This window comes from Copadichromis virginalis, linkage group LG17, assembly GCF_057382275.1.
Source record: "Copadichromis virginalis isolate Kocher_CV1m ecotype Utaka linkage group LG17, C_Virginalis_male_GT1.1, whole genome shotgun sequence".
Classification (NCBI taxonomy): domain Eukaryota; kingdom Metazoa; phylum Chordata; class Actinopteri; order Cichliformes; family Cichlidae; genus Copadichromis; species Copadichromis virginalis.
The window spans coordinates 13383451-13527629 of NC_140634.1; the positions used below are offsets into that span (position 1 = coordinate 13383451).

Sequence of the window (144179 nt, forward strand, 5' to 3'; positions counted from 1 at the left end):
GTTTGAATACATGTGTTCTTGGCAGTTTCTTCAGTAATAAAGCTATTGTTAAATTCAGTCCAGCCTGAGTCCTTCATTTGGGCCCAGTCTGCCTGCTCCACACAGCATCATATCATGACAGAAGATTGTGACGTCGTGAAAGGAAAGAGGAAAAAAACCCCTCTAGATCCAGACATGTCAACAAAGGTGAAGTGTCTGAAGATACTGATGCACAGGACATGTGAGACCTCACTCTGCTTCAGTCCTTCGCCCTGTTCATTGGGTTTCCATGTACAGTTACACAAGCTCTGTGGTGAGTAATCCCGTAACTTTTCCTAGACTCTTCCCTCCATCTGAACAATTTGAGATCAAGCCTGAGTGCTCCGTTTCCAAAGACATTATTTCTAGTGACTCTTCTGTTATAGTGTCTGCCAGTGTTTATGGAAGGTGTTTAACGACCCATCGTCATTCCAAATCAATCTTTAGTTTCAATGTTAGTAAATCTTTTGTTTCTGAGCTGTTTGATTAATGATCTTCAATTTCTGTTCCTGAAATATGCAATATTGCTGAACTAATAATGCAAGTAAACATATTCTTGAATTAGCTAATATGAAGGAGATGTTTAGTGTTTCGGTGCCGACTTGTTCTAAAACCATAACCTACTCTCAGGTGGCCTCTTTAAAGACTCCACTCACAAGTCTGCTTGTTTCTGAAATCTGTAAATCTGCAAATTCTGGTAATGATTTGGACATTTCTGTTCCCTAGAGGAGGGGTCCAAGTTTTCTATTCTGCTGTCAAGTTAACTAGCAACGAGTCCTCTGTTTCCAAACATGATTATTGTAAGCCTGTCCATTTTTCTCCAAGAGAGTAAGTGCTGTGATTTGTTTCTGAGACAGACAGTTTTAAGTGTATGTTTACTTTTGATCAACCGCATCAAGCAATTTAAATAAAAAAAAATAGTAAGTAATAGTAAGTTTATTTATATAGCACATTTCACAGATAAAAATCACAAAGTGCTTTACAGTAAGATCAGACATACAAGTTAAAATTAATTAAATTAGTTAAAAGCCCGTTTGTATAAAAATGTCTTCAGCTGCTTTTTAAAGGAGTCAGTAGAGTCTAGACAGCGTAAAGACAACGGCAGAGAGTTCCACAGCCTAGGTGCCAGTGCCTGAAAAGCCCGATCCCCACGTGTTTTAAATCTAGTACGTGGGACCACCAGTAGCCTCTGACCTGAAGACCTAAGTGCTCGGGATTAAGCATGAGGTTTCAGCAGGTCAGAGATATACTGGGGAGCTTCACCATGCAGAGCTCTAAAAGTTACAACTAAAATTTTAAAATGAACCCTAAAATTTACAGGCAACCAATGAAGAGAAGCCAAAACTGGAGTAATGTGTGACCTCTTGTTTGTACCAGTTAAAAGTCTTGCCGCTGCATTCTGTACAGACTGAAGGCGATCCAGAGCTGATTTGTTAAGGGAATTTAGGGAATTTCAACCAGGTAACACTGAGACTGCTTATCACAAACCTCATTCTGATTGTGTTTTTCAGTCAGCTCGGTCAGTTTCAAACAATAAACTAGCCCCCTCGGAGATTGTTTATTGTACTGCTGTGAAAGTCTTTCCAAAGACACCTTACTTTGCACTGCCTTCACCCACTGGAACTGTTTTTAGTACTTCTAAGCAAAGACTTCCGAAACTGTGTTTGCACCACATTCTGTCCTCTCCAAGACTGTCCACTTATCACAACCTGCTCCACTTAAGTTCATTCTCAAGTTACCCCTGAGCCTTCTCCTATGCCTGTTCCTGCTTCCAGGGTGGCTAGGGGTCAGCCCATCCCTGTCCCTGTTGCCAGGGCAGCTAAAGCTCCGTTGGTTCCTGCACACGTACCTGTTCCGACCGTGACCCAGCCAACTTCTGCACCTGTACCTATTCCTCGGGTAGGAGTGACTGGTACCCGGTCTGCTCCAGTACCCATTCCAGTTCCCAGGGTGAGGCCAGCGAAGACACAGTCAACCGCCGCACTTGTACCAGTTCCTTGGGTGAGGTCTCCGTGCCTTAAACAACAAAACAAAACAAAAAACCCCAAAACACTTGTAGGGTGTTGTTTATTGACCAAGTCTCAGAACATGGTTGTGGTCTGACCTGATGATATTTGAAAAGATCCACAGTCAGATGTCAGAGGCCAGACTCAATAAATCAGACTATCACATAAATGAAGTAAATACCACAGGTAGTCAGGAATTTTAACATAGAGTAAGTTTACAAATGTCGGAACTATTTTCTTCTTCTCTAATTTTTATCTCCCAAAATGCTGTTTTCGAGTGTTCTTTTGCAGAAATTCGACTCTTGGTATACTAAAGACCCTAATTTCTCTCGAGTGCATTTGGTGTACTGTATAACATTTAAAACTTTACAAACATTTCAGGCATCTTTTGAAATACACTGCTCTCCAAGCATGTCAGCGGTTGATTACAGGGTCGGGTGCTGAGTAATCTTCTCTCACTGTACTGGTTGAACCTTTTCTGCTTTTTACATATAATATATACATTGTCCTTTTTAAAAACAAAAAACAAAACAACACTCCCTTTCTTTGCTGTTTTGCTACAGTGTGCGTATTCGTATTTACAATATGTCTTCATGAATGCATTTGCGTACAAACATAGATAGATCTATGTTTCTATCTGTGTTCGGTAGGGTTTAACTGAATTAAGATGACTGAGGCTGGTGCTCTTCCCAATCGCCCCAGATTGGGCTTTCGGAGTCAAAATCCTCCAGGGAAGCACTAATCCCTGACTGTCGGGAGCAATTTTTATTCCGTAAGCAAAGCTTTCTCGCTCTATCTCACTCTTGCTTGCTCTCTCTCTTGCTTCATTGCTCTATTTATAGCCCTCCTAAGCTGCTCTGTGTTGTACTGTTTACATTTAGAGCCCCGACTCTTTAGATTTAGAGCACCCCCGCCTCCTTTTGCTTGCGGTCTTCCCTTGGTTCTTCAGCTGAAGAAATAAAAGCAAGAAAATCTCTACTGACTAGCATTCTCCCAAAAAAGTAGGGGATGAGATGGACAGAGAGATTATGAGAAAGCGTGCTAGACAGATAGAAGTTGAGAGAGGAGAAGGAAAGACAAAGACGAGGAAGATGTGAAGTGACAAGCAGATCTGAATGTGTATTCAAGGCGGTTAGGCAAGCTGTCTGTGTTTGAGTAGACGGATTGTTATAGAAAGGAGGAAGAGGCTATGTTTTGAAGGAGAAGGGAGGCAGAGATTGTTTATGTGTTTATGGAGCGACAGGATATATAAAAAAAACGACGACAAGTGATTGCATCTTTTATGTTTTCCAGCAATTGGAGAGTTTTATAGGAATAGTTTCAACAATTTTTAAAATTCTCATTTGCTTTTGGACTAACAAAGATTGATACCAAACACTGATTACATTTGCAGGATCTGTCATGGAGTACATTAATATAGCTATCCTGTTTTTGTTCAGAGGTAACAAATATCCCATTCCCTTTGGTCTTCTAACTACCAGTGTCCAGGAACTCCCCGAAAAAATAAGGGTTCCTCCAGGTCTTTGCGGGAATCCATGTTCCTATCAAAGATACAGTCATGGTCAGAGGTTTACATAGAGCGGGACTCGAGTAGAGCCACTACTCCTCCACATTGAAAGGAGGTGGTTAGGGTGTTTCAGGCATCTGACAAGAATGTCTCTTGGGCAGCATCTCGGTAAGGTGTTCTAGGCATACCCTACCAGGATAAGGACTTGGGAAAGATCTAGAACACACTGGAGAAATTAGCTTTCTCAGCTGACTTGGAAACACCTTGGTGTCTCCCCAGAGGAGCTGGAGGACATGGCTGAGAGAGGGAGGCCTTGGTTTTTGTGCTCTGGGTGTTGATGGATGCACGGATGGATAGAATTATTGTAAACATGCATCTTTTGTTATTTTAAAAAACAAGATTAGGCAAACCTGTTTGAATTTAGGGTGTGGTGATTAGCACTGTTGCTCACAGCACAGAGGTCCTGACCTCGATTTCACCACCTGGCCGGGCCTTTCTGTGTGGGGTTTGTATGTTCTCCCCGTGTTTGGATGGGTTCTCTCCAGTTAATCTCTCTTCCTCCCACAGTCTAAAGACATGCAATTAATGGGGTTAGGTTAATTGGCAATTCTAAATAACCCATATGTGTGAGTGGCCCATGGTTGTCTGTCTATATGTGTCCAGGGTGTACCCTACCTCTTGCCCCATGGTAGTTGGGATAGGCTCCAGGCCCCCTGCGACCCTGACAAGGATAAGTGGAAGAGAATGGATGTTTGAATTTTTATTTAGATTTTTCTCTAATACACACGGGATCAAAAGCATATATACAGGAGCATGCTGATGGCTACTGAAAGTGTCTGGCTGAGGTGCAACTTCATAATGATATGAATGATGATTAGACATGTGATGTTTAAATCGGACTTAGCACTACTCCTGCACAAGATAATGTCCACACAGTAATACCAAAAGATACATGTGATGGAAACAAGGAAATCAATGACGTTGATGATGATGTAGTATAAATAAAATTGAATTGACCTGAATTGAAATTAACTGAATTAAATGTCTGTTCCTGATATTTGCCTGTTCACAGATGCTGAACAAAGAATGAACTTTAATGGTCCATCTATCATAGGATTTTTTTTTTCTGTTAAACAAATATCTGTACTTTTTAATCTTACATTTTCAAAACAGGCTTGTTACTTTTGGTTCAAGGCATTTAATGGGAACCATTATGTCACGTCACTGTGGGCCTTCAAACATCAAGCCGTTTTGAGCCCAAAGAGTAACACATTAAAGACCGTCCTGTTTGAATATTAATCATCAGCAGATGTCGCATAAATAGAGTGTCGAAGTCAGGGGTTGCAGATGTGATACTTTAGCATCTAGCTAGCCCTACAGAAGATGAACAGGCATAGATGGAGTAATAATTTTTAAGTTGCTGGTAATTTTCAATGCAGTGTATCTATCAGCTCAACAAACATCAGAAAACACACGAACTGTTTATGTGGAGTTTGTCTCACAGTGTATTGCTAACAAAAGGCCCAGCTGCTGTATTTCACAGGGAGAGAAGTGAAAGAGAGCTAACTTCACTCAGAGATGGAGAAAGATAAGAAAGAAAGACAGGAAGAAGAGAGGTGATATTTAAATGTTCAGTTGTATTTGATACACTGGGTCTGCACATGTGACATGTGATATGTTTTTTTTTTATATTGTGAAACCTGCTGCAAAAGAAACTGAGGCAGACTAACGGTGTTATTTAAAGGTTGCATGAAAATACTGCAGGATAAACAAACAAACAAAAAAAACAGTGTGTGACTGGTACACAGTGGCTGTGGTGCTCATGGTTTGGTTCAGAGTTGGGTTACATCAAGTTGTCAAAGGAGCTTGCAAAGAAAAGCGTCTGGACTTCTTTAAGTTGCTTGAAGACGTTTCACCTCTCATCCGAGAAGCTTCTTCGGTTCTAAGGTCAAATGGTGGAGAGTCCCAGATATAAACCTAGTGGGAGTTTCCCCCCACAGAGGGACAAAGGACCCCCTGATGATCCTCTAATCGCCTGAGCCAAGGTGTGAAACTGGGTGTGGGTCCCAATCAGCCAGAGTTTCGGGTGTGTTCATTGTGAAACCTGGCCCCACCTTATCATGTGAATTCCTGAGGTCAGATGGCCCAGGATGTGAGTGGGCGTTAAGGCGTCTGGGAAGGGATCTCAAAACTGGATTATAGATGGCAGAGAGTTGGTGTCGTAAACCCCCGCCTCTGTTCAAAGATGGTCGCTCACAGTGGACATAGATGGCTTCTTTCACTCCTCTTTCAAACCATCTGTCCTCTCTGTCCAAAATGTGAACATTGGCATCCTCGAAGGAGTGTCCTTTATCCTTAAGATGCAGATGGACTGCTGAGTCTTGTCCTGTGGAGGTGGCTCTTCTGTGTTGTGCCATGCGCTTGTGAAGTGGCTGTTTGGTCTCGCCAATGTAGAGGTCTGAGCATTCCTCGCTGCACTGTACAGCATACACCACATTGTTAAGTCTGTGTTTTGGCGTTTTGTCTTTCGGGTGAACCAGTTTCTGTCTGAGCGTGTTGCTGGGTCTGAAATGCACCGGGATGTCGTGCTTGGAGAAAACTCTCCTGAGTTTTTCTGATACACCGGCTACACAGGGGATGACAATGTTGTTGCGTCTGTCCTTCTTATCCTCCCTCGCTGGTGGCTGATCTTCTTTTCTGTGCCTCTTTGCTGACTTTAAGAACGCCCATTTAGGATAGCCGCACGTTTTGAGTGCTTCCTTTACATGTGTGTGTTCCTTCTTTTTTCCTTCAGGCTTAGAGGGAACATGTTCTGCCCGATGGTGTAGGGTCCTAATTACTCCAAGTTTGTGTTCCAAAGGGTGATGGGAGTCAAAGAGGAGGTACTGGTCCGTGTGTGTGGGCTTCCGGTAAACTTCGATGTTGAGTTTGCCATTCTCTTCAATGTGCACAGCGCAGTCCAGGAAAGGCAAACAGTTGTCCTTTGTGTCTTCCCTGGTGAACCTGATGTTTTTATCCACAGCGTTAATGTGCGCAGTGAAGGATTCCACTTCTTGTGTCTTGATTTTGACCCAGGGTTTGAGATCCCTTCCCAGACGCCTTAACGCCCACTCACATCCTGGGCCATCTGATCTCAGGAATTCGCATGATAAGGTGGGGCCAGGTTTCACAATGAGCTCACCCGAAACTCTGGCTGATTGGGACCCACACCCAGTTTCACACCTTGGCTCAGGCGATTAGAGGATCATCAGGGGGTCCTTTTGTCCCTCTGTGGGGGGTCACTCCCACTAGGTTTATATCTGGGACTCTCCACCATTTGACCTTAGAACTGAAGAAGCTTCTCGGATGAGAGGTGAAACGTCTTCAAGTAACTTAAAGAAGTCCAGACGCTTTTCTTTGCAAGCTCCTTTGACTACGATGACCTGGATGACTGAGAACCTTCACAGACACGTTACATCAAGTTACATTCACTGAATTCCACCTTCTTACCAGCTGTATACTGTCTAGTATGAAGACACCATAAACAGTGTACTGCCAATGTAAAGGATGGAAATCAGCCAGGAAAACTCATGAAACATCTGCTGACATCTGGTTGAATTCAGTTGTGTACATCCACAGAGAGCAGCAGGTCAGCTGATCACACCATGTGTGAAAATCTACTGAGCTCTCAATAGAAAATATTCCCACACTGAACCATTACATGTGATTTAAGTGTCCCCCACCTGCTGAATCCGACTTTAACCTCTTCCCTACTCATTTTCCTGTTTAGAGGCAATGTCACCCTCTACAATGTAGGCAACAGAAAATAGAGCTATCTATAAAAATGTCCTTCTTTTTCTGACCACCTGTTTGAGCACTAAGGGTTTAGTCAGTGGCCTTTAAACCTCACCCACACACCAGTTAGCGACTGGTTGACAAAACCTCCCTCAAAACAATAGGTTCACCTACTGGTCTTTTAAGGACTTTCAAGCACATTGAATGATAATTCTGAAGATTAACTCTAGATATATCAATTTGAGTTAATCTCAAATGTTTGATAATTCTTGTCATTGGAAGCCTTCAAATAATACTTTTCCCCCGTTCTAGCAATTTTACTGTTACCTTGTGAAAAAATATGTGCATTAAAAAAACAAATATAAAATTATGACATATATTTGACATATGTTTAGTCTAGGTAGGAATTTAACCACCAGACATTTTACATAAAACTTATATACATTTCTCATTGAAATTTGGGTTATTCTAAAAAAAGACCCTAAACATGTATTTTGCACTGTTGCACAAGAAACACTTCCTTTATCGGTTGTGATCTACTGGATGAGAGTGGCTATGTTCAATATTTTTTGTTGTTGTGGTCAACAAACCCCACAAAAACACCAAAATGACAAATGTGTACACTGACCTCCCAAATCTGTCTATATGGCTCTGAGCTGATAGCTTTAGTTCTTTATAAAGCTCTACTCAGACAGTCAAACACCAATTTGTGGAATATGAGCAGAGTAATCAACATTCATACTCTATTAAAGTATCTGGGGCAGCAAGATTGTACATGTGAGACTAACTTAAATACGCTTCAGTGTGTGGTCACTGAAATAAAGGGAACCAGTGCAATAAGTAGCGCTTCAATGTATTTTTTATATTCCCCTGTGACACAAAGCACTGAGATCATCAGGCTTTAGTTGTTGTTAGAATTTCTTTGATGCTCTTGGTCTCTCCCTGAAATTTGCTAACAATAAAATAAACATAGTATATATTTAGATACATTACTGCCAAAAAATACTTCCCTAAGGACATCCAGATTGAATGCAAAGGCTTCTGGAGCCTTTGCATTCAATCTTGTGGAGGTCAGCTTGCCCCCCACAGCTAAGAAGTAGCAGTTTAAGGCAGCAGCTAACATTTAGCTCATTATGTAAATGCTAATCATCAGTTGTAGCACCGACCCCAGGGCTTTAGAGATGCTCAGACACAAATAAGGCTGGCAAACAACACGCTGCATTAACAATTCTCGTGCACAAACAAACTGATTTATGGATTGCAAGGATTCGCTGTGCTAATCTGTCAGTTTTGTTCCCCACACACAGAAAAGCAGCGGTGATGTAAACCAGTTATGTCATTTAATATGATGGAGCAGCCTCGTCCTCTGTGCATTTTACACTCAGCTGAGGCACGCTTCCACTTGTGTTTCTTGCCCAGTGTCAATAACGTAATCAGATGTGGTGCTCGCAGCTGCTCTACCTGTGAGGTTGTAAGTGTGTGTGTGTCTGTTCAGAGAACAGGCAAAAGGACATGATGCAGTATTTGGGCATGGAAATGGCTCTGTTAGGTCCAGTGCGATAGACTTGAGTGAAGCTGCTTTTCTGTGAAGACGTTGTGCTCACATTAGCTAAACTGTTTGAGAACTGCAGAGGTGAGGATATAATTTTGTCTTTGCAAGAGGTTTTAAATTAAATATTTTTATGTAGCGTTTTGTAAAACAGAGCGAGAAAACATAAATACAGCCAGCATGAAAAGCTAAAATAGATCTGCAGTTCCTTTAGTAGCCACTTTAGTCGACACCGGCTGCCAAAGTGAGTGAGTCCTTGCAGACTCACATATTAAAATGAAGTGGAAAGTCGTTTCAGTTACACGTGAAAATTTGTTTGTTGCTTGACCTAAACTGGTTCTCATGAGCATGTTTGTTTTGTTGGAAAGTTTTTAATGTGATTGTCTGAAGAACAATATCAGAATAAGAATCATCTTTATTTGGCCAAGTTTCTGTAAACAAACAAGGAATTTCACCTTGTGCATGCAAAAAAAAACCAATCCAAAAAAAAAAAAGAAAATAAATAAAAGTAAGAAAAAATAAGTTACAGAAAGTCTTAAGATACTATTCAAACTTTAAGTGCAAAACTGAGTAGTCAATGTACATATGGGCATTTGACCTGAATGATAACAGTGGGTTGTTTTCATTTTGGTAGATGTGTGTGTCTGTGTGTTGCACCATTATCAACAAGCTTGCTAGTCTTAGCTGGTGTCCCCACATTCTTGTCCATATATGGTCACGTCTGACTCTAAAAACCAACACAGCGCCAACCAAAATGCAAACATTAAGGCTCAAAATTGAGTTCCAGAAGCAGTGCATGACATCATGAGGTCCATGTCCATCTTTTAAATACAGTCTTTGTAGAAAAACAGATTTTAAATAAGTCATGGACTGGCTGACTTCTAAGCTAACTCTTGTGGTCTGATGACCACAAATGTACTAATACATTGTACATAAATTAAATCTGGTGGTTGCAAGCCTAAAATGTGTCAGCACAGGTTAAATGTATTAAAGGTTAAATGTCTCAGCACCTCTTTACAGCAGCAGTGTATCCGAGGCTCCACAGTTCTACTCAGCTGCCTGTGTAGCACGCACTCATTAGTTCCTCCTCTGCCAGCTGAGAGCTCTGATCTGCAATCATTGATTGGAATCAATAATTCACACCGCCGCTTTAATATTTGATGTATGGAGCTATAATCTGCTGGGGATAAGTGTCAGCGTTAAGTGTGAAACACATAGCTCCTGGTGATAATGAGTATTTGTGATTATGTCCCTCGCTCTCTCTCCTCCAGTGCGAGTGGTTTCAGAGTGGCACCGAGGCACTGCTGAATATTTGATGTGTCAGGCTGATTGTGAAGTTGACCCCAGATCACGGTCAACGCGAGTTTCTCCAGCTCCTGCATTGATCCGACTGTCCACCCGCCACTCCCTCAACCAAAAAGACAATTAAACTGTTGAACTGCACTCTCTGAACAGTAACAGCAAAAAATACTTTCAACTCATGTAAAGATCAGGACTGTAAAATTTGAACTACTATTGCAGTCATTACAGCTTTATTAATTCTGAGCAGTTTTGGGGGAGAACTTTTCCACGTGCACCTCTGGATGTCAGGGTTCCTGGGTCGTTGACCCAGTGTTTTCAGTTTTGTCATGTTCGGTTTATTTCCCACATTCATGTTTTTCACTTCTTGTTTTCTGTGCGAGCCTATCGTCTGTGTATTGTGTTCCAGTTATTTCCATGTATCATTAGTCAGACTAAGTTCAGCTGTGTACTCACCGGTTTCTAATCACTCATCATCCAGTGTGTATTTAAGTCCTCAGTTTCCATCAGTTCATTGTCGTGTCATTGATGTTGATGTTGTCTTTTTCGCATGTGTGTTCAGTCATCCAGTCAGTCGTTTCAGTTCATGTTCAGTTCATCCAGCCTACAGTAAAACACCATTATCCTGCACCGTGAGTCCAGCGTTTGGGTCATCTCTTCCTCGCCCGCACACAACAGCCTGACACTGGACAGCTTCCAGAACTTGTGGAAGATCAGTTTAGACCACCACTGGACTTCACCCTGGATATCGAACTTTTTCTGGGAGAAAACATCAACTTTGATGCAAACTGACCACAGCTTCATGTTGGACATCTTCACTGCTGATGAGAGCTGGGTTTGAACATAACACATAACAGTTTGGGTCATTTAGGAAATAACCTCAACTGAGATGTGTGATGTTGTACACTAAAAGTACGCTGAAAATATGTTTTGTTTTGTTTCGTTTTGTGGTTTGTAGTTATAGAAATAAATAGAATATTTGCTTTAGCTCTGTGTGACTTTGTGTTCTTCTCTAAAATTTAATTCAAATCAAATTTCATAGGGTGGCCCTGAGGTCCCCTTCAAGACCTTCAAGGTCATGACATGGTAAATGGACTGGTTCTTATATACTGTAGCACTTTTCTACTCGAGCACTTTATACAACATGCCTTATACTCACCCAAGCACTTCTTTCTCTAAATGTTTTCTATCTAACATTCACATTCCAATGAATTCATTTTGAGCAACTTGGGGTTCAGCATTTGCCAAAGTTACTTTGACAGCTGGGGATCAAACCACCAACCTTGTTCTTAGTAGATGACCTGCTCTACCTGAGCCAAAGACACTGCATCTTGCCTTTTATTCCTTTTTAAGTATTAAAACCCCCCCAGCTGACTAAAAGATTGGACATAAGGACATAATATTTTCTGTTATTTCTACATGTTAAGATTTCCCCAAATTAATTTTAAAACCAGAGGCGACCACACTTTTGAGCTCCTAAATGTTGGAACAGCCTTCCACAGCTAGTCAGGCTGACTGAGCTTGTGATTTATTTTGAACGACTGCTGAAAAAACGTTTCTATTGGAGGTTGGCTTTTCTATAATATTTCTTGCATAGTTTTTGTCTGCATGCTAGAACATGTATACTTACCTTCAGTGTGTAGTTTTTATTCAAACTGTGAAGCACTTTGTAACTGTGTATTGTAAGTGGTACTATACAAATAAAGCATTAGTTTAGTTTATATTAACATCCTTCAAGTTCTCCTTACACTGCAACAAAAGTAGTTGCTTAGGTTTCTGTTGTAAATCTGCAAATATTAAGTCATTAAGAGCCACTGGGACAAAGAGGATAATAATCTGAACGGCTGAAATCAGATTCCAGAAACATACTTCACCTTCCTCCGAGCGGTCTCTGTTTGTTGTTCTGTCTGTATACAGGAGATTCTGACCCATACAGCTCCTATAGTCCACAGAAAATGACAATTAACTTGTCTAATGTCTTACTGATACCACCATGGGTAAATTTGTGTCAGTTTGCCTCTTCGCATAGATTTTGCAATAATGCTGCATGAAAACTTTGCTTTGTATTTGGTGCGAAAACACTGTACAGTAATACAGCATGATTTATTAATCTGCTTCTTCTTTATGCTTCTGTTTTTGTTTGTATTAGGAGGAAGAAATCATTACTTGGTAACAGGTTAAACACTCAACGAGTCAACGTGTTTGAAAGGAGAGAACCTACAGCGAGCTCTTGGTGACATGCCTGCTTCAACTGTTGTTTCTGTTCGTATTTTCCCATGTCTCCTCTCTGGGATTCATCCTAAGCATTCAGCTCTGATACAGTGGGCTTCTGCATTAACAAACAGCAGAAAATGCCCTCATACATGGCGAGTATTGGGGATTTTATGCAGATTTTGGAATGCAGATACTGTGTTACAAGTCTGGATAGTCAAATAGAACAGGATGTCTTTCCTGCTAAGGGAGAGGGGGAGCCACATAAAGTGAGTATGCATCCTGCTGTGCTCTGTGTGATTGAGACAATTGTGCTGTTTCACAAGCTTCACTGAAAATAGGAGTGTGAGCAAAATCCATTTACCTTCTACTTGAGAGAAATCCTGCAGCGTATTCCACCAGGATGACCTTAATCCTACTTTGGAGTCCGCTGCGGTTTCACATGCACCTAAAAGCAATAGCATGGTAGAAAGTCATTAGGCCGCTGACGGCTACTCCACAGGGAATTATTATTGCCATCATCTGCCATATGGTGAAGCATTATTTAGTCACCGGGCCTCGGAGGTGTCAGGACAACTGAAAACCTTACTTGTCTTTCTAAACAGCAGTTGTTGATTTCTTTTTATGGGTGGCGAGGAACAGTTAGTCTGTTTAATCTTTTAACACCTTCAGTATCAGATTGAAGTGGGTTTGTGTGTGTGTGTGTGTGTGTGTGTGTGTGTGTGTGTGTGTGTGTGTGTGTAGCTTGACAGGGAGATTTTAGCATTCACTTGGATTCACGAGGAGATGTATCCATCCGGGATCACATTCATGTTTTAATCTTGTTCATGTAAAAATTCCCTCACAAGCACTTGGAGGGGAAATTCAGAAAAAACCCCACTGACACTCTGGCAGGCTTTTTTTAAACTTTCAAAAACGCAACTGGTGCCATATGAAAGACTTCTGAAACTGTATGTGTTTGCACTAGTGTGTGTGTGTGTGTGTGTGCGTGCGTGTGCAGGAGTGTGTGTATTTAAATGATAGTTGCATTGGAAATGTTTTTCTGCTTCCCTCCGACGTCTCTTGCTGAGGGAGATGAGAGGAGCTGACACACAGAATTAAAAATATCTCTCAATAACACTCCCACACACACACTGTAGCCCAAGAGACCACACACGCACACACACACACACTTTTACAATCGTACACACACACATACACTCTCTAACACACAGCCTACTGCTGAAGACTCTTTTTTGTGTCTCTCTCATCTATTTCATTTCCTCTCTTGTGCATATGGATGCATACGTACAATCTGCTGGCTTGAAAAAGACATTAAAGCAACAAAATTGAAGTGTCAATGAGATCTTTAGATGCTTTTTTATTACAATTTAAGTAGGTTCCTATTATGTAAAGATGGAAGAATAAAATCACTTAGGATTGCAGGGAGATTATGCGGATGATGGTGCTCACAAGGTCCTTCATTGGTTGTATAAATGCCAGCATTTATGTATGAGAGCAGGCTTCTGTGTTCGTCTATTTCTGTCTAGCACATGAGAAGCACGGAGTTAATTGTATTTGTATGAATGGCAGCTAGCAGGTTTTTATTCATGAATGCAAACAATGCTGAAGCAGCAGCAGCACCCACCTCAGCCCTGGTGAAGAGCTCCTATTCATGAATTTACTTAAGAGACGCTTTATCTGTCCCTGTGTCTCCCTGCCAACTGGCTCCAATCGCACACACACAGACAGACATCGGGGCCCCACGACCAGGAAGTCACCTGGCTGTGATTACCAGAGCAGCAGGCAGCAATCTCTGCCTCACCTGGTTTGAGGCGACGCTGGGTTTGCTCTGACATTTTCAAAGTTAATATCAAATTTATGGATTTACCTTTAGAAGCATAGCTTCCCCTGCATGCCTACATCTTCCAACACCACCTGTGTGCTTTTGTGTTTCCTTTTTCTTTTTTTTTGCGGCGGTCAGCCTCAAGTTTTGAGTAGTTCGGTCACTACCGAAGCTTCCTTCTCACCGCACGTACTTCATGTCACATCCTCAATTTCGAGAAATGTCAACAAGCACAATGAGCCAGCAGGGCAGGGCACTGTGGCACCCCTGTGCAGATGGATACGGACACAAACACATCGGCTGCACTCATCAGCTCAAACTGCCTGAAAGAACATCAGACAGGAAAAGGGGAGGGGGGGGGGGGGGGGGGGGGGGGGGAGACAGCAACACACGGGAGGCAAAAGAATTGGGAGAGGGAGCCAGGGTGTCAGATTGGGAAACACCTCAGCAGCATATCAGTCACAACTGCTAGCCTCACTGCCTCTGTTGCCATGACAACAGAGGACTGTCAGGCATCCTGGAGGGAGGGATGGTCCAAAAAATCTGCAGCTGTCACTTACTTCAGGAGAGAGGAGAAATGGAGCCAGTGTATGTGCTGCCTGACTGCGGTATCACTTCATTTCAACGGAGGAGATGCTAAACAGGAAAGATGAGACACTTTCAATGAGCCAGTTGAGATGTGACGATAGAAAATAATTCTGCATTTTCTGCTCCAAAACAACTTAAAACAGATCCAAAGCTTGGACTGGTTAAATAATATAACACAACATAGAAAGGGGGTGTATCTCAGAGTGTTTTATTGCAGAGTAGGCTACATAAAGAATGAATGTGGCCACAGTGACATCACTTATTGCTTTTAGGGTCTGTCTTTAGAAGCGTTGGCTTTAGCATTGTAGTCGCTGCTATGTTGATTTCTTGGAGACAGAAGTCACCATAATGGCAGATGGTGGAGTGCTAAGCTAACAGCTAATGCTACCAAGCTTGGTTAGCTAGCTACAACCACAGGATGTACCAGCTAAGGGGGGGGGGGGGGGGGGGGACAAAATCACTTTTTGCACTTATCTGGAGTCATGTTGAACATTTTAACATGAGCTTCTATAGGGACTGACTTGCTTTTTGTTCTACTTCTGATTCTGTTCTGCATAGGCCTGAACCCCCTCAGCCAGACCATTAACAACACTGTCTATGATAACCAACTACAGAATGTAGCAAACATCAGAACTAAGGGGACTGCACTACAACAAGGTTGCAGACATTAAGGATCCCTACAAGTAACCTGGAATCCCACAGGCAAATGGAAACATGAAGAGGCTGGTAGGAGAGCCGCAACCACCAAATAGCTGCAGAGTGACAGGAATGTCCTGAGGAGTCAGCAGAACAAGATCCGGGCACGGCAGGGTCATCAGATACCCTGCTGGGATAATCAGTTGTCCAAAGGAGGAGACAGAAGCCACTGACATCAAGACAAGAGAAACAGGAAAGCTCCCGATAAACGGTTTCACCTCAAGTCCAAAACCCTGAGAACAGAAGGAAGGACGCAAAAGAGTAGAGGACTATGGCCATCGGGACTATGGCAGAGCCATTGCAGGGGGGGCGCGGTATGAAAAGAAAAAAAAAAGAATGCTTGGACACTGATAGCATAGTGGACAAGTTTTTGACGGGGCTCCCAGCAAAGCAGGAGATGAAGCATCGCCAAATATGTTTCCAAACCAACTTCCTTCCAAGCCAAAGACTAGAAAATTTGGTGACGCATATCTTCCCTTTGGCTTCACCTGCACAAATGCCAAGGTAGGTCTCCCCTGCAGAATTGGTTTTCCCTGCGTCGGGAGTATGTGCTGGGCTCTCCAAATCACAGGGAACATTTTTCTTGTAAAACAAAGAGGGGCCTAGCAAAAAAAAAGTTTGTGAACCACTGGTATACAGGAACATCTTTGCCGAGTATGGAAGCCCTGAGATCAAAATAGGATATGCCCCACGGGGTGGTTAAGAATGAACAAGATAAAGACTGCCAGCAGGACACGTTGGGAATTCTATTTCATGCAATGATGGCATAGGGAGGACAACATTGTTTTTATCAATAACTGGGAACTGTTTGCCCACCCCCAGTAATTTTCCCTTAGTTTTTATGATCAGGAATTCTGACTCTTACTGTCAATCACTTTGTGAATAAATAAACATGAATAAACAAACAAACAATACACTCAATAGAAAAGAATAAAGTGGGTTTCAGACACTTGAGCTGTGAGTAAAATAGCTTCGCTATCTGTAGGTTATCTGCAATATTTAGTGTCCCTGGTCAAGATTCACCTTTATACTGTTTTTCTAAAAGCACCTGTCATGACTGATTTCCCATATGTTGCAACTCATTCCCTCATCTTGAGGTTGTTGAGAGCAAAAAAGGACGTCAGCTATATTGCATCCTAGCAGGGACTGAAGAATCAAGAGCAGTGTGTTTTCACTCTGTTGGCTGGCCCACTAGACATAATCTTCCTATTCTCGCCTTAGAATACAGTCAGATTGTCACTATTGATCTCAACACCGCAGTCTATTGATTACAGGCATGCTGGACGATAGTGGATATTGACCATGTAGTAATTGACTGTGTGCATGTAGAGACTTTTTGTTAAGGGAGCCCAAAGTGCTTCACATTGACTTCTTCATTGATGAGCCAGTTGGCTGACTTCTCCAGAGATCTTAGCAATCTAAAGCACACGTTCAACAGCAAACAAGGTCATCAGTGAGGGCACCAAAACACCTGCATTTGTCCTCCGAAGATATGTATGTGCACTCAACAGCAGCTTTTTTTAGATTTTAAAAGCTTGTTATTTTTGGCTTTGTCTGATCTCACAGTTGCTGAGAAGATGCTTCACACTGCTGAGGAGGTTTATGTATTATTCCAGGGCAGCCACATACAGAGTTATGTTTCTTTTGCTTAGGCTATTTCTGAAGGACGAATGTAACCCTGATATGATATAGCCTCTAGCCCAGCTTTTACCAGTGTTTCATTTGGAAATGTATGCACATAAGATTAGTTAGAAGATTGTATGATAACAGCCTCAAGGCCTGATTCACTACTATACTAAAAGGAAGGTGCGAACCGAGAAAAAATTACATGTGAGAATTGAAACTGTATATATATATATATAATTTTATTTTTTTTAATTATTTTTTGGGGGTTTTTATATATTTTGGGGTTTTTTGGGGTTGTTTTTTTTTATTCTTGCATGTGGTAAACCCCCATCTTTACTCACAACCGTAACATTAAAAGAAGGAATGGCGTGGAATGACATCACTGGTGCTGTCTTGTGGTGTCTGGCACTGGAACTTTGGTGGTGGATCATTTAGATCCTGTGGATTGTCAGGTGGAACCTTTATTGATCAAGCTTGTTCTGGCACATACATGAATGCTCAGTGGGAACGTGCTCCAAAAGGAATCAATAACTTTAACATTCTTCTGAAGATCAGGTCAGTGACTCAAATTAGTGGATGTGCAGCCTAGCAGAAGACTACAAGCCACATGTCAGTCAACAAGGTCATGAACCTATTCCGTCTTAACAGGATCCAGATGGCTCACCTGTTGTTTTAAAGTAAAAAATGTTTATGAGGGTCACTGCTCTTTCCAGACTTTCACATTGTCTCTGTTGTGCATGTGTATTAACGTGACACATATAATATACACATCACCAACACGCGCGCACATGTTTATGTTTCATAGCAAACCTTCGCCAAAGACTCCTGCTGAGCCATCTGCATATTTCACACCAAATTCAAATATTTCTCCCCTTTGATATGTAATTTCCAGCCCCTGCATGGCTTCATTTTTCCTGCTGTTAATCTTTGAGTTTTATATATTTACATATTCTTTTTTTAGCTGTATTACTTTCACTAATTCAGGCCATTATTTTTTTCAAAATGGATCTGTCAGCATGGAAACTAACAACAAGAACAGCTCAAAGCATATAAAATCTTTATATTTGATCTCTGTTTGGATATATGGACATTTTTAGGTGTCATAGAGATCTGGGTTCTTATATTTTTATACATTTACATGTATTTTTTATATTTTTAAGCAAAATATGTCCTGTCAGAGTGTTTCCGATTCAGCAGATGCTGCCACTTTTCAGGCCTTTTAGCCTTTTACTCCATTTTATCATAAATTAATACACAGTTATTCCACAGTAAATGGCGTTTTACTTCAGAGCTGTGCCTTCTGACTTGGAGGGAAAGCCCCCTTACAAGCTGTCCTGTCTGTACAAGTCTTGAAAAAACATTTACTTAAGCACTAATTGCACATTCCACCCCATTACAACTTGGCAGGATACTTTATGACATAGTCCACCGCCTATTAGTGTGTAATGACAACGTAAGAGGTAGCGATTTTGATACTCTATAATACAGCCCACATTCTTATTAGTAATGTACAATTATATTGTCAGAAGAAGAGGTCAGGGAACTTTAAGAATACTGCGTAATTACATAGTAATTATACACGAAAGCCATCATTGCTTAACAAAATACTTACACTATGGCCTGTGTTTCTTTTCTTTTCAAATCCACGCTACTTCTTACTTCAAACAAACAAACAAACAAACAAACAAACAAACAAACAAACAAACAAACAAACAAACAAACAAACAAACAAAACAAACATAAAATACAGACGTTAGAATTTGTTTTTCCTTTCCTTTAAAACTGCCCATTACTCTCCTAGTTCTACTTTAACTTCATTCTAAGCATTAACATGAACCAGAAAGGTACATTTAGAATAATTCCGCGTTAAATGTTGGCGAGCTGTACAATAACTGTATTGAGTGATGAGTGTTATGAAGCGCTACCTGTTGTTTTTGCATTGTGTTTGTTTAGCGATAATGATACGCTTGTTGTACCACGATCCCACCTATTATTGTGGACAAGAGCTTCGAAACTTGAAGTGCAAACTCAGACTCAAATTAAATTACCTACAGCGCAATGCACTAAGATGCGAATAAATATTTACGTTTCTGCAAAAATGCGCCACATTTAGATTTTAATTCGGGCTATTATCACTCTGCGGAATTACCACCTTGTCTGCCTAAGCATCATTTTCTGTTAATTATCTGTGTAAAACTGGCGCTTGACTGCAATAAAACACACGAGGTGTGGAGCTGCGGGAAAGACCAAATTGTTGCTATATTGGAACATCCACGGGTGCAGCTGATCTATTTATAGCTGGGAACTACATCAGCTATGACTGCAGACACTGCGAGGGGAAATCACCAGCGCTGTTTCTGCCGCTGTCTTCTCACTCAGCCGCTGACATTTCACCGAAGTGAATGAAAAGCAGGAGAAGATCGCGGTGCAGAATGTAATGTTTACTCCGTGTCTCACATGGGGAAAGTGCACGCGGGGGAAAAGGATGATTAAATTGTTTTGTTTTGTTTTGTGCGTGTGTGCGTGCGTGCGTGTGTGTGTATTGAATGATGCCCACTGAACCTCGTGGTAATGTGTTTTGATTATCACCACGAGCGTGACCCAACCGCTGAGCCCCGCTGAAGCGCAGGATTGCTGGTTACCCTGTGTGAAACGAGGCAGGTGGTCTGAGAGAGAGAGAGCGCGACAGAGTGAGAGAGAGAGAGAGAGAGAGAGAGAGGGGGGCGTGCGGCACACACTAGTCGGGCTACTCGGCAGATCAACAATCGTCAACCTGTGGATAGAGCGCACTGCGCCCTGCTGTATCCTCCACTGCCACCCTCTTCCTTGTGGCGCCGACCCCGAACCTCGGACATCCGGGACGCATGAACCGGGAGATGGTGCCGGTTCGATTCCCTAAAAGTTGAGCGGCTCGTGCGCCATCCCCGCTTCATGAATGGCCGGAACATGGAGGATATGCCATTCGAAAGAGTCAAGACGCGGCGGAGGAAGGGTCACTGTCCGGCCGGTGCACCCTTGGGTGCCATCGCCTGCGAGGACGAGTTCAACAGCCAGGAGCTGGAGGCTCTCTTCCAGAACTACAACCTGAAACTGGAGCAGACCGCCACCCTCAAAGCGCTGGCTGTGCTCATCGTGGCCGCGTCGTCGCTGTCCCTCGTAGAGCTGCTGTCCAGCCCGCGTCTCACCTTGTCCAAGGGCTCCAGCCCGGTGCACTGCGTGGTGTTCCTGTCGCTGTTCATCGTCACCAATGTCAAGTACCTGCAGGTGACGCAGCTGCAGCAGATAGCGAAGCTGGCCCTGCTGTTCAGCTTCACCTTCGCGCTGCTCTGTTGCCCGTTCCCGCTGGCTTTGGGCACGTCGGAGCTGGTGAATGCCGCTGCCCCTGAGCAAGGCGTGTGGCAGCTCATGCTAGTCACTCTCGTGGCTTACGTGCTGCTGCCGGTGCGGACCCTGCTGGCCGTGCTGTTCGGGGTGATGCTGGCGGCATCCCACTTCATCGTCATTGCCACGTCGGTGACGGGGAGGAAGCAGAGGCTATGGAGACCAGTAAGTGCTGCATCCGCACCCCGATCAGTCACCCATCCAAGTCGGTTGCTTAACAGTGTCTTCACTTAAGCAATGGCCGTATGCAGGTGGCGAGTTTGAGTTCCAACAACTTCTGTCCAAGTGTGCTTAAGCAGCTCGCTCCTGTGCTGCGTGGGAAGCTCCTAGTTGGACTGCGAAGTAACCGCATGAATGTAGACTGGTGCCGGGAGGCGGCATGCTTACTCAACATTCCCAGGAGGAGAAAAGGTTAAAAACATTGTCAGTGATCGATTTTAGCTGCGAGGCACTGTAGTTGTAAAGCTGGAAACGAGCACTTTCACTTTTGCGCACCAGCAGTAATGAAGTAGAGGGGGAGCTGTTCAACCGCCAATGCTGAAACACTGATCCTACAGGGTCCAACATACAGCTCAGCACTAGGACAAGGAATTAGATTGTAGATAAAAGTAAGAACAAACAAACAAACAAACAAACAAACAAACAAACAAACAAACAAACAAACAAACAAACAAACAAACAAACAAACCAAAAACACATCCTTAAGCCTTAAATATATATAAGGGTATTTATTAATATGGTTCCATGAAAAATTATCTTTTGTGAAGCTGTGTTTGCTGTTTGTCCAGTTCACAGCACAACAACACTGCTAAATCTTTGTGTGGAGGACGCAGTGTTCACCAAACAATAAGCGTGGAGTAGAACAAAGGTCCTGACCTATCAGAAGTAACACACTCAGGAAAAGAATGTTACTGCACCTTTAGATGTATAAACAGCTCATCACTGAGGAGGTACCCACTAAGATGACATACTTGTAGTCTTTGCGGGGTATTCTTGTGGTTTATACCACACCGGACACCGGGGACCAGTCTCTAACCACAACTTTTGAGTACTTTTCCCTGTATATTAATGCATCAGCATAACAACGAGATGAAGGTGCAGAATAAGTACAGGATTCCCCTTTATTTAAATAGGAAACCTGTTTGGAAAAATACATTTACCTTTATAGAAGTTTTTCCTAACCTTTCCAGCTCATGGCCTTTGCAATGTCTAATGAACTTGTTCATGACTTGTTCAACCAAAGAGCAATCTTTTTTTTTCTGTTTTCATATTAGAGATCCGAGGGTGTAAAATCACCCGCTAATCTGGGAAAATTGAATTTCCTGTTAATCATTCCTCACACATCAAATTTATCTTCTGTCTCAACCCCTTAATTGGAAGCCATCGTGCTAAAGCTGTTTGGTTATAACCGGACTAAAGCAGTTTTTGTTTAAGAGGTTGTAATTTGCTGGTCACAGAACAGAGAATGTATCACTCGTGCAGCTGTGCTGGGTTACACATGTCTGAGCTTTCACCTCTGACCCTATCGAGAATCAAAGACATGGACTGACTACAGGGTTCAATCTCCAAATTAGGTGTCGGATGGGATCGATAACCTCTATCAATAATGCACTTTGTCTGCCAGCCATTCCTCTGTAGAGCTTTTGATGCTTACCTGACATTAATTTTTTAATCCTGTGTTGACCTTCATGTCTGCCATTGAATCTGTCCCATGATCTAATCTAGCAGTATGCACAGCAGACACACACGTCGTCTTCAAAACAGCATCTGGATGCTGCCAGCTTTGTTTGGCATGTCTGTTCTTGTCTGTGCAGCTGGTGGCCAACGCCGTGCTCTTTACCAGTGTCAACTTGTCAGGGGTGTTTGTGAGGATTTTCACTGAACGCACCCAGAGGAAAGTTTTCCTGCAGGCCCGCGACTGCATCGAGGAGCGACTGAGGCTGGAGGATGAAAACGAGAAGCAGGTGAGGCGGCACACACGGACGCACCGGTGTTCAGAAAACAGCGGCCACACGTTTTAGCTCATCTTGCAGCGCGTATGTTCATAAAAACCTTTGCAGTCTTTGAAGAGTTTTTTGTTGTTGTTTTTTTTCCTTTCTTTTTTTTCATGAAGGTTTCAGGTGCCAATGTATTCTCACAGCCTGCCCACGGGCACGCAGTAACTATGACAGCAGCTATTTAAGGAAAGAACAATTACTGTGGCACATGCACCAGCGCCACCATCCACCCCCTCTGCATACACCTACATGGATTTAACTGTGGAACCATCAGGCAACTTTAACACACCAGAAACACTCTCTTTTGCACAGCACCCTCCCCACCCACCATGGGCACGAAACCCACTGATTTATAGAGTATTGATTGTCTCGTGTACAGTACAAAATATGCCCGAATATGAATCTCACCTTTGCTATAGCAAACATTTGCAAGTGCACGTGCACACTTAGCACCTGTGCTTTGTAGATTAGATGATGATATGCTGTGTTTTCCTCAGCAGTAACAGCCTCCCTTCTGACAGGTAATTACACAAGCAGATTGCTTTCATGGCCTTCCTACTCCAATAAAGGTCACATTTTATCTGACTGAGAGAAAGATGTGCAGAACCCTGATTTGGATCTATCAACAGACAGCAACCAGGCTTCTGCTGATGTGCTCATGAGCAAAACATCTCAGGCTTGAATATCTCCCATCACGTGGGTCAAATGAGCGTTTGCTTTCAGGTGGTTCTACGAGTTGCACTGACTCTTGAACATGTGTGGACTACACACTGCACTTCTTGTGCGGTGAATTGATTTCCCCGTTCAATAGTGAAGCTTCCTCTTCCTTCCCACAAGCCGGGAGAGGCAGAATATTTAATTTGCCAGTGACTGCAACAAAGCAGTCCTGACACAAGGTCCACTCGTGAGAATTGTCTGAAGCTTTCTGCTCTATCCCGCAGCCTTCATCAATCTTCATGAGTGGGCTCAGTTGTCAAGGAGATGGATCTGTTGTAGGAACCCAATATCTGTTATGGCTTCATCCATTGAGCACTGAAAAGCATTGGAGTTCATTTTTGACTTTGGAAATTGTCAGGTAATGACAGATTAGACCATCATCATTATTATTATATTTACTGTACACTCCATGATATCAGTGAAAGTGTGAGACATTGATGGGCCATGAAAAAACAAAACAAAAACAAAACAAGCAAACAAAAAAAAAAAGTAATTTGAGTTGGGATGAGCACCAACCTCGAGTGTGAGAAAGTGAGAAACTGCAGTTCCTGGCATGACCACTTGGGGCTGATTCTAAAAGGAGGTCAATCACAATAGATTCCCATTTTAAAACTGCTGGAAACTACAGAATTTAAAAGCATTCATAATAACTGTACAGAGGCTTTCTTTGTCCATCCGGATTCTGGTAAGAATTATTGGTGTGGCTGCTTTAATTGACAGGTAAACTGCAAACCATAGCTGTCTGTTAGGCTTCATCACTGCTAATCCACTCCGTGAAGTGGACCTCTGTGCTGTGTTTGTGATGCTCCTGCTTTTAGGAGCATTTTAAATCGAAGTGTCTGATAAATAATATTGACTTTCATGTCATACAGAAAATAGAAAAAGTGTTTGCTTCAGTTTTGAATGACATTTAAGGATTTTATGTTATTTAGCACTAATTAAAAGATATAGAATGTGTGTCTGAGCATTGCACGTCTACAGTCTATGAATGCAGCTTTCTAACAAGGCTTGCTAGCATGAGCTGATGGCTTACTGTAGCAAGTCATGTCAACATCAAGTCTTGAAACTGCAGAGTGACGAATGCCTATTAATGAACACCATCCCAATAGCTTTTTCTAATCTGAAGACTTTGAAATATTTGGTTCAGTGTTTTTGGTGTCAAAAATATTTTGTTTTTTTAAACCCAGAAGTGATCCTAATACACAAGTGTCGAACTTCAGGCCTCGAGGGCCGGTGTCCTGCAGGATTTAGATGTGTCCTTGATCCAAAACAGCTGATTTAAATGGCTAAATTACCTCCTCAACATGTCTTGCAGTTCAACAGAGGCCTGGTAATGAACTAATCATTTGATTCAGGTGTGTTGACCCAGGGTGATATCAAAAACCTGCAGGACACCGGCCCTCGAGGCCCGGAGTTCGACACCCCTGTCCTAATGTGATGATAAGGTAGATTTCTTGAATTATCAGGTAATGCTGAAAAAACTTGGTTAGATAGGTGGTGACATACTACACCTGTTAATTATTGTTAAGAAACACAAAAATATCACACTGTAAATTCACTCAAAACACAGCAAGCAGACCTTGATGTAGCTGAGATGGCACCCTGGCAGTCAGCAGCCAGCTTTCGATCAAAGCCATCGCACAACAAACAATATGAGGTTTTTAGCCTTAATTGAACTTGAATGGTTTTTAAAAATGTTTTAAAAAAGGAAAAAAGAAAACGCACAGTTGTCATGAAAGTAAAAATCAGATACAGACTACAAAAGTTTCTTGTACATTCTTTATTGATATTTCCACTTTCACCTTTTCTTTTTAAAGCTCTGGAAGTTTATGCATGCTAGATTCTGGTTTGAGAAAAAAAAGCCCAGAAAAGTTAACTTTGTTTTTGAGCAATGTAAAAGTAAAATTTGCATTGAAATATTTCTAATAAGCCAATAACAGTTGTACTTCTTTCTGGCATTTCAAGAGTCAACTCCATCATTGCATCCACTTTGGAATCTAACAGGTGTCTTCCAGATAAGTGGAAGACATTAATAAATTATTATTTATTTAATCAATCAAATCAATTATTGTCTTACACATAAGTCAAATACATTAACAAAGCACGGAACAAAAAACGATTCAGACTGTTGTCATCATGATTTGCGCACCTTGCACACATGTAGAACAGGAAAGATGCGTGCACACACAAACACAGTGACAGACTCACACTCAGACTCCATAATGGAGAATGATGGCTGTTTTAAAAGCTGCTCTCCAGTATCTCTTTGTGTTATTCTCAGGTGAGGAGCAGTGATGTGAATGGAAGTATTATGTGAAAAAGAGTTGGAGGGAGACACGGGAGAGCCCTGGCTGCTTTTATAACCCTGCCACTCAACAGCTATTCACCATAGCTGCCTGATGATTCATTGTGCATTTACAACCGCTTGACATCCTGCTAGAGTTTCAAGCATACTTCATGCCGCTGCAACTGAGACTATTCACACAAACAAAAACAAATCTGCTTCTAGGTGTAAATGCCACTTTATGCCTGTGCTGAAAGGATGTTGTTGATGAAGTCATTAAATTAGCTTTCAAATGTTCTCTGGGCTGCATTCTAGACATACATGGGCATGCATATCTAGAAAGTATTGTACAATGGGAGAATTAGACAGAGAATTGGATGAAACTACCATACCATACTCAGATCTTTTTCAACCATGAATGAATTCATAGAAGAATGCTGGAAAAATAGTCATCCATAATAACCAAAAAATATTTCATTTGTGAAAGTCAGAAAATGAAACACGTAATAAGCAATGTTTGGGATTCTAACGGTATTGCAGCAAGCGCTGTTGCAAAGACACTACTTCACCAAACCAGGAAGGAAGGTTTTGTTACTTCCTTTGTTATGTTTATTACCAGTTGTGTGTCTGTTTTAAAGCCCCTTGAATCTCAAAGTGTTCTCTGCTGTGTAAATGCTTTTTCTATATTAAGACTTGCTTATTTTTTATTTTTTTTTCTCTTCAAGCCTTGCCATAATGGTCCATTTGATTCACCTTTTATTGTTTATTTTATTTTCACTTGCTGAATACAGGACAGACTTGACTGGGGAAAGAAGGGGAGAAAGAAAGAGGGAAAGAGAAACAGCTGAGAAGAGGGACGGGGGAGAAGGGCAAAAAACAAAAACCAACAGAATGAGCAGAAAAAAAGAAAAGAAAATGCATATATCAATCACCTGGATCACCTGTTGAGAAAGAAAAAAGAAAACAAGCAGAAGAGAACAAGAGTAATAGAATAAACAACATCACAATGATATATGGGAATATGACAGTAAATACTAAATATTAAACATTATTGTGCAGCACATAAGATCAACAGAACACAGTGTGCTTTGAGGTAGGAGCCAAAAAGGGTGTAGTTTGTGGGTGTGATCACCCGTGTGTACACCTGTGAGCATGGACGCGCTTGTTTTTTTAAAAAGGTTCCTTCATGTAATGATCTGCTAGAGGGTGTGTGTGTGTGTGTGTGTGTGTGTGTGGGGGGGGGGGGCATGAAGCTGGTATGGAGGAGATCAAAACTCCAGACATCCAGAGGCCCCCAGAACACAAGAGACCAAGGAAGACCAACAGAGGGGCAGCCGCGCCACTGTCCCAGAAAGAGCTGAGGAGAGTCCCAGATGAGGGCTCACTCAGCAGCCGCGGAGCAGAAGCCAGGGGGAGTTGCAGTGACGCGCCCGTGAGCTCCGCCGGCAGCCAGCCGTGCCTGAGAAACTGCTACTATCTGCCACGACAAACAACTACTTTAGCTTAGGTGGATAAGCTAGCCACTAGGCTAACATCTATGATTTTTAAACCCCTTAGCCTTAGCTGTGGGCTAATTAAGTGGCTAAGTGACTAGCTTACTAACCTACACTCAGCCACCATTCCAGGTTTGGCTGCACTGTAAAAGTAGCCTGTCAGCAAGGCTACTTTTTGGACATACATTAAATCTGATATGTGCATGGGAAAATTTGAGTCTGGTGAAATACTGGTGGCAGTACTCAAAGAAAGATTTATTAAGGTTTTTCAGTCACATGACCACTAAACACGTGATGATAACTTGTCTGCCATTTTGCACATGTGACAATGTGGAGTCAAGTGAATTAGGCACACAGAAAAGTCTGTAACCACCTGGTAACTACTGGTAATGAGGGAAAAACCTTTAGCAAAAAAAAGTTTTTGCTAAAGGTTGATGGAAGCTGGTGTGTAACTGTTTGCTAAACTGCCATTCATGCAAGCCTAGAGATTGGTCGCTGATCCTTTGGCAGCTGCTGCATTCTTGGGATAATGTGTATTCCCTGATTGGTTGCCAAAAAGCCTCCTTGTGATTGTTTTTTTTGCTCGCAGATATCTGCAACTGCAATACAAAATGACTTATTATGCTTGAATACAAAAATACACTTTATATCCTTCTCTCCTCTTTTAACCCTTTCTTCTTCAGGAGCGTCTACTAATGAGCCTACTGCCCAGGAATGTTGCCATGGAGATGAAGGAGGACTTCCTGAAGCCGCCTGAGAGGATCTTTCATAAGATCTACATCCAACGTCATGACAATGTCAGGTATGGGGGTGTCATGACAACTGTGGACCACAGACGTGTGCGGAGCGACTGGAGTGTTTTGATCCAGGTGTCACTGGTTGTGACGTCAAGGTCAAGAATAGAAGCAGAGCAATTAAGATTAGCCATTAACGCAGATGCAATCAGGCAGCATAAAGGTTACAGGGGGCAATGCAGAGTGCTGTTGCCACCATAAACAGATTAAAAATAATTGTCTTTCCTGCCTCACATACATATTGCAGATGCAAAAAATTTGCTTTAAAAACAGATATTTTCGATACTTTAAACATTAAGTGTAACAGATTAAAACCTGAGCTTTTTTTTATTAGAAGCCCTGGTGAGATCATTTGATGAGGGCACATACTGGAACATCTTTATGACTCTAAATCAAAAGTTCCTTTAACAGTTAGACACAAGTTTATTTACAGTCATGTAAAAAAGGACGTTTTCACAGGATTTTTATACAGTCCTATAAAAAACTAAGCACACCCCATGTGCTTAGCTTGTACAACCATCTTTAGCAGCAATAAATTGAATGACTTGATCTTTTACTGTATGACTTCATCAATCTCTCACATTGTTTTGTAGGACTTTTGGCCCACTGTTCCTCACAACATTATTTCAGCTCACAGAGGTTTAGAGGCATTTGTTTATGCGCACCTCTTCTAATGTCCAGCTACAGAATTTCAGTCAGGTTGACGTCTGGACTTTGACTGAGCCATTGCAAAACCTTGATTATTTTCTTTTTCAGTCTTTTGTTGCATTAGTCAATTTTAGCCAGGCTTTAGCTGTCAGACAGATGGCTTGTCTTGGTCCTGTAGTTTCAAAAAAGGCCAAATCATCACCTCTCCTCACCACCATGTTTTAAAATTGGTACTTTGGTCTTATTTTGGCCTCTTGTTCTCCTACAACATTAAATATGCTAAATGAGCGTGCAGAGTCGGACATATAGTCCTTGCATATTTTGCATTTTCTCTAAACTATGCAAAGTCTGATGATGAATTTGCTGGTATTTCCACTTTTGTTTGTGGCATTGTATTTATACCCACCTGAATGCTCCAGCAAATGAACAAACCCCCTGGTTTTATAGACGTGGCACACAACACTTGACTGCTACTTACCCTCTTAATTCCTGGCAGTAAAAATGCACTCAGTTTTTCACAGGTCTGGTTAGAATCCTGTGGAAATGTCCTTTTCACATGACTGTGGCTTGTTAAATTGCAATTTCAACACAGAAAAGTTTGAGAAAGCAGACTTGGTCAAACTTAACATTAAGTGATCAAACAGAGTATCTCCAGCTCCCATCGCATTTTTGTTGCTTATTTGTAGCTCATTTTCGAGCTGTTTAGTTTCACACTCACTGGTTTCATGGGATCATTTTCAGCATCAGCAAGCAGCTGTTTCATTTGTAAAGGAGCCCTAAAATCTACTGTTTCAATGGGAAAATACTGTTAGCAGCTATCTGTCGAACACAGCGGTCCCATCGAGCAACTAAAAGAGCTAGATGCTAGAGTGAGGTAATGATTAAGTTTGCACCCTATCGCACCAAAGGAGACAAAATGACAGATGAAATACTTCAGTTTCAAAACTCACTAACAAAAGGTGTTGCAATTAAGAGGCAGTAGATCTCCAGTGCAAGAATGTTTCTTATACAAACAGTGTTAAAACTCAAGCAAGATAATAACGGGCATGACTGTAAAATGGATAAAGAACAAAACAGACGAAGTTAAACATAATGGTGAGTGTGCATCAGTATAGAAGTTTTCTATTGAGTTATTTGTCGCTATGCAGTCATGTTGTAAATCCATTATATGAAAAGTACAACCAATAGCTGGACTCAAGTATAGTGAAATATGATCAACGATTTCTCTTGCCTATCTCCAAACCTTTTCATCTCTATAAAAGTGGAGTTGAAGCATACGATTGCGGGTCCCCTCGAATGCCATCAGTGAACTTGTCGTCCATTTCTAATTGTAAGTGGCATCTATCGGAGACTCCCATTTGACAGCCTTTTGCAAAGGACTGCAAGCTAACTGAAGTTCAAATATTTTTAACTTGTGTCAATGTGAATTTAACAGGAATGAATGTCCACAACATCATGACAAATCCCCAGCATCCTAGGCCTATTACAGCATGACTTAGGGCGTTTTCATACCTGCGGTGTTTAGTCCGTTGAAATCGAACTTTGATTCGTTTTCCTACTTAGTGTGGTTCACTTGTCCAGGTGTGAACACAGTAATCACACTTGGATTTGGACCAAAACAACTGCGTCGAGACCCTTTGGAAAAGGTGGTCCAGACAAACTCGAGAGCAGTTTATTTGTCTGACTAACAGGTGTACCTTGCAAGCTTGAGCTAAAAAACGTCCAGTAACCACGTATGCTTTGTGTTCTTAATGCAGGCAAGTACCATAGACATGGGCTAGCAACTAGCTGTGCCAGTTGTAATTGTCCATGTTCTACAAGTCCAGAACATAATACTTTCTTCCTGTATTTACTTTTGTTGCTTCTGCCCAATGAGCAGACTTAACACTCTCACGTGGTTTGTAGGGAATCATTTTCATTTGCTTGGAGTTCAGTTGGATTTTTCTCTGTGTGAAAACAAATAAACTGATCAATTGATCTGGATTAAAGCAATTGAAGTATAGGTGTGAAAATGCCCTGAGGAATGGTTCAGCTTCACCTGATCCAGTCCAAACTATAAGTTTCAAACATCTGGAATTTTTTTTTTTAACTTTATCTGAGACATATAGTAAGTTAAACATCTTTTGGGCTCATTGACTGTTGGCTGTGCAGAAAAAACAATAATCTGAGCAGAGTTTGATTTGAACATTTTATGATTTTTTTTACATTTTGTAATTTACATCATTAATAAGTAATCTACTCATCAAGCAGCTAATATTTACAGGTGAATTTTTAAAGCTATTGGATGGGCCAGCTCTAATGCGCTTGTAATGAAAAATGTGTGTGAGAACTTGGCTTGACTTTGAGCTGATTACATTCCAACGAGGCAGTAAAAAGAATAGGAGAGCTGTATTAGTGCTGCTGAGGGTAGGAGTCGAGGACTAGGTAGCATATCAACAGCACTCCTGTCAAGAGACAATCCTCCCCACTCTCTTCTTGCTCATACTGTCTGCCTGTCTGTCTGCTCGGCTCCCACACTCACTCACATCTCAGGAACATCGCCGCCTGTTCACCAGCCTCTACTGGCACTCAGCCAAACATCATGGGGCTGTGCTCAGCGAGCATGCTCCCGCTCGTCTCTGGGGAGCTGCTGGAAACACATACACACATAAACACATGGCAGTAAAAAAAGAAAAAGAGCAGAGCAGAGACATACAGCCCCCCAGATTTGGTCCGCCTTTTGATGTGACCCTGAGAACGTTTGATCATACACCTATTTAGCTCCGGCACCACTGCCACCTTCTCCTCTCTACCCCACTGCCCCCAACACACATCAGCACGATCTGCAGCACAGCACCATTCAAAGATAAATGGCACAACGGAGCGCTTCTGTCGAGCGGCAGTCGTGATCCGAGCTTTGCATACATCAGACTCCTCAAGAACTATAGTGTACTGCCAAAAAAAGAGTGCAGCTACTCAGTCACGATGCAGAAAATAGGCCTTCCTCATGCTATCGAGCTTTCACTCATTTTAGTGACTGAGGGGAATGTGTGTGCGCCTGTGTAACAAAAAACATTTTGTCATCGTGTAATTGGTCTGGTGTGTAGTCTTATTTGTTCTGTGACTGTTTTTGTAGCCGTTTAACAACATTTGAGAAAACACAGAAACTAGAGCACTGGTCATTTGTTTATATAAAATGGATAATCTGTGGTCCATTTTATCCCTAGTGGTCAGGTTTGGTGTTCCTCTTCACTGAACCTCCCCTCCCTCATCCAGAACATTGCTTAGCAACTACAGTCTGTCAAGGTTTACCCACAGGTTGAACAGGAATGCCCAAGATTACTAACATGAATGGCCTGGTTCTTCCAGAGATCTCTTCCTGTTTAAACCGAGTTCTTTTTCCCTACTATTGCCAAGCGCCTGCTCATTAGGGTTTTCTCTCTAACATTGCATTTTTCACTGATGATGACATGGTTTACACTAAGATTATTGACTCTGCTTTATTTATTTCATCTGGGAAGGTTTGATTTCCAGCAAATCTAGCAAAAAGTAATGAGACAGATGCAATGATGTAGTGCTGAAAACAAATTAGTTCTGACTAGGAAAAACTGTGAAAATTGTCAACTTGAATTTGCTGTACCAGGGATTAGTGCTGTCACTGACATTATACAGAGCCAGGAGTGGAAACAGGGGACCTCGTTATTTGAAGTTTGACATGTTTCATATGACGATGCAGGAACAGTAAATGTATGATAGAAATTAAGACTAATCTTACAGGTCTCCTTAGAAATTAGTCAACAGAAGCATTTGAAAAAGAAAAAAACTATTTTAATCAACTCTTGCAGCTAAAATTAGCTCAGTCTGCTAAATGATATGCAAGCAGCTGTTGTTTGACTGTAAACTAGAAGCCTGATTATGCCTACCTCTGTCTTAAATCAAACTACAATCTGCCACTGTAAAAGGTATCACAAAAGAATAGAAGGCCTAACACATGTAGCATAATATCCTTATTACTACTTAAAAACCTCACAGGCTGGAGGTTATGGGGAAAACATGTGTCATTATTTCTCAAGCGGTATCTATAAAAGTAAACCTAGGCCATTATGATCAGCTCCACACAGCACAAGCCGGCTCTGATCCCTATACTCCACCGAGAGCAGTGATTTTCCACTGAGTCAATAAGATCCATAACACCTTGTTTTGCTGCCATCTGGCCTGCCTCTGAGCAAATGAATGAGGGGCTAAGTAGCTTTCAACACCTTCCTCCACCCCACTTCAGCAGCTAGCCAGAAGCAGGCAATTTAGCTCCGTAATTGATTTAGTGTTTGGCCTAAAAGATGCTTTCACTTATCAGAGATTGGATTATAGTATTTGCTGTTTGCTCACTATTAGTCAATTTGTCGCTCCTGTGTGATCTGTTGGTATTGTTTTGTTAAAGAAAAACATTGCTCTGTACAGTTAACATATCCCATCCTTGCTTGTTGAGTGTATTTTTTTTACTGAATTGAGAACCACAACATGTTTGGTTGATGGTGAACAGGAGGGAGAGCAGGAGGAATCAAAATCAGCTGTCATCGTGAACTGAGCGCTTCACTTTAGATTAAAATCTCTTTTTCATTCTGTCTCGACAGCATCCTGTTTGCAGACATTGTGGGTTTCACCAGCTTGGCTTCTCAGTGTACAGCTCAGGAACTGGTCAAGCTGCTCAATGAACTCTTTGGGAAGTTTGATGAACTGGCTACAGTAAGTCCTCTCCCTTTCCTCTCTGGCTACTATCTATACTTAATTAATAGCAAAGACCATGAAAATCACATTAAGCCTGTGTAAAGGATGGAATTGTGATTTAACACAGGTGTTATTCTAGAAGGGAAACACTCCTCAAAAATGGACGGAGCAGTGGAGCAGCCAAGGGAATGCACTGAATTAAAAACTGTGTCACTAAAATATAATTTATTATACAAAACAGTTAAAAATGCAAAAGCAATTAAAACAACCCTGGCCAGGGAAAACTCACAATAAAAATCAATAAAACAAAAACATTAAAAGTCCAGTGGCGTCCGCCACGGTGTAAAAGTCACTAAAAGTTAAAAATCCAGCCAATCGGAGAAGAAGGGAAAACCCGGCGGCGTCCTCGCCGTCCTATCAGTGTTTCCGCTCCGGGGTTTTGGAAGAGAGGGGCAGCGACAGTCACTATTCTTATTAATGGCTACGGTTATTGTAGTTGGATAAGTCGTGAGACTTACCCCAGATGGGCAGAGCTCTTAACTCTGCCCGCCGCTTTCCTGTAGCACGCCAACCGGCACCAGCCCATCTCGCCGTAGGAGTTAGGGCGCTGTCCCTCTGGCCACTGATTCCCCACCGTGATCTGGCCTCCAGTTATTCCAGCAGCAGAACAGCTCCCTCCGCTTCTCTGCTCGCTGGCGTCGTCTTGCTCTCCCACGTCCTGCACGCCAACCTTTACCAGCCCCGTCTGGGCTTGTTGCCGCCGCCGCCTGATACAGTTCACTCCACCATTTTTGCCTCCTCGTCTCCCATCCCTCTTATTGGGCTCCTCCAATGAATACCATAAAAACATGCAATAAAATCCATAAAAATAAAACACTGTACAATATTAAAATATTAAAAAAGTAAAACACAGCAAAACATGCACAATAAAAAACCCTAGGTAACTTGTCTCTTTCCACCCCGTGACACCTGTTCTCAGGATACAAGAGCAGTTGATTGAGATTAAATACCAATTGCTGGCTGTAAATTCTTCCATTCTCAGAATTCCACTTTGTCAGATTCAAATGTCCGAGTTTCACTAATATGGTAGCCACTTGTTGATATTGGTGTGTCACCGAAGATACATCATCAAATAGTCATCTATTTACACAGCTAGCAAAAGAGGTGCTAGAAATGCATTTGATCTTATTAACTGAAAACTGTAACTCAGTTACCCTGAGCACTTACACATTATGCAGTAAATTACAATTTACAATTGTCATTACAATACCTAGCAGTGAAAGCAACAGCAGTTTAACAAGCAGCAAGGAGCACAATTGGAAGGGATTTATGGATAACTATTTTATCCTTTCATGTGCACTCAGCATTATAGAAAACCCAACCCCTAAAAGCACCAAGATGAAAAATCCCCCACAAAAAATAAATTAAATGCTTTACTCAAAAAGCTAAAGGAAAAAATTGGGGGAAAAAACACATGCTGGATATCTAACCCATGTGGACTGCGTAATGTGTTAGGTTTAAAAGGATGGAAATAATAATTGAATAATTCATCATCTTGATTATCAATCTGCAGAGAGCTGAATTCAAAGACACCAGTGATGGACCAAAACATAATGTCCCAGAGATTGGTGCAGGTTTCATTGCCATGCACCATGAGGAACCCAGGACCCACTGCAGCAGTGTGGGGTCTGAAACCGGGTCCAAGTTATCATCCTGATACCTAATGGCAGTCAGGGTGCTGTTACCTAGCCTGTTTGAGGTCTGTTGTTAGTCTTCTCAGCCCATCACTGACCCACCACCATAGCGGTCATACTGAATGATGATACAGACAGCTTAATGTTTTCCATGGCTTCTCCAGACTCCTTCACATCTGTCCATATGTGCTCAGGGTGAACCGATCTTCCTGTCTTTAGCCCCAAACATTTGCAGTAGATGAGCCTGTTTCTGCTGGAGGTTCCCTTCTGTTAAAAGCAAGTTTTTCCTTCCCACAGTTGCCAAGTGGGTCGTCTGATTGTTGAGGTTTTCTCTCTGTTATTGTAGGGTCTTTACCTTACAATATTAAGCACCTTTAGGCGACTGTTGTTTTTATTTCGTGCTATGCAAATGTAAATTTGAATTGAATGGAACTGAATTGAACCCTTGAAAAGCACACGGCATAAATGCTAACTGTGCCGGGCTGTGAGCACAGGGCCCACTAGAGGATGTCAGGCCCTCAGGCCACCCTCAAAAGTCTATTTCTGATTGAAACCTTCACATTCAGGTAATAGCATGTATTGATGTGGTATCCTGGTGAAATTGGACTACCTGTCCAACAATAAATTAATACCAAAGCAGCCGAAACCGATTAACAACCTCTCTGCTACTTCACTGACCTGATCGATATCCCTGAGGTTTAACTGAATTGATGCTATACTCTGATTAAAGAGTGTCCGTTTGATATTTTTCGAGCAGTATATTAATGTATTTTTGAAGTTAGTGAAATTTACTAATTTTTGTGGCCTTTTTCTTTTTCAACATGGTTACAAGAATTGCTGTAGGTAGAAACCAACTACGGATTTTGTTGGGTGAGAACAGTCTGAAAGGTACTATAAACTGCTCCACAGTGGGACCAAATCTCAGGCCAGACTGTCTCCACAGCACAGAGAGTAAACTTATGTCAAGCTTCTGTTTAGCTTCCAGTGATAGGGAGCTAGCCAAGCCCATGTAACATGTATTACTGGAACTAGTAACAATAATTTATTAATGGATGTAAGCTTGGGAGGTAGTTGAAGAAGGAAACTCTAGTTGGACACACATACTATGCTCCAGTCTCCTCATGTCACTTAGAAAATACATCCTTCCACTTTTGGTGGCCTATTTAAGCTGTAGGATTCCCCATCTCTCCTTCTGACATGCAAATACTGCTGCACTCTTAAGTGCTGTTCGTCAACATCATCCACCTGCAGGCTCCGGGAGAGATATTTTACTCATTACTCCCTAATTTAATATATAGCATATTTGGAGGAGTGATGATCTCAGAGCCTGGAAGCAAAGTGCTGACTGTAATCTGCTGCTTTAATACTTTATTCATTTCGATCACGAGTTGTTTGCATTAACACACAGTTGGTGACAGTGATGAGACTTACAAATAAACTAAAAATAGACCAAAAATGATGATATGAAAGGCATTAGTGGTTTTATTATTTGTATATGTGGCAGAAACAGCATTCACATTCTCCCCACTTCAGATATTCATGTTGTTAGCCATTCATATCCTCGACAGCTTGCTGTCAAACTCTTCCACAAGAGTGCGTCATCTCCCATTTGGCTGTTTGCAGTCTTCAGTGCAGAGAGAGCCAGTTGGTTAATTGGTGAAAAAATAATTAGGTGAATGATTGGCCTGACTTCTTGCGCTGGCTCATTCAGTCAGTATATACAGGGTGATGCTGGGATGTGTAGGTAATGCTGTTTTCTTATTGGTTATTCAGCGACATCAGCAACTCATTAAGGAGGATAACAAAAAAAAAGAGAAAAAAAAGTTTTGAAGGCATTTTTTTAGTCCATCACACAACTAAATGACACTTTGTAGCTAAGTGAGAGTTTGAGCATTGCACAGCCATTCATTCAATTGTTCTGATATTCGAGTGTGCACTGACAATCAAGCTGAGCTGCACTCCTGGCAGCGATCTTGGTGGTTCACTGTATACAGGGCACACCTGTTAAATTGCTTTGATCTTCCCACAGTTGCTGTACATATTTTAATGCCGGATCCACTTCAACTGCTGTTGTATACAGGATGGGCCATTTATATGGCTACACCGTAATAACATGGGAATGGTTGGTGATATTAAAGTCCTTTTTGTGGCACATTAGTATATATGAGGGGGCAAACTCTTCCAGATGGGTGGTGACCATGGTGGCCATTTAGAAGTCGGCCATCTTGGATACAACTTTTGTTTTATCAGTAGGAAGAGTGCCATGTGACACATCAGACATATTGGTAATGTCACAAGAAAAACAATGGTGTGCTTGGTTTCAACGTAACTTTATTCTTTCATGAGTTATTTACAAGTTTGCCTTTGTTCACAGCCATTGACATGTTGAAGAGGTTAACACGTGAGGAGCAGATCGAAATTGTGTTGATATCTGGTATATACCATTCCTCCCACAGTCCAAAGACATATAATTAGTGGGATTAAGTTACCTGATGAGTCCAAATTAGCCATAGGTGTGAATGTAAGTGCGAATGGTTGTCTGTCTCTCTGTGTTAGCCTTGCCACAGACTGGGTGACCCTGGACAGGTCAGGCTCCAGCCTCCCCGTGACCCTGATAAGGATGAGCCGAAGAGGACGGATAGATGGATTTCTACTATAATCTGCTTATTTAACTTTTTTTTGGAAATAGTCGGAAAATGGGAAAGCGGTTTACAACTTTTGAGTAATGGAGACGTGAACATTACGTAGACTTTACTCCATGGAAAAGGACAAGAATGTACAAACTTCAGCCCAAACCAGCAACAGCTATCCACCGCTGGTAACATGACATCAGCTCTTTCCAAGCACCTGCAAAGAAAACATGTTAACAAAAATGCTGTTAGTATATACAGTCAGGCTTGTAGCCTTCATTTCTATCTGTGTATTTTTCTGCAGTGTTTTTTGTGTCAAGCGCTCTTTCACCAGCTTTGGTGTCATCTTATCGTTAACACTTAAGCACTGACAGCAGTCTTGGTCAAGTTCTTTGAAAATAGTAATTAGTTACTAATTACTGATTACTTCTCCAAGAAAGTAATCCTGTTACTTTATTGATTACTTATTTTCAAAAGTAATTAATTACTTTATTACTTAGCTACTTTTTAAAAACATGATACACAACCTGAATACGTAAAGCAATAGACCTTTGCCAATTCTATTTTTTCTGCATAGCCATCATATAAAATTGAATCAAATGAAAAAGTCTCTTTTAAAAACTTGTTTTATTAGTTTTAATCTTTTAACTTCATGCACATTGCATCAAGCAAAATTAAATTATATGCAACAGTCTTTGACTGGAAGAAATTTGTTTAACATTTAAACCTATTTTCTGTATATTCCAGCATATAAAATAAAATAATGTTTTGTGTTTACACTCACTCTTTCAAATAGATGCAAGTAAAACACAGAAAAAAAAAGAATCAACGACTCAGCAGCACTGAGTCCTGTCGCTCTTAAATCTATTTTCACCTGTTTAGCAGGAGTAGGGCGGGTGGAGGTTTGCCTGGTGCCACAGTGATCATGTCAGTGGGGGCATCCGTGGGTTTCTCTGTGAATTTCACATTCCTGTGGCAGCGTGCTGGTGCTTGCTCAGATTTGAAGGTTAATGTTTCGCTGTAGAAAGAAGTTTTCTTCCCATGCAGAATGTACAGCGGATGATAATGTTTTTGTCACTTTTTATGGACTAAAACTTTGAGTAATTTAAGTACATCCAAGCTTTAAACGCTGCATGGTCGTACTCTCTGCTGCACTTCATATTATTCATTAATGATCTATACATGTCTGTTGCTGCCATGGACGTCGCACGTGCTTACATCATTGTCATGAGACACTGACAAACAAAATCACATTTTAGTAATGCAATAATGCAGCGTGCTTACAGGAAAGTAATAGTAATCTAATTACTTTTTGCAATAGTAATCCCTTACTTTACTCACTACTTAAAAAAAATTTAATGGATTACAGTAACACGTTACTTTTAATGTGTTACTGCCCATCTCTGACTGACAGAAAACTCTTGTGTACAATCATTAGGACAAGGACGTGTGTAGCCTAAACTTCATATTGTTAAGTAGTGTTAATTATCTTAGGCCATGTTCAATTCAATTCAATTCAATTTTATTTATACAGTCGCTTCAAGGCACTTTATATTGTAAGATGGACCCTACAATAATAGGGCCATGTAATAATGCACTTTCTACTTGAAGTAATTCAGTGATATAATGCTATAAATTTTTGTATTTTAAATAGTAAATAACAATGTGTAATAGGCAGTTTTTTAAACAATGACCTCAATGCTACAATTAATCAGTGTAAAAGCTTATGGCCACACCACCCTGATCACGCAGCTCTCACCTGATCTCGGAGCTGTGCGATTACAAATCAGGGCCGCATAAATGATACTAGGTGTTGTGACCAGAGATGGGCAGTAACACGTTACAAGTAACGCGTTACTGCCCATCTCTACAAGTAACGCGTTACTGTAATCTGATTACTTTTTCAGGTAACGAGTAAAGTAAGGGATTACTATTGCAAAAACGGTGATTAGATTACCGTTACTTTCCCGTAGGAACGCTGCGTTACTGCGTTACTAAAACCATGATTTTTTTGCGAGAATGTCTCATGACAGTGAAGTAAGCAAGTGCGACGTTCGTGACAACAGCTGTGTGCAGATCAACAGTGGATCACATATCGAGTGCGGGAGAGAGTATGAGCGTGCAGCGTTTAAAGCGTGGAAGTACTGACCTTATTTTGAGTTTGATTCCATAAAAAAGAGACAAAAACATTAGCGTCCGTTGTGCGTGGGAAGAAAACTTCTTTTTAAAGCGAAAAAAACCCCCTAAACTTCCAAGCGAGCACCGAGTGCGCTACGACGTAATGGGAAACTCACAGAGAAACTCGCGGATTCTTTCACTGAGCGCTGCGGCACACCTGCACCAGGGCAAACCTCTGCCTACGCCACTCCTGTTTTACAGGTGAAAATAGAGCAACAGGACCACTGAGTCTTTGACTTTATTTATTTTCTGCTGTGTTTTACTTGCATCTATTTGAAAGACTGAGTGTAAACACACACAAAAAAAAATTATGTGCTGGAATGTGCAGAAAATAAGTTTAAATGTTAAACAAATTTCTTCCAGTCAGAGACTGTTGCATATAATTAAATTTTTGCTTCATGCATAAAGTTAAAAGGTTAAAACTAATAAAACAAGTTTTAAAAAGAGACTTTTCCATTTGATTACATTTTGTATGATGGATTATGCAGAAAAAGTAGAATTGGGCTGAAAGATCTATCGCTTTATCACCTCTTCAGGTTGTAAATGGTGTTTTTAAAAAGTAACTAAGTAACTAAGTAATTAATTACTTTTGAAAATAAGTAATCAGTAAAGTAACGGGATTACTCTTTTGGGAAGTAATCAGTAATTAGTTACTGATTACTTTTCAAGTAACTTGACCACTACTGGTTGTGACCGTAGTAGTCCATTTACCATATCTGTCGTCAGTGATGCCGTCTCACTGTACCATTAATTTTCTATATTACTAAAACTGAAATTGTAAAATATGTAAAACAATTTAATGGGAAACCTACAATTTCCTTATTAACTACGTCAGCTGTAACAAACTGAGGCCTCTCATATGAACAGTCCTTTTTTAGAATATTAATGCAGCATTACGTTTTACTTTGTCATAGAAAAACAGAAAATTCACTTCTTACAGCATGTGCAAAAGTTCATTCTGCAGAGGTGGATTTGTCTCTTTAAAAATCAATAAAATGAGGAATCTGCATACAAATGTTGTGTTTGTAAGTCTATGTGGTTTTAGTTGCAGTGAGGCAAGTATATGGGATGGTGAAACTTGCAAAACAAAGTAGCTTTAAAAAAAAGAAAGAAGTAATGTCACTGAGCCATCACACTCACAGCCTACAGTGAGGGAGGAAGGCTGGCTGCAGCGAGTCCAAACAGTTGGTGAGCTCCTTTTTTCAGCACGTTGTTCCGAAGAAGCCTCCAAGAAAACAAAATGTATTATTTAGTCCTGGAGCTCATTTATTATGCCAAGTCATGTATTGATCCAAAAAGTGAAAGTAAAGCTGGAGAGGTTAACTGACATGTAGGAGGAGGAGGAGGGAGTCAAGAAAGAGAAGGAATTGGGAGGCTGAGAGAGGAAGAGATGACAGTATCGATTTCTAGACAGAGGGGAGATGAGCAGGGCTGAGGAGGTGGAGTGTTAATGTGTGTGTGAGAAGAAGATTCCTTCCCAACAATGTGAGAAACTTATAAAGTCATGAAGTAAATGATTACTTCAAGTTACTGCCTCAAAACATGGTTCTACAAGCTACTCAATCAGAGGGTGTACTTAGCTTTTTCAGAGGACTGCACAGAATCCTGTAAGAACTTTCTTTGTCACATGATTGTATATAGTCATTATAAACATGCAGAGTTAACATTGTGAATGGATGTATTTGATCTATGATCTTTTCATTATACTAAACAAGGTGCTTTGGTCACTGCTCCTGTAACATTTGTTGCTAATATTCAGCACTTCTCTGGCCTCTGGTAGGTACAAAGAGGCTGTGGCCTTGAGAAAACAGACTGTACCATTAGAAGTCAGTCCTGTCCAAGATATTGCACTCACACTCAACTCTTTACCACATGCTTGACCTCTTCCATGAGGCCAAGAGACAGTTTACTCCTGCTTTCTACATGCAGACACGCACACAAGTCACATGATGGGCAGGATTATCCGTCATGAGCTCATTCTGTATCTCAGCAATCAGTCGTGGCTTAACATAGAGAGAGCGATAGACCGAGGGTGAAAAGAGCAAGATACGAGTTATGTGTCTTGCTAGCAGCGCTTTGAAACTCAGCAAGCCATTATATAGAAACCTTGTGATGAGGATATATTGGGTGCATGTGTGTGAGCATTTGTGGGTAGCTGCAGCTGCAACCTAATTGAGATTTATACCCCGTCGTGTTAGCCAGGGAGAAATTCTCTTTCAAACCAGCTCTGTCACAGCTGCTGAGCCTGTCTGGCTGCTGTATGCTACACAACACATTAGTTCCCTGCGGGCTCAACTTAAACTTAACCACAACAGACACATGCCTAACACTAACCTTCACCTAACCATAGCGAAGACAGCATCAAGCAAAACAGAGGCACAAAGTCTGCACTTGAATCAGGTAGCTTTATTCCTAAATGTGTCTCCCAAAGCAAACAGAGATACTTTTCTCTTGTGACATGGTTTGCTGTGAGCAGATTATTTCTGTTCACAGACATGGACGCACACACAGGCACATGCACACTTCTCTCTCTTCCGAGTGCCGGGATAATCATGCACGTTCTGAATTCTCATATCCTCCCACGCCAGAATCTTTCTGCTCCCGTGAGCAGAAAACCAGAGCACCCCATCTTCTCTCTTCTCATCTCTGCCTCTTACCCCGCAATTGTCATGAATCTTCTGTATATATGAATGTGTGTGTTTGTGTGTGTGCACATGTGTGCTTGTCAGTCAGAGGTTGCCTGCAGGCCAAGCTTTGTAGGGTCTTCCATTGCAATTTTCTGATGACTCTGTGTGATACAGTGCCAAAAGGAAACCCTGCGTGTGTCACTAAATCGTGTGCAGTACAGTATGTGTGCAAGTTACCATGCAGCTGTTTTTTTGCATTTTTTTTGCAGGTATGTGTCTGAGTGGGGATTTGTGTGTCTGTAAAGGTGTCTGTGTGCATTGGTGAGTGTGTGTGTGGCACCATTGCTGAGTTTGTGCACAATGTGCACTGTGACAAATAGCGGATCTGTCTGGAAATGTGGGGGCGGGATTCTACTTCAAGAGCATGTCGGAGCAATTAGAGTTGGCCTCAACTACAAATACACAAACAGTAGCACAAGCACACACATCTGATTAAAATGAATCGAAATGCAGCTGCAGCTTCCATACAGTTTCTGCAGAAGAAAGGGTTTAAAATAGCAATGGTTCCTGTCATAATTAGCTATTTATGGGGCGTTAAACTTTACAAAATCTGCGATCCAGATGGAAATAAAAGTTAGTCACACCAGCTCACGTCACAGAAAAATTTGACCATGCTATCTAAGAACAATTAGGAGTCATGCTCCGTGTAGAGTAATAATGATAGAGCCATCAAATAAGATGGCTACAGGTAAATGTATATCAGGGCAAGTACCAGTAGTTTACAAAATCAGGGACGTGCTAGGATTAAGCTGACCCCCCACAAGGGTTATCTACTGGTGGTTTTCAATTGAGTTAAATTAAGAATTTCATTAGCTTCTAGCTAATGTTAACTGCTTTGACATTTAAAAAGAGAAAAAATGAAAACACAAGTAAGTAAAACAGGATTAGAGAATAAGTTAAATAAAAGGAAAAGTTACTTTTAGCTACTCCTTTAGTAATCCCGGTATTATGAGTGAATAAAGGGATCACTCATTGTGGTGATCCCTTTATTCACAAGGGATCACCACAATGAGTAGCTCTGCATGTTTGATTGGGCAGCAGGATCTTTTGATAGTTAGGCAAATGTGTAAGCCACTACACTATGGAGGACCTGTTAGACAATAAGTTAAATATTTTGACTAACTAGTGCTTTACCAGTTTAGACTACCTTGCTAACCTAGCAAGGTAGTCTAAACAGTTCAGTCCTATGTGTAAAACAATTGTTTTCTGTGCTCTTCTGCTGGTATTTTACTTTCTCCTCATGCTGGAAAAGGGTCAATAAACCCTCTGATACCTGTCTCTATCCCCCTCATATCTTTTCCAGTGTACAGAGCTGTAAAAACGCAGCTACATTAATCATTATGTGCCACCACACAATTAAAGATTCGTTTAATGACATTAAACCTGACAAAGATACATTTAAAGATATGTGTAGTATACACTCAAAATAACTAAATTTTTCTAATCTCACTGACATTGCTCATCTTTCTTTTTCTTTTTGTGTCTGTAGGAGAATCACTGCAGGCGCATAAAGATACTGGGGGACTGTTACTACTGCGTGTCAGGACTGACCCAACCCAAGGCGGACCATGCCCACTGCTGTGTAGAAATGGGCCTGGATATGATTGATACCATTGCGTATGTCACACACTGACATGCAGGCAAAAATGTCTTTGTTATGATTGTTTTGGGGAAGGACCAGAAGTCAACAGTTACTCTACAATGTGTGATCATCCGAATTGTTTCTTAAGAAGAAAACAATTTTATCCTTTTAAGTTGCTTTCGGTGCATTGCTTCTATGACAACAGTTTCTAGGAAATCCGAGAAAACTGAGGCACTTCTTACCTGCTTCAACAGTAATATACATCGATCAGGGATAACATTAGGACCACTTGTCTAGTATTGCGTCGGTCCCCCTTTTGCTGCCAAAACACCTGTCACAAAGGTAACCTAGAAAGCTGACCTTTGTAACATGTGATTGATATTGAGTGTGTATATATTCCAATCCAAACAATTTCTAACCACATAGATTTGGTTGACTTCCAAATCTATTCCCTTTACTTCTTTTTCGTTCATTTGGAACCTAAAAGACACTTGCTTGCACGTAGCCCTGGTTTCCGCCCCTCTCCCTAAAAGCATGTAGACACCACGTACACGGAGAACCTTTGCCTCACTTTCCTGTGTGAACCTGCGCCTGTCATGTTCTTTGCCCCACCGCTCTGTCTGGGAGGATGGATGCCGGAGTGGGAGCCCTTTATCTCAAAGGACAGGTGCTGCCATGCACACGCATTCCTCAGTATGCGTGTGAGTGTAAGATGTCCCTTCTTCAACCTTATGGGCAAACCACATTTTCTTTTCTGCCATCCTGTATACAGACACACCCACCCCACACACACGCAAATACACACTTTGTGAACCCTTTGCCATTCTCAATTTCCTTCCTCGTCTGTGACTGTCTCACATCTGAAGTGGGTGACCTCCCACAGGTTACTAGGTGATTTACCAGGGAGGAGAGGCTCTGGAAAAGTCCTGCTTTTTCGTCACTGCCCCACAGTACGACTCAGGGAAGGTGATCCACACATGCGCATTCATATTGTAAACACATACATGTGAACATAAACTTTTTTGAAGGCGCATTGAGTAGTTTGTGCTTTTTTTGGAACAAAGTTGAAATGTGTTGGAAGCGTATGATTACAGATGCGCCTCTCTACATCAAAGATTTTGTACTCGTGTAGCAACCCTGAATCAGTTTTGCTACACAATTCAGAACTTTAAGATTCAAGATTAATTCCATTATCATAATCTAACACGAGGCTGTAAAACAATATCCACAAAAATAGCAATTTTAAAAAAGGGCTCTTGTGCTCAAATGTGGTTGCGCTACAGCAGATGTTTCTGGTTGGCTTGCCACATGGCAGGAAGGTAAACAGGTTGTGGCAGGGGGTGGAATTGTCTTTTAATATATTTTGGGTTCTGCACCAACATTTAACCTCATTGTACAGCTATCACTGATGCTTGGTAGATGGTTGCCTGATTTCTTCCAACACATCCCATACCAGTTAGTGGTGTTTCCTGCTGGGAAACAGCTATACTTCTTTGCAGATGTTAATAAGACCTTGTTGTGAGAATTTATCCTCTTTAAGTTTGAGCTAAAGGTCACTGTAGTCTAACCTAGTGTTGTTAACACTCAGTAATCTGGAGAAATTTGCTGGGCATCTTTTACTACCCAGCATTATCATTGCTTCAGCCACACTGCTTCCTATATGGCAACAAAAAGAAAAGAAAACAACAACAATAAAAGAAAAATGCTTTAAATGTTAAATTGTCCTGGTTTTTGTTCAAGTAGTTCTAAATCATTCTTTCCCCCCCTGCAGGTCGGTGGTGGAGGCCACAGAGGTGGATCTGAACATGCGCGTAGGCCTGCACACAGGACGGGTGCTGTGTGGCGTGCTGGGCCTGAGGAAATGGCAGTATGATGTCTGGTCAAATGATGTCACACTGGCGAATGTGATGGAGGCTGGAGGGCTGCCAGGGTCAGTACTGACTGTTACACCCACTGAAAATCAGACGAACGCAGCACACACACTCATGCAAAAACACAGAATACAGTATGTCAGCTACAGTAATATGACACAGTGCTATGACAGACTTTTTGTATCTGTATGTACACTACTATGTTCATAGACTTCTCAAATGGTTATCATAATTCACAGGGTCATTTACATAGAAATGTAAAATTACCGTATTTTCGGACCATAAGGCGCACTGAATTATATGGCGCATTAAGTGAAACAAAACAGTCTGATAAGTCAGACTTAACTCATTCTTCTTGCTTCCTCCACTTCCGTACCATTAATTCATTAATGTTGAATTCTCTCACAGCTGCTCTATTCCCATGTTGTTTCAGTATATTAATGACTAAGCTGTTCTCCTGACTGAAGTTTGGTCCTTTTACCTGCCATGCAATTGCATTTGTCCATAACCATCAGGAACCCTCACGTTGCCATTTAGAGTGAAAAAAAGTTAGCGTTCATCTTCCAGTTTCACTGTGTTTATGTTATGCTAACATAGCTGTGTTGCTAGTGATCAGGTAGCACATCATTATATACCAGCTAGTCCAACTTCAGTAACCCTACAAATGTCACTGCTGTTTAGTTTTCTGTCTTCATTTATGTTGGAAGTGATAGCAGAGCTGTACATTTTAAGTTTTTCAGAAATCTCTCAGTCAGAATATGCTATATCATGTTTAGGTGGTAACTAGCAAGCTAACTTCCTGCTAACTTCTAACTCCGTTAAATTTAATAAATTCTGTTTTCATGGATGCCCGGATGTTAAACTTAATTGTTACACCTGGTAAAGCTGCAAAATGATCATTTTATTAAAGATGAAACAATTTAGACCATGTTTAACTCTCAGTAATGCCGCAGTGTTCGTTTGACTTTGGAACCTGAAGGGACAGAGTTTTGGACTCAGATTACTCCGTGAGGCTCCTGACTACGGTAGCCATAACGCTCCGACAATCCATCAAGCAGTGCGGTTTTGTAGCTTACGAAGTCATACTAAAGCATTTTTTGACAGATTTCTGAGCCCGTGTACCACATAAAATCGGTTTGAGGTCAGTAAGCACAACCAGAATTCATACATAAGGCGCACCGAATTATAAGGCACACTGACGATTTTTGAGAAAATTTAAGGATTTTAAGTGCGCCTTATAGTGTGGAAAATATGGTACCTTTAAAAAAAAACAAAAACAGACAAACAATGAATTTAGCAAGCTATTGCTTACCTAAGTATTTTTCAAAATGTATAAAAATTGTGAAAATGCACTTGATCAGTCACCCATTTTCCATCCATTAACTGAAGATCAGTGAAAAAGTGTATAAAATAGTGTTTGAGCATGAGCTGACATTGTTACCAGATATGAAAGAAAGCTTTCGCAAGACTCTAAGCAGTCCCATGGAAAACTGTATCATTAGCTTGTTGGACAAACTTTAAAAAGCTAGAAGCTGAAGTACTGATTTTCTGTAGGTCTCTATCAGTTTTTCACATTATTATGAAAGTTTGGCCCCTGTGTTTGAGGCAATTGTCCTGTTGCATGATTCAATTTTGGTCCAGCTTTACCATTTAGGCAGATGCCCTCACATTTGACTCTAGAAAATGTACAGGTCCTGTGCCTGAATCATCACCTCTCCAACACTGTGCTTGACAGCTGGTAGGATGTGTTTGTGCTGATATGCTGTCTTTGTTTTCTTCCAAACATGTTGCATCATGGCCAAACATCTTTACATTGATTTCACCTGTCCAAAGGACATTGGTCCATTCTCATGGATTCTTTAGCTACAGCTTTGCAAACCTAAGCCATGCTACCATGTTCATTTTAGAGAGAAGAGGCTTTCTCCTGGCAACCCTTCCAATCAAGCCATAGTTCTTCAGTCTTTTTCTAATAGTACTGTTCTGAGCTTACCATTTTACTTGCTAACTGAGGCCTGTAGAGTGCATGGTTTGCATGGTTTGACTTGGTGGGATGTCCACCCCTGAGAAGACTGTTGTGGTGTGTTAACACATACCTGGATTCTCCAGACTAGCAAACTGCAGTATTATAAAATATAAACAAGATATAAATTCACTAGCTGTGTCCATGTCCTCATTTTAGGCTTGACAGCGTTTTAGTAGATAATGCGCCCTGCCACAAAGCAAAAATGGTACAAGAATGGTTTGAGGAGCACAACACAGAGTTTGAGGTGTTGACTTTGCCTCTAAATTTGCCAGATCTCAATCCAGTCGAGCATCTTCGATCCATGGAGGCCCCACTTTGCAACTGGCAGGACTTAAAAGATCTGTTGCTAAAAGCTTGGTGCCAAATACCGCAGCACATGTTCATATTAAGCAGCGGGTCATAATGTTATACCTGATTGGTGTATACGTATATGCAGCCATCAGATTATGTTTTGGACAGCACCACATTTTTTGACATCAGAAGAGATCATATTGGAAAAAAAATACTAGAATTTCACTCACCGCACTCAAGCACAAATTTATTGGACTTTACTACATATAATTAGTGTAATAATCTCATACTATAACTTATACTAAGCTATGGTTTACAGTTTTTGTACTTTTTCCAATAAACAGAAAAGATATTACAGGTCCGATTGAATAAGCTGCTGCTTACAACTGTTGTAAGATACATCCTTAAACTTGTCATGTCGATCTGACCTAGAAAAAGCAAAACAAAATATCAAAGCAATGTAAACATAAAACAGCATCCCTGAGTAGGCACACCAACATCTGCTCAACAAGTAACTGAGAGATCACAACCTGTGTTAGTTTACAGAGTTGTACCAAAATAAACCACACGGTTCATCCTGATATTTTAAGTGTTTTTAACTGTTTCCATACAACATCTGGATTGACTTGGCTTACTGTAATCATTTGTGGAATCATTTCGTTGGTGTTCATGCTAATTGTTGATGAAATAGTAAATAAAATGATCTTTTAAGAGGTCAACTTTTCCCACATTCTGCCCTGAAAAACCATTGCAAGAAAATAATTCAGATTTAATGTAGTTGCACAAATGTGCTAACTAGGACATAAACAGCAGCTAAAAATAAAACTGACCACCATGATTAAATTAATGTCACTTCATTAAACTGGCTGCAGAAATGATCAGACCTACACAGTGTATACGGACGTGGCTGGGTTTCTTTATTTTGTTTACTAGTTCTTTTCAGGTTACGGCACAACTCGAGCCAGGAGTCAGCTCTTCTCGAGGCTTCCTCCACTGCACACTCTCCCCGTCAGTCTCCTCCGTTACTATATACAAGGAGAGAGTGATTAGTCTCTGCACAAACACCTGTCCCCTCTGCCACCCCGACGCCGCCCCAAGAGCTAGCTGCGCCACCCGTCCCACGGCAGCAGGCCAGAGACCACACCCCTGCCACATTGGCATACAGTAACAAGCAGATTTGCATTTTAAACAGCACTGAAATGAGATCGCCTGTTTGGCTAAATTTGGTTCTGTTTCAAGTGAGGTAATAAGATTTTAGGACTCGTTACCAGATTAGATGATTTACCAGGATGAAAATTTCTATGAAGTGACGAGTTTTGAGCAAGCCGAGGGGCTATTAAGCTGATAAAAATAATGAGGGGATAATGATTTGAGACCTTAGTGTTGGACTTTTTATCACCAACTGCTTTTTGTCCTCTGCTTTGCTTGTGCTCCCAGCAAGGTGCACATCACAAGGACCACCCTGGAGTGTTTGAACGGAGACTACGAGGTGGAACCGGGCTTTGGCCACGAGAGACATGCCTTCCTACAGAAGCATCACATAGAAACGTTTTTCATCGTGCCGTCACACAGACGGAAAGTACGACAGAATGATTTCTTTTCTGCAGATTCTCTTACAACCGTATAACTTGAGAGGTGACACAGCTGTCAGTGTTGTAACAGTTAATCCTCTGATGGAGGGAGAGGGAGGCAAGCCATGTGCTAAGCTGGCATACACATGACTAGTATCAATATCTCACACCAACTGCACATGTGCATCGGAGCTGGCTGTTCGTGTCAGAAAAAATGTTTTAAATCCCTCGTAAAGTGCACATGCACAACGCTGGCACCGGCATGCACGCGCAGATAAACACTTGATCCAGGTTTTGTAATATCCCACATTCACAGTTTACTGTAAAAATCCCACTCAAGCCTACTTGATTTCCATGAATGAGACAATTCTCCACATTTAATTTCATGCCATGTCCTTTTAACCGCTTCATTAATGGAGAATATAAATTTTGAATTTGAACATTTTTGAATTAAAAGATTTTTATGGATAATTAAATGGAGGGAAGATGCAATCAGAAACACTGATGTTAAATTGTTTAAGTTGTGGAGGGTTCCAAAATAATAATAATAATTATGATGAATTGGCAAGAAATAATATTACTTGGTTGTACAAGTAATCAATGGTGCATTCGTCCCTAAAACAGAATATATGTTGCTTTTATTTCCACACATGACACTGAAGTAAATCTCTTTCGATTTTTAAATCAAATGAAATCAAGACCTGATGTCTTCTCTGTCCCATCTAGCCTAAAATGAAGCATAACAATAGTGAATTTAGGATTTTTACATTTGTTTGCTTTTTTAAATTTAGATGCATTTTACTACTTATTATGAGAGCTGTGCTATTTTTGGAGCTACATATTTGTTATTGTCATTTTACATTTACTCATATTTAGTCATATGACTAAATGTAAAAAGAGCGTGCCTGCTTGTATTGTGCTTGTTCAGATCTACTGCGCATTATCATAATACATTTTCTTTATTTGTAATATATGTAGAGTGATACGTCTGTCCTAAGGGCCAATGGCAATACATAGCTCTGATTAATGAGGACTTAAAGGCAGCCACTGGCGCAGTGTGGCATGACACACATTTTGTGTTGCTACTGTGTTGTTGATAACAGCTGGCTAGTGGCGACTTTTTATTGACCCTGTAGAATACAAAGAAATGAGCAGCACATTATTTTTGGTAATATATGAAACTGATTTAAAAAAACAAAACAAAACAAAAACATTTATTGTTTTTTCAGCCCGTATAAAAAAACCCTTAAAACCATAATAGCTTTAACAAATTTACAAACATAAGAAATTTAATAAGACTTACAATTTCCTTGATCTTAATGAAAGCTTTATAATGACCCACAACGGTCAGGGTGACTTGAACTAACTAGTCTTTAAGCACCCTTAAAACAATGAGAACAAAATAATCACATTCACATGTCCAACTATTTAGTTAAAAGATTAAGTACCTTTAAAATACATGGCCCAAATCAATAATTGTATTAATTATAAAAGCAATAGTAATGTAAATGTTCCAGCCTATTTAACCTTTTTTATCTCAACCATATTTAACGTAGTACAACAGCAACAGTAATACAAAAATCCTAACAATGTATGCCACAAAGCTAAATTTATAAGTCTGATACAGCACATGATAAATGGTAAAATTCTAATGTTATGGCAAATATCCATATTCAAATACGAGACTGCGTAATGCTAATGATAATTACTTTGACTTTGGCATGTTTCAGTTTCATATATTTCACATTTTCACTTCGCAAGCAAGAAAAAATAACATAAAAAATGAAAGACGGATTGAATTTATAGATGTATTAGTTGCGAGTTTTTGTGTTTACTGTTTGTACTGTCAATTATTCTATCAAAGCTGTGCTTAATTGTGCTATATACACTAGGCTAAATGTTAGCTTTTTCATCCTGAAAAATATTAACAAGATAAGAGACTTAATGCTTCACTTGATTTATGTGATGTTTTCTTTTTCTTCTTTTTTTTTTTCTTCAAAAAAGCCTATTATAGTATATCATATCAAGCCTTAAATGTGTTTAGTATGTTGAGTTCTTTATCAAATGTTCTATTTATTGTTTTATTTTTATCTTTATTTCCAGATCTTTCCTGGTATTATCCTATCAGACATCAAACCAGCCAAGAGGATGAAGTTCAAGACAGTGTGCTACTTGCTTGTGCAGCTCATGCACTGTAGGAAGATGTTCAAGGCCGAGATCCCCTTCTCCAATGTCATGACCTGTGAGGATGATGACAAGGTATGTGTAAAAAGCACTAATGAAAGCATCTCTTTGGTTTCAAATTACAAAAGTAATTTGCTATGCTTGCATATGAGTGCACAGAATATGAATTACTAGTTCACATAGTCAAATGAAAATCCTTTTATTAGACTTGCCTATAGGTGTTTTTTGGGTGGATTGAAATCCTGCTTGGATCCATAATCTGCATGTCAAACAATCACACAAGAAAACATTAATATGTATTTAATGTTTGCTTGTATTGTATTAATGAATTAATATGTACATTTCACATCTTCAGAAGTACCACAGTACTCCTGCTTTATGACAGTCTCTTAAAAAGTAAGCCACTGGGACTGATACAACCACTGACATTGACTTTATATATGCCAGATTGCAATTTCATGTCCATATGAGCATCACCTTGTTCTTGTTGATGTGTTTCTTAGCTCTGTGTGTGACGAGGCAGTGAGTCAGTCATGGAGTCGTCGAGTGTTTGGGCGATTGGTGTTGTGTCACAGTGTCTGGCTGTCAGAAATAGCCTGCTAGCTCTAATCCGCCCAACTCTGTGAGCCAGTCCAGGCATTAGCACTTCATGATTTTGATGAGGTTGCATTACAACTGCTGGTAATCACCCACTGCCTGGTATCATCTCTCATAATAGCATTAGACACATTGTTATATGATTATCCAAGTAGCTAAAATCCTTCCTTTGTGACACATAGCAAATCTATAATAGAATTATGACTGGGAATTGTTTGGTGCTATTTACAAGATCTAATCTTGCTATACATGAAAAATTAAAAATGGTGACTCTTGCTTCACTGTCACCTGTCAAGGGGCGGAATACATTAGGCAGCAAGTGAATATTCAGTTCTTGATACAGATGTGTTGGAAGTAGGAAAAATGGCCGAGCATCAGAATCAGAGAGACTTTGCTAAGCCAAACTTTGATGGCTAGGACACTGACTGTTCCAGGAGGAGTTTTCTAGTTAGTACATACTAAAAGTGGTCCAAAGAACCGTTTTGAATGACAACAAAGTTATCACCATGTTCATCTGGGAAAGTTTGTGTTTTGAAGCGTTACTTTGATGGGTTCACAAACATAAAAATGTTCAAGCTTTAGACGTGATTTCAAATATCTCAGTGTGACTGAGCATCTGTGGAATATTCTAAAAAAACAAGTCAAACTGAGGGAGCCTTCACCTGGCAACTTTGCTGCTTACATCTTTTTGCTACAGGACATCGTCAGAAATCTTGTGGAGTCTCGATTCCCCAACAAGCAAAAGCTGATTTTATGACTAAAGGGGGTCTTTAAAGCATGTATGCAGGATGTGGCATGTACTGTGCTTTGAAACACATTATCTTGATTAGCTTGCACCCACTTTGGGGGCACTGTGGTCAACATTAGGAATAACTTTGATTGCTGCATGCTGTGAAAGGAGAAGGGGGGTATCCAGCTGGCAGCACAGAAAGCTGTGTGTGTCAACAGTTGTGGAGCTCGGTTTTGGTCAGTAACACATGTAAAGAGCTTGGATTTGTTATTCGTTCTTCCAAATAGGTCCATAAATCTGTTATACCTTCAGACATAATAAGGAACAGGAGTTGAAAAAGCAGATCTTAAAGAAAAATGTCTTCATCTAATATTATACTGTAGCCAATGAGCAGTAACTTCTGCAGTTAACATACCATTCTATAGTTTGTTATCATAATTTTCAAATTGGGCATTATTTTATTCATTATCGTATTTGACAACTGAGTTCCATCTCCCTGGATAATTCCACCCACAGGACCAATAAAAAACCGCCACACAGAAAAAGCAATTAAAACACACCAATGTGTACTTTGTCTACCTACTTATTTTCTGATTAACTGCTACCTGAAACTTCAGTGTGATGTGACATTAGTGCCTCGGTTGTATTACCAGCAGCAAATAAGTATTTATAACCTTATCATCAGATTGTATATTAGACCTTTTCTCTTTGCCACCATCAGATCAAAAGCACAATGTCAGTACAATGCCCATTTTAATGAGCTATACTTCATATCTATATATACTTTAATTTACATTATAAAATGTTATCACATCTTAATCTGCTACATGGAACTTGTAGTAAGTTGACATGTGATCAAGAAACAAAAGAACCCCCCCCCCCCCCCCAAAAAAAAAAAGGCTATTAATGGGTGGTGGAGCAAAGAAAAACTGCTTCTTGTCTTTTTTTTTTTACCAAGGTCTTTTAATGATAAGAGCCTTGTGCCGAAATTTGTGCCTGAGCTCTAACTTCACAGTGGTTAAACAATATTCAAGGCCCTGTGGTTTTGATCGATTAGATTTAAAGCCTTTTGCATGTTAATTTCTTAATCTGTTTAAAAAAAAAATTCAGTCACCTAACTTCTAATTTCAGCCTTCTCTGCATTTATGAATTTGTGCACGCATAACATGCGTGTGTGCATCTCTGTGAGCTGCTATTGGTAGTTTGATGGTAAGTAATGAGTATTATATCCTCAGATATTCAGACAAGCATGTCTGCAAACTTTTTTATCGTCTTTATAGAGTTATATCAAATTCTCCTGTGCTCAGGAGCTGTGTAAGTGCTGAGCTCACAAAACTCTTCATTTGTATGCCTCACCGCATCAGCTGACAAGCAGTCAGCCTTAACGCACGAGGCAGGTCTCTGCAGAGACTGATTGTGTTGTCTTTTTCGCTGTATGACAGCGGCGAGCTTTGCGGACTGCATCGGAGAAGCTGAGGAATCGGACGTCTTTCTCAGCCACTGCCGTGCAGCACTCGCCAGGAACGCGAGTCAACCGCTACATTGGGCGGCTCATCGAAGCGCGTCAGACCGAGTCTGAGACATCAGACCTCAACTACATCACCCTGTTCTACAGGAGCAGAGACAGGGAGCGCAGGGTGAGGACACACGAGACCTGAACATCTGATCGAGAAACACGTAACTTTTCAACAGATATACAAATGTATTAATATATACTTTGCTCAAGATACAACATGCTTCGTGACTGCCCCCCCTTCTGTCTTACACTCGCACATACACACCCTACACGAGCTCTAATTCTCTTTCTCCCTCTCTCCCACGCCTGTTGTCTATGTGTGTGTGCGTGCAAGAGGAATCCACCCACCCTCTCAAGAGGGGGTGCAGATAATGATTTGGGAACGTCTGAGCAGCACACGTGATATCTTTCTGCAATGTGTGCGTGGGTAGCCATAAAGAAGAAGCAGAACAGAGATGGGTTCATGCGTCGATGTGTGCGCGCGTGTCAGCGTCTGCATTTAAAGTTGTTTCAGAAGAAATAAAACCTGTGCAAAGTAAAAACATAATTAATTGCCTCTCATGTTTAACTTGTTTTAGCCTTGCTATCTTTTAGGAGAAGCGCAATAAATAAAGAAGACACAAATGAGCATAATGGGTTTTTAAAAATATATTCCTGCACTACACGATTTATTTCAAAACAAATTTACAAATTTAGACATCCCCTTTCCTTTCTTTTGCAAGAGATAAGTGAAGTTTTTTATTAGTACAAACATGAGCCAAAAAGCCTCTTTTCCAGTTAAATAAAAACAATTGTGGTATTCTGTATTCTGGGTAAAAACTATTTTTCTTGTTAGAGTAAAAACAGCTGTGATAAGTAAATGGCTTATGGCTGTCACTTTTTGTGGTCATAAACAAGTGAGGATCCAATTGGAAACACCGTAGGAGACGGAAAAATCAAATCCTGTATTTTCAAAGGGTAAACAGAAGGCTCTGCAGATATGAGGCAGGAAGTCTAAAATGTGTCCTAAAAGTCTAGGTAGGGTAGAAGGAAAACAAACTAGATTCAGGATCGGATTCAGGAATAACAGAGAGTTGTGATAATGACAAATACTGAGGTAGGACATGGAGAATAAATGAGCACAACAGGGAAAGGGATAATAAACCACATGTGAATTAAATCAGGACAGCAACCAGGGCAGACAAATGAACGAAAGGCGGACAGGAACTATTCTTCGAAATAAAGCAGAGAATATTAAAAGAAGTAAAAAGAATGAACTGTAAGATAAAGACAGGTGGAACAATGTAAAAAAGATGGGTGTACCTTCCAGGTCTGTGGCAGTGTCTTAAACCTGCATTCTTTCTAATGACCAGCAGGGAGAGAATCTGCTGGTTTCAAAAACACAGTCTGAATGTATAGAAGTCAGCCCTCTGCCTCTCTGATCCATTACCTCAGTAAAGACTTTTCTAGTGAAATTAAGTGCTCACTCACTAGTTTCAAGTCACACTGAAACTATCGAGATGTAAAAACCAACAATAGCACCTTTAAACTTCATTAGTATCATACCATGTTAACATTTGTAGCTGGTCAGTTTCTAATAAAACTGAAATGACCATGTAGTTGTCTTCAAACAATCTTATGTACTTATCTCTAGGATGATGTAAAAGCAATGCCAGGATTCCCCATGATAAAGGATTTCCAACACAGTGCTCTGAATCGACCTACACTGTTTTTACAATGGATGGATGGATTCTTTGTGTTTCCTCTTCTATTTACATTTTAACTCTTGTTTCCTCTTTTCTTAGTATCATCAGGTATATGATGACCAGTTCATCAGTGCTGTGGTTCTTTCTCTGATCCTTGCTGCCCTGTTCGGCCTTATCTACCTACTAATGATCCCACAGTATGTAGACACACACATTCACGCACAAAATGTCCAATCATATTACGCAAAAAAGTTTGTGGGCCAGTTAGAAAAGGAGCTGTTTTTCACGGCATTTAGTGAAAACTGGGAAAGCCCTGCTCACGCTCTTGTCTCTTTGTCTCTCAGAGGGATGCTGGTGCTGCTGCTGTTGGTGCTGTGTGTGTGTTTCCACGTGGCCTGTGTCATGTACCTTCATCTCACCAGTGTTCAGGTAAGACTTCCAGACCTCTTCCAGCAGCCTCACACGTGTAAAGATCACACTCTTAATACACTCTTTGTCAGTGGTTTTAGTCACTTTGTTGTTGCTTTGGGCCTCTTAACGACTATTTTGTGTCTTTTTGTTGTCTAATTCTTTAGGAAGTTACTTCATATGGCTTTAAAATAATTTTGAGTCTCTGTAATTGCTTTGCTTATGTTGGGGGGTATTTTGTATTTCTTTAAGGTAATTTTATATATATGTTCATTGTGGGTTTTTTTTATTTTAGAGTTGTTTTTTCATAATCTGACATTTCTTAGATAAATCAGTGTTTCACTATCACTACTATAACTTCATAGTTTTATTTATTTATTTTTATTTAGCCTCCTTTAGCATACACTTAGTGGTCTCACAAACCTTTTAGCATTTTAGCAGTCTTTGATTAATTATATTTTTGTGTGTGAAAAAAAAGCCTTCATATCGGAGCACCATAATCATTTTTGCATAGTGAGCGCATAATCTCCATATGACACTGTGGCATCATGCTACATTGAACTATCATCATACCCTTTAAGTGTCTCCTCTAATAGACCTGAACATAATGAGCCACACCACAAAATGCACTCATTTTATTTCCAGTCCTGGTTAATGATTTGTCCAAAATGCATTTAAAGTAGATAAACTGGTGCTTCATTTACTCCTTCTATTTTCCGCCTCCCTGCCAACCTCCCTTTCCCTTTCCTCTGGCTTTAGTGCCAACCGGGCTGCCTCACCATCCAGATCCGAACAGTGCTGTGTGTCTTCCTCGTTTTGCTCACCTACTCTGTTACCCAGGCCTGTGTGGTAAGTGTATATGATTTATATAAATGATATCATGGTCTGTGTTCAAAATCAGTTACTATTCACTATATGTAGTTTGGCATATTACCTATTCATGGTTGATATACCACAGTTATGTTGAGTGAAAGGAGTTGTCAGAGTTTCATCATTTCAGTTCTGGTCTAAGGAGCTCGGAAAGAATGCGATTGGACTTCTTTAAATTTTGTCACCTCTCATTCGAGAAGCGTCTTCAGTTCAAGTAGGGATTGTCCCTTAATAGGGTCGTTGGTTACGGGTCAAACCACTGTGAGATCTTGCCTCACTCTACCTTGTGACCTCTATAGGTCACCTGACACAAGATGTGAGTAGGGGTTGAGGCCCCTGGGAGGGATATCAAAACTGCACTGGAGGTGGCCTCTTTCACTCCTCTTTCAAACCATCTGTCTTCTCTGTCCTAAATGTGAACATTGGCATCCTCGAAAGAGTGTCCTTTATCCTTAAGATGCAGATGTACAGCTCAGTCTTGTCCTGTCAAGGTGGCTCTTCTATGTTGTGCCATGCGTTTATGGAGTGGCTGTTTGGTTTATTCAATGAAGAAGTCAGAGCACTCCGTGCTGCGCTGCACAGCATATACTGTGCTGTTCTTCTTGTATTTGGGAGTTTTTTGTCTGAGGGTGTGGCTGGGTATGAGGTGCACTGGGGTGTCATGATTAGAGATAATTCTCCTGATTTTCTCTGACAAAACTTCATTGTTGGTCACGATTACAAATACCAAATCTGATTTGACTGCAACTTTATCAGAGAAGCGCTTGTGTCAGCACACCACTATTTTATTTGGATATTTTTTTCTTCTTTTGTTATTTTTCAAGGGAAATGCCCATATGATTTTTGTTTTAATAGTTAAAAAGTTGGCACCACTATAATCAGGATATAGGTAGCTTAGCATAGCAGAAGAAGAAAAAGTTACTTTAAGCTGATGTCACCCCAAAGGAATTTGCACCTTCTCCTGGGGATCTTTTTCCTGATAGTCAAATATATGAACTACTACATTATGAATGTACTAGTTTAGCATAGCAAAGAAACACAAATACTGGTAAAAACGGGCAGAACCCCTTTAACAACCTAATATGCAGACCAGTGTCTTAAGAAGACGGACGTCACATAGCCAGGCTTGCATTATTTCAGCTTGTCGTAGACCATTGAATTTGAACATTCAGCTTGATCAGTAAACAGTTTATGGCCTCTCCAGTCATCATATTGCACATGGGTGTACTCTAAAGATAAATGCGTGCATGCAGAATCTGTCTGTCTCCTTCTGCAAGGCAAATACGACCTGAGTGCACCAGCAGGTTGGTCTTACTGTTTATATTACACGGGAAGATAAGGTTCGGAAACAGAATCCAAAGGCATGGTTTATCACACTGTACTTACGCTTTATTCAAATGTTCGTGGTGCTCTGTACCCAGACGTGATGTAGCAAAATAATTAGTCGAGGATCTCTTGGAAAGGAACAAATCAGGCACATAGATTGTTAAATTGTCTATTCAGGTTTCTAACCTTAATGCCATTAGATCAATGAGAAATTTATTATTTGATATTAAATGTTTTAGGATTTTTTTAAGATAAATTATCAAAGTAATTGTCTTTCAGGTGGGTTGTGTTCCCTGGGGTAAAGTTGGGACAAACTCCAACCGCTCTGTGGAGAACATCCCCGCAGACACTCTCATGGTTAGATCTGCTAACACCACAGCAACGGACCGGGCTTGTCCCAACATGGCCTATGCCTTACTCTCCTGTGTGGCGGGGACCCTCACCGTGATTCCTTACATTCGTGTCTCCTCGCTCCCCAAGATCCTCCTCCTCTTTCTACTCTCCATCACATATGCAGTTGTCATGGAGACCAGTGGTTACCGTCAAGCTGTGGGGTAAGCTGTGCTGTCAAGATTTGTATATGTAATATATGTAAGGTTTATGGTTATAGTCAGGTTTGGCTAAGTGTGCTAAGTACAAAAAAGTTGCTGTTATCCACAAGAACACAAGAAAGTACAAGACAAAAGTTCAAAATCCTATCAAATTATTATCAAAATATTAAAACAGTAGGAGAGGAATTGCAGCAAAATCTGACATATTTCCCTCATCAAAATACTCAGTGTAAAGTTCTGCTTTACATTGTATTTGCATTTGAAGCATGTATTTCTATGCATATTTTCCCACTTTATTCTTCCACTCCAACACATTTCAGGGCATTGTTTTGTATTGTCATGAGTTCTTCCCTACATAACAAAAATAATAAACATTATAAAAATGTTTTTATGTCTCCATCTTCCAGTGGTGGCTTTCTGCACACACGGGGCTATGACCCTGTTTTGGCAGTGTTGCTTTTTTCTGGAGCCCTGGCTCTGCATTCAAGACAACTGGACCTTAAATTGCGACTTGACTATCTCTGGGCAACTCAGGTGTGTGGCTGCTGGTACATTCAACATCCTGTTCTTGCTTCTAGGGTTCAGTTTTAGTAAGGATTTGATCATTGTAATACAGATTTGTGTTTTCTTTAGTGCCTATGCTCAGTCTTGGGTTGTCTCAGTGGATCATCAAAGCCTGGATGTTTCTATTTTGGGAAGATGCTGCATGTTTGTCTTGTCTGCAAATCATTATCTCCCTCTAGTGATAAGGACGGGCAATTACATCTCCTCTTTGCTGTAAGCTAGAGTACGCCATCATAGTGCTTAAAACTTAAAATGTCAAGATCAGTGCCACTTTTTAAAGGATCTGCTATGTGTGTGTGTGTGTGTGTGTGTGTGTGTGTCGCGTGATTGCTGATGTCATGCAGGCGGAGGAGGAGAGAGACGACATGGAAAAAGTGAAGCTGGACAACAAGAGGATCCTGTTCAACCTGCTGCCAGCTCATGTGGCTCAACACTTCCTGATGTCAAATCCCAGGAACATGGTGAGCATCTGCGGGCATGTCCAGGCTCATCCAACAGGGATCGTCAGTCTAAAGTGCGTAAGCACCTTTTAAATCAGAAAGCACACCCTGACACAGTAGGTGCTTTAGGAAGCTCTGAGGTTTAGGTTTGCTGACTTACAGGTCAGAAGGTGTCTAGATTTTTAGGTGACAAGTCAAGATTCACACCTGTTTGTTTTTTTTTTCAACTATTTTGCCTTTTAATGTAAATGTCTCAGTACAGTGCATGTATGTGGGTTTTGAGAAGTTTAGTTTCTGGTTTTGCATTTTCAGGAGCTTATATCTGAGGAATTTGAAGGTCGAAGGTGGAGGGAAAAATCTAAAAAGCATACATTTCTAAATTTTGTTATATCTTATCAATAGTTTTGTTCTGTTACAGTAATTCCAGAATTGCTGTTACTCAATTTGTTCTTTGAATTAGGAAGTAATTTCAAATTCAGTTTTTCACATTTTGGTTATCATCTTATGTCTTAAGTATTATGTCTACAAGAGATATGGTTAAATAATAATCTTGTTAGATTAATGAATAATAAAAAGACATACCAGTAAATCATATCATCTGTATGGCCCTTACAGGTCATACAGATTTGTAGACCCTTTGCAGGGACCATAGACTCCCATTGTTGGGAAATTATCTCAGCTGTTTAGGACAATGACACTGCTATCCTAACCATTTGTTTTGAAGCACTTAATTTTAGCATTTCAGTGACAACATGATGTCGTGCTAAAATAATTTTCTGATCATTATATAAGAGATAAGATAAGATAAGATAAGACTTTATTGATCCCACAACGGGGAAATTTTTGCGTCACCTCAGCTCAGGTACAGATACCAGAAGGAAATACAAAAATACAAATAAGTACAATCAATGAAAAAAGTAAGATAATATACTATATACAATGGTAGCATACACAGTATGTGATTATGGATATAGTTGGAAATATGGAAGACATAAACTATATAGCTTGGAAGGTCATGGAAGGTCCATTATGCATGAAGTGGTGACCGTGGATGTTCACAGTGTCCAGTGACTTATGACATCGTGATTGAGGAGTTATAGAGTCTAACTGCTGTTGGGATGAATGATCTGCGAAAGCGCTCCTTCCTGCAGCGAGGGAAGGAGTATAATCCAGTAACTCAGAATAAGAAGGAGAAATGAATTTAAACTGCAACTTGACGTGTTTGCAGAGACACACAACTGTGGGGATATGTGTTATGCTCGTTCCCACTGTAATAAAGTAGCGTTGCTAGATTAAAATGTCCTCATTTATTTCATACTGGGCCTTAGTGCAACCCCTTAGTTCTCTCTCAATCCCAAACCTTGCTCTTTAGCCTCATTCCCCTCAAGCCAGCTTAATATCATTGGCTGTGTACCTCAGATGACTAAAATAAAGGTACCTGTTCTCGGTGACATCATGCAGAACCAAGTGCAGATAAATATGCATGAAAGTGCAAGCAGAGAAGCCTGAGCTTTAGGCTTTTACATATGGCTTCATCATTTCAAACTTTATGCATATGACGGTAAATGTGAAAGCATGTGATAGGTTCCCTTTCATCTTCAATACCATTTTGAACAATAGAGGAGTTTTATGGCTACTGTGAGAGTACTGGAGGCTGGAATTTGTTAATAATAATAAAAAGATAAAATAGTTCCTTCAACAATCGGTGGGGCTATACATGAGACGATGTAGGATGGTCTGAGGCTGAGACTCGTAAACACAGGGGGGAGGAAGTCAGGAAGTATGTTTCCAGCACATTGGTGACCCCACAGAGTTACGGTGTATAGAAAGGCTTCCTCTCTTTCCTCTGGGCTAAAGTTCACTCATATACTGTATTCATAACACAGCACAGTGGGACTCCACTGCCTGGAAGTTGTGCAGCTCCAGCATAATAATTTAACCAAAATTTTCCATGCACATGAAACTGCAGCTTTGACCTGCAGGCATGCTGATCTCATCTCATAAACGATCGTTGCATCATTTATGTAGCTCTAATGTATAGACGGTATTGTGATTCACGGCAGTTGATCTGCTTCACATTCGTCTTTATTTTCTAGCTCTATTACTTGTTTTAGTTTTGTCCCCTTTGCAATATGTCTTTCCTGAGGATTGTTGTATTGTTATTTCTTAAGGGGGCAGTTAAACCAAACGACACAAAACAATATGTTTTTAAATAGACTATAAAAATATTTTTAGTCATGTCACTGCAAGAATTCCCAGCACTTAGATACTCTCAGATTTAGTGAAAATCATTGCACAGATATCTGCTAAACAAGTCAAGATAAACTGATATTACTATTATTACTTCTTATTTTAACTTTAATGTATTAATGTAGCAAATATGCCCTTCACATTGTTTTAACATATGTAACAGTAATAGTACAAATCAGTGGTTGTTACCTTAACATTTGATCTGGGTCACTGGGATGAGCAAGTGACCGGTATGCTGAAAAGCTACTGCAGGGGTCCATGTTTAAGTCAACCCTGCACCATTTCCTGCTTGTTGTTCCCTCCTCTCTCTCCTGCCTACTTTGCTGTTGTTTCAACAATAAAGTCTAAAGGGACTAAAATCCCTGACTGCTCATTTTGGTTACAGCTTAGAGCGAACTTAGACAGCAAACTGTATCAAAGGTCTTCCAAACTTGGGGCTTCTTAAGGACATTGGGGCTGTTTTTGCTTTCTTTTCATTTGAATTAAAAGGTCTGGATCTGTTCTTAAACTCTTCCACAGACTTTGCTGTATATGTTAAATTAACATATATTTATTAGGAAAGGGTGCTTTTGATGTGTATTAAAAATGCTTTGGTTCAATGTGTTTACACCTGCTGCATCTGATTGATTATGCATCAGTATTTTACAGATATAATGACATTAAGGTTGTCTTAAATCTTGTTTTCCTTGCAGTAAGAGAATATGCAAATATCAAAATCAGGATGTTCAACTGAAGAGCTCCCCTAAGCTTGACTTCAGCTGGTAGTTTCCAGTGAGTGCATATAGTACAGTTCTGTCAGGAGGATTGTATTTAAATCAGCATCCCATCAACTGTAGTATGTATTTGGTGATTTGGCTTTAGTCTGGAATGTTCCTGCCCTTCAGTGAGCATTCACAGAAAGCCAAAAGACAGTGAAACCATCTACAAGACCCAACACAGTTTAGAGCAGGCATCACTTACAGAGAACTAATAGTAATACTATTACATGGAGAATCCAAGGTGAAAGTACGTTACAAAGTGTTTGTCAGAGGGGAGCAGAAAATGAAGCGGCCAAAATAACTAACATGTCATTTACCAATCAGGCATCAGCTGATGTCTGCTGTCAGTGATATTAGTTGATCCACCAGGGTTGCTAGCTAAACTTATATGTAGTCATCTAAGTATGCTTTGAAAAAACTAATGCCCATACTAGAGGGAAAACAGGGACTTTTTTGTGAGTGAAGGAAAATGAAATGTAACTTCAGTGGTTAGTGGTACACAATGAGAAATTATAGTGACAATTTCAGGAGAAATGCACCAGGGATAGTAGTATATTGCTAAGAGTATGAAAGCAGGGGGAAAAGAATCCTTCAACAGTTGTCTTTCAACTTGTCACACTCTCCCCCACTCAAAAAATGTCACCCCGACATTATACCAACAAATTGCTTTTCAGTCTATATTCTCTTGTAGTCAGGACATCAACAGTAGAGTGAACCAATGTAATAATGTGGGTTTAACACCTGGGTTTAACACCTGTTTCACCACAGTCCATCACTGGTGACTGCAGACAAAGTCTATAACCAGTCCATATGTGAGTCTTCACAAAGTCTATTGTCTATGGTTATAATCCACAGATGGGGAAAAGTTAATGTCTTTTTCTTGATGACAGTCTGTAAGTACAGTTCTCAAGTCATCAGTGAAAAAGTGTCAACTTACATTTGCTGGAGTCCATACAAACCAATGGGCTGGGTGCAGTATGACTGCACAGCTGGAATCCATGGAACAAGGCCCGGGTACACAGGAAGCAGTTGCGGTACTGGCTAAACACTGTAGCAAGATGGGGTGCCCAGTTGGTCATACGTCATCCGTCTTGGCGGGTGTCTCTCTCGCTGTGGCCACTGAGGCGTCTCCTCCTCAAGTCTCTCGAGTACAACAGGTGGAGGAGGGGCAGGTATGTCACCTGCAGTGGGCTCTGCCTCCTCACAAGTTGTCTCCATGACAGCTGGGTAAGGCGCCTCCAGATGGTCTCCAGCAAGAGGCTCTGGTGTTGGTGCAAGAGCAGGGACCGAAGCTGCGGGCTGAGATGTTGCTGTGAGAAGTTCTTGTTCTGATGGCTGGGACACAGGTTGATGTGGTGCGTAATGACAGCGGTATTCATCAACATTGCCCTCACCATCAGAGTCTGGCACAACAGCGACGGGGGGCGATCGTGGCTCAAGAGTTGGGAGTTCGCCTTGTAATCGGAAGGTTGCCGGTTCGAGCCCCGGCTCGGACAGTCTCGGTCATTGTGTCCTTGGGCAAGACACTTCACCTACCGCCTACTGGTGTTGGCCAGAAGGGCCGATGGCGCGATATGGCAGCCTCGCTTCTGTCAGTCTGCTGTGGCTACAACTGTAGCTTGCCTCCACCAGTGTGTGAATGGGTGGATGACTGGGTGTGTAAAGCGCCTTGGGGTCCCTAGGGGGGACTAGTAAAAGCGCTATACAAATACAGGCCATTTATCAGTCTTTTTCTGTTCATGTCTTGTACGATTATCTTTTTTCAAAAGGTAAGTGGTCACATGACATAAGCAAGTTTCTGTGAAGCACTCTAGAGCGCCCTCTGCCTCTCTCCGGTCTTACCTCATAGATAGGGAGGTCAGGCCCCATTTGTCTGACTACTGTGTGAACAGTGTCCTCCCAATAGTCTCTCAGTTTCCCTGGGCCTCCTCTACGTGTCAGGTTTTTGACCAGAACTCTCTCACCAGGTTGTAACACAGAACTCCTTACTTTTGTGTCGTAGTGTCTTTTGCCCTTTTCAGCAGCTTTCTTTGAATTCTCATTTGCTATAGAGTATGCTTGTTCCATGCCCTTTCTCCATTTTTCAACATAGTCTCTGTGGTCACTAAAATCTGTTTCTGAGTATAGTCCAAAGAGCATATCTACTGGTAGCCTGGGTGACCGTCCAAACAGTAGGTAAAATGGGGAGTAGCCAGTGACTTCACAACGTGTGCAATTATATGCGTACATTAACTTGTTGATAGATTCCTTCCAGTTTGACTTTTGTGTTTCAGTTAGCGTTCTAAGCATTTGCAACAATGTCCTGTTCATACGTTCAACTTGACCGTTCCCCATTGGGTGATAGGGTGTTGTCCTAGAACCGGCCATGCCACACAGTTTCTTGAGCTGACTGAATAGCTGATTTTAAAATTCACCTCCTTGGTCATGGTGAATGCAACAGGGGAAGCCAAACTTTAGGGCATAGTCATTGAATATCAGGTTTGCAGCAGTTTTGCCTGACTTTGAGGTGGTGGCATAGGCTTGCGCAAAATGTGTGAAGTGGTCAGTTATCACTAGAATATATTCATAACCGCTTTTGCATTTTTCAAGATGGAGAAAGTCTATACACACCAGCTCAAAGGGCTGCGTAGTTACAATGTTTGTTAAAGAAGCTCTTGTTTCATGGCTGGGCTTTTTCTGCTTTACACAGGAACAAACGTTGGTCACAAAATGCTCGATGTCTGCCTGCATGTGTGGCCAAAAGAAGCGTTCACGTATCAAAGACACTGTGCGATCAACACCTTGATGGCTAGGGATGGGTATTGATAAGATTTTCACGATTCCGATTCCATTTTCGATTCTGTTTAAGGATTCGATTCTTTATCGATTCTCTTATCAATTCTTTTTTTTAAAAAGGAGAACACTAAGGTCGATCAGCTTAGAACTTTGTTTTATATCTTCTCTTTGAACAAGATAGAAATTTAGGAGTAACATGGCTTTACAAACCCAACAGTGAGATCTTAAGAGATCCAGCCTATGGCTCTTCAATGGGGTGTCACAGGATCCCCAGGAAAAAAAATTGTAAATGTAAAATAATAAAATAAATATTCTTCTGTAGCAATAACAAAGTATAACATAAATTATTCTGTAGCAATTACACAAGAATATCCAGTAATGTCCCTGCCTACAATTAAACACATTCACTTACCGAAAATTGGGGGCATCTGCTGTGGCAAATGGGTTCAAGCCTTTTACCACAAACGTAGTCACTGCTCGGTGACATTCGTCTATCCTGGCCTGAAAGGAGATGCTACCGGTAGACTGCAGGGAGAACTACCAGCATCTGAGCCAGCCAGACTTTGTCTGTCTCTCTCATCATGGTCACCTAAATGCACAGTAATGGCAGGTTTTGTAATAAGGCAGATCGCGCTAACATAAATATGCACTCTTAGTTGATTATTCACCTGCCGCATTAACGGGAGAGGACGTGCAAACGTTACCGCTGCTGCTGGGTTGAAATTCACGAGTCCGGAGCGGAATTAAAAACACGACATTCATTTAAGGTTATCGTGTGTTTTGTGAGCAAATGCTTTTGCATATTCGTAGCGTTTCCTCCCTTAAATGAAATATCTACTTTGCAAGTATTGCAAGTTGCCCTGTTGTCTTCCGTTCTCGTAAAGTGTAATCAAACTTTTGAGCGTTTCAGCCACCATGTTTCCTGCCAGGTAAATGATGCTCCGCAACGTGGTGACGTGATTCGGGGCGACTGGAATCGATAAGGGAATTGTTTGCAAAAATGGCAAACAATTCCAAGGAATTGAAACAGTAGGAACCGGTTCTCAACAAGAACCGGTTTTCGATACCCATCCCTATTGACGGCCCATATTATTGTGCAGCTCTTCAATTACAGTCTTTTTGAACTGATCTGGCAGGACTAGCTGTTTCTGGGCAGAAGTGAGTCTGTACAAGATGCCATTGTTATCTAGTCTTAACTTGCCCCACTCTCTGAACAAGCATTTTGTCTTAGGGTCAAATGTTCTTAGCTCTTTGGGCAGTGGTTTTGAATCGGTCTGTTTACACTGTAATACAGGGCTTATAACAGGATCAGACTTTTGCGCTTCATTAACCCTTTAAAGCCGGTCAGAGCGGACACGCTCTGTTTTGCGTAACTATTTTTAAATCCCGGTAGCTCTGCAACCACGTAATCTAGCGCAATAATTTTTTTTGCATATGAAACCGGAGGAGTTGTACTTTCATCTTATGCCATCAGCTTGTCCTAGGTCACAGTTTCCTTCCACATATAGCTTTGCAAAAACTGCATAAAAAACACTTGCGGCAACAAAAACATAATATTCCAGAAACACGCTTTGCCGAACCGATCAGCTGTTTGTAACACTTCCTACGTCCATCAGCGTGAACTATCACATGTCCGGCATGACCTGCCCGAAACCGGAAGTGACGTCATTTTGCGGAAATGTAGTTTTTTACCATCGTGGCCTTATGAGCCTACACTTGTGTTTTTAAAAGTTGTATTTGACTTTATGACTTTCTGTGTCGTTTCTGGGATGCTTAGGACTCATATTGCACTGCTGGAAATATTTTATTTTGATGCATATGCTGTTATTTTGCAAATTTGCACTATAATATATTTTTTCGTTTTTCCTGCAGTATATGAAAATTGGTGTATCTCAAAAATAAAACTATGAAGACACTCAAAATAAATTTCCTTTGGTGGGAAACTAGTTTGTGTAACTTTTTTGTATTTACAGTTTTGAGGGATAAGCCTCTTAAATTTCTCTAACTAGAAATATATGTTAAAAAAATCAAAAACGATTTTAAATTTTTTTGTAGTTTATTGCACTTTTTTGCAATTTATGTAATTACTATGCAGTTAATGCAGACATATTATTAAAATGTGGGCTATAATGGTTGTATTGATGTATAGCAACTTGAAATGCTCCAAAAAATGGCTCCACAGCATGTAAAAATATACTATAAGCTCTGGCGGACTTGGTTCTATGGTAGGTCTTAAAGGGTTAAGCTGTTCTTTTGGTATGGGTGTGAATGTTGCTTCTGCTGGCTCACCTTCTGCTGTGACTGACATTGCTGCAGCTGAGAGTGTCCATGTGGCAGGTGTGTTTTTCTGTGCCTCAATGGCCTGGATAGCAGCTGTGATAGTGTCCGGTGGCACTTCCTCAGAGCAGTCTCTCATTAAGGTTTCTACATCAAGTGGCATTCTTGATAAAGCATCTGCGTCACCGTTTCCCTTCCTTAATGGTGAAGTGAAAATCAGCGAGCTCAGCGACCCATCTTGATGTGGTGGCATTCAGTTTGGCTGTTGACAAAATGTACGTTAGCGGGTTGTTATCGCTATAGACAGTAAATGTTGGGGCATAGTACAAATAGTCTCTGAATTTGTCAGTGATAGCTCACTTCAATGCTAAAAATTCTAGTTTTCCTGCATGGAAGTGGTAGTTTTTTTCAGCCGCTGTTAGAGTACGGGAGCCATAAGCAATAACTCGCAGCTTACCATCTTGTCTCTGGTACAAAACGGCGCCTAGCCCTTTGTGTGAGGCGTCTGTGTGTACGATGAACGGCTGTGTGAAATCTGGGAACCCCAGCACTGGTGGGTGGAGCAAACAGTCTATTAGTTCCTCAAGCGCACGTTGATGCTGGTCAGTCCACACGATTTGTTTTGAGGAGGGCACAACTTGACTGGCTCTCTTTGGTCTTGCCCTTGGCCCTTTTGTGGTGTCTGAGTTCTCTGGGGTTTTGACAGCTTTTAACAGTTCATACAAACAACCTGCTTTTCTGGAGAAGTCTTTTATGTATTGTCTGTAGTAGGAGAGAAGGCCTAACATTTTTCTGAGCTGACCAACATTTTGTGGTTTTATACCTTTGAGTGCTTTGACTGCTTCAAAGTCTGCAGGATCCACTTTACTGCCCTCTGCAGACACTATTCTGCCCAAATAGCGCACCTCAGACTTAAACATGTCACACTTACTTGGCTTAAGCTTTATACCAAAGCCTCTCAATCTCTGGAGCACTTTTCTCACATCCTCCAAGTGATCTTTGAACGTTTTGCTGTAAACTAATGTGTCATCCAGATAAGGGATGCAGATGTTGTCGCGCAGCCCATCCAGGCACTCTTCCATACAGCGCTGAAATGCTGCAGGGGCATTCATAAGTCCAAAGGGGATGCGAATCCACTTATATAATCCCCAGGGGGTCACAAAAGCAGTGAGTGGACGACTTTCTTCTGACATGAACCTCTGGTGGTACGCTTTCCCCTGACCTAAAAGCGAAAACCAGGAGTTTCCACCCAAACTGTCCATAATGTCCGATTCAGGTCTCTGTAGTCTATGCACAGTCTTAAAGTACCATCTTCTTTTCTAACACAAACGACTGGTGAGGAATATGACGAGTCTGACTTTCAGACCCAGCCTTGTGCTATTAAATCATGCAGGTAACTTTTCATCTCTTGGTAGAGCGGCCGTGGCACAGATAGGTATGTGCGTTTGACTGGTTCGTTGTCTTTGAGTGAGATGGTCATTTTCAATACAGCCTATATCAGCGGTCCCCAACCCCCGGGCCTCGGACCGGTACCGGTCCATGAGTCGTTTGGTACCGAGCCGCGAGAGTTGAGGCTCAGGTGTGAAATATATGGTTTTCAGGGTTTTTATCAGTTTTCAGCGTTATTTTGTTATCGTTTTTATTGTTAACTCGGTTTTCCTTGGTCTTTTCATGTGTGTTGTGAATAAAACTTCTTTTTTTCGGTACCGCTACTAGTTTTATTTTGTTGTATTTATCCGCGACACCTTAAAGGCCGGTCCGTGAAAATATTGTCGGGTATAAACCGGTCAGTGGCGCAAAAAAGGTTGGGGACCGCTGGCCTGTATCATTGTCTGTTTTAGAGAAAGAATGGCATTCCTCTCTGAGCATCTGTTTCGCTAATACTCTCTGCTCTTCACCCAGGTGGCTAAGATCTACAGGTGGGTCCCACTCTTCAGTAGAGCTACTCTGGGCTTGTATATTTGTCTGGTTAACAGTAGCTACAGATGCGGCTTTTTCATACACCTGGGCAGGTAAAACAGCTGTAATAGTCTGAACCGAGCCAACTAATGTACGGCCTGGAATGACAATTTCATGGTCAGTGGGGTTAGAGACACCTAGTGTTATGACAGGTAAAGTACCCTTCTTAACTTTAACCAAAGTGTCAAAAAACTCAAGATCGTCTGGCCACTGAGGATTTAAGTCTGGCTCAAATATCATGACCTGGGGCCTGTTCTTCGTACGTCGCTCACTACATCCAAGATCAAATGACACATCCAAGATCAAATCATCGCCCTAACCGTGAGCTCGCTAATCCGGTTCTCCGAACACACCTTCCGTTGACGATTAGTACAGCTGGACGCAGTAATGTGAGATCACCGGGTGTCGTAAAAGGGGCTACGCGTCGATAGTAGAAACATTGATCGGCAACCCGCTGATTGGTCGGCGAAAATGTCGAAGGGGCGCGCTCGGTATTTTCCGGCAGCAGAGCAAGAACTCTTGAGTGAGGGATTTCAGGAGTTTCAGAGTTTAATTAAAACGCAAGGGAACACTGCAAAGGCTGCAAAAGCAAGGAGAGAGGGCTGGCAGAAAGTTGCTGACAAATTAAACTCGTAAGTAAGTTAATAATAACAATAATAATGGAGTGGATTGATATAGCGCTTTTCAAGGCACCCAAAGCGCTTTACGATACCACTATTCATTCACTCTCACATTCACACACTGGTGGAGGCAAGCTACGGTTGTAGCCACAGCTGCCCTGGGGCAGACTGACAGAAGCCAGGCTGCCATATCGCGCCATCGGCCCCTCTGGCCAACACCAGTAGGCGGTAGGGTAGATCTATCATATGACACTATATTGTCCAATATTATATGGCATTATATTATATTATAATATGTTATATTATATCCCCTTACACATTAGAGCCACAACAGGACCCACTAGAACATGGGAACAAGTAAAAGTGAAATATAAGAATATTCTACAGAATGGTAATATTTATCACTTATATTGCTTTTCGTCTCTTGGAAAGAGACCCTGGAATAATCTGTTAGTTTGTTCATAACAGCAACCAAGAAAAGGGCAGAGCAAAAAAAGACAGGTGGTGGTCCTGCACCCCCTCGTCAACAAGTTGGTTAAGTAAATAATACCCTCACGGGAATATCGATATCTCTCTATGAGCACACTGTCGCGCTGAGCTAAAGGATCCTGTCTGTCCCACAATATACGCTGAATTCTGAGGACTCTCCTTATCAATCTTGCACCTTCCGCAATGGGTGGCTCGCGTATACGGACAGGACATGGCTGCGACAGACTTCCCAAATCCACCTTCGCTTTTATAGCCGCAGTCTCTCATCTTGATTACACGAAGTAATTTACTATTACTACTCTGAAATATGAATTACATCTGTAATAATCACATACATGTAATAGAATGTTAATAGTACATTTCCCTTTTTAGGAAATGACCTGTATGTATCTGTGTGACATCAATAAAAGGATCAAGTGCTGCATTATCTTTAGTTACATTGATAATATTTATTTATGGTGAAACAGTGGTGGAATATCGCTGTTGCTTTCGTATACATGAAGCGGACATACCTGCGTGGCCGCGATCTAATCCTGTTTACATAAAGTAAGCCTGCTCCCGAGCAGGTTTACGCTTACGGATCTGTTGCTATGACAGCAAGTCCCAGATGTGCTTCGAAGAACCGAACGATCCAAGATCACGCGAAATCGTCAACATTCAAATCCGGCTAACTTACTTAGCGAGGTACGAAGAACGGGCCCCATGTCTTGTTTAAATGGCCCTGCTGCTATATGACCCTCAACATGCATGTGGCTTTGTTTAGGTACAGTAATACAGTCTTTCTTTGTCATCACTTTGTACTCGTCAACTGTATCTGCACTAACAGCCTGTATAAAAGCTTTCACCTTGTGTCTTTTGAGGCTGTGAAATGCTTTTCTCTGTGCTGTACAGTTTAGCTTGGTCAGTCTTATTCACAATGTATTCAATGATATTGTAACCTATAATAGGGCATCTGAGCTGAAAACCTTTCATTACCAACATGGGGATGGTCAATTTCTCAGTTTGTTCAGTTCCGGAAACAAGTTGGAAGGTTGTCTCAACCCACCCAAGATATGGCATGTCGGTCCCATTTCCTGTGGTCGGGGTGAGTTCAGATGTGTCCATAATATCGGCTACATCTCTTAGTTCTGTTTGTGGCAAATAGTCCTTTCTCCATTTCTCATCGATGATCGACACCTGTGAGCCTGAATCCCATAGAGCTTGAAGCCTGTGGCCGTCCAGGAGACACTCAACCAGACATTGCCTGCCCACCAGAGATGTGACTTTGTGAGGGGTGTTTACATGAGCTGGCGGCAGTGGTACCTGAACAGTCTCATTGTCTTTGTTAGTCTTTAAGCCAGTGCATTGTCTCTTATGTTGTCTCCAGTGTTGCTTCTGGCATGCTTTTGAACAATAAAGTGCGTTTTTACATGCTGAACACTGTCTCATGCCTGACTTTTCTTGTTTACAGTTGGAGCAATGTTGGGACTTGTGGATGATGGGCATGGTTAACACTCGTCCCTCGGTGGTAACCATTGCTGGTTTAAATGTTTCTCTTTATATGGTCTCATACCTCTGCTTCTACATCCAGCCTGAAAGTGTTCTCTACTCCCATAGAGGTAGCAGTGTGTGCAGCATTCGTTTCTTGTTCTTCTTGTCTTTCCTTTCTGCCTCATTGGCACAAGCCATATTTAACCTCTCTAACAGGAGTTCATCAGGTGTCTTAGAGTCTAACAGGAGTGGCTGCATATCTATCCTGACACTGTCACTCTGGAAGCCCGTGAGTATGGTGTGCAAACACATACGCTGGACTAAAGCTGGGTCGTATTTGAGTCCTGACTCTGACTCTTGGGAAGCAAATAAGACTTTCTGCTTTAGATCTAAAACTCTCATCAGGAAGCTTTGAGCAGTCTCTTTTGGGGTCTGTACTTCAGAGGCAAGTTGTTTATAGAGTTCGGTGGCGTTCTTCTCTTGGAAATGGGAGCGCAGGATGCAGCGTAGAGTCGTAAGGGTGAGTTGAGCTTTTCCCTCCAAATAGCTGCGTAGTTGTAGACCTGGCAAGATAGCTCTGATGACAGCATCTACAATGTCAAGCTCTGAGTAGCCTCTGCTCAGTCCATTTTCGATCTGGTGAGCAAGACTGGAAAATGTCAGTTTATCTTTTTGACCTGGTTCACCAATCTGGCCTGATATTTTGAAATCTTTCTGCCAGTAAGGGCTTGGTCGTTGGGGGGCACTTGACACAGATGAGTTAGGGACAGAGCGATTAGCTTGGGAGTGAGAACTAACCGCTGTGTTAACTGCATTAGCTGTCTCTGTTACCAGTGAGATTGCAGTGTTTAGTTGCTCTCTGTGCCCTGAATAACCCCTTCCATTTGCATTTGGTTCAGTCTCAACAATTGTCTCTTTCATTACTTCAGCAATCTTATCATTAAGCAACAACAGTTCTGACATTCCATCATCCTCAAGTACTGTTATACCTTCTCTCTCCATGTGTATTTGAATGTGTGTTAGCAGTGACAGTTTTTCTGCTAACATCTATTTTCTCTGCAATGCCAAGGAACTCGCAGATTGACACCAGTTGATCTTTGAGTGTGCATTTCACGCACAACCTCTTCTTGCAGCTCTTCCACCGAAGACATTGTGGCAGTAGGCAGGAAGAATGTTGTTTTTGCAGCCCCTGATGATCTCTGGCTAGCCTCAGGAAACATGTGCTAAAACACAGCTACCAGTGCGCCTCGATAGCAAACTTTCCTCACTGCAGTCTGCCTGGGTTGTAGGGCTGGGCTATATCATACCGTTCACGGTAATACCGGTGTAATTTTGGGCAACAATAGGAAAATATAATATCGCGATAGAATATGGGTAAAACGCACATGCGCAGTGCCTTTGTTTACATACGCACATGGCGGCGACGGAGAATGAGAAGAGTGAAAGTGGATCGTTAAATGAAACGGATGAACCAGAATTGATTTGTAAAAATGCTGCAACTTCAGTGGTGTGGAACTGGTTTGGCTTTCGTCCGTCAGATACACAACAAAGCACTATTTTTGGTAGCGCATGCTAGCGGGCCGTCGTTATTACCATGTTGTTTGGAAAATACGGCACACTTAAAATCAATCCTTTGATTTTTCTGAAAATCGACAGTGCCCCTTATAATCCCGTGTGCCTTATGTATGAATTCTGGTTGTGTTTACTGACCTCGAAATGATTTTATGTCGTACACGGCGCTCGAAAATCTGTCAAATGTTTTAGTACGACTTTGCTAAGCTACGAAGCCGCACCGCTTGATGGATTGTCGGAGCATTAGGGCTATATTAGGCAGGCGCCTCGTGGAGTGATACGTACTGTGCTTCAACATAATATTACCGTATTGTGTGTGTATAACCTCTTTTTAAGTTTTGTGGATATTATACATGGTTATGCTGAGGATATGTCGGCCAATTTCCACTGGAAATGCCTTTTGGTTAAACTGTCAGCAAGGAATTTGCACTGTTACATTTTTATATAACTTTAATGCACATAAAAAACAGCTGCTTGTTTAAGTGAAAATACATTGATGAGGTTTTTTGCACTAATAAAGTTGTGGAGTTGTAAAATATTTTGTCTAGTGTCAATTATATCGTCAGTTATATCATTATCGCAAATTTTCAAATGTATATCGTGATAAATATTTTTGGTCATATCGCCCTGCTCTACTGGGTTGTATGGGGGGATTTGGCTGGCTTGGACTACGATGTGCAGATGTGGACACCGGACATCTAAGCAGCTATCCCAGCGGTGCCTCCAAATGTTACACCCCTGAAAACAGGGGGGAAAAGAATCACGAGAGTGAATATGACTTGCGTCTCTCATGCAGTCGTTTATTGCAGTGCAAATAAACAGAAACGTTTCACGTTCTGTACTGCTTAATGTCACATGGTGGAAGAAAATCACTAAATAATAAACCAAAATACTAAAGTGCTTACTATATATGCCAGAACAGGTTTCCTGACAAAATGGCTGACAATAGCGGCGTTTTTAGCTCCTGCTGTTATCTTACTGGTCATTACACAGTACCTAACTGGGGCTCAAAACCGCCATGTATATGTGCACAAAACTGTAATATAATGCTTCTAATGCTTACAAAACAATGAAGGATTACCTCTTAAATATCTTAACAGTGTACACATTGGAAATATATCAACCTTTAAACACTTTTACCTGAAAACAGGGGGAAAAGAATCACTATGGACATCAGGATGAAGCATGTTTATTTGTTGGGGTTGTGATGGCACTGGGTCACTGCTATTTAATACTGACAACAGTCTTGCTCAAAGATTCAGTAAGCTAGCACAATCTTCCATATGCAAATATTTTTTCTTCTTTGGTAGTATGGGTTGTTGAATTGTTTTTATTGAATTGTTCTACCCTGCAGGATCTGTACTATCAGTCGTACGCTCAGGTCGGAGTGTTGTTCGCCTCTATTGCCAACTTTAATGATTTCTACATCGAGCTGGATGGAAACAACATGGGAGTTGAGTGTCTGAGGCTGCTCAATGAGATCATCGCTGACTTTGATGAGGTGACTGAAATAGTTTGTTCCATCAGATCATCCATAAATCTGCAGCATTTTATATGTTTTTCGTGTAGTGAATCTTCTGGCCAGCAGTGCAATTTTCAGAGATGATATGGCTATGACCAAGGGAAAATACTGTTTATTTATGGAATATAAAAAGCAATGGTGGCAGCTGGGAAAATAAGGAATTACTTACAGATGATTTTTGGCTAACTTGAATCTATAATCAGCTGCACAAAGCATTCCTTTACTCAAACATGCCAAACAAGTCCATTTTAAATTGTATTCAGATTTGTTTGTCACTTTTAATATACACTCACACTCACCACTTTATTAGGTATACCTGTTTAGCTGCTTGTTAATGACTGATATCTAATCAATAAATCATATGGCAACAACGCAGTGCATTTAGGTGTGTAGAGATTGTCAAGACAACCTGTTGAACTTCTAACTGAGTATCAGAATGGGGAAGAAAGGTCTTTTAATTCACTTAGAATATGTTGGTGCCAGACCAGTCTAAGTATTTTCAGAAACTGGGGTTTTCCCTCACAACCATCTGTAAGATTCACAGAGAATGGTTTGGAAAAAGAGAGAGTTTCCTTGAGGTTACAAGGCAGTTAGAACTGTCTTGTAGATGTCAGAGGAGAACCAGACTGCTTTGAACAGAAAAGAAGGCAACAATAATTCAAATAACCATTCACTGCAAGTAATACAGAAGAGCATCTCTGAACAGAGATAATGTGAAACCTTGACGCAGAAGACCGCACCAGGTGCCACTCCTGTCAGCTAATGAGAGCAACCTGAGGCTACTTTCACAGGGGCTCACTAAAATTGGACCACAGAAGACATCGTCTTCTCTGATGAATCTCAGTTTCTGCTGTGACGTTCATATGGTAGGGTCAGAAAATAACACTAAATCATGGATCCATCCTGCCTTGTAATGTATCTGGTTGGTTGTGGGGATGTAATGTAATGATGTGGGTGATATATTCCTGACATACTTTGGGCCCCCTTACTACCAACTAAGCATAATTTAAACACCACAGCCTACCTGAGTGGAAGCTCAGGTAGTGTAGCGTAGTGTTCAGATCATCTCAAATGGGTTTCTTGAACTTGAAAATGAGTCACTGCAATCAAATGGCTCTAAGAATGTGCAACCAACAAATCAGCAGAAAATTTGATTTGAATTTTCTTGTTGTGGTAATCTGTTTCTCCTGTTTTTGTCCAATTTTTCCTTCTTTTTCCCCACTTCCAGCTGATGGATAAAGAGTGCTACAGGGACATTGAGAAAATTAAGACCATTGGCAGTACATACATGGCTGCAGTTGGGCTGGTTCCTACAACTGCTTCAAAGGTAGACCTCTACTAATTATATTTATCTCCTGAATAAGGTTTTTGTACTTGTTTGCAGTGTATTTGCACATTTGAAAACTGTTCTGGGTGTCCAGGGTACTGTTGAGAGGCCTAGCCTTTCCAAGTTTGTGTTCTCTGAGTGCTGATCTTTTAAACACTGCCACATTTCACACCACAAAATCCTCTGTGGGGGATTACTGGTATCTGTGGTTTCAGCATATTCTGCTTTCATAAAGTGCATTTAAAGCCACATGTTACCACATCAGGGAAACAGAAATGGAGGGTAATATTGCTTCTTACTTCAGGTTTATTTCTGCATTAATATGTCACATATGTGTCTTCCTCTGATTTTCAGGTGAAAAAGTCCATCACCTCACATTTATGCACCGTGTCAGATTTTGCCATCGAGATGTTTGATGTCCTGGATGCTATCAACTACCAGTCTTACAATGACTTTGTCCTCAGAGTAGGTGAGTGAAGAGATACACATACACACTCTATGGCCTATAAATATGGATGTCAGAACTTCTGGCCTATTGCACTGGACACCGTGAACACTCGGTGCCGCTAAGCTTGGAAATGGAGGAAATGCATCACAGAAAGAACGTTCCCCACAGGAAGCTCGTCACAGCGAGACCTGAAGTTCTGGGTTCCATTGTGTTGGGTATCCTGTGGGGAGCCTGCAGCTAGAGCCCTTGTTTAATCCCAGTGAAACCTGGTGTACACAGTGCCATCCTGTCTGCAGCCTAGGTGGCTCCACATGTAGAAACTGCCTCTGTTTGTGTGCTTGGATGGACTTACTCTGCAGAAATGCAACTTTTGGTAATTTTTGCAATTCTGGATTTCCAAAAAGGAAAGAAACCAAAGTTAGAACTTCAATATGCGCCATGTTTCTGTCTATCACTGAAGTCCTTGGGAAATACTTACATAGATGATGCAATATACTGATGCAAAAAATGTCTTGCAAACATGTATTATCATAGTTTTAAAAATGATATTGATATAAATGATGTCAAATTCTTGCAGTCATTTTTTACTATCATAAGTATACTAAACACTTCATTAAAGTTGCATTTGCATAACATTAATATTATATGGAAATGACAGATAGACCAAGCCCATTGGTCCCTGTTGGATTAAACTATTGCTTTGCGTGTGAGTTTAAACATGTGAAATTACAAGAAGCCATGTCTGATAGATTTGTGCAGTACTTTATGGGGTATAAAATATGATGCTCTTTTAGAACAGTGCTAAAAATGTTTAGTGTATCAGAATGACAGTGTGTCTGTTAATGTGCATGTATGATTGTGTAATTTCCTAACAGCCTTGCACTACATGTTTTCTGTGACACTAAGAGTGTACACAAAGTTTTTCTGAGAACTGTCATCTATACTCAGTACTCTTTAGATGCTAATATTAAGTGCAGTGAGATTTAATTGCATGTATTGTGTTTTAATAATCACACAAATCAGTAAACTACAGTTACAATAAGAGAAGAAGTAGCATAAAAACATCTATCGTTGCTATGGCATTTTTACTATTGCTTACTGTGTGCAATAGAATATTATGGTAACACACCAGAACTGGGAATCAGTGAACCTGTTATCACTCATTCCCATTCTTCATACCCTCCTTTGCAGTGTTACTGGGAAAAGAAACACTGTGTATGCCAAATGCATCCTCTGGAAATGTTATCTTTGGCTTGCAACAATGCTTTTCTTCTTACTGCAGCAGCAGCAGCAGCATGTTATACTGCTGGTAAAATGTTTCTCTTAGCACTAACATAAATAAACAGATCATTTGCCATAGTTTCCTAAAATATTTCCAATTGCTAATAATTAACCTGAAATGCTCTTTCTGAAGAGCACGAGTAAGACACTGATTTTTGTAGGAGTTTGAATATTGTTTTGAAAACTTTAAAGTGATTCAGGACATGAGTACAATCAGAGAAAAACTATTACATGCCACTTTTATTCTGACGTAAAGAAAATGGTCTCTTGGAAATTCAAATCAGTTTTACTTACAGAACACCAAATCGTCGTCATAGTCACATCAAGATGCTTTATGTTATAATGTGAAGATCCTACAATAATACAGAGAAACCCCAACAATCAGATGCTCCCCTACGAACAACCACTTGGCAATAATGGGAAGGAAAGACTGCCTCAATCTTCCTCCCGGGAGCTGGTTCCATAGTAGAGGAGCCTGAGAGCTGAAGGCTCTACCTCCCATGGTACTCCTACCATAAGTATCAGGCCACTGCTTATTTAACATAAGAAGTGGCCATATTATTCAACCCCTTGTATGTAAGAAGACATTAAGTTTCATTCTGGATTTAACAGGCAGCCAATGAAGAGAAGCCAGTATAGGATATATGCTCTTTCTTTCGCATTTTGGATCAACTGAAGGCTTTTTAGGGAGTTTTTACAACAGCCTAATAATAATGAATTACAATATACTCCAGTTTAAAATTAATGACTGGTCCAGACAGGAATTAAATGAGGAATATGATCAAAACTTTTTCTTCACATCTGCTGTTCATAAAGGAAAAGTTAAAAGATATGCCACCAGCTGCTGAAAAACGCTGGGTAAGTCTAGCTGTTTGGTGTATGTTAGTGGAAAGAGAAATGAATCCTATCACTAACCAACACTCAGCAATTACTTTGTAATTCTCATTTCTTAGTGCTGCACTGCTTAAATTTGTAATTCCAGTAGAAGCTCGACATGTTTGTTATAATTATATGAAAGCACATGAAAACTATATTTGAAAATAAGTAGCACACATATGTAATATGCATGTGTGACCCAGACATTATATGTTTTGTTCATGTTAACACCAGGCATCAATGTGGGCCCAGTGGTGGCAGGAGTGATTGGAGCCCGGAGGCCACAGTATGACATCTGGGGAAACACAGTGAATGTAGCCAGCAGGATGGACAGCACTGGAGTACAAGGAAAGATACAGGTACAGCTCGTCAGTCCACATGTATGTCTTCTCTGTTACCTATCCTTCTTCTTTCTATTCCCAAATGTAACAATGTACAGATCTCACTAAGATTACAAGCTGCTGCTGTGTTATGAAAATACATGCAACGCAGATCAATATTGCAGTCATAGAATAAAAAATAAAAAATAAAAACAGCATAAAGGTGTCCAGCTAAGATATTTAGAGTGCTATTTGAAATAAAAAGTTAGCGGTTTTGGGGTAACTTTTCCCTGAGTTGGGTGGTTTTTGCTGGACATATCTGAATATTAAGGATGTTCCTTGAAAGCACTTGCATAGACTCATAAAATAATCTCTCCCAGTCATCACCTAAGACCCTCCCGAAGTGTGTAGTGGTGTATTTACCTGTGGAGACTGTGGCCCCTGAGGGTTATTTTTATACATTTAAGGCTTTCCTGGGGTGCTTTCTTTGGGCAGTGAGTGTGCTGCCTGTAGCTAATAACAGCAGCTGGTGCCACTTTAAATGCAGTGACCAGTGACCAAGCACTGCTGTCTCTTTTGCGCTCTGTAAGTAAAGCACATGTTTCACTGATGGAGACTCAGTGAAGCACAGTAATACTACACCACACCACACATGTGGAGGTGTGGGCGTGTCTATGCTGTGCCGTAAAACAAGATATTGATGATATGCTCAGAGTGAACCTGCTCTGATCTGTGAAAAGCACAGAGTACCAGTGGTGGCAGTTCTGGTAGTCTGTTGCCACTAGGGCTTCAGAGTGTCAGGCAGTGGGCACAGAGCTCACTGGAGGGCATTGGGCCCTTAGGTCACCCTCATGAAGTCTGTTTCTGAGTGTTTGGTCAGAGACATTCACACCAGTGGCCGGCTGGAGGGCATTGTGCAGCTCTAACAGTCCTCGTGCTGTTCTTCCTTGCACAAGGGATGGGTTAAGGACCTTCTGTGTGATTCCTCGCTACCATACAAAATAAATATTTTTATTACATTTTCTAATATTAAAAAAAATATACTAGAATAAGAAGATTACCGATAGTTCCTCCTTCTGTAAGACCCACTTTTATCTTTTCTTTTTGTGTTCAGGTACAGATGTAATTCTTTGCCCACATAAAATTTTTATTTGTCTTTTTTAAAAAGCATATTATTGTTGCTTCATTGTTTGCAAACTCCTTATATATTTACTTGTGCAATCTCTTGTTCATTTTTGTCATGTCGTAGGTGTGTCATGGTAAAATATTTGGTCATAAAGCTCATCAAACGTCTGTGTGCCTCCACCAGGTAACAGAGGACGTCTATCGCCTCATCACCAATTACTACAATTTTGTGTGCCGTGGCCAGGTCAGTGTGAAGGGCAAAGGTCAGATGCTTACATACTTCCTGGAGGGACGCAGACAAGGCAGCAGGCCATCTCAAACCCAGCAACAGCCTGGCAACGGTGAACGCCGTGCCAGTGCATTCGCCCACGGCAGTGTGTGCACCAGGCTTAGCCCCGCCCCAACGGTGACCACCTACGCCGCTATGAGGACCCCAAGCCCAAGTGTGGCTAAACCAACCACATCCACCAGCACCACCAGGTACCTGCCCTCTGTTCCCACTGCAGTGGTGTGAAGGGCACTGTCTCCATCGTGACTACGAAAAAATAAGAATGTAAGAGTGGAGGTGGGTGAGTAACACAGATGGCTGTAGCAGAGAAAGGCTATTTAAAGAGGAAAGGTTGTTCTCCACTCTTCTTCTTCTGTCTGTGGAAGACAGGGAGGCGAGACACTGATCATCCAATGGGAAGCCTGGATTTGGGCCTAAAGCCTGGAACCTGAGGTGTCCTCGATCAGACTGTCCCTCCACATTCAAACCCTGTTTGTTGTTTCACACAGCGGGATGTCATGAACAGGATACAGGATGCCACGTTGCTCTGTCATCAATCAAAGGCCAAGGATGTCTCCAGGATTTCATAACTGCCAAAAAACTGGATCCACCACTACGATAAACTAAATAAGCATAAAAATAAAAACACATCGCAATGCACAATTGAAAGTGTAGCACACAAACCTGTCACAACAACTGTGTCCCGAAATCTAAGAACGTTAGCTGACTCTTTTCTCCCCGTCTAAAACCAAAACAGTGCTGTTGCCTTAGCGACCACTCTTCACAATGAGATTTTTGCCATTTTTTTTGTTGCCTTTTAGATTGATTTATCAGATTAATTCATTTTAGGGGCATCATTGTCCTAGAGACAACAGTGTTTAAAGCGGTTGAAGCCAATTGTGGAATTTTAGATGGCAGTTAATGACATGAACTTGCCAAAATACAACAAGGCGTTGCCTTTGACCATTTGTGGGTGGTTGATGCTGTATGCTTCATTTCTGCCCCTTCGCTGAACCCCTCGTACACGAGGCAAGCTCTTGATTCAGTGAGCCGAGCTGCTCAGCGTCTTTAAGTGCATGATGCCACTGCTGCATTTCAGTCATGTGTGCTGTCTGTTTCCCTGTGATGCTTGACTTCCAGATTCTTCCTTGTCAAAGTGTAGCAATAAAGCAGTTTGTCTCCTATCTCAGCCTATTCACTCCTTGCATGCTGTAGCCAGCTGGATCCTACTTTGACCTGATAGTGTTTGTAGCCAATAGAGTGTGCATAGCTAGCCACACCAGTCTGTATCTGTGGAGTTGAAGCATGAATTAGAAAACCTATTTTTAGTATTGTGCGAGTGTGATTCCTTCTTCCTCAATGAATTATATTTAAAAAAAGAGAACTTTTTTCTGTGTGCTTGTTTACAAAGAAATATTTTCTAGTGTTGAAAAATATTCTGTTCTACTATTTTTATGAACTCGAAGCTGCTTTGGAAAGGGCGGAAAAAAAGAAACCTTCTGTTTATGAGGAGATTCCCACAAACCTCTGTGTCTGGATTCCTCATGCAAACCCAGATGATTTATTTTACGGTATAGCATGCTACTCACAGTATGGCTTACCACAGCCATTAACTTTCCTCTAATCTGTATGAGCATGCACTGCCTGGAAGCCTGCAGATCAAACATGCATGCTTTGATGAAGCACTAATGCAGGCGGAGCAGCGGACACACGTTGACTGTGTTTTATTATAGTCCTCATGCATGCGCTAAAGGTAGCGGTCCTCTTGAATGTAAGGTGCTTAATTGACCCGTGTCTTCTTCATGAGCTTGGTGTGCAAACCTTTTTGAGGACATATTCAGGATAGATAGACTTCAGGCCTGGGGGGAGAGGTTCCTCCTCCTCCTCCCTGCTCCTGCTGTAATCAACAGGTAGCTGATTTTCTAATGTGCCAACCTATTTTCATAAACATATCAGACTTTTTCGTGTTGAGCTGTAGCACAACTGAATGCGTTGCTACGGTTATTGTGGATTTTCTTTTGTTGGATGCCTGTATTTTTACTGTTCGAGCTGATTGAGTTTTGTTACTCAAAACGATGGCAAGTGTCGATTTTGATCAGATTTATTTGGAACCTGACGGAAATTACGTTGGACTTATCATATTTAAAATAGATTTTAAATCTATATGGTAGCTTGAGTGCTTAATTTAAGTTTATAAAAGGTTTAAAATGAGGATTTTTTATACACTTGCTTTAAACAATTAATTGAAAGTTGATGAAAAGGAATTGTGTACAATATTTTTCCTGTAAATTGGATATTTTCATACTGTATGATACGGGTTTCAATTGTTATATGTAGGTATTACTAGCTATTATTGTACATTGTAGAGATATATTATGGATGATACAATATTTGTCAAGTTCTTTTGTTGAAGATGTATTTATTGAGATGTTTTATGTGAATGTAAATTTTGGTAAAGAAAATATTTTATACTAAAATATAAGTGTTTGCACTGCAATTATATCGACGTACCATGATTATGAAGAATAAAGCCAGTGGAGATGTGTCTCCTGGACTAAGAACTCTCATTCTGTGCTTATTTTGAACAAACACAGACAGAAATGCACATACAGAGTGCATATGGAGAGGACATGAAATTTAGTTAAACAGTTACGTAACGCTAGAAAAACAGAGTAGCTCATGTAAGAAGTTGGAGCAACATCGGGGTCAGTGGCAGTTTGACTCCTCTGGTGCTGCTCAGCATTGGCGACCTCGCGCTGATGACATAAACACGTCTGCTCTAGTAAAAACATGTCAAAGGAGTTAAGTGTGTGGGTGTGCGTACAATATGCCTTAAGTTTATTGCTCATAACAGTTTAAATGCAACAGATACACATAATAAGGGTCTATTTTTTGGTTTGTTTTGCAGAAACTACACTGCAGGGGTTTTTTTTATGTTGTATCAAATCATAAGACATCTTAAGCAAACATCTAGAAACGAGTGTCACAACTCAACAATCTTCAAGCATTCACTAGACCAGGTATTTGCATATAAGGAAACACCAGTCAAATGTGATAAGGATCCACAAATCTACTAAACACAGTCCACAATCCACAATGTATATTTTGTCTTGTCCCCATCCCCTCACCCCTAACCGGTCGCAGCAGATGGCCGCCCCTCACTGAGCCTGGTTCTGCCAGAGGTTTCTTCCTGTTAAAAGGGAGTTTTTTTCTTCCCACTGTGGCCAAATGCTGGCTCTTAGGCCGTGAGATGACTGTTGTTGTAATTTGGTGCTGTATAAATAAAGTTCTATTTGAATTAAACACTGAAAGAGACCTAAAGCTAAAGAACGATGAAATACTTTTAGTTTTTTATACTTTGATGTACTTTTCTCCCATGCTGAAGCAGAAGCTTTGATGGTTTGTAGAACATAGAAAGCTGTGATGTTAAAACTAAAATGAACAATCAGCACACATACATGGTTGAGAGGACAATTTCAGTGGGTCAGATTAGGCTGAAACTACTTCTGTTTTTTTGTTTTTCTTTTTGGGCCAGGTTGTAAATATACTATAAAGTTGGATATTAGGATTACACGTGGGAGTCTAGTGGGATTAAGAGCAATCTTTTTAAATATTTTGCACTGCTTTCATTTTTTCATTCCCCAGAGGTTACCAATTCATGGAAACTCAAATTCCCCACCCACCCTTAGGCAGGACTTGGCAAATGTGGGGAGGAAGAAAGCTTTAACAGGAAACATTCACAGTGCTTAGGGCACTCCTCCTGCTTAGGGCAGTTAAAGTTTTTTGCTTATGAGAAAAAATGTAAGTTTCTCATGATTTTTACATATAAAAGGACCTCAGTGGGTATTCGTTTGTGTCTTTTCCCACCCTCACCCACCTCACCCCACCCCACCGAAGGCTTTGGTGAGAGAAAAGGAATGTTTCAACTCCTGTCACAGGAAGACCCGACCTCTAAACATTCATCAGTGCTGTGAAAATGTGTGTGTGTGTGTGTTTACCACTGGTGTGGAAATGCCATGGCATTGCGGAGCATCCTGCGTGACAGGTTGTCATGGCAACACGACAAGAATACACGCTGACATGTAACCAAGGTTGTGTTTTTCAGCGGGTAAATGATAAACCAGTAACCCCCACCCTCGTTCTTCTTCTATTAGCTTTGTGATCTGTGCTGATTGTGTGCAATCACCACAGAGGATGTCAATATTCCACTTGTTGATAACCGAAAAATTTACAACTCTGCGTGTGTGTGTGTGTGTTTACCACCTGATGGAATCTCCAATATGATCAAAGACGCCCGGTCAGGAGTGCCAAGGTAAACACTTACACACAGCGAGATAAGCGACGGAAATGGTCTTTTTTGGACCTCATTTACAGCTGTGGTGTAGTGGAACGGCCGTCTATCTGCAGCCTGAATCAGACACTGCAGAGCTGAGATGATGACGGCAATGAGGCTGACCGAGACACTTTGAAGGGTTATGGATAGTTTTACTACACTGCTTACTCAATGACTCTGTGTGTCATAGAATCACTTACTGTAAATGTTGCTGTCATTTCAACACTGGAGCGTAGGAGGAAAAACACAACCTGACTGCCAAAACAGCGTTTGTGTGTATTAACTGCATAGATGTATGCAACATTTTAACCCCTCTAAGGATGATCGGATAGTGTCATCACCCTGCTGGGGGTGGACTCTCAAGTTTGTGAGTGTGATAACTCAAGGATGAGGCGCTTTAGGATTTTCAAAATGATACCAGCTGCATCTACTAGAAGGCTGAGTGGCCGTCAGCATTGTTATACTAACTTGCAGACATATTTGTATTTGTCTACAAATGTCGGTAACTACAGTTTGTATGGGAGTCAGACCAAACAAAGTGATGAACTAGCAGCTCGGCATCAAACATGGATTGCATTGGCCACATCCACCCAAGAACCTAACTAGTCTAAGGCTGTTAAAGAGAAATTTAAGGTATAGTAGTGCTGTTAGATCAAAAATATAATACACTAAGACATATGAAATCATCATTAGAAGAAAAACAACACTGTAAACACACAACATTGTTGGAGAGGAGTTGCTCTATACAATGGTCCCTCGCTATAATGCGGTTCACCTTTGGCAGCCTTGCTGTTTGTTTGTTTTTTTACAGCACATTGTGTTCTGCGTCCTGATTGGCTCTAGACCACTGTCAATCAATCTCGTGCCGTGTCTCCTGTACAGTACATGATGCATTCAGCGTGTCAAATTTACATAAATCTATGATCGCTAGCAGTGTGTGACTCTGAGGTGCTGTACGTTTACGTACATGTATGTTTGTAAGTTTTCTCCCCAACAAACACAACAAAATGTTGATGAAACGTTTTGCACTGTCAAAAGCAACCGCGGGTGCCTTTGGTTTCATTCTATAATACTGGACTTAATTTTCTACAAAGGTTTGAAATTTGAGAGTGTTTAAACAAGAGAGAAAAGTGTGGAAATGCTCATGCCTGTCTGAGAAAAGTGTATAAAGTGTGTAGTGAGTGGCTTTACAGCCTTAAACATCTATAATAATTGTAAAAAATAAAGTTGGCTACTTTGCGGATTTCACCTATCGCGGGTTATTTTCGGAACGCAACTCCAGCGATTAACGAGGGACCACTGTATCTCAATCTTGATGTCTTATTCGTGACTTGGGTAAGAGCAACACTTACACTCTTGCTACTACTCTTCCATCACACAACACCCTGACACTCATCTCTATCCATTCCACCCGGCCTCCACTCTGTTCTCCACCTTATGTTTTATACACTCTCTTTTTTTTTCAATGGTTGACCCCAGGTATTTAAACTCATCTACCTTAACTATCTCTACTAGCTGCATCCTCACCTTTCCAACTGCCTTATTAACATTCACACACATGTATTCTGTTTTGTTTCTGCTGACTTGCATTCCTCTTCTCTCCAGTGCATACCTCCAACTTTTCCAGATTCTTTTCCATCTGCTCCCTATTCTCATTACAGATTGCACAATGTTCTCTGTGAACATCATAGTAGATGAAGACTCTGGCCTGACTTCATCCGTCAACCTGTCCATCACCATTGTACAAGATGGCTTGGATTCAAACCTTCCCACTCTCACCTTGGACCGATCTGTCACTCCTACCAAGCACCTCGCCACAATCTCTCTATCCTCATACGTGTCCTGCATCACTGTCACATACTTCTTTGACTTCCTTATGCAGTACCACAATGCTTGTGAACTTATATGCTTTCTCTAGATCCACAAGGACACAATGCTACTCTTTCTGATCATCGAACACTAAATCTATAGTGCTCTTTTTTTTTCTTTTTTTTTTAGCATGATGCCACACTGCTGATCTTAGCTTGAACAAGTCATTCCCGTATCTTCATGCTATGGTTTATCAACATTATCCCATTGTAATTACTACATCTCTCTACATCTCTGGTACCAGAAAACTTTTTCTTCATTCAGACATCTGCCCAAACTCCAAGACTGTGTTAAATAATGTGCTTAAAAAGTCCACTGTCTCCCATTTACTCTCTAGTCCCTTAACCTCAGCACACCTCTTCACAGTTACCCTCACTTTCTACTAATCCTCTGTGCTTCCAGTACTGCTGTGTTATTACATCCATCCTCTCTCATTTTCATGATCAATGAGTTGATCAGTGTACTTATTCCATCTTCTCAACACATTGTCTTAATTTGTTAGCACATTTCCGTCTCTGCCCCTAAGCTGCCACACAACCTTTCCAGCTCAATGATTCTATCTATCCACTTGATATAAGTTATTTTCACCTTCCTTCGTGTACAGTTTCCTATAAGCTTTTTCCTTTGCCTTTGGCACCTCTCTCTTTGCTTTACTCCTATCCTCCCAGCTACTGTGGTCCCTTCGCTATAACGCAGTTCACCAGCAGTTCGCACCGAAATTCGCGGCCTCCCTGTTTCGAGGATTTCTTTTGTGCAATTTTGCATGGTTTTTTTGTGTTCTGCGTCCTGATTGGCGGTAGACCATTGTCAATCAATCTCGTACCGTGTCTCCTGTACAGTACAGAATGTGTTCAGCTGGTCAAATTTACATAAATCTTCGATTGCTAGCAGTGTGACTGAAGTGCTGTACTGTATGTTTGTAAGTTTTCTCCCCAACAAACACATGTTGAGGAGCCTTTGGGTACCTTTGATTTCATTCTATAATACTGGACTTGTTTTTTAACGAAGGTTTAAACAAGGGTTTAAACAAGAGAGAAAAATGTAAAAATGCCCATGCCTGTCTGAGAAAAGTGTTTAAAGTGTGTATTACAGATGTTTTACAAACATCTGTAATAATTGTAAAAAATAAAGTTGGCTACCTCGAGGATTTTTTTTAGAATGTAACTCCCGTGATAAACGAAGGACCACTGGCCACATGGCTAGGAGTACATCCTCCACCTTGCCTAGCCTCATTTTCCACCATTTAATCCACACCTCTGCTCTCTGCCTTCACTTCACTGCTTCTTGATTACCAAAGTCATCATGCAGGCTACCATCTGATGCTGCCTAGCCACATTCTCCCCTGACAGCACAGTGCAGTCTCCTATCACTTTGTTATTTTCAAAATGATCTCATTCTTTTGTGATATTTTCTCTACTGTGAAATCCTGAAGAGTTTTAAGACTCCAAGAAATCTGAACTCAAGGGTTCTAAAACTCTAGGTATCAGTGAGTGTCAAAGATCATACAGTAATGTTTTTAAGCTTTAAAGGGCTTCACATTATACAGTCAGGCACAAGACAAATTGTAGAGCTCAAGCACATGAGTCATCCTTAAGGTTTGTTGTTGTTTTTTCAGGTTTTATCAAACCCATATGAAGCCCTAAATCTTCAAATACTTTCAGTGGACAAAACATTACAATGAGTTTCCAAGAAAAGCGGTTTCACAACCAAGCTTCTGCAAGGTTGTGAAACCAAATGCTTCCTAAGGAGCCCAAAACACAAACTACTCTTTTCTGATTAGCTGAGGAAAAAAAACATCCTCCCACTAGATTGTTTCTCATCACAGATTTCCTCAATGCCTGAGTGTTATCTTCTGTCTTCTACAATATGTTTTTCCTACAAGCACATCAGCCCAGATACAGGCAGGGTCAGTGAACTCCATGTTGTGTAAGAACTGCAGTGACCCCTGCTAACCTACTCGTACCACTCCTTCGTGTTTGGTCTCTTCTGAACAACCATGAAGATGGAATGTGACGAGGTGCCAGAAAACAGCTTTAAACATGCAAGAAATGTTGTAATAACCTCTACAAACAGAGCAGATCAATGTGACCTGCTGTAGATTGATGAATCCTTTGAAAAACATAGCAGCATAACAATAGTTTGACCTAGAGACTTACATCTGTAAGCACACACAGAGAACCTCCCATCACAACTGTTACAAAACACATATTTCCCCCTTACCCTAGTCAAGCAGGTAGTGTGGAGTTTATTTGTCAAGACTTTGAAATATGTGAAGTTTCTGCCTCCACCCCAAAACAATAGAGGTGATATTTTGAGGGGGATGCACAGAGGCAGATCTTTCAAAGAACCACATGTTGGTTTCTTAGGATAATCCACAGGCAAACTTGTCCTGTGGATTATCCTGCATATGGTTTCTGTAATGCAAGATGCAAGCTACTGGATTATAGGCATTTTCAATACTTTAAAGTCACAAATTAGTACTCAGCTATGCTGTTACTTTATAGTAAAAAACAAATCCTGGAATTTAAAGCAGAAATCATCTACACTATGTCTTGTGGTGAGAAAATAAGGCTTGTGTTTTTTGTTATTGGGGTGAAACAATCTGTCTCTATCTGTTATGGTTACTGATGAGACTGTTGACAGCCTGTTGAACTTCCCTTTTACAAAGGTTGTTTTTATTCCTCTGGTTAAAGAGATCTAACAAGCCACTTCCAAGAAACATGAAAGCAGTGCGCTGACCGTGGCTCAGGGGGTTGAGAAGCGTATCTGTAACTGGAAGGTCGCCGGTTTGATCCCCGGGCTCTCTGTCTTGGTTGTTGTGTCCTTGGGCAAGACACTTTACCCTACTGGTGTTGGCCAGAGGGGCCGATGGCACGATATGGCAGCCTCGCTTCTGTCACTCTGCCCCAGGGCAGCTGTGGCTACAACCGTAGCTTGCCTCTGCCAGTGTGTGAATGAATAGTGGCATTGTCAAGCGCTTTGGGTGCCTTGAAAAGCGCTATATAAATCCAATCCATTATTATTATTGAAATAACTTTAAACCTCCATGAGTTTGGATCTATGTTGGAAAAATGCCATAAAGCATCCAAACTATAATATATATATTTAATATATAATATATGTTGTAAGCAAAGTTAATTTGCTTTGTTTAATTTGATATCTACCTCTCAAAGAGCAGTAGTTACCTCTTTGAGCATAAAATGTGAAGTTATTTCCAAACGCTGACATTTTTTGACACAGGCTGTGGCTGTAACTTGTGAGGCATGTCACATGTTTACATTTCCCTGTCACAATGTAAGTACAGTTAATGTGAGAGGTGGACTGTCACACACTGAGATTAAAGGATCTTGCTTGAGAATAGAGATTATGGCTAATATTGGACTGTATATGAACGATGTTGAAAACTTAAGCAAAACCTGCATTCTTTATAAAGGTCAGCAGGGGGCGACGCCTTTTGTGTTTTTCTTTTTTTTTCTCCCCTTTTCCTGACAGGTTTCTGGTCTCAGTCATTAGTTTCATCATTTAATGAACAAAAATTATATCCATTTTATAAACAGCATAGTCAAATAGGAAGATAAAGCATGAAAAGCTATTGGGCAGGCTGTTGCATGTCAAGTGATCTGAGTCATCAGAGTAGAAAAAATAGTCTGTTTACCATGTACCTGCTGTAAAGTCCTAGCTTTCATATACTGTTTCATATTGTTTACTAATGAGTGGGTGGTGACACATTTAACGTTTGCAGTTGGATTTTTATTCTTTTATGATGTAATCACCATTGCAACCTGTGTAGCAACAAATTTTTGGCTTATTAACATATTGCCAGTAGTCGAGCAAAGCTCGAAACACTGGAAAATACAAAATCCACAAATATTGGTTTGTTTACAAAGTTTTATTTTGATCTAATTCTTCATGTATTATGTAATAGCTTCAGTGTATTTAGTATAAGGGGAAAAAAACCTTGAAACATTTTGACTCATATCCAATATGTACATTAATGTAACTGAAATACTTTTTATAAAAAAGATACAAAACTCTTTCCTTGTGCCCAGGACACCACTGCCTTAAAGGATCAATTGCATACAGTATCTAGACACATCAAAATCAACAGTAGGCTACTTAATTCAGAAGCAATATAACTGTAGTTGGTAGTGCAGCTGTATAGTTAATAAAACTGTACAATCTGTTGCTTTGACTTTGTGATGACTTCATGAGCAGAAGTTGGTTTCGGTTTGCATTACACTGTCTTGATATTGATGCAGAAATACAACACCTCAAATCAGAGAACATATTAATCACTTTTGGTTTGAATTCATTTCCTCTCTGTCTTGGTGTTGGAATAAAACAATTAACCTGGAAAATAAAACACAACATTGTCCTTTTAATGTAAATCAAATGTATCTTTCTTAAACCTCTGTATGATTGGACGAGTGTGTTATGTGAGTGTATTATTCACCCCATTTGGAGATAATAAAGTTAAAAGACAAAAGGAGTTAAGCTGAACCTTTGTCAGTATCACAAAGGGTGGTGAATGTGTTTATTCGCTGTTGCTCTTCCTAACTGTACATGAGCCTTCAGTCTCTATTTACTCAAGTGGGGATTCTTTGATGTGGATGTTTTGGACAGATCGTTCTATTGTGAATAAAGAAAGGATCTGCGGACATAGGTTGGATGGAATGTAGGGGAGGAGTGTATCTTAAGTAACCATGAGTCTGGATGGACAACTCCATTCTGTTGCACAGGGAGATAATAACAGCTAATCCTACCAACACAACTCCCCTGACCCATTCATGAGACTGTTTCCAGTTAACTTTGCCAAGTGCAATCCTCTGGCTTGGGCTTCCTCCTACTTCTCATTAGAGCCGCAGCGAAGAGGGAAGCATTGCAGCTAAACACACAGAGTCACTCAGAAAGAGAGAGAGAGGAGGAAACTAAACACAATGGATGCTGGCGCATGGGAGACTGGATTTCCTGGGTTTCCCACACAAAAGTGTACGATCACAAGCTCACAAACATATACACTCATTTGGAAACACACTGTCCGACACACACACGTGAGCTATCATGTAGCATGCCAAGATGCTCGGGTCTAACGGATAAATCCGTTCCCCTATTCACAACCTTAAAGTGGTGAGAGCAGCCCCCGATGCCAAACCCCAATCTATGATCTGCACTGGCTGTTTAATAAGACATAAATGATCCGATTAAGGAAATCTTGTGAGAAGGGGAGGAGAAGAAAAAGAACAACTTTGCTGGGGATTAGCGTCGTTGTGCCCACTCACATCATATTCCTGACTGCTGATTCTGACCCCTGGTACTACTGTTCTGTGAACAACTAGAGAAAGGGAACACAGAGCACAGAGTTACAGAACAAAACTAACTAAAAATAAGGGCGAGAGACGACAAAAATGTAATAACATGCTGCCGTGGTATATAAATACATGGGGAGTGAAAACAGGTGTGTGGAGAAGAAGTATTCAGTGCCCTGCGTAAAGTCCTGCAGCCTATTGCAACATAACTAAGGGACGCTTCAGGATCACCTGATCCAGCTTTAACTATAAGCTTCATCAAAAAATAAATTATACGTTTTAAGCCTCCTACTTTTAGAAACTCTAGGAACTACAAGTAAGCCAGCTGTCTGACAGCAAAATGCTCTATTAGGATAATATGGTACTATAAGCTATGACGGGACCTGATTATTCAAAGCGTGTGTGTGAGAAGAAGGATTGCAGGGATTGGGAGCCAATGCGGAATAGGAGAAATATAATCTAGGTTTCTAATTTTTGAAATATTGTACAGATGTATTTAAGTATTGTTTTTGTATTTATGTATTTAAGACCAAGTAACAACTAATTAACTATTTTAATTGTTAATTAATTGTTTTGATCATTTGGCTTCATAGACAGATATAACTGGGTATCATCAGACATATTAATCCTTCTGTAACCAGGTTTCTGTAAGGCAAATAAACCAGTCTATTAATCAAATATTAAATCATTTACTAATGTGAAGTCGGAAGACAGTCCTCTAATGTTGAATAGTCCACATTTATGGTGATTGATTTTGGCTGGTGGATAAACAAACTGGAAGTCTAATTTTAAAAACCCAAGCAGGATCCAAAAACTGTCCTGGTTGAAAATCTTGTATTTGACACCGTCTCAGCCCAGCCCACTCCCACATGGACTTTGTTTCTCTATGTAATGCCTCGCTTGACATCCTCAGGCCCTTTATAAAGCTTTCTGGAAACTTTTCTTCAAAAAGGAAATACACCCAACTTCTTTCAAAGATGCGTAGAAAAAGTTCTGAAGAATGTGGGATGTGGGAAAATATTTAAAACAGATGGAGTCTTCGTCACAATATATATCAACACTGGAGAAACAGTTTTGCAGGTCCTACATTCAAAGTCTGGGCTTCCAAAGGACTTTTTAAAATTCAAGATCTCTATCATCTAAACTGATGATTTTGAAGAATTGAAGCATAATGCTGCTTTAACGGGAAGCTTCTTTTTCACTCAAATAGCTACACCTAAGAAGTTTTGTAAAAGCAGGTGGACTCAACTCAGTAGACCCTCGACAAGCACCTGATGAAACACAGATCATGCAGGAATTTTTGTGAAAGTGCGTGAAATGTTCCATTCTGTCCATCAGAAAGTTAACATTACAACCTGAGAGCATGAAACAAAGACTTAGTCACTTAATCACTTTGTGCTGGAGCTCAGACTTTGATTATACACCTCTAGTTAATGTTAGCATATGTAAGTCCTGCGAAATTAAATGTCAGAAAGATTAAAACATTTTGAGCAAGAGGTCAAATTGACACATGGGGAGATTATTTCAAAACAAATCCCAGTAGACCCAAAGCTATTTTTACAGGTTTTGTATCCAAAAGGACACAATTATAATAAAAATGAACAGACACTAACGGACGTCAGACTTTGAAATGCCAAAAACACAATGGTATTGTATTAGAGGGAAGAAAATCCAAACTTTACACACATCAAATGATGCAAAACCTTCCTCTAGAAACACACTGTAAAGAATTTGGATCTGGCAGAGGGTAAATCAGGACAGCTGTTTGTTTTGGACCTCACCAAAACTTGTTGTAAGTTGGATGTCAGTTTGGTGTTGGTGTTTTTAGAATCTCTGCTGTTTTCTTTTTGTTTCTTTTTTATTTAGATAAAAATAATACTATAAAAAAGTAAATGAAACAAATGTGGCCATTAGATATAGATATATTAGATATAGGCTACATTAAAAAAAAGTAAGATAAAGACACGAACAGCTTTGCAAATTGCGTAAACATTATAGACAATATGTGTTTATAAGTGTGTTCCCCTTGCCTCATACATGGTGAGAAGTATGAATGATTTCCTAAACAGATTTTTCTGTGGCATGGATTGCTTTGGATGGGCTCCCCATATTGTGGAGACGTTTCTTGAGGGATCGTCTGCATCTCAATCAAACATTTCCAGGTTTTCACTACTTTGATTGATCCTGCTGACATCTCTGCAGTTTCAGACCTAAGAAAGATGGACTGTATATGGCACTTTTCTATTTGAACACTCAAGGTACTTTCTTCTGAAAACTTCATTCGCGCACACATTTAACATAACATTAACACCCTCACATGGATGCATTGGAAGCAACTCAGAGTTCAGCATCTTGTCCAAGAACTAGAGGAGACGAGGATCGAACCTCCAACATTCTGATTGGGAGACAACCCGCCCTCCTGAGCAGCAACTGAAGACTGAGCTGAAATTTCTGAGCATAAACTTGAGTCTGTTTATTACCTTACTGTACACTCCTGAACATATGTCTTACCAGAGATCATAGATGCACTGTTAGCCATCTCTCCCACAGTCTGTGATTCTCCCTCTCTGTCCAGTCTCCTTGTTCCTTTCTGCAGGTATCTCAGGCTGCAGAGCTGCGTGTTCCTGCTCTGTGGTTAATGGCCTCACTATCCAGCCACGCTTCGATTGTTTGTTGCATTGAATGTTATTTGTTACCTCTACACTCTTTTGTTCTCTCACTGCTTTCTCCTCATCCTGTACCTGGTATTTCCAGAGGATTCTTCCTGATAAAAGGGAGTTTTAGTGCTGGCACAAAGAGGATTACTGGATAGTTGGAGGTTCCATTTGTAATTCTATAGAGCCTTTAAAATATAAAGTTCACTGTGATTACTATTATTGTGCATGAAGACAATAATAAGTACATAGAGGCAATTCAAGCAGTTTTTCAGGAGAAGTAGATAGAGAGTAGCATTATTCAATTCAATTCAATTTTATTTATATAGCGCCAAATCACAACAACAGTCGCCTTAAGGTGCTTTATGTTGCACAGTAGATCATACAATATTAGATTCAGAGAAAACCCAACAATCATTAACCACCATCCACAGCCATGTAAGAATCTGGTGATTGTTTTGCACCATAAGCTGTAAGTAATAATGTATAGTATGACTGTATAGACACAGATTTGCCCACATTGTTGTATCTTTATGCCTGTCATGAAAGGTTGTTCGTTTTTTATTATTGCTATCAAAACACTTCCTTTTTGTTCTTATGTAAAATGAAAAGATAAGACATAATTGAGGCTGATGAAACGATAAGACACTGAATGCATATTTTTTATAATATGTGATAACCGTGAAGTAAATAGTCTTCCAGTCACAGATACGGTAACTTATGGGTGTTAGATTGACCAGCTTCAACCAAACAAAATTCCTACTTGCAGAAGTGCTTGGTGGATTTTAGGAGGCTAACAGATGATGTCATCAAGACTGAATGGCTAATTATTAGTTGAGACCCACTGAAGGGAATTTCCATCTCATTCTCTAGTGTGGTTTTTGTCCCGTCTCCCTCCTCTCACACCGCACTGAGCCAGATGGGTAAACTTCCCTGAGCCTGGTTCTGCTGAAGGTTTCTTCCCGTTAAAAGGGAGTTTTTCTTTCCACTGTCACCGACTGTTTGCTCATAGCCAACCAGCTAATTTTTGGGGTTTTTGCTGTATTATTGTACAGTCTTTACCCTATGTTATAAAGCGCTTTGAGGGGACTGTTGATGTGATTTGGCGCTATGTAAATAAAAGTGAATAATTAAATTGAAATGAAATTCTCATCCCCAAGACATCAATCAAGATGTCAGTGTTATGACGGTAACAAGTGTGGATAATTATGTCACAAGATCTCTTTGTCATTTGTGCCATGGGTCACTGTGTCTGACTGAAACTCTTTAAATAACCTATTCCTCTGCAGACAAACTGTTAGCTGTTTGACAACTACTCATTCAAAAAGAATTTTTCATATGAAAAGAAAGTTGGAGATTGGTCTGCAACGATTGTTCTTATTTTCCTCAATCATTGATAAATAATAAGATGTTCTAGCTTTACGGAGGGCTTTCTTATAAAGCAACAAACTATTTCTCCAGGCTAAATGATGATCTTCTAAATTTGTGACACGCGATTTCCCCTCCGGCTTACGACTTGTCTGTTTTAGGCTACGTGTTTGAGAATTATACCAGGAAGTACTTCTGATTTGAGGCTCTATTTTTCACAGAAGCTACAGTATCCAGTGTCATACGTAGTGAGGCAGTAAAATTATTAACAAGATAATTGACTTCTGTTGGAGTAGTGTTCAGGTAGCTGCTCTGCTCTGTGTTGGTACAGGGCATTGAAGACGATAACAGTGTTTGGATTATATTCTTAAACTTAGTTACAGCGCTTTCAGAAAGACATCAGATTTAAATGTTGTCATGTTGTCAATGTTCTGAAATGATCAGAACAGAGACGGTTTTCAGGAAACACTGTTCATATGTTAAAACAAGATCTAGAGTGTGATTAAAGTGGTGGGTGTGCTCTTTTACACCCTTTCTTTACTCTAATAGGGACCACAAATTACAAAATGAACAGCATCTAGGATATAAGAGTTTGCTTAGGTCACAGATCAAAGCAGTCAAGGGCCATTTTCATATAGACTTCTATACAATCTGACTTATTTTGAATTCAGACAATCTGTCTCCTGCTGGCCATTGGAAAGAATACAGCTACTTCCACGTTCTTTTCATTTTTCATAGCTGAAAGTTACGTTCCTCTGTTATATGCAGTCTGTGTTTTCAGAATTCGTTTATATAACTTTATTTGTATAGAAGCTTTTGTCTCAACAAAAGCTTAGATTTGAGATTAGGGTGATTCCAGGTCCTGCACAGCTGACTGACAATTAATACAATGTTGAAAAGAGCTGAACAGAGTAAATAAAAGACAAGTATAAATCTCATAATTTTGTAAAAAAGAGAAAAAAACAACATGTTATTCAATCAATATTTACTGTGAACAGCCTTTGACTATAAGGCAGCATGCATTTTCCTCTTGCATGGTGTTTCTTGTTGGGTCCTTTGGGATGACTTTGTTGAATTTGTTATCGTATTCTCATGTAATCCTGGACTGACTCATGGAGAGAGTACTGTGGGGGCCAGACCATCTGTTGCAGTACTCCTGTGTCATCATGCCACAGATGTTGCCTGATTAATAACAAACACGTACTGATGGTGTTAATGTGTGACAGATGAGAATCTAAACACATTAAGTGGATGTAAAACTTTTGCACAGTGCTGTATGTAAACCTCAGAGAACTTTCAGCGTCAGCGCTCGTGCAGGTGTGCGTTCCTTGAGTGGGTGTGATTGCAAACAGCCCTGTTTTTCTCATCCCTTCTGTCGTGGAATCCTCCCCCCTCCACCCGCCTCTCCCGACGCCCTCAAGAGGGCAAGGTTTAAATCACCTTAAGTGAATCTGGGGGACCAGCATGCGTGTTTGTGTATGTGTCAGTGTGTGCTTGCGTATATATGTGGGCGTGAGTAGCTCCTGACAGAACCAGACTGTTTTTCCCGTTGCTCTTTGTCAAAGGTAAACATTCCAGTCTTGGGACGTTCAATGCCATGTGCCGTTTGATCTCCTCATCATGTGACACCTGAAAGAGATAGAAAGCCCTTCTTATCGTGGATCTCCCAAACACAAACCCTGCAGAAAGCACACGGGGAGGGGGGCTTTGTGTTCAGGGTCTCCGGCTTGTTAGGGATCTGGCTGCGTTCGTGTGTTTTTGAAAAAGTAGGGCCGACTCTGACCTGAGATAACTCTGCTCTGTTTGACCAGTCCGCCTCTCTGATCTGACAGCAGAAGAAAACCCCACACAGCCTGGCAGCTACCACATGTAGCTTTTCTATGAGAATACTTCACATGTTTTAATGCCTCATGTCTCTCCCACTTTATATCAACCTTTAATTACACAGATGTGTGCTTTAAAGCTATGTAAGGCAATATCACACAGTATCACAAGGACCAGCTTTAAACAGGGGCATTTGGGGGCTTGTAAAAAAATATTTTGAACTGTTTAGGGTTAAGGAACATTCTTTATTATTTTTTTAAAAAAGCAAAGAACATTTGGGTCACATGAAAATAAAAAGTGCAGCCAGCTCCCAGCAACCCTGGAGACCAGATTCCCTCACAAGGACATAGACTGCAAGCATCATCCTGAAATCACAGTTCAGCTGAGGACAGATGCTGCACATACCCCAGGAAACATGACTTTCATAACTTTGATGACAGTGTATTGTTTGAACAGGTAAACTGGCAGCAGGGGAGATAAGTGGCAGTTAACACTGAAGTTAAAAAAATGTTCAGCACAACTTTATGTCTGCTCATTTGGTGACTTTGTTAAAAAAACAAACAGAACAGGAAGCACTTCACTCCCTGGGAAGTATTTACTTTTAAGTGAATAGTATTGTATTTTGTATCTATTCATGCTGTTTTCTTTGTTCTCTTTAAACATACTTTAAGAAATTTGTAGTGGAGTAAAACTCAGATAAGGGAAGCATGACAGATGTTTACTGTTATTACACAGTGACGCACTGGTGATGCAGGAGTAGGTCATGGATAACTGATTTGTAAATAAGTGGACATGAATAACTTGAGCTGCAGAATTTTAGGCTCTGTTTTGCAGATAAAAGACATTTTATGAAAGGTTGGGCTAATTTGACCTTGAAGCAGAAGTCAGAGGTCCAAACTAACATTATGTTTATCCCTATATTATTCCTAGATATCATTCCTTATACATCTATATGGTGTCAATTTAAACAATGGCAGGAAGAAACATGGTTTTAAATAGCTCTATATTGCATTATTATAACTTTGACCTTCAGGTTAATTTATTGACCTTGAAGGAGAGGTCAGAGGTCAGATGTGACATGACATTTTAAATCATTATACGATGCTTTGTATATATTTTTACAACACACACCACCTTATATTTTCAAAGTTAGAAGTTTGTCCAGTTTTCACCTATAAATCATTACAGTAAGCTGACTTCGGAGACCTTGGTGGAAGTAAGTCACATGTTCATGGATCATAACATGACCGAACTCTACACCCATACAAAGTTTTATCAGAATTCGTTCAAAACTATGTTTGCAGACAGAATGGCACGCATGCACACAAAAACTACCAAAAGCATAACCTCCTTGGTTGCAGTAATAACATTAATACGTGGAAATGTACTGCTAATAGCACTGGCACTGCATCTGTAAAATAATGTCCAATATTATGAGTACTACTCTGCAGCATTATGAATAAAATGATATCGAACTGTTTGAAAACTTGGTTAAAATCCTTTGATATGAAATTATACACTCTTGTAAACTATATACTCCTGTAAAGTTTAAAAAGCTTTATAGGAGTTTTTGTTTTTTAAACTTTACACCAGGACTGTTTTGTTATGCTGACATTACATTAGATTAATGGGATACTGTATTATGTGCACAGTGACTATGGATTATGGTTCAAAGCCCCAGAGACAGCTGAACTTTTGTCAGGAACATTAAAGGACCTTAGATGTGAGCTGCTTTCCTGTGTAGTAGCTCGTTAGGATTGAACTAATTGTCTGACAGTTTCAACCCTTTATGCACTAGCCAATTTTTTTTAAGATTAAAAAGGTGTTCCTCATATTCAGTTAGTAATAGCCTCACAACTATGAGACCAAAATAAACAAACATGGACTGTAAGATAATTTGGGCTGAATTGTGATGTTTCTGTTTCCCAGTCAGCTTATCAAACCAGCATTTATCTCCTGCCTACTCAAAACTGTGAATTAAATGCAATCAAGTGCAACTCTCAAAGTGATATATGAGATAAATAAAATACAAGTAAACATAAAATAAAATGCTGTACAGCCCTTGCAAAAGAAAAAAAATATGTTTTGCCAACTCTAAGTCGAGAAAGGATGCTGTCAAAGGACTTCCTGTCCTGTGAGAGTGAGAAAAAATAAACACCATTAGGACATCCTGTAGGACATAGTGTATAAGCTGCACATGTGCACGTGTTTTATTGGTGAATGGCCTGAATGCTGCCTCTGTCCTTTTAACCCTCGTAAAAGGAGCTGCTGTGGCTCAGGGGGTCACCCAGACTTCAGAAGCCATCAGAAGGCCAGTGGTTTGATCCCTCGGCTCCTCAAGTCTTTATGTTTATGTCGAACAAGGAAAAACTAATATGGTCATAGTGCTAACAACAAGTGACTAAAGTGCATACAATAAAGTGCTGCGTGGGAGTAGAGTAAAGGCATTTGAGTACTTAATAAAGTTTTTAAATATCGTACATAAATACCACTATGTTTAAACCTCACTGGTCTGTTACCAGATGGACTATTGACGTCACCTTTTGGTTTGTCCTGTTTTCAAGCCCTCGAGTTTATAATTTTGGTCATTGTCATCTCATGTTGAAACTGAGGACATCGGACACTCACATCCATACCAACTTGAACATCACACATGGAAACACACACTAAAGTTCTGCTTCACCCTAAACCAGGTCCAAGGACCAGGACTGGCCCGGCAAAGACTCTAATGAGGCCCACTGGATGGTTTTTGGAAACGCTTTAGAGGACATAAATTTTGGATTTCTAACTGTATTTAACATGGCTTTCAGCTTTTACTACTGATAAAGACTTGCCCCATGGCCATTCATATAACAACAAAGTAACTGAGTAACAGACAAACAATTACAAACAATTACACGACAAAAAGATTGCTGTTTTTTAGTATCTCCTATAGAAATATCCTTTTTATTTTCCAAGGTAAAAAAGTTTGGTTAAACTTCTTTACAAGAACAGAAATGGGTGTTTTACCCACTTGAGCTCAAAGTGGGCTGTACGTGGCCCAGAATTAGTTCGTTTTCGTAATGGAACCATAATTCACATATTGAATATGTTTGATTGATTGATTGATTGAATCTTTATTTTGAACATGTTGAAAAAGTACAACAAAATAGAATTAAAAGAGACAAATGAACAAAGCAAAACAAAAGGAAAACGAGCAACCACAACTCCAAATAAAGTTCATGTTCAAAAAGGAGGAGAAAGAAGCATAAGCTTATTTAATCCCACCCCTTTTCCACTATATAGTATCAATAGACTACAAAAATACCTCCTTGCAATTACATTATATGGCATGTGTAATTTTTTTAATTTTTTTTATTTTTTATATATACATATATGTTTCTGTCTATCCATACATACGTATATACACATACGCACATATACACATTTTCACCTCAAGGATACACAACCTACAAATATATATATATATACCCATACCAACATACCCGTGCACCCACACACACATGAAAATGTTAGACAAGAACACCCTATCAAATCTCTACCCTTCCCTGTACCCTGTAAAAAACCATATCCTTAAACCGCTTTTTAAACTGCGCCATGCTTGGACATTGCTTCATATCATGTTTTGTTCAAGAAGACCTGAAAGTATCTTCTGAGACCATGAATTCAAGATCAAAAATTTTCCCTTTCAGTTTTTTTTTGGGTCAGAATCAGTAATGTAGTCGAGATGTGTTTTCAAAATATGCCAAAACATATAATAAATCTGGGGCTTTATGTGTTCACTTATAAAAAGAGGTTAAAAACACATTTAAACAAGTGGCCTCCCCAAACGAGAAGTAAAGAAACTCTCTACTCATGTGGACTCAGCAGGGATGATATCAAATCAGAGAAGTTGAGAATGAGTATTTATTGGAAAATTATATAAAAGCACATTGTTTACTGTAGCATATGAATGCAGTATTGAACTGACACCTTGCTACTGATTTTTATGTTTTCTTTACAAAAATGTGCGCAAAAAAGTGAATTGGATGTTCAAAATTTCCAGAGGAGGACAACCAGCTCAAATAAACCCCAGGATCCACATATTACATTCAAACGGGACTTCAGCTTGTTAGCTACGAGTCCCCCAAATCTTTATTTCACCCCAGGGCTTGGAGGAACAGAAATCTGGGCAATGAGTTTGAGTGGCTGTTAAACCAATTGGCAGATGATGCAATCTCACAAAGCAGTTACATAGAGATAATGACACCATGCAGGGCATTGCATCAGAAAGTCAGATATTAGGTGATAATTTATCATAGCGTGTAAAGAGGGTTTTTAAATAGGGGGCAGTGTGCACTGGGAAAGGAAAATCTGTTTTTCCTTTAGTGTGTGTGTGTGTGTGTGTGTGTGTGTGTGCTGGGGGAGGAGGGGGGGGGGGGGGTCTTTTGGAGGGAACATTCTCACATGCAGTGACAGGACTGAAAATACCTTGCAGCAAGCCGTGAAAATGTGCATGTCGTCCACTGTGGGACCATCAAAGTCCCCAGAGAGCGGCTGGGAGGCCTGGGACGTGTCTGCGGCCACGTCAGGCTAGCCCCCATTCAAAAGCATTGGTCTATTATTATCCCCGGAAACAGATAATTACGACGGGACATTTCCTGGATGAAACTCAAAGGCGTCTCCAGTGCGCGCACGAGGGGTAGACGGGGATCGCATACAGAGTCCCGAGCCCTCCAAACGGCGACCCCGTTTCACGGAGCAATTTCTGAAACTGGAGTTTTATTATCTCCTCGCAACGCTCCGATGCTTTCTCATGTCAAAATTAGAGCCACCGGTTCGCTCTCGGAAGGCCCACGCTCCAGGCGCTCAGCGTGGGCGTGCGTAATTTGCGCCCATTGTTGTTATTTTTGCTTCTTCTCCAAAGTTGTGTAAGAAGTTTGTTGAGGACAATTAATAAAAGCCTATTATGAATGGACCAATTCATGAATAGTCAGTGTTGTTCCAGAGGAGGTCATCTGCAGCAAAGCCCCCCACTCCAAAAAACAAGGAACTATTTCTCCCCTCAGTCAGTTCATGCGTGTCCTCTTCACAACTTATAGAAAAACAAAAAGAAACAAGAGAAAAACGGCGCTGATAACTCATTGCCCGCGCCTTGTTACTTTAATGTGGTACTCTGGAGTTCAGTGTGGCACCCGGGTGAGGAAAGGGGGTCCTTGATTGCAACAGCAAACACTGGTGTCGTCACTCATCGGCGGTACACGCAAAAAGCGCTGCCTGTTCCAAACTAAATATTGACGCGAATGTTGTATTCAAATGAGCTGCCTGACCGGACGTGGACGGACCAATGAGAGCCCATCGTATCATTACACCTTCTTTTCAGAAATCATTCATAACGCCGACGCGTCAAAGACTCGCAGAGGAGCCGGCTATAAATACGGCTGCGCGCAACGCACAGTTAGACATTTTCCCAAAATCAAACGAAAGACACAACTGAGGAGCAGGAGGCGACCCGGCTCGTACCTCTGATCATCATCTCTGCCTTGCGCTACATTTCATATTTAGTATCCAGATAACAATGCTGGCCGTGGCTGGATTATGCGTAGGACACGTCGTGACGGCGGCTCTGTGCTCCGTGCTGCTCACAGGGACGCTGGGGTCCCCGGTGGTGGGGCCAGAGCCGATTCGCTGCGCCCCGTGTACTCCGGAGAAGCTGAGCCAGTGTCCAGCGGTGGCGCCCGGATGCGCCGAGGTGTTGCGGGAGCCCGGCTGTGGATGCTGCCTCGCCTGCGCTCTGAAAGCAGGGGAGCTGTGCGGGATCTACACGGCGCCGTGCGGCTCCGGGCTGAGGTGCGTGCCGAGACCCGGCGACCCCCGGCCTCTGCACTCCCTCACCCGCGGACAAGCCGTGTGCACGGAGAGCCCTGTGCCTGAGCCCACCCCCGAGCCCCAGACACAAGGTAAGGCCTATCACCTCCACATTCTCCATCAGTGTTTCAGATCATCTCAGCAAACCCTCAACATTGGGATCTTTTACAGTCGCACTCATTCATTCATTCATTCATTCATTCATTCATTCATTCATTCATGTTTTCTCTCCAGATCAGGAAGAGCCAGAGCCGTTGGAGATGGACAACGCAGCCATCACCTCGGACCCCGGCTACAGCCACTATCTCCCCGGTCACGGCAGGCCGTACGACCCGCGGGCTGCCGCCGACGCTCAGGAGAGCATGAAAGCCAAACTCATCGCCATCCGCAAGAAGCTGATAGAGCAGGTACTGACACTGGGTCCGCATTACTGTGCTGAAAATCCTCACTGCGATGTGTTGCTAAAAGTTTCTTTGGGAGGTTTGAGAGACGGCTGGTGCGCCACAAGGGCGCGCTCGTGTGCTGTTTGAAATAATGGAAAATGTGTGCGTGTGTGTGTGTCTGCAGACTTATTGAATTTATTGAAGACTTATTATTACAAGTTTGATATGTAGTTTTATGTCAGCCCACGTGCTTGCTGATAATGAGACGCAGCTGATTATACTTTGTTTGTATCAACTGAGATTAACCCATCTCCATCCTGTGTGTGCTGTGCAGGGGCCCTGTCACCTAGAGCTGCAGACGGCTTTGGAAAAGATTGCCAAATCCCAGCAGAAGTTAGGGGACAAGTTAACCAGATTCTACCTCCCCAACTGTGACAAAAACGGGCTTTACAAACCCAAGCAGGTTGGTACCTTCAGTAAAAGGACTGTGTGTGTGTGTGTGTGTGTGTGTGTGTGAGAGAGAGAGAGAGAGAGAGAGAGAGAGAGAGAGCTCCCAATACCCTGCTGTAATATAATTGTGGGTGAATGAGAGATTTTGTTGTATGTGTGTGTGTGTGTGTGTACCCAACAAAGGCACTGAATAAGAGGGTTTCTTCTTCCCTTTCTCTGCACAGTGTGAATCCTCGCTGGACGGACAGAGGGGTCGATGCTGGTGTGTGAATTCCTGGAATGGCAAGAGGATTTTAGGTTCGACAGAACTGCCTGCAGGTGCCGAATGCCCTTAAAGAGATCAACCACTGAAGCGGATCGCATGAGAAGAAGAAGAAAAAGAAGACGCAAGCCACTGATGTTTCCTTTATTTTAATATCTGTTTATTTATTGCTCTTGTCCATGGTGGTGTTTAATTCAGGTACACTGTCATTGCGGGACTGTGGGTCCCAACCACCCCGATCCCCTACCCCCCACCTCCTCCTTCTTCAAACACCCATCCCAAAGAGAGAAAATATATTTTTGTTTTTTCTGAAAAGTAGATTTTAATATTAATGTATTTACTCTTCAGCCTTATTTATTTCAATTGTATTGCATTTTATTTGTAATTATTTCATAAGTATTTATATCATCTTGCGTTGCCTTATTGTTATTGTTATATTATAATTATTATTTTTATCTACATGTATAAAGTGTATATATGTATCTTGGCCCTAAGTAGCTCCATTGCTGAGTTGAGCTCGCTCTACCCTTAAGGAGTTGTTTGGAGGTTTGCTTGATGAACCAAGCAAGAACAAAAGCACTGAGTGACCAAATGTCATTTAGAAGTATTTCTGAATGCTGTATCTTTTTAATGTTCCAGTTTGTCCTCGTTTTTGTCTTTGTGTTGTTGCTGTCTTTTTATTATTTTTTGTCAGTGAATGCAAAATTCTCAGTCGGGAACTCCTTAAATACTCAGAAAACGTTCCCCATGATCCCGTGGGGATGCAGATAACATCACAGGCGGCGGCTGCTCACATTCGCCGCCTCTCAGACGGGTATTTCAACATTTACCTACCTCCGATATTTACGTGTCTGTTGTCACCTGTGTAGATGTCATAAAAAAAGATTTGCTACTTTATACATGTTGCCATTCCTCTCTGACCAACAAGAAAAAAAGAGAGAAAAAAAGAGCCCTGCTGTGTGCGCTGGCTCGACTCTAGCCACATGCTGCTGTTGGAGAGAGAATTATTGTTTATGTGAGTCTATTCCAAAGTGACTAACTGCTCACTCGTGTGTATGTACACTTTTGTAATTGAGATATAAGAGAAAGAGAGAAAAAAATGGTGATATATTTAATAAAAACATTAACCTCAGCTATGTGCTCCTGACATTTCTTTCCCCACAAGCAGGCTTGTTTTGTGCACTGTAAGGTGGAGAAAACATGAGAATAATAATAACAGCTTCATCAGGACATGATTGGCAGAGGCTGTGTCGATGCTCTCCCGGACCACTTTTGCTATATTCAGTGTGTGTTTGTGAGCAGTGTTATCACAGTGATCTAAAGTGGAGGTCCTTTTTCTAACTTTAGCCGGTTCTCTGGGACAAGCAGCTCTGCGCTGCCTTTTGACCTGTTCTCTGTTTGCCTTGGTCGGGCACAGGAATTTGCTTCAACCTCTCATGCCCACTGCCAGCCTGCCTGGCACCACCACATTTATTTTTGTTCTTTACAAATTGAACCTTTGCTTTATCCTTATTGACACATTCCAAGACTGAAGGGAGCCCAACTGCATTCAAAAAACAGGAGCACAAAAAAAAAATAGTGTTCCTGAAATTAAGATGAAGACAAGTCAGAGAAGTGGGGAAAAAGACACAACTGAGGCAGCAGCTTAAAATGTGTTGCATTTTTATTTAAAAAAAAAAAAAAAGACATTAAATATTCAAAATCATCTCCTTTCTCAGAGAAAAATAATAGCTGTGTGATTTCTAGTTAGCTATGATAAAAAAAAAAATCATTGCATGATAAACTTGAATACATTTACCCGTGAACAGAGAAGAGTCTTACCAGCAAGAAGAAAACAAAAGCAAGAAAGGAAAAGATAAAAGGTGACATTACACAAGTGTGACCCTGGCTCTGCTAACAGACTGGGGCAGGATGGCTGGGTGTGCATGGAGAGAACTGACTTACTGAGAGGTGAGAGGTTCACTGGCCTTAAGAAGCAGTGAACTACGATGAGGATGTATCTGAATGTCTGACTGATGTAGATGTGCACAGAGCTATCCAAAGAGCAACAGAAGGAAAAGGTTGATTTAAAAAAAGAAGAAAACATTCATTAGTGATTATATTCCCCAAAGTACACTGAATCATAGACTTTTGCTGTGCAATTGGTGAGTCACTGGTGTTCATAAGAAGTTTGGATCAGCTTATAGTTCTTTCTTATATAAATACGGTTTTTTTATTTTTACGTACTGTACATGATGTCTAGTCAGACACAAAGCTGGCCAGGAAATACTAATACTACTACTAATAATAATAATAATAATAATAATAATATATAAAAAGACACACAAATATTAGGGAGGGAATAGCTTAAACATATTTTTATGTGTGTCCTCCCCCTTAACATCAAGTCTTTGAATAGATTGGATATAGCACCAACAGGCTGGTTCTAAGATGTTGCTGTCTGTTAGAGGAAGTTTACAGCCGATGTTTTTTATGCTACCAAGCTACTGGGCAAGCATTCTTTGTCGGCGCTCTCTCCACTTTTCAAGTCTTTACACAGGACGCAGGAGAGCATCAGGGCAGGAAGCTCCTCGAGGAGGACCACACCTCCTCCCTCAGACCCCCTACCACTTGTGTGAATGCATATTTGGTGCCGTGTTCACCTTGTGGAGATTTGTTGGCGTACGATCATACAAGCAAGTTTTTTCAAAGAAACAACAACAACAACAACAACAACCAAAAGAAAAGAGAAAAGAAATAGTTGCATTGAATGGAAAACTTCTAAAGGGGCTGATCTCTAAGTTTGCTGTCAGAAGTCCTGGTGTAGTTTTGTTTCTTTCTTTCTTGCATTTTTTTCCTCTTCCTCCATAGGTTAGTATTGTTTTTTGTTGTTGTTGTTTTTCAAACTGTATCACACTCTTTCATCTGACATTACCTAGGAAAGGAATGCAGATGCTGATAGGTCCAATTGTCTTTAACTGCATGCATTGACAAGTAGCAGTGCAGCTAAAGTGCTTTAAGTGCTTGTGCTTGAAGCATGAGGGGCAGCTGGCACCTGTGGCAATGCAAGCCAGTCATACCGGGCTCACCCCGATTAAAAAAAAAAAAAACCTACACCAGGTTGCATCACTGACAAGAGAGGAGTACTGGAGGTGGGCAGGGTGCTGGAGAGAGGAAATTAGGCACACGGATTGGACACACCTTCCAACAGTAGGAGTGAAGACAAGAAGGGTTGGATGGGCTAAGTGAGAAGATGTATGACAGAGGGGCTGAAGGCCAAAGGGGGACATGGATGAAGACAAGAACAGCAGGGGCACCAAAAAGAAAGACGAGAAGTTAAACTAGCCAAAGTGATCCCTAAAATTGCAGAGCAGCATGCAAGTGCTTAATACTCCTCTGAAAACATGTCTTTCAGATATCAAACGTGAACCTGTTAGCATGACAGGACACTCTGAAGAGCTTGTGACTTGCTATTGCTGCAGGGACTGGCAGCTGCAGTTACCAAAAAAATATGCAAAATTCCACTAACCATTCCTGCTGTTGCTACATAAGCCATCTTTCCACTGCTCATTCCCATTGTCATTTTCACTTTGGTTGGCTTTTCACATCAACAAAAGAGTTGACCAACCTTCATAAAGTATCATTTTCTTTCTTTTTATGCCAATTTAGTGGATGTGTTTTCAGAAGCTGGTGAAATTCAATTCAATTCAATTCAATTCAATTCAATTCAATAGTTGCAAAACACAACAACAGTCACATCAGGCACTTTATACTCCAAGGTAAAAACCCAACAATAATAAAGGGAAAACCCCCAAAATCAGATGACCCCATATGAGCAAGCACTTGGCAAAAGTGGAAAGGAAAACTCCCTTTTAACAGGAAGAAACCTTGAGCAGAACCAAGCTCGGGAAGGAGCAGCCATCTGCCATGAACACTTGGGGGTGATGGGAGGGAGACAAGACAAAATATATACTGAGTCAGAAAATCTTCCCTCTTACATATTCTGTGATCACTTGACATTAACAGAACAAAAACTGTATTCCAGGAGCTTTATTGCATTGTCTCCTTGGCCAAGCAGCATCTGTAGATATAACGTAATAATAACGTAGCTTTAGCATCCAATAGAACTATAAGTTTACACTCTTAAAATGTGTCCCGAAGAACTGGACTTTCCTTCAAAAGCAGTTTAAGAAGTTTACAGTGCCATGAAAACTTTTTTTTCCCTGATTTTTTTTGTTATTTTGCATTTTAATCACACTTAACAAATTTTAATGTTAGACAGAGATAGCCCTGGTTTTCGAACATGAATGGTCTGTTTAAGGTCACGCCAAAGCATCTTAATCAGACTAGACCTCGACTAGTTCACTCCTAGTCCACTGTTTTCTTGAGCCATGCAGAGGTGGACTTGCTGGGGTGCCCTGAATGTATTGTATTGCTGCATTACCTTACGTGCCCTTCGGGCACATGGCACAAACTGATGGTCGGAAATTCTCATTCAGGATTTTCTAGAAGAGCAGAAATCCCATTACTTTTTTTTAGTATGAATGGCCAAAACAGGAGGTTTTTATCAATATGAAAAGCCGTCAAACTTATGAAAATACAGTTAAAAATCCAAAACTTCTGTTTGTGCTTGTTTATGGTGAGCAGCAGATCAAACAAGATAAGAATTCTAAATAGCTTCAACGCACATTTTCATTAAGACACTTAGACACTGAGCCACGGCTCTGTGCTACATGCACACATTTCCGCATCTCTGCCATTAAAAGAAACTTTATATATAGGTTATTTTATGTAATATTCAATACTGAACTGCAATTTTTGTCTTTTTTAGAAAAGCAATTTTTTATTCACTGTTTTCCTAAACGCCTTGTTTTTATAGATTTACTATGAGGGAGAATACGCATCAGGTTTAAGGCCTGGAAAAGTTTGAAAACTTTTGTTTTCCACAATGAAAAAAAAAAATTAGGATCACCTTAGCCAGCTCCTAATTTTATAAATTCTGCACTCGGGTTTGCGTCTCCAATATCATTGAAATGCACCCAGATGCAGCTAAGTTTGAACAGCTTTTCCCCTTGCTAAACAAAAACATTATTTGAAAACTGCATTTTGTCTTTCCTTTGGCTATCTGTGTCCAATATTAGAATTCATTTGATGACCTGAAACAATTGGGTATGGCAAATATACAAAAAAAGGAAGAAGAGAAGGAGAAAATACTGTTTCATGGCACTGTATCAGGATCTTTGTGTATACTGTTTTAGTTATAGCTGCTCTCCTCATCAAAGATGCAAGCCTCAAAATTGTCAAGCACGATACTCATAAGGTAGCTTTTCAGTGAAGTATTGCTTTATGCTACTGAAGAAGAGGAAGAGCTGAATCTGAAGAGGAGGTAATGAAAGGCTAGTTTTTAAGGCACTGTGGCTGCATGGACTGCCTCCAATCCCTTTGCCCTGCAGGTTAGTAACAAGGAACTAGAAACAGCAAGGCTGTCCCCCGAGCTGCACTAAAAAGTTGAAGCCCTACCATCTAATATTTTATAATCCTTCACTTAATAATGGACCCTGAGCCAGAGTGCTATGTTTTTTCTGCATTGTTTAATGGAGCAGGGCCTGGGGATGGGCAGTCAGACATCTCTAAACTGAGTTTAGTGACATGCAGTATTTACACAAACAAACACACAAACTCACACGCCACTTGCATGCAGACATGGAGCTGTGCATGCATGTTACACAGCCACACACACACGCAGTTACTAACTGGCAGATGGGCACACAAACACAAACAAACAAACAAACAAACAAACAATGGCGTTGGTTTTTTAAGAGGTGGGGGTGCAGGTCACAGTCACAAACAACTCCTCTTTAAAGTGAGTGGAAAAATCCCTCCTTCCTCTCTCTAAAAGAATAGTGCAGTTGACGGGTCCCCCTCCCCTCCCCAGCTTTCAGCTTAAACCTTTATTTTAAAAAAAGGACAGAGGTGGTTCCCCCTAGCACAGGACAGATAGCTGTGATGGACAGAAGGCTGTGCGCTATCCTTTACCCCTCCCCCTCACCTTCCCCTAGTCCCCCCTTCCCTCCCTCCAACAGAAGCAGGACCTGAAATCAGAGGTCCAGAGTTCCTTCAGATGTTTACATAAAACTAAATGCAAGAGCACAGTGGGATCTCGTTCTTTCTCGCCCCCCTCACCCCCTCGCCCATCCCTCCCCCATATTACACCGTCTTCCCCTTTCCATCCACTTTTTGTTCCTCCATCCTCTCATTTGCTCTCCAGGTTGTAGCACTGCTTCTCGCCCCACTGCCTGCCATCGTAGCCGGGGAGAGGCTGCCCATATTTGTCCACGCACCAGCAGTAGCCCCGCCTCCTGCCTTTGGACGGACGGCACTGTAAAAAAAACACGAGGAAGAGAAGACAAAGAAGTTTAGTCTGCCACTTGTTCGATTTCACAGAACCAAAGGTACACCAACCGGTGTCATAAGCAAGATCATCGCTCATCGAGCTTTGACATCCACCTCTAGTTTGGGTGGGGTTAAAAAGGTAGCAGAGGACTTATCCCTCTGAGACACACTGGGAAAACAGATTAGCGTTTCCACGGAGAGGAATTAATGCCTTGACACAGCTTTAACAACACCACCTTCAATGTGCATGCTTGTATTATAATAACACCCCATCCCTCTGTTGGTTTTCAGATCTCAGATGCTTGTCAGCAGGCCAAGTCATGCCTCAGCAGAACTCTCATTAGACAAACCCGTCGATCACGGAGTGGAATGCCCTGCTACCTGAGTTTTTATGTGAGTAAAACATCAGCGATACACAACACACACAATGCAGGGGTTTGCTTTGTGTAAGACAGTAATAAATGCATCATGATTAGAGCAGGAGAGCTTTTGCAGCAGCATTATGTGTGGGCAGCGTGCTGTTGAGTTTGCCCAATTTAGGTGCTGTGGAGGAGTTTACTTTGTGCTACCGGCCACTGGGGGTAAATGATGAAAAAGCAGATTATTTCTGATAGAGAGGCGCTTGGAATGAGGAATGCTCTGAGTGAGTGAGAGTGTAGAGTGTGAAGGTAAACATGGGGTTGCTAAAATATTTGCCAAGGCCAGTTGGAGGGCTGCAAACCAGTGCTGCTATTCTGGGAAGCTGGCAGGCACTCAAAATCATCTGGAGTTAATTATGGCCTGCCCCAGTGCACGGGGCGCATGTGAGTATAAACACACGTTAGCAAATACGCAGCAGCACACAAACAAGAATTGTATGTGCTGCACACATACCCCCACCCCCCCACCTGCTCCCACACATGTACGCAGTAATATCAGATGTCCCACAGGAGGTTCGGCTTTGTAGAGTGGCAACTTTATGAGGTGCATTTTGGGGGTACACATGGAACAGCACAATCAGTTAAACCAGGTTCAGATCTCAAATTGTCCCACTCCTCTTAGCTCCCATCATCTCCCACCGTGGGAGTGGTGAGAGAGAGGTAAGAAGTCCAGCCACGACCGAGATACGCCTGTCTGCCTCGATGGCAACCGTCGGTAAGTACCGGCAGTCTAGGTGTGTGATCAGAAAGTATGTACTTGTCATGGATCGCTATGTGGCAAGCAGGAGGAGGACCCAAATGCAAAACTCACAGACACGGGGATGAACTCGAGAAACACAGCTTTAATGCTGGCACGGCAGAACACAGGAAATACAAAACTAAACTGGGGAAAAGTAAACTAACACTCGCAGGTAGACACAGGAAGATCCACACAACAGGGAGGGAGGGAGAACGCGACGCCGAACAGAGGAGACGCAGACAGAAATACACAGAGGGTTAACGAGGAAAGTGGGAACACACGGGGAACACAGCTGACACAGATAACCATAACGAGACAGGGCGGGGTGAACATAACACTGACGGGAGACGGGCAGAGTCAAACAGGAAGTACAGAGGTTCAGACAGGAGGAGAGAGAGCACGGGGAAAAAAGACATAACGGGCTGGGGAAACATGGAATAAAACATAAGGAGAGACGAGGGCTCATAAATACACAGGGGGTAAAAGCCACGAAGGGAAAACACTTAGGGAACAACACAACAGGGCAACTCAGGAAACATGGCCTAAATAGGGAACAAAATACAAACATACAAGAAAACTAAGAACACTGGGCCAACATGGCCCAGGACCATGACAGTACTGTAAAGAGCACATGTGTTTTTCTTTGCACACCAACACTTTCTATGTCTTTTCTGCATGAGTTCAAACACTGTTTCACTCAGCCTTTCATACTTAATTTTAATTTTTAACTTTTATTACATTATGCACACCAATCACCCACAGCTCTGTTAGGTCTAAATTATCATTGATGATGACCTGAGAACCTGAATCTCTAATCTCTAAGCCCAACTTTTCTTAAAAAAAAGAAAAAAAAAGACTAAACTAAATGAATGCAGTACCCCATTTAGGGAAAGTGTCAGATTGCATTTTAGTAAAATGATTAATGTGATGGCCCGAGCAGTGAAGGAAGTCAGACACAGGTTAAAGTGTTTTAACTTGCCAGTGTATCAGTCAGGGATGTAAAAAACAACAAATTAAAAGCTGAAAATCTGCACTTCAATCTCAAACTGAGTGCTATACTTAGATTTCTAACATCTATCAGTAAACATTGTAAACAAAACTGCAATGTTCCTTGGCACAGGGAGACAGATGGAGTGTGATCAGGTGTCCTTTTTCCAGTGTAATCAAGATTCATGTACAGCCTGAGTGCATGATCAAAGGCAGCTTTATAGAGACAGCAATCTATTAAAATACCTCACTAACAACTAGTGGAGTCTGGAGATAGGTACACGACCACATGTGCCCCTAACATCATCCAGGCATTCTTGTCTGTGAACTCAGTATTTTGGTTGTTATCGTCTTCCTACTCCTGTCCCCTTGGAAAGATGGAAAGGAGAGGAAAAATGTGCATGTGTGCTTATCCCTGTTGCTTGGCTACCTTTTAATTTCTATTCCAGCCTCTGCAGTCCTTTCTTTAGTGCTTCACTCCAAACACACGCATAAGTACAAAACATCCACTAAGCAGTGAATGTCACTACAGATGATGCTGCGCACAGAGCCAATGCTGACCGGTTGAAAAGCTGGAAAGGGAACAACAGCTAAGTTCACCAAGAAGGGAGAACAAAAGTTAACAAAAAGTAGCACAAAAAGAGCAGACAGCAGCTGCAGTGGATGGTTTTCATTGTTTGTTTTTTTTCACCTGATTTCTCTTACTCTCTCTTACTCTCCATGGATGTACTCTCTCTGCTGAATATGTCCATCCCTTCATGACACAGTGTATCTATCTTATGCTGGCTTAGTGCAGCATAACAGCCATGGCACAAAGCTCAGATCATTTCAAACTGGTTTCTTAACATAACGATGAGTTTGCTTTACTCAAACAGCCTCCACAGTCACCCGATCACATGCAGAGTCCAAACCCTGCGCCAGCCTAAATCCCATGCCCTATATTCTGAGCCTCATAGCCCCAAAACTAGCCCTGCCTGGTCCACATGGTTGTCACTAAAAAAAAGCAACAAAAAACAAAGCATATTTCATCTACCTTGCAAAGCCATAATGCTACCTTTATGAGGTGTGCATGCATGTGCGTTGTGTGCATGAATGCAAGCTCTTGTAATGCTGATCTTAATAGCTAACAGCAAGGCTGCTGGGCTTCACGCACATTAAAAAGAGCCTGGTCTGACCACTGGATAAACACCAGCTCATAAAATGCAATGTGTTTGTGTGTGTGTGTATGGGCGCATGTATATGTATTTATGTAATCAAGCGGGCATCTGTATGTGCTTGCAAGTGCATTTGGGAGTAGCTGCAGGATATTGCTTTTTCTTTAAAAAAGTGTCTAAGTGAAGAGAACTCCAGAATAATTTGTTTGTTTTAGAATATTGGCAACACACAAACTTTAAAATAGAGTCTTAAATATTGCTTCACAAGTTTACAAAGTGGTAGACTGGAAGAAGGGAGATCAATATAAGTAATGACTCGATGTGGTCAAACCATAGAGGGAGAAGAGGGTAAATTTAAAACAGTGTATTTGGACGATTATCTCTAAGAGAAAGATTTCTACATATACACTGCTTAACAAATTTATTAGACCACCACCCAATGTAAGGTTTATTAACATTATTAAAAATTACATATTTAATTTTTGATGTTTCTCTAATGGCTCATCCCCCAGTTTGCACAAGCTCTTTAAAGATGATTAAAAAGTATTTACTAATAAAATATAACTATTGCTGTTTCATGTAATAATAATTTCCAAATGTACTGTTTTACAGTTCAAATTCAATTCAAATGCCAAATTGCTGTTTACTTGCAGCAGAAAATTCATTTTAATGGTAGTCAAGTTTGGGTTTAATTTAATAACTAATTTAACTCAGCTCAGTGATTAAAGTCATGTCTAATTTCAAACACGTTTTTGACATGTATAATTTATAACATCAATAATTTGTTAAGCACTCTATCTGTTAACCATAAACATAACCACCTACTAGCCAATATTTGCACATTAAAGCTTCATTTATTTCTACTTGTGTTAAAGCTACATCGATCTATTTAATATTATTATGATAAACATTGATTATCTTTTAGATACAACAGTGTTACATATAGTGTAATATAGTTAGTGTGACAGAGTCAGCTACATTAACCCTCTGAGATCCAAGTCATCATAGCTGATAATCCTTATCAAGACCCTACTCTGTTTTAGCGAAAAGCAAAAAGGGATATTTTGGGAAAAAAATGTGTAGGTGAATAACATGGATCATTCTGTGTTCTCCTGGTAACCCTTAAGTCTAACTACTTATGTGAATGTTAATTTGACACATACGTACTATGACTCTTAACCCTTTAAGACCTACCATAGAACCAAGTCCGCCAGAGCTTATATTATATTTTTACATGCTGTGGAGCCATTTTTGGGAGCATTTCAAGTTGCTATACATCAATACAACCATTATAGCCCAAACTTTAATAATATGTCTGCATTAGGTGCATAATAATTACATAAATTGCAAAAAAGTGCAATAAACTACAAAAAAATTGAAAATCGTTTTTGTTTTTTTAACATATATTTCTAGTTAGAGAAATTTAAGAGGCTCATCCCTCAAAACTGTAAATACAAAAAAGTTGCACAAACTAGTTTCCCACCACAGGAAATTTATTTTGAGTGTCTTCATAGTTTTATTTTTGAAATACACCAATTTTTATACACTGCAGGAAAAACGAAAATAAATATTATAGTGCAAATTTGCAAAATAACAGCATATGCATCAAAATAAACTATTTCCAGCAGTGCAATATGAGTCCTAAGCATCCCAGAAACGACACAGAAAGTCATAAACTCAAACATAACTTTTTAAAACACAAGTATAGGCTCATAAGGCCCCGATCGTAAAAAAACTACATTTCCGCAAAATGACGTCACTTCCGGTTTCGGGCAGGTCATGCGGTCATGTGATAGTTCGCGCTGATGGACGTAGGAAGTGTTACAAACAGCTGATCGGATCGGCGAAGCGTGTTTCTGGAATATCATGTTTTTGTTGCTGCAAGTGATTTTTATGCAGTTTTTGCAAAGCTATATGTGGAAGGAAACTGTGACCTAGGACAAGCTGATGGCATAAGATGTAAGTACAACTCCTCCGGTTTCATATGCAAAAAAAATTATTGCGCTAGCTTATGTGGTTGCAGTGCTACCGGGATTTAAAAATAGTTACGCAAAATGGAGCGTGTCCGCTCCGATCGGCTGTAAAGGGTTAAAATGCCAATGGCACACCCCAATAAGAGCAGGCTCTCGCAGTACAAGATGCTAACCTGATCAAGTGTCTATGGATGCGCTGCTCCACAGTCTGCATCCAGTAACACACAGAATCCTAAAGGAAACACTGCCAACATTCCAGTGACAACCAGGACACCCCCAGAGGTTCTGCCAGCATGTCCTGTCAGAACAGAGCTGAGACATAATATTAGGCAAGTGATTTTAATGTTGCAGCTAATGGATGTATACCTCCCAAAAAACATTCATACATGTTTGTTGGCACATGTAATTGAGTTCAATTAAAGCAAAAATAATAATCGCCATTATTTTTGGTCAGTAACTTTGGAAATATTATAATTTATTGAAAAACAGATATACTTTTTCATGTTAAAAAAATTATATTTACATTACTGTTAATGGTAGAGCACTGTGCATTTACGTTCCCTATCACGAACGACAAGACAGGCATATCTGAGAGCCTAAACAGAGAGCTACTTCAGCAACCCCAACAATGCAAAATATGCAAGAAAGATCTTCCTGCTAAAAGTGGAAGAAACAAACTTGTTTCACCACTTGAGGCAAAAACACATAGCATGGAAAGATAAATAAAAAAATAAATAAATGGCTCAAACCCAGCACTGCCGGAGCGCTTGCTATCTGCATTCCATATGAGAGGAAGAATAAATCGTTTATGGATTACTGATGGAGTTAATGGTGCTGCTTTAAGTAGTTGCTTAAGGCAGGGCTTTAAGCAACTACTTAAAAAGGTGGACCCAAGATACAGCCATATTTTGAATTAGTGTGTGTCAGCATGTCTGGACTGTTTTGTATGTGTCTTCTGTGCCTTTAAGAGTCTCTCCAGGTCCTCCTGATTGGTTGAGCTGTTTTGGGCTGGCTTTGGTCTGGCGGCTGCTGATTGGCCCCTATTATCAACTGTCTGCTTCAAAAAGCCCGTCTCCAGCAGTTGTTCCCCTGGCAGCAACTGGCAGCAGCAGATCTGTCTTCAGCCTCCAAACTTGCAGTGCTTGATCTTGTGTGTATTTTGACAACAACTAGGTTTTTTATATAGTATTGTAAATAGTCGTGTCCATCTGTAAATAGCACTAAAGCAGAAGAGGTGAACTGTCTATATAATTTTGGACGCTTTGTCTTGTTTATGAAGCTAGGGAGTTCGAGGTAGCACTTGTCTTTTGTTTGGTTTTGTTTCATGTAGGGTTGAGGTAGCACTTTTCGGGAATAGCTTGTTTGGTTTGTTATTTTGGCCTTTGTTCACCCTGGAGTTTATCCTTTCAGTTTTGGTGTTATTGGTATAGCAATAAACCTCACCTTTAATGATAAAATGGCTATTGGGTCTGGCTTATGGGACGGGGTGGGGACACCCTTTTGAACCCCTTTGTTGCGCTTCTGTACTCCTAGACCGGGACATAACACAATACTGTAGGTAGAAAATAATGTTCACTTTCAGCTTTTTTGTGTGACAAGGTTGGGGAAGAGTTTCAAAGTTTTACTTGTGTGTAACCTATACTTTTACTTAAAATTTCAGAGAAAAACACCACCTATGCTGCTGTTGTGCTTACATATTGACTTACGCTGTATCACTACTGTTACACTACAGGATGCTGCTGCTGACACCTTGTGGCAACTGATTCAGACTTTGATTTAGGTGATTTAGGTCTGTGACTTTGTTTTGTTTGCGCTATTAAATATTGGTTCTCACGAGCCGCAATCACCAATAAAAGATTAGGTATTTACTTTTAGCATCAGAAATATCATCATCACACATTTCCTTTACTTTGCCACCAAACTGAATACATTTCAAACATTTATCTGAAATATGAAAATAAATGGAAATTCCTCTGACAAGAATATGAATAACACCTTTCAGGACTTTACAGAGTTGCCTAATTTGCAGCATGAAAAAGGGATTTTTTTATTTATTGAAAATGTTAATATGCTCAAGTAAAACTACTGAGAAGTACAGTTTGGTTATCGGCATCTAAATTTAGGTACTGTGTTGGCATCAATAATAAAAATATTCCCCTGCTCTGCGTATTATGCATGAGACACTGGAAAAAGGGGCTTATATTTCAAAGTGAAGAAGAAAGAGAGATGGATTATAAATCTAGGGAGGGAAGAGAACTAGAGAGAGACAGGGTGAAAATAGCTGTCTGGATCCCCAAAGGTTGGCCAGTTATTATAAAGCCATTGTGGTTGGTGTGTACATTTCCACAGATCCTTCTGAGTCACGCTCAATAAGTCAACCCTTATGGGCCTGGCAGTGTCAGGACCTAGTGAATGAGGACGCAGAAGGGTACACAGGCACCTGGCTCAAATCCTTAACCCACAGCCTCCTCCTCCTGCTCCTCTTCCTCTTGACACACACTCAAAACTCTAAAAGAGTACACACAGAGACACACACTGTCGTTCCATTCACAACCCTCTGCAGGGTGATTCCTGTCCAAACAAGGAAGGAAAAGCCAGGTGGGTGGAAGGGCAGGATGGACGGAATGATGGAGCGGGCAAGCAGAACAAAAGATGTGTGGATGACCGTAGGCACGGCACAATGGGGGTAATGATGGGTGGTGAAATGATGAATTAAAGAGAGAGTGAGATTTTGAGGGATGTAATGAGTGGTCAGTGTTGGGAATGCCTGGCCTGAATGGGGATACTGAGCCAATTCATATAACTCCAGCTAAAAATAGGTTCCTCCTTGCAGTTTTTTGCTAATGGCACGTACCTTTCTTATATGAAAATAACACAACTATAGGGTTGATACGTGAGCATGGGTATGCCAAAGAGGTAAGATGGAAGCCTAACCTTAACCCTGACCCCACCCTTAAACCAGTCACCTGTGACTGGGTGAATGTTAAGAGGTCAAGGCTACTGCTTCCACTCTCCTCACTGGCTACATTGCTGCACCATTTTGCATTTAAATAGAAAAGTACAGCAACAGAGGTTGAATGAAGCTTGAATGATTAACGCAACTTGAAGTGTTTCCGACACATAGATTTTTTATTGGAGGAATAAATTAATTATGACTTATTTCAGCATTTATTTCATTTTCATTCTATTGCTCTTATTTTTGAAAGTTCAGGTGCTGTTAACCCCCTATCTCTAGTCCTTCCCCTAACACTAGTCTGACTAGTGCTGTGATGGACCTCAGTGTCATTTAGCTAAAATCCAGACACTTAAACCCCATAGCTGCAGAATGCAACTGGGACAGTGATTCTTCTTCTGCTCTAGAAAAATGGAATTAGCTATACAGCGACTCTTACTAGAATCTGTCTCGGATAGTGAAACAGTCCATGTGCCACGCAAGCAAACTCACCAGGGCTGCAGTAGAGCCACGACTAACCTTGCTACCTACAGTTCATTATAGTGGAGTTGGAGTCATTCCAGGATGGGAGGAACTGACTTGAGAGGGAGTATATGCACTTATATGGACAGTCCATAGGAGCTAAATAGTCTAATACTTTTTCTTTTTCCAAAATATGATTAAATAAAAATAGTGCCGGGGAACCACTTTGAAAGTGTTGTTTTCCAAATTACCACTAACTTGACAGTGGAACAAGCTGAACCATAGCAAACCTAACCAATGGTGTAAAATAATGTTAAACTGTTGAGACAAAAGTAGTTCAATGTACATTATTCAGTTGGTAACTGAGTCAGCTTTGGGTTTACATACATGTCTGTGAGTCAGAACCCTGCCTTCTAGAGACTTGAGTCCAGGTGGGGGTATTGCACGCAGCAGAATAACTCATTCAGCTCAAATAGCATGCGGCAACTTGTCTGAACATTTGTTTATCTATAATGACATTGCTGTATGAGCTCTGAGCCACACTCACCCTTTTGCACATGTTCCACAAGTTGCCTATGGATTCATGACAATTCAAACCCTAACCCTAACTATAACCTAACTTATTTTATTTAAGAAAATGTTCTTCTCAAGTCTTGGCTAACAGTGAAAAAAGAAAATAACTATTCAAACTGATCCTAAAAACTGTTTACATTTTTTTTTTTTTCAAAAACCATATATTTCTCAAAAATATAGGGTTGGGGTTAAAGTTAGGGTCGTCACTGGGTTACCTGTTTAAAACTCCAGCAACACTTGCAGGATACATAACAACCTTTTTGTTTGACTCGTGCAACAATGTTTGACCAAACGCATGTGTCTTTAGGGTCAGCTTTGACAGCTTCACAATTTGTTGTCTTGGAAGTAAGTTATGGTGTGCCAGAAGCGTCTACTTTGTTTTGACAAATGCATTAAGCCATATTCATAGCCACGCATTGTTTTCATAAATGTCTTCATTTACATACTCCTATAGCTATGCAGGGAGAAGGATGATGGAATGGAATGAAAACTGCATTCAGTCCTCTAAAAATCTAACAGCAGACCGCAATGAGGGTGGACACATTACAAATCCTATTTTATTATACATGTCTCTGGAAGAGAAAAGGGATGGCAAACATCCACTTTCTGTCACTTATCCATGGCAGGCACTTAGGCTCTGAGGCATTCCCAAACCAGCCCAGAGGCACTCTCTCTCTAGTGTATCCTGGTTTAGTCCTGAGATCAGCCCACACATTGATATGCCCAAAACACCTAACTAAGCAGGCAACCAGCAGGCATCCTATTCAGATGCCTAGACCAGCTCTTCCAATGTGGAAGGATCCCTTCTGAATCACAAAGCTCCTCAACCTGCCTCTATTGTAGAGTCGGAACAAGAAACTTATTTCCTGCCCTGACTGGAAATGAGCTCCTCGCACACAGCTCTTGATCATAGACACCACACCATCCTTCCATCATAAAGGATGGCAGGGTACCCATGAACATGACCCTGAGATATGAACTCCTCCATTGGGGGCAAGTATGAATGCCGCCATTTCCCCATTGAGAGCCATAGCCTCAGACTTGGAGGTGCTAATTCTCACCAAAGCCGCTTCACGCTTTGTTGCAAACCACCCCACTGCCACTGTGACCTGGAGGTTACTGTTTGATGACAGAACCACATCGTCTGCAAAAAGCAGAGAGTAGATCCTGAGGCCACGTCTACAGTAGCCTGGATGAATTTGAAAACGGTGTTTTTGTCTGCACTATCATTTTCAGTCGCTTTCACAGAGTTGTGCGTCCACATTGAAAAGGTCGAAAACACTTACACGCCAGTACTGCGCATGCGTGAAACGCAAGACGATTCGACCTTTTTTTTAAATGGACTGACAATGAGGTGGAGTTGTTGCTGTGAGTAACACAAAAGTGCAAAGTTGCAAAAGCGAGTGAGAATTAAAGAATTTGAAGAAAAGCTATCTGGAGCATGTACAGACTGATATTAATCTTTAATAGATTGAGAGCAAACAAAACAACTGCTGTTTAATGCCTCCACTATCTTAGTTTAATTGGTCACACGACTGCATCACATGACTAAAATGTGTCATCGTTTTCAAAAAGGCTCCAGGTTCACTGTCCACACTGTTCGCTGTCCACGCTGTGTCCACACTGTGATGCCAAAGTATCCGCTTTGGAGGGCGTTTTCAAAACGCCGCCTCAGTGTGGACGGAAGGCCAAAACAAAGAGAAAAAGATGTGTTTTCAAATGAAAACGTATTAGTGTGGACATGGCCTGAGACCACCACCATTTCTTGACCGCACTTTGACTGAACCAACAAATTCTATCCAAAAAAAAAAAAAAAAAAATGCAAATAGAAATAGTGGCAAAGGGCAAAGTCCAGCTTCAGCCCACTACAAAAAAAGTTATCACATTTTAACAATGACCCCTGCTGATGCAATACAGCTTATGGATGCCTATGGATGGCCACCACAGTACCATGACAGGATCTTCACCTGGGTATGCCATCATAGTGGGAAGGATCTGGACAGGAAAAGAGCCTTCATTACAGTAGACAAGTCATATTTTTTAAACTTCCAGTCTTTTTATGGCCCACAATTTTAGTTTTAGTTTTAGAAGTTAATTAACTACCAGCAAGCTCCGGGAAAATGCTGTTAAATTACTAGTTTTATTACATGCCGTTCTCTACTCCCCAACTCTAATTAAAACCTTTCACAGTCAATGGCTCAACAACAAACATGCCAGCATAATCCCAGAAAGATACATTCTGCAACAACTGAGCAAATTACACGGAGAGTTCAGCAGAAATATAAGCTATATAAGCTATCAAGTGGTTATTTAATTGATTTTTTTTTGTCTTTGGCCATTAAAAATGTCACTGTTAGAATTAACTGTTACTGAAATGAGTCAAATCCATGCCCGCCCACATGCAGTGACTTTGAAAAAATCTTTAAGGCCCATTTCCTGATTTCAATGAGAAAAGCAGTTACACTTAGCACATAAAACGGTTTGAGTTCCTGCCTTTCAAAAAAAAAGTCCCTAAGCTGAATACAGGACTTTCTGGTTTCCCTGAAACTACCAGGAAGAGGTCTTGTATTATCAACTGTCGGACGTGATAGTACTTTAAGCAAAAGTTGTGGAAAAAAAAACTCTTGTCATAAAAAAACTGCAACTGAAATTCAACATCTATTAAATCGCTTTTGTCTGCTGTTGTACTTAAAAAAAAATCAAATGACAATTATATGTGGCCTTTAAGGGCTTTTCATCTTAAGCTGCAGATACGGACACGCAGCATGCACTATTCAGATTTAGATAAACACACAGTTATTTACTGGAACTTCAGAAACATAGACACAATTGGAATAGTATAACTTCTGTTCTCCTTTTTCACTTCTGTGAATCTGTGTGTGAAAATGTTATTTAATCCATCATCAGCGTCTTCCTGACAAGCACTTCAAAAGTGCTGTAACGCAATTAAGGATGCAAAACGCTGACTTAAAGTTCTTAATTTTAGTTCCCCCTGAGCCATCATCGCTAAAAGTTAAATAAAAAGCTACATTTCTACAGCATTTCATATTTGAGGGGATATACTCATACAGAGGTACAGAACCTGCATATTAGGTATAAAGTTATGCTACTTTTTTCTCTGTTTAGTCCTTCCCCCCAACCTCATCCCTCCCACCTCCTTTCCCTGCTCCCTTCTTTTCAAAGTATTGTCACCCTAGACGGTTCACACGGTCTCCTCTTCACCATGTTTCCGGTCATAAATCTCTACAACACACCGTGAAGGCACATCCCCTGAGACGGATTTAACACAACACTCCGCACCCCACTGGTGCTCTGAGAAAAGGGCGACAGGAGCTGGCACACTGCCACACACACATTTGCAAACACTCCAACCAGAACTGACACTTTCCCAGTAGATATTTTGTTGAAGGAATCCAGGAAATGAGCAAGGTAGAGGCTGACTTTAATGAAAGTAGCAATGAAACTACTGTGGAGAGACCGTGGGGAAAGAGTGAGGTAAGAATTTAGAAGACAATTCTTTCTTTTTTTTTTCTGTGTGTGTGTTATGGCTTGAGTTGGACTCTGACTCATGGTGCTTGTAGGGGGTTTTCGGTGACTCATGCTTTTCTCAGAATGGGCCTGTGGAATCCCTCCGATAAGACTCCCCACCCCAGGAAATTGGATAGTGGTATTTGTCACATTGTGTGTCTCACTAATGGCCCACAAGCCCTCCTCTTCATCCACCACCTTCCGCCGTCTTATCCCTTTTTCCCTCAGGTCACAGCACATGTCACCCACCTACAGTGCTCTGCCAAATGTCAGCTTCTTTGCTCCCCCCTGCCATCTTTCAAATGAGTAGCCTATGGGTGGCCCCAGTCTGCACTACGAACGTGAAAAACTAAACCAGTGACAGCCTGTTTGTTTTTTTACCTCGCCAACAGCACCCCACACCTACTCTCCCACACCAAACTACTGCCATCAAACAAGCGCCATACATATACTCCCCTGCTGCCACATCTACCATGCCACACACACTCCTGGACCACATTCTTACATCCCTACCCCCCATACTCTCCCACACCACACACCCACAAACACACCTGACCGACTTCATTTCCTGTGAGGCATGAGTCAGACGGCTGGAGTGCATTTACTGGAGTAATACATGGTTATTAGCCATTCTGATAATATAGTGTTGATGTGGCTGTCAAGGCAACCTGGGCTGCAAAAAAGGGGGATTGTGTAAGTGTGGGTGGTTGGGATGAGTCTTTGAGGATTCTTTGGAAGTGTTCAGGCATGCGGTGGGTCTATTTGTATGTCCGCAGGTGTGTGTGTGTGTGTGGGTGTGTGTGTGTGTTTGAGGGACAGAGACGAGGTATAAAGAAACAACAGAGATAAAACAGCAGGGAGAACCAGTCACCTGCTTTTTCTTGTAGAAACCCTTTCTGTCACAGTTGGGTATGCGGAAGCCTCTCGGGTTAAGCACGTTGCTGATTTTAAGGCTGTTAAGGATGCTCTCCATCTCCCGCCGACATGGCCCCTAGCAACATAGCAAACAAAAGCATTAATATTAGGCCGCCATCCTTACACATTCACAAACAGGAAGAACACCGGGCACAGCCATGCAAGTTCAAAAGTTTGTGGTGAACATCAAAGCCTATAAAAGGTACCGTGTTGAACCTTTAATGTTTTATCCTACTAATCGGCTCCAAAGCTAAACGTATCATATCAATTCTGATGTAATCCATTATTCTTATACTTATTCTTATAATATGTTTAACATGCCATTGAGCTTCTGGATTTTTCCTGCAGTTTTAAATAAAGTTCTGTAAGTTTGAGCAACCTATGCTGAGCCTGTGTCGAAGTGCAGAAGCAAACACACTGTAAGGTCCAGGTTGAAGAGGTTAAATCCCAAAATGAGATAGTCACTTTGTGAAAAAGTGGTACCTTCTGTTACAAAATGTTTGTAATCAAAACTACTGGTGTTTAAACAATAGTAGATAACATAAAAGTACCCTGTGGATTTTTGGACCACAAATTGCACCGTATAGCTCCGCTATAATGAGAGATTTGCCATATTGTTTGTATTTTGTTTCTTTCCTGCACATGAAAGAAGCTACACATTCATACCACCTACCATGGCTTGACAGTATGCATTTATGCGATCATAGTTGGGCCACAGTGGAATGTTGACCTACTTTATCTATGAGACAAACTGGCTAATGCACAGTTTGCTTCTTTATAGATTATAGATCTTTATAGAGAGCTTTCTTTTGTTAATTCAACACTAAATAGTGTCAGAACTTGGTATAGTTTGTTGAAACCTGGGTTGCAAATATTCCTCAACAACGTGCAAACACATATCATCATTTACATTTCACTGCTTCAAATGGTGCCGCAGCATCGTGGCATATCAGCAAGCATAATACATGTCTTGATTGCAGCTATTGATTTGAACTCTCTTCTATTTTCACTGCTAATGGCATTTCTTCAGAATAACTTATCCAGACTTAATGTTGTTAAAAAATATAATAAAGTTGGTGAGTTAATTAGCTAGCAAAAAAGTTCTGTTGTTTGAAACACGGTGAAGAGTTCTGCTCTGCATTTCCCTCTCATTTTCTGGAATATTATATAAAGAGTTTTAAGCCTTGAACCAAGCTGATTAGCTATAGGCTAAATCATAATCATAAAAAGACTTCTTCTGGAAAAAAATAATAATAAAAGAAATGGAGGGAGGGGCAACGCCACAAGACTGTACATATTTACTTTTAATGGTAAAGAAAATAATGTATTGCAAATCCCTGATTCCACAGTGATCGACTTCCAACCTTTTTCTCAAATGTAATGTCTCAAAAATATTTGTTATCAGTGCCATATAATAATAGCTTTGCATACATATTGTAGTTTGTATTGTACGTGTGTATAAAAGTGACCTGAAGTTTGCCAGTTTAAATATTTGTGGTTGCAATCGCCTTCACAAATCAGAAACATCTCTGTTTCAGTTTACAATTATAGTTATTTTCCATGACATCATGAATAAAATGCTTTTGTATTAAATCAAGGTGGATATCATGCTGAATTTCTACATTGTGTCATAATGTAATAGCTCACAGTAAGTCTGCTTTTATGGTTACAGAATTATGGTTCATAATGAAAATCTCTGTGGAGAATATAAATGGGATTTTTATTACGGACTGTTACACTCTATGACTAGGCTGCTTTCCCAGAATATATAATTTTTATGATGCACAGTTTTAATAAAAAGTACTTATAAATAATGCAGCTGACCAACTACTGTTACTTTTGAGTTCAAAAATCAATATTAGTCTTAATGTACAATAATTATTGCAGTGAAAAGAGCTAGGACAGATGAAAAGCTAGCTAAAAACCTAGCAAGCTAACAACCTCCTAACAACTCTCAGTTGCAGACTTTTCAAGTAGCAACTTACTTTCATTTCTGTAATTGGTTGTTTTTGTTTTGGTTGCAGTTGTTTTCCCCCATAGTGCTACAAAATGGCTAAAGAGCTCATTTTAATTGGCTAGCAAAAAATAAATAAATTCTGCTAAGACTGTGACACTAGTCTTTCGTCTCATCTTGGGATTTGTGCCATTACTGGGATGGGCAGTGTGCAAGGCAGTGTTGTTAGAAAGCAGGTGTGCAGTAGTCCTTTTGGTAAACACTTTTTATTTGACAGCAAATAAAAATGGCCATAAGCATTTGGATTGCTGATTCAGCAATCCACATGATGCAAAAAAGTGACACAAAATAACAAATTTTTCAGATCTGAACTGCTCATGTAATGTATATCCACAATGAAAGTGTTGTGTTTGGGGAAAATTCGTCTGAGGAAAAATAGTGTTACTTTACTATTTACTATTACTGTACAGATGCACATTATGAGCTATGGTCAAAATTGTTACAGTGGCCTCATTACTCAAATCTGTTTAATCAGATTCAAAACATCTGAAATATCAAACTTGGTTAGAAAAAATAAATGCCGCAAATTTGTCCAGCAAAATTACGAGGTCATAATTTAAACTACTATTAACGCATGATATAGTCAGACAGATTTTACACGTCTGGTGTGTAAAGGCCTAAATACTGAGGCCTAGGTTTGAAGCTTCCCTGAGGGCATTTACTGTGTCTTCTCCCTGGTCCTTCTCCCAGCATTCCTGTCTTCTGTCCACTAGCTTATTAAAGTCAGGCTAAAATGCCCCCAAAACAATACATACAAAGAAAGGCATGGGCATTTTATATATTTAGTGAGATTCCAGGTATTTTTTTTTCCAAAACAGCAATAATCTCATAGTTTTAACAGAAATCTCATTGCCTGGTGTGACTTACATACTCATTCTCCCTCTTGCTCTCCACAGAGAAGTTGTGCACATCCGTATTGGCGCCTCCTGATAATGATTCCACCTTGTAGCTCTGGGTCTTCCTGTTCTCACCCCTCTGAATTAATATGTTGTGCAAAGGAGGCCTGGTGTCCATCGAGCCCCTACTATGTCCATCCTTCACAGTTCCCACGCCAGGCAGCACTGGAATTGTCTGGGTGACATTGACAGAGTCTTCGACCTGATTTCCAGCATTTTCTACATGGAAAGTGCAAAGAAAAGTTCTCAATTTAACAATTTTATGGTTTCATACATATAAATTGGTGCTTAATAAAGACAAATAGTGACATTTAATGGTTGATTCTCTGTCTTGATTCTTGTAAAAATTTTACAACCCTCAAGTCAGTTTAAAAACTTGTCATATCTGGATTAAATTAAGAAAAGACACCAGAGATTGTTAGGTGTTAAGTTGTCTAAATGTAAAGAAGAAGCTTTTGGAAATCTGAGTCAGCCTAGTCCTCTCTCCCCAACCGGTCATGGCAGATCGTTGCCCCTCCCTGAGCCTGATTCTGTCGGAGGTTTCTTCCTGTTAAAAGGGAGTTTTTCCTTCCTACTGTCGCCAAAGTGCTTGCTCATATGGGGTCATATGATTGTAGGTTTTTTTTCTGTACATACAATAATCTGTATGTATTGTTGTAGGGTTAACCTTACAATATAAAGCGCCTTGACGTGACTGTAGTTGTGATTTGGCGCTGTATAAATGAAACTGAATTGAAAGTGTATTTAGGTTTGTTTGATATGGACGTAAAATTGCCATTTCTTTTTTTCATTAATATTTAATGGAAACATCTTCCTATTATCTCTTTTCTAAAGCACAAGTGGAGCTTAAGCTGCGACCTCAGAATCAAAAGCCAACATGTCATCGCTGTTCTGTTTTGTATAGAAATTGCCATATTACAAAATGACTGCAAAATGCTCGCTTGTGCTCATTCAATCCAGCAGGAAATTCTTGACTGTGTATGAGGACCCTGTTAAAAGCAGACAAAATAAAGTTAGCTCATTGCCTTGTGGGATGTTTGGAGCCAGAATTGAAGCCAAGTAATAAACAGAAACATGACAATTTCATATCCACAAATTTCCACAGTATGCAGGCCAAGAGATAGAGTCACAAGGAGGAACTGAGCGTAAACAAGACCTTTTAAGGACCTTTAGCAGAAACGGTTGTATATATGTTTATGTGTGCATATATAAGGTGGGGAGAAGGCTGGGACAGGTATATTAATAGCCAGTGGTGTTGGCAAAGATTCCTGTCAAATCGTTAAACACAGCAAAGCAGGGACCATCTGTCTGAGAAGAAGAGGGGGGCTTCAGATGTTCCTCACTGAAATAGGAGAGGACCAAACTACCACCCATGTGCCACCCGGTCGACCACACCACCGCAAGGCCACAGTGGAAGGAGCTTACTGATCTCAGAGACGACGTCCTGGAGAGGCAGAGGGATGATGGGAACACACATGCAACGACTCACACACACACACACACACACATACACACCCAAACACAGTTTAAAACTGTTAACTCAAAGCAGATTTTGTGTTTAAGAGCTGTGGTGAGGGCGGCGGACGGGCATGTAGGGGTGTAGCTCGTGTGGGCAGGCAGGCTAGCAGCCCACCCTTTCTCTGTGACCACCTGATCAGTTAGTGATGCGGTGGAGCTCCACAGTCTCCCAGGCTCACGAGAACTGAGAACAACAACTTGGATGTCAACAACAGCGTGTGCTGCAATAGAGCAGAATCTGAAAGTGCCTTTCAACCTGAGGCACCCTCCACATGTTTTGCCCCAAACTTTTCAATAACAGCCATATATGTCCACAAGCAGGGACAAAAGAATTATGCCCTGTTTTAGATTTCTGCAAGCATTCCTTTTTATTGTCAATATAAACTTTTTTATAACCCTTCTAGGAAGTCTGGGGTGTTTTAGATTGACACATTACGCAATTTGTTTGTATAATAGCACAGGGGTAAACAGCACAAACTGCGGTGAGGAGGAGAGCTTGTTAATGTCTGGGAGGAGATCCTGTGCTGAATCTGGGGACATGGCTGTGGAAACCGCTGAGCTGCATCAACACACTCTGACCAACAGGGGCACTTGGGGTCATTTTCTTCCTCTCCGCCTCCTTTTCTGGATCTCTTCTCCAGTTGTGCAGATGGAGAAGGAAACAGATCAATACCCATGTCAATACTGTTACTGGTAGTTCTTATTTTAGGTGGATCTGGAAGCTGGAAAGTAAGTGAAAGAATGAGAACTTTGTATTTGTGTGTGTGTGTGTGTGTGTGTGTGTGTGTGTGTGTGTGTGTGTGTGTTTATGTTTGTATGACACTGTCACTGCTGAGTGCTTGTACACCACGCATTAGTGTGGCCAAACCAAACAACCAGGAAAAAGAAAACACACACATGGGCTCTTGGGTGCCTGACGTCAGTTGTGTGCCCAGACGCACAACCATGTGTATTCACATGTAGGTGACATGTGTGCCATTTGACTAGTGTGAGCAGCAGCCATACATTTAAATAAAAGACCAGGCATAGGATGGCTCTCAGTGTGACAGTTAAGAAATCTAGCATTGGTATTCAATGCTAATTGGCTGTGATTGTGTGTTTGAATACTTGCGTTGGGAATTTCATCCCTGTTTTGTCAGACAGAGGTATCAAACATAAGGCCCGGAGGCCAATTCGGCCCTTTGGATACCTTTGGAGAATGTGAAGGACATACATTTTGGACTTTTAACTGTATTTTCACAAGTTTTACAGCTTTTCCTATTTATGAAGACCTTTGTCACATCCAGTTATACTAAATCAAAATAGTTAAGTTATACATATCTGTATTTTACACATTTACTACTTACAGTTTGACCCCATAGTTATGACAGATATTTTCCATTTACTACAGAGGCATGTAGAAAAAATGAGTGAGGGGAATTTCACTGGTCCAGCCCACATAAGATCAAAGTGGGCTGTATTGGCCCTAGATATAAAATGACATTGACAGCTGTGATCTAGGCTGTCTGCACCAGGGAAGCACATACTGTGCACATCCATGCTGTGTCCAAGAATCCATTAGCTTTAACATAAGGGCTTCACAGCAGATAGGGACATGGTCTGCACTCAGCCTCAGCTAAATACTATAAACCATAAACTTACAGAATATAAATGGCAAATTCTGGTTTGGGGGACTCTGTGTGTGCATATGCTACTGTGTGCATTATGAAGAAAGGGAAGGAGCAGTAGTGTCCTCTTCTTAAAACTATTTTCAAGTGTAACATGTCAATCATAAAACTCCTCGTGTTCTGTTTCGTATTTACGGACGATGTTCCAAAGGGACTTGTAGGAAAGCAGTATTAGCTGACGTGGGACCCTCCAACTTAGAAAGTCACGACTCCTGTTATGAAGTCAAACTTTTAGGAGTCTAGTGGGATTTGTTTAACGCAGGCCAGCGCACAATTGTGCAATGTAACCCCCCACCCCCAAACACAGACACACACGTATTGTTGTGATTTGCCAAAAAGCCCGGAAAATACGTTTTTGCATCTTTCTTTGTGCTTTTTAATCACAAGCAGCTCTGTCACAGCATCTTTAGCCCAGCCACTATAAATGCCTCACATTTAACCCAGGAGGGAACTGTTGGACTTGGTCAGCGAAGAACAGCACCCTAATGGGCAGGGCGCCTGTCAAAGTCAATGCATAATAGCATTCAGGGGCGCACACAAACATACCCACACAAACACGCACACACGGGCAACAAGGTGTCAGAGAATCATTAAAAAAAGAAAAGAAAAGACTTCCCACCTTCTTTTTGCGGTGGCATGAGAACGCTGTTCAGTTTTTTGGGACTCGAACACACTCCCCGTCCCTCCAGGAGAGCCTGCAGGGGTCTGCTCTCCCCGGGCTGGTGCCGACAGGTCAAGCCGGAGCCGCAGCGCCCCGTGTACACTCCACACGGTTGTCCCTCTCCGAGGGCGCACGTCATGCAGCAGCCGCAGCCGGGCTCCTTCACCCGCTCCACACAGTCTTTCGGCAGCGGCTTGCACTGCAGGAGCGCGCCGGCGTCGCAAGGCTCACATCGAACCACGGGGCCCACAGTGCCGGCGAGCCGGGCGAATGCAGCCAGCGCGGCAACCAGACAAAGCACACAGACATCGGGCATTCTACCGATTAAGCTGGTCACAAAGGGACAGTATGTGAGTTGTCACGTAGGCTTAAGGGGACTCTCTGTGACACAGCGAGCTGGCTAGCCTTCTCCATCTGTATTTTCTTTTACGCGAAGTTCTCGTTTTTATACAGACAGAAAAAAACAGCCAACAGGTCACACCCTCCTCCGTATGAATAATGTAAATGGAGAGCCCCGATATGAGGGACCGCTATATCCAGTCTCGGGTGGAGGTGAGTGGGGGGCAGCCGCTGAAAACATTCAACTCTTTGAATCCTTTAACGTATTTTACTAAGTTCTGTTCATCTAGTGCGCTTCCAGCTCCAAATCTGCTCCGTCCATCTGGTTCCCCTGTAAAAGGAAAAGCCAAGTTATGTCAGCAGGTTGAAGCTGTTGGCTTTTTTATATACTGTTTACTAGTATAAATCACTTTCATTTTCATTTTGCAGATAAGATGACAAACTACACCAAGGACAGTTCTCATGTGGTGACTGCTCCCAAAACTCCGGGTTTGGGAATTTGAGGGTTCTGCTCCACTGGTCCGATCTCCTGCTGGCATTAATCCTATGTGAGTGAGTGCCACTGGTGTTACCCCAAGCTCCCCCACCACACCCACATGCAATACTGATAAAACATTCCTCTGGGTAGGTGTATAGGTGGCCTCATACTATAACAATAATTTCTTTGCATATAGTGTTTGTATAAGTGTGACCGCATGCTGGACTGTGGGTGCAGCCAAAGAGGTATTGTTTAACTGCTCTGGTCTGCTAAAACTGCAGAGATTGGATGCACATGCCAGCTACCAAGCACGTGCAGACCAGACTGCATACCTGACCCTTTTTCGCTCGGTATCCAGACCCCCTTGTGCCTTTCCTCCTGGATGCCTCCACCCTGTCATTGACCCCACAGGACTTCCAATTATTAAAAAGAAAATGTTGTGATTGTGCAGGCTCAGCATCTGCCCCCCTCTACGTTCAGCATATCCTTCTGTTATGCAATAACAAACGCAAGAGGGGGGCACACGCTGAGAAAATAATGTAATAAGTATAGTCCGTTGTGTGATTTCCACCACAGAAGCAGAAAAAGTGTTGAGACTCCATTATGAAAAACAAGCACTAGGTAAGGAAACACTCCCAGAATAGCGAGAAAACGTCTCCAGCTGAGATTAGTTTTCTCATTACTTGACATGTTTTTTTCTCTTTTTGCATTTTTCAGCTTTTTTTGCATCTGAAATATTTAGATTCTGATCTGTGGCTTGTTTATTGTCTGCCCATCTGTCCAGGGTTGGGTTTAACTAAACGTACAGTTTAGACTAATTCAGCAGAAAGACACTTTTGGAAAACTGTGTCCACTTAGTATGAATACAGAAAACTTCTGGTTTGTGTCTATAAGGGGTGACCGGGTTCATTGTGATGCGTTGTTATTGTTTGGCTGGCTAAACCAGCCCTCATATAAAACATGTAAACAGACTTGATATGCTGTTCTCCAGTTTTATGACAATTTGCTTGATTAGATATTGCGAAACGAAAAACATATACAATGGCATGTGGCAAAGGTAAACAGACATTCACTGGATCCTCCTGATTTCAAGATTCAGGAGTCAGAACAGAGTATGTTGTAATTTGCCTCGGGACAGTTTGGGTATAATAAAATGATGAAATGAAATCAGATAACTGCTAGCAAAAACATGCACATCTCATTTCCTAAACCATATGTTCAACTTGTCTCTGTTGCAGTCTCAGCAAACTGCAATAAGAGATACTATTTGTCTCACTCAACAATCTTGTCTTGGTCTTGCATCTGCACTTTTGTCTTTCACCCTCTCTGTCTTCCTCTGCCTCGGGGAATCTGATATCCTCTGGTTATTAATCTCTTCTTTAAAGTGTCCCAGTCAACATTCCTTTGTGATACAGTTTCACAATGCAGCACATTTCAGGCCATAAATCATTAATTGGAAACACAAAGTCACTGATGGTCCTCAGTAACACTGGCACAATGTACTTTATAATTTGTGGTTTTGTGAAGCCCAAAGGTTCTGCGCTGATTTATTTATTTCCTTCTCCCAAGAGTGATTCAAGAAGTGAATTTCCTTTCTGTCAACATGTACTGTCTTCATATTCAAGCTATGCCATCAGCAGGCATTGCACTCACTGACCACATTATGACCTGCGGATCACTTTATATAAAAACACTCATTTTACATTCTATTCATAGATCACGTTGACAGCACTGTTACTTAGTGATATGTTACTTGACTGACTTTCAAGCCCATCACAGTGTGCTGCAGTTATCCTCTAGTTTGCTTACAGGAGATCTTGTTTTCTTATCTCTTCTTATTTTCTTTCTTTTTTATTTTTTTTATCAAGAAATAGTGGAAAGAATGAGATTGGCATAGATTTTGTTGGACTTTAAATGTGACCCACAAAAAACACTAGGTCAACTTGCTGTCAGCAATAATGGGATACTGGTGGAGCCCCTGCACTCAGTCTGTTTCAGCCCCCCTTGTGATTGGCTACGTGTATATGAAGTCTAAAGTGGTCGTAATGGTAACAGGAGCATTCGGAGCTGTGACCGTACTAACTGGAAGAGCGACTCCAGCAGATTCCCAAGAGAACACCAGAGGTCTCTGTCCAGAAGCAGTCCTAGGAACAGCAAAGACAGTGCACCGAGTTTCTGAGGGTCTGTTACATTACTGAAATGATGGCCAAAATTAAAATCATAAAAACAAGATATCAATTAATATAAAAAGTTCCTCTCTTGAAAAAAGAAATCTATCCCTCCATAGTCTTTTAAGAGCAACTCATTCTTAAAGGATGACTGAACAAACAACCTAAATTTACCTGAACTCTGCTGTTCCAATTTGACTCTTCATCACAGTAAAATTAGTTCAACACTTCCTCACATATTTTTGTTTTATTGTATCTTCCTATGGCATCCCAATGGGCGAAGTGAAATGAGAAAAAAAATAATCAGGCATTCCTTTAAGCAGCCAAATAAGGGTCTTTCTTATCAACAGAATGCATCCTCAAACTGCAGCACAAATATTTGAAGATTTTTTTGCTATGTAGTTCCACTTATTTGCACTGCTGAGCCACTTTCAATGTTAACTATTTTTCCAAGGTGTTGGGATGCTTTCCCATCAGAAGGATGATTAACATGTAATTTGTCTGAATTATGTTGACTGTGGCTTACAGAGAAAAGGCATAAATAATGTGTACTGCCAACAGCATGTTGAAGAAAATCATTTGGTGCTCTTTAACTCAACCCGGGTGCTGACAGCAAAGACAGGCCTCGTCCATCATGGTGGAACACGTAGATGGGCTAATGAAGCCGGGATCTTTTCTGCAGGCTGATAATTGCTTCTGGGCTGTTTGGGGCCTCAAATGACAAGACTGTAAAGCATGTAGTAAAATCTGGTAAACTTAGAAGAATGTAGGGATTTCTTGGTGGATCATGGGAATCTGCTATCCCTATCATAATCAGAACTGACATTTAACATTACTGTTTAATGCTTTTAGCTGTCTTTTGACTTCAGCAAATTAAAGAAGAAGGGATGTAACCATATGTTGGATGCCAACTTGGGTGGCAGACATCTGCCTTTGTTAACCACCATCCTTGGGCCCTATTAACTTGGCTGTTTTGAGGTCAGGACTGACAGTTGAATTGTTTTCCAGAAACTTAAAGGCCTGCAGTTGATGTTACTGTAGTCACATCAGTTAGAGTTTCTCTTAATGTTCCCTGATAGTTTTTCCCACTTGCATAGACATGACTCTTCCACGCAGCAACCAGAGTGACATAGGGATGTACATTCTTAGAAAGCATAGTGCTGACTTTTGAAACAATATACAAAAATAGAATATGTTTTTTTGTTATTTCACTTGCAAATTTGTGACACAGGTTTTTCTTCAATAACATAATGGAGGCCTTTCCTAGAGACAATGGTACAGCTTTTTGTTGATATCAGTCAGATGCCAAGCATGCTTTCAAAACCAGCCCTTCTTTTATTGATTGTTACAATGGGGGCTGCACTTCAGGAATGAACTCATATTTGTATCTGTTTTCAATAAATTGATGGAATGAGCATGGCTTGTTTCTCTGCACTGTCTGCGTGACATGTGCAGAGAAACATCTGGAGGCAAGAAAGAAAGACGAGAAGAAGAATGTGGGGAGTTAAAAAGGTGAAGGAAGAATAAAAAAAGATCACAAGCTCTACATTTTTTAAATCAAGGAAACTACATGTGGGAGCAAAGAGACGCAAAGAAGTTAGGGTTCGCGTATGTGTTATGATGTGTTTGCGGTGAGGTCTGTGTCTTTTGTTGGGCTCTGTTGGACTAGAGTTTGGTATGCCTGGCAGCTCTCAGCAGGAGGTCCTGCCCAGCAGAAGCTCACTAATTGTACAAACAGGCAGTGTGGCACCTTGGATTGAACTTGTGCCTTGAGGCCAGGTACAGCATGCTTTGGCATACTTTCAAGGAAAGATCAGAGTCATGTGCTCACAAGTGCTGATTGTCTTCAGGTCAGAAGTACTCCCACTGCGAGTTGGCGGAGGTAGGAGGTTGCTATGGGAAGGAGATACACGGCTAGACAATCTTGCCTGGCACTCTCAGGTTGACCAACTCAAGTGACACTTTCCTGAGAGTGGGCCAATTCCAGGCTGCTAAGAGGATCAGTTTCCCCTTTCTGCCATGACACACATACTCAGCTAGCACTACTCAGTAATCTTCAGGATTGCTGTTCATCAGGCACCAACTTTTCAGACACTTTTCCAAGCTTTCCAAAATTAGTGGGGTTTTGCAGTATGGAATCTGGACTCAGTCTAACGGAAACAACAAAAACACAAGAAACTCTACTGGTCAGAAGCAGGCAAAGGTCTGCTAGAGGAGCAAAATAGATTTGTGAGGTAAGGTATTGGAATCGGTTCTATAGAAAGGGAACATCCAGACAGAGGAAAAGCATTATGACATAGTATGTGACGTAGAGACGTGTCTAATCTTGGATCTTGGTGTAGCACAGCTTGCTCTGGGACTTCACATGCAATCACATGACAGCTGAACAGGCAGGCTAACAAATCCATTAGCAGAATCTGTGAATGGGTATTTGGGACAGAGAAACCATAATACCACCGTGGTATTATTACAAGACCCAAATCACATAAAAGTAATAATAACACAAATCAAATTAATTTACTTAACACCATAGACAATTGCCTTCAGATGACCCCAAAGATAAAAGTGTTAAGGGGTCAGATCGGGAGACCTTGGGGGTGTCATGTTTTGGCTGTGCGCAGGCAGGAGAAGGACCCAAACGCAAAACTCACCACACAGGAATTAAACTCAAAAAGCTGCTTTATTGCAGAATGGCACAAAAAATAACAAAACTAAACTGGGACATGGATAAACTGACACATAGGGAAAGACAGCCATGAGGGAGACTACAACACTGACAAAGAAAAACACAGGGCTTAAATACACTGAGGGATAACAAGGGAATGAGCCACAGAAGGAGAGCACAGCTAGGAGTAATCAGGCTGGACGAGACAAGGGAAGCAAAACTAGAAACGCTGACATGAGACACGGACCTTGAAAGTAAAACAGGAAACACACTGACTGAACTCTAAACATGTAAACTTAACAGCAACTGGGGAGACAGAACATGGGAACCTGAAACATGGGACAGAAAGGCACAGTAGACACAACGTGAACATAACAACGCCACAGGGAAAGAGTAAAACAAAACACAAAACCTCTTAGAAAATAAAATAGGAAACCTAATGAAACGCAGACATGACTACATGAACTTGACAATATAACAGACATGAAACACATGAAGAGCAAGGAAGACTTAACAGGGGTTGGAAGACACAAGGGGAATCCAATAACAAATGAACTAGAAAACCTAATGAGCTTAACCATATACTATAAACATCAAAATAATCTAAAACTCAAAACGCTGGGTCATAAGACCCAGGATCGTGACAGGGGGCCATTCAACTGGCCCACGACGACCAATCTGCTTTCCAGGAAACTGTTCATCTAGGAATGCTCGGACCTGGCACCCATAATGTGGTGGTGCACCATCTTGCTGGAAAAACTCAGGGAACGTGCCAGCTTCAGTGCACAAAGAGGGAAACACATCATCATGTAGCAATTTCAAATATCCAGTGGCCTTGAGGTTTCCATTGATGAAGAATGGACCCACTACCGTTGTACCCCACATACCACACCAAACCATCACTTTTGTTGTTCCAACAGTCTTGGAGGGATCCATCCAATGTGGGTTAGTGTCAGACCAATAGCGGTGGTTTTGTTTGTTAACTTCACCATTCACATAAAAGTGAAGCCTCATCACTGAACAAAATCTTCTGCGTGAACTGAGGGTCCTGTTCCAATTTTTGTTTTGCCCATTCTGCAAATTCATCTGGGTCATCCTCGTTGAGATGCTGCAGTAGCTGGAGTTTGTAAGGGTGCCATTTTTGAGTAGCTAATATCCGCCGAAGGGATGTTAGACTAATGCCACTCTCCAGTGACATGAAGCTAGGACAGCCACTGATGTTTCTTCATTAGTGACAGTTTTTTTTGCGTCCACATTTTGGCAAATCCAACACTGAACCAGGTTCACGAAACTTAGCAAGCAGTTTGCTAACTGTAGCATGGGAGATGGGTGGACTCGTAGGGTGTCTTGCATTGAAATCTGCTGCAATGACCTGGTTACTGCATTCACCAGATATCAACACAATTTCGATCCGCTCCTCATGTGTTAACCTCTTCGACATGTCAATGGTTGTGAACAAAGAGAAATATGTCTGTGAAGGTTCTCAGTCATCCAGGTCATCGTAGTCAAAGGAGCTTGCAAAGAAAAGCGTCTGGACTTCTTTAAGTTACTTGAAGACGTTTCACCTCTCATCCGAGAAGCTTCTTCAGTTCTAAGGTCAAATGGAAGAAGAAAACACACCTGAAGTCAGTCAGGAGAAATGGTTTAAGAACTTTTTAGACAGGATTCTCACTGAACCTGAAAAGAGAGTATTAGCCAAAGGACTCAATTTTGCCATTTCTCCACAACAGTTGCCCATAGTGGACCTCATCACAGCCACAGAATCTGCCATACGGATTAATAAATTATCACAGACAGAAGCATAGCAAATCAGGATGAAAGTCTCAGCCACGCTCTCCAGTGCCAAAGCCCTCCATCCAACCTCACAATACAGGAAAAGAAGGCCGTCGCTTCCCTGAGCAAAGACCACAACATCACTGTTTTACCAGCTGATAAGGGAAGATGCACCGTGGTCCTAAACACTACAGATTACCATACAAAGATCACCACTCTCCTCAGTGACAACAATACCTACGAAGCCTTAAAGCGAGACCCCAGAAGCAGCTACAAAAAGAAAGTTATAGCTTGCCTTCAAGACTTTGAAAAGGACAAAATTATTGACCGCCTTACATATCACCGCCTTTACCCAGGGGATGCCATACCCTGCATTTACGGACTTCCTAAAATCCACAAGGAAGCTGTCCCACTCAGACCCATAGTCAGTAGCATAAACTCAGCCACTTATAACATTGCTAAACACCTTGCTACCATCCTTGCTCCTCTCGTGGGGAACACCCCACACCACATCAAGAACTCCACTGACTTCACCGAGAAGGTCCAGAAACTTACCCTGGATCCAGATGAAACCATGGTGTCCTTTGTAGTCTCTCTCTTCACTTGCATACCCACCACGGAGGCCGTGGAGACTGTCAGAAAACGACTACAAGAAGACAGCTCCTTGGAGGACAGGACCAACTTCACACCCGATCAGATTTGCACACTGTTAGACCTCTGCCTCACCACTACATATTTCAAATACAACAAAGGCTTTTACAGGCAAAAACACGGCTGTGCCATGGGCTCCCCCGTGTCACCTATTGTAGCCAACCTTTACATGGAGGAAGTGGAAAGGAAGGCTCTTGGCTCTTTCAAAGGAAGAGTACCCAGCCACTGGCACAGATATGTAGATGACACCTGGGTCAAAATCAAGACACAAGAAGTGGAATCCTTCACTGCGCACATTAACGCTGTGGATAAAAACATCAAGTTCACCAGGGAAGACACAAAGGACAACTGTTTGTGTTGTGGCCATTTTTGTTGAATGTTTATAAAATGCAATTTGTATTCATTTTTGTTTTTTCTTTAAAGGTGTAAGAATATTCTGACCTGGTTTTGTTATGTAAATTTGTAATTAATTTTATTGGAGAAGCTTTTGGAAAGTGATTGGTTTATTAGCTTATGGACCCTCCCATTAATCAAGAGATTAAGAGCACCCCGGATGGGTGTGGTAAAGGTTTTTCGTTTTTTGTTTGCCAAATGTCAGATGGGAAGATGGGAGGGTTAGAAAATGATTTTTTGAACACTTTTGAAGTTGTTAAAGCAAATTAAGTTAACTTTCGTTTAATTTTAAGTTTTAAGAAGTTATTTGGCTGATTTTTGTTTATAATTTTCCACGAAATAAACGGCATATGATTTTTAAACAATGGAGTCAGAAGTGCGTTCTAAAACAAACCTCCCGTTGCCACCCACGGCCTTTTCTTGGACCTTTTTGGTGTTTGGAACGTAAAAGGCCGCGACTTTTAAGTCAAAAAATCATTTTGACTCGCTTGGATGTCAACTTGGAAGATGGAAAAGCTTGCAAGATTGGACTTGGAAGATTGGATCTTCGCAGAATGGACTGAAAAAATAACGCAAAGTTCGTGAGTAAATGCGAAACTTTGTTTGGATCAACCGAGATGCTGAGCTGCAACTTGAAACATTTGTATTAAACAATTATCTTTTGGACCTTGTGAAACGAATTTTCTGGTTAAAATGGAGGAACAAGAAAGAGAGCTTTTTAATTTAATTAAAAAACGCAGAGCGAAGCTTGGCGTTCTGACAAGAAAACGAAATGACATTAATGCTCTCATTGATGCTGGAGAATCAAAAGCCTCCATAGATGAACACATGAGAACATTTAACGATTATTTGGGAGAGTTTATGGACTTACAGACTTCAGTTCAAAAATTGCTGAACGATGATGAAAAAGAAACAGATCACAGCGATTGGTATGAACCTAAGCTGATCAGTTTTAAAGACTTTCTGCATGAAATCGACACTTGGATAAATGCAGACCCTGATCCACAAAAGGGTGAAGTTGCAGCCTCTAATGTTGAATCAAAGGTAGCATCTCATGACAGTGACATTGCGCCGCATGATAGTGTCTCACAAGTAGCGCAAGAAGCGAGCGACATGATTTCTGAACGAGTTGCTAAACCTGGCAGCAAGGGCTCTAGTAAAGCGCCCAGTAATGTTACTGCAGCCTTAAGTTTAAGGAGTAAAAGCTCGCGTGCGGCTTCAATGGCGCTGATGGAAGCTGAAGTGGAAAGAGCCGCTTTAAAAGCGGAGGTGGACGCACTGCAAGAAAAACATGCGCTCGAACTGCAAGAAGTTCAATTAAAAGCAAGAAAAGAAGCATTGGCTCTAAGAACTAAGTTGGTTAAGGCTGATGCAAAAAGGCAAATTCTCACCTCTGCTCAGGATCGGCAGAGCCTTGCATCCAGGGCTGAGGTTGAATCAGAAGGCGGGATTACAGCGCCTTCTGGAACATCTACTGAGTTCATACCTGCTGCTACAGCTCGAAAGGCTCCAAGAACAAAGAAAGCCCCTTTAGTTCATTCTCCTTTGCCAATGCCCCTAGAGACACATGCACCTGCTAAGGTCAAACCAGAAGGGGAAAGCCCAAGGCCAATCTCTTCACAGGTTGATGTTCACAGCAGTGCCCTAATAGAGATTATGAGAAAGCAAAATGAAATTACTCAGATGCTTGTAAACCAACAGAGGTTGTCACTGCTTCCAGCTATAGACATTCCTGTTTTTGGTGGTGATCCTTTGCGTTTTAGATCCTTTCTTAAGGCTTTTGAACAAGGAATAGAGACTAAAACTGATAATATGCAGGATAGGCTTTATTATTTAGAACAGTTTACTACAGGACAGCCCAGAATTTTAGTGAGAAGTTGCATGCACATGAGTCCACAGACAGCTTATGTTGAGGCAAAAAGGCAGCTTGAGTGGAACTTTGGTAACAGAGCAAAGATAACGTCTGCATTTATAGACAAGGCTCTTAACTGGTCAGTTTTAAAGTCTGATGATGCGTCAGCATTACGAGCTTACACATTCTTTCTAAGAAGCTGCTTCAACACAATGGATGACGCTGGGTTTCTTGATGAGCTGGAAAATTCAACCAATATGAGGATTCTTGTTTCAAAGTTGCCTTTTAGACTTCGTGATAAATGGCGACTAATAATCGTTGATTTAACAGAAAAGTGCGATCGCAGAGCAGGATTTAAAGATCTTCTTGATTTTCTTGAAAAGCAAACAAGAGCTGCATTAGATCCTGTTTTTGGAGAGAGTCAAAACACAAAAGAAAAGATAGCTTCAAAACCATCAAAGACACCGCTTAAAACTAAAAGCAGTAGCTTTGCTACTTCTGTTGCTGTAGTTTCAGAACAGAACAATGACAAACCGGAATGGATTCAGATAAACCATGAAGATAAAGGGTTAGATCAAACTCGATGCTTGTTTTGTGACCAAACTCATTTTTTGGACGTATGTGACTCATTCAAACTAAAAGCCAACAAAGAAAAGGTGACATTCCTTAAGAGTAAAGGTTTATGCTTTGGTTGCTTAAAGAGAGGCCACATGAGTAAAGCTTGTCCACATCGTTTGACGTGCCACACCTGTAACAAAAATCACCCTACTGTTCTTCACATAGACTCAAAAGAACGGCAGTGGCAAGCAGCTAAAGCTGAATGTAAAGAATCATCAGTCTCAAATGCTCTTGTTTCTTTGAACTTTGGTAGCCATACTGGG

The 144179-nt window shown here is 41.0% G+C and overlaps 3 protein-coding genes and 1 long non-coding RNA gene across 5 annotated transcripts in view; 3 read left to right on the forward strand and 1 right to left on the reverse strand.

Moving 5' to 3' along the window:
* Window positions 1-19832: 19832 nt before the first annotated feature.
* adcy1a (adenylate cyclase 1a) lies at window positions 19833-84406 on the forward strand. 2 transcript variants are annotated; one of them, XM_085436321.1, is made up of 21 exons: window positions 19833-20645; window positions 22295-22444; window positions 27655-27773; window positions 33024-33135; window positions 43796-43923; window positions 45660-45818; window positions 49511-49652; window positions 51748-51903; window positions 54598-54792; window positions 56456-56553; window positions 56701-56785; window positions 57524-57613; window positions 59240-59514; window positions 59919-60045; window positions 60145-60288; window positions 60420-60536; window positions 76040-76186; window positions 77436-77534; window positions 77889-78003; window positions 80374-80498; window positions 81769-84406. In XM_085436321.1, the coding sequence occupies exons 1-21, from the start codon at window positions 20031-20033 to the stop codon at window positions 82096-82098; spliced, it is 3528 nt and encodes a 1175-aa protein (XP_085292447.1). In that variant the 5' UTR covers window positions 19833-20030; the 3' UTR covers window positions 82099-84406. The 2 variants fall into 2 exon arrangements, with proteins under 2 accessions (XP_085292447.1, XP_085292446.1); XM_085436320.1 differs by lacking the exon at window positions 60145-60288.
* A 20186-nt stretch (window positions 84407-104592) lies between these two features.
* Window positions 104593-107280, forward strand: igfbp1a (insulin-like growth factor binding protein 1a). Its single transcript, XM_085436395.1, has 4 exons — window positions 104593-105145; window positions 105288-105460; window positions 105771-105899; window positions 106111-107280. Exons 1-4 carry the CDS (start codon window positions 104764-104766, stop codon window positions 106219-106221), a joined length of 795 nt encoding a protein of 264 aa, XP_085292521.1. The 5' UTR covers window positions 104593-104763; the 3' UTR covers window positions 106222-107280.
* Window positions 107281-112343: 5063 nt separating this feature from the next.
* Window positions 112344-133420, reverse strand: igfbp3 (insulin-like growth factor binding protein 3). Its single transcript, XM_085436660.1, has 4 exons — window positions 132938-133420; window positions 129105-129352; window positions 126180-126299; window positions 112344-112506 (listed from the first exon to the last, which is right to left on the reverse strand). The coding sequence occupies exons 1-4, from the start codon at window positions 133293-133295 to the stop codon at window positions 112381-112383; spliced, it is 852 nt and encodes a 283-aa protein (XP_085292786.1). The 5' UTR covers window positions 133296-133420; the 3' UTR covers window positions 112344-112380.
* A 1-nt stretch (window position 133421) lies between these two features.
* The window catches only part of LOC146689090 (uncharacterized), a 38811-nt gene continuing 28053 nt past the window's right edge, over window positions 133422-144179 (forward strand). Inside the window, exons 1-2 of the long non-coding RNA XR_014915980.1 lie at window positions 133422-133531; window positions 133748-133866. This is a non-coding gene — a long non-coding RNA (uncharacterized LOC146689090). The remainder of the gene's footprint in view (window positions 133532-133747; window positions 133867-144179) is intronic.

Excerpts from the sequence above, each read along its gene's own strand:
- adcy1a (XM_085436321.1), top strand. The coding sequence starts at position 20,031 with ATGAATGGCCGGAACATGGAGGATATGCCATTCGAAAGAGTCAAGACG. Across the intron at positions 59,515-59,918 it reads GGTTACCGTCAAGCTGTGGG|TGGTGGCTTTCTGCACACAC; the intron begins GTAAGCTGTGCT and ends TCCATCTTCCAG. Across the intron at positions 60,537-76,039 it reads TGTCAAATCCCAGGAACATG|GATCTGTACTATCAGTCGTA; the intron begins GTGAGCATCTGC and ends TCTACCCTGCAG.
- igfbp1a (XM_085436395.1), top strand. The coding sequence starts at position 104,764 with ATGCTGGCCGTGGCTGGATTATGCGTAGGACACGTCGTGACGGCGGCT. Across the intron at positions 105,146-105,287 it reads CCCCGAGCCCCAGACACAAG|ATCAGGAAGAGCCAGAGCCG; the intron begins GTAAGGCCTATC and ends TTTTCTCTCCAG. Across the intron at positions 105,461-105,770 it reads GCAAGAAGCTGATAGAGCAG|GGGCCCTGTCACCTAGAGCT; the intron begins GTACTGACACTG and ends TGTGCTGTGCAG.
- igfbp3 (XM_085436660.1), bottom strand. The coding sequence starts at position 133,295 with ATGCCCGATGTCTGTGTGCTTTGTCTGGTTGCCGCGCTGGCTGCATTC. Across the intron at positions 129,353-132,937 it reads CATGCCACCGCAAAAAGAAG|AAAATGCTGGAAATCAGGTC; the intron begins GTGGGAAGTCTT and ends CTTTCCATGTAG. Across the intron at positions 126,300-129,104 it reads GCAAGAGGGAGAATGAGTAT|GGGCCATGTCGGCGGGAGAT; the intron begins GTAAGTCACACC and ends CTATGTTGCTAG.